We start from the raw sequence: 144,179 nt of genomic DNA, 5'->3' as shown, positions 1-144,179 counted from the left end.
TGTGCGCTCCTGGTGTATGGTCTTCATGGGAGACTTTAACTACCCAGACATCTCATGCAAGGAGTGCTCAGCCAAATCCAAGCAAGTGCAAAGCTTTCTCTCATGTATGGATGATCGCTATCTGATGCAGGAAGTCTATGAGCCGACAAGAGGTAAAGCGCTGCTCGACCTGGTACTAGCAACCAGGGATGACCTAATCAGTGACCTGATGATTGAAAGGAAGCTGGGTGACAGTGACCATGAGCTGATCACTTTCACCATCTGCCGTAAAACTGACAAGTCAGTCAGTAATATAGAAGTCCTCAACTTCAGGAAAGCTGACTTTGACAAACTCCTAAAAGGCCACAACCCAAAGGGGAGGGGAGTTCAGGAAGAATGGTTGCTTCTCAAGGGAGCGATCCTGGATGCGCAAGCAAAGTCTATCCCATCTCAGAGGAAAGGCAGCAAAAGGGCACAGCAGCCCCCTTGGCTCTCCAGGGAACTAGTGGACCTCCTGCATCTTAAAAGGAAGACCTACAAAGGATGGAGGACTGGATCCACCACCAAAGAAGAATATTCTGCTCTGGTCCAGACCTGCAAAGAGCAAACCAGGAAAGCCAAGGCCGTGATGGAACTCCAGCTAGCTACAAATATCAAGAACAATAAAAAAGTCCTTTTTTAGATATGTGGGGAGCTGGAGGATAAGCAAGGGCAACATTGGACCCCTGCTAAGCCAGATGGGACAACTGACAACTGATGCCCAGGAAAAACCAAACTTGCTAAATGGGTACCTTGCATCAGTTTTTCACCAGTCCCATGGGACATCCCTGCCCACTATGGGACAGGGACGCCCGGGTGAGGGAGATTCGTTACCATCCGTCAAAACTGACCTTGTGAAGGAACACCTTGACAGACTGGATACCATCAAGTCAGCCAGCCCTGATGGTTTACACCCAAGGGTACTCAAAGAGCTGGCAGACATCATAGCTTAGCCCCTGGCACGGATCTTTATGAGCTCCTAGTGCTCTGGTGAAGTGCCTGACAATTGGAAGAAGGTCAATGTAGTGCCTATCTTCAAAAAAGGGAGGGAAATGGACCCGGCAAACTACAGACCCATCAGCCTGATGCCGGTGGAGGTCTTGGAAAAGATTATCAAAGAGGCCATCCTATACAGGCTAGCTGATGGAAATATCTTGAGAGATACCCAGCATGGGTTTGCTGCAGGTAGGTCTTGCTTGACCAATCTCATTTCCTTTTATGACCAAGTGACCTATCACCTGGACAAGGGGGAAGAGATTGATGTCATATATCTTGACTCTAAAAAAGCCTTCGATCTCGTATCCCATGATCACCTCTTGGCAAAACTGGCTAACTGCAGTCTTGACCTCACCACGATCCACTGGCTGAGGAATTGGCTCCACGGCAGGACCCAGAGGGTGGTGGTTGATGGAAGTCAATCGTCGTGGTGATCAGTGGGGTCCCTCAGGGCTCTGTCCTAGGGCCTTTACTTTTTAACATCTTCATCAATGATGTAGACATTGGTGTCAGAAGTGAGCTGGCCAAGTTTGCTGATGACACTAAACTCTGGGGTAAAGCATCCACACCTGAGGACAGGAGGGTGAGCCAGGCAGATCTTAACAGGCTCATGAAATGGGCGGATAAGAACCTGATGGTGTTTAACACTGAAAAATGCAAGGTTCTCCACCTTGGGAGGAAAAACCTGCAGCATGCTTATAGGCTCGGCAGTGCTACGCTGGCTAGCACTACAGATGAAAGGGACTTGGGGGTCATGATTGACCACAAGATGAACATGAGCCTTCAATGTGATGCTGCAACTAGTAAAGCGAGCAAAACACTGGCTTGCATCCATAGATGCTTCTCAAGCAAATCCCAGGATGTCGTTCTCCTGTTGTACTCGGCCTTGGTGAGGTCGCAGCTGGAGTATTGCATCCAATTTTGGGCTCCACAATTCAAAAAGGATGTGAAGAAACTTGAGAGAGTGCAGAGGAGAGCCACGCACATGATCAGAGGTCAGGATAACAGACCTTATGACGAGAGGCTGAGAGCCATGGGACTCTTCAGCCTGAAAAAGCACAGGCTCAGGGGTGATCTGGTAGCCACCTATAAGTTTATTAGGGGTGTTCACCAGGATCTGGGGGAACATCTGTTCACCAGAGCGCCCCAAAGGATGACAAGATCAAATGGTCACAAACTCCTCTGTGACCATTTCAGGCTAGACATAAGGAAAAACTTCTTTACTGTCCAAGTCCCCAAGATTTGGAATAGACTGCCACCAGAGGTGGTTCAAGCACCCACTTTGAACGCCTTCAAGACACTTTTGGATGTTTATCTTGCTGGGATCCTATGATCCCTGCTGACTTCCTGCCCCTGGGCAGGAGGCTGGACTCGATGATCCTCTGGGGTCCCTTCCAGCCCAAATGTCTATGAAATCTATGAAATTTCCAGGACCACTGCTAGTATGGCCCCAACCCCATCTCTGGGTAAACCGCCTGCCTTGTTTTCCTGCCACACCTTGTTGGTAAATGATTAAGATGTAAAATAAGCAGGAGGCTGCCCTTTGAATGCCCAGCTATAACAGGGCAGTGCATACATTCTCCGACATCCCCTTACACATGTCCCATGCCTCATAGATGTCACACTGTGTGATGATAATCTGGCTCAAGGCTGGGCCAAACTGGGCACACTATTGGATCTTTATGACACTGCCCCCTTCGGGGCCACACAAACACCACCCCCCTCTCACCGGGGCCTTTTCCATTCCACTGCTCTCACCTAGTCTCTTGCACGCTGCCTATCCAGGCCACACTCAATTCACCCTTCTCAAAGAGATCCTCGGGATTTGTTCTCCACCCCTTGGTCAGCCCTGGCACAGTCTTTTGGGCCTCTCCTGTGACCCACACCTGAATGGAACTGAGTGATTGCTCAACTATGGGCCTACTTCACTCCTGTCCCCTCACCAGATCACTATGCCCCTATGTCAGGCCACAGCTCCACCCCTTTCACTGGGGTCTGGGGTCTCCCACCCCAACAGGTTCAGGTGCTTCTCTCCCTTAAGCGTGCCTGTCCTTCATGCCACCCTTTGCTCAGAGCCCAAGGTCTTACATCCCTTGGGCTCAGGTGCTCCCTTTTGAGTGCGCCTGGCCCAACTCCAGAGTCCAACACCCCATGGGACTCAAGCGTTTCTCCTAAGCTTACCCTCCCCCACAACTCTCCTAGTAACCCACCCAAAAGTAGGGGCAGAGGTTTAGGCACCCCAAACCACCTTACACCAAGAAGGTGATTCATCCTGGTATTTAAGTGGGGTTGCCCTGACACAGGCAATCCCACCAGGCCTCCCTATCCTAGTAGTGTGCAGTTTTAGGTCATGCCCAGGACCAATGAGGCCTTCTCTGTCCCCATAGCCTCAAACTTACCTCCAAAATATTACTGGAGCAGGAGCTCCACCAGGCAGTATTGCTCCCCATCCTGCTGAACACAAACTGCTCTTCTTTTATAACAGATCTCTCCAAAATGGCTGCCCTCATCAGCCACCTGGAAGCTCCCTGCTTCTGCCATTAAAGTAACAGACACCCAAAAGGGTGTTCTGTCACAAAGTGTTAAAACGCAAACCAATCTCAAGTACATAGTTAACTAATGCTGACATGCTGATTTCTGTGTCACCATACAGTTATACATTAATAATGATGGTCACTTTTAGGCATCAGTAACATTCTATTAAGTAACATTCTGATTGACAGTTGTTGTATGTGGAATATTTAAGGGAGAAGAGTTTGCATTGGGAGCTGAGAAGAGAGAAAGTGAAGATAGTGGAAATTAAAAATAAATACATCTAACCAAACTTCTGCATGCTGAAAGAGTTTATCAACCAATTAGTTAATGGAAAAAAGTCAAATTTGAATGTAACCCACATATTTCATTTCAGAGTAGAAAAGCTGGCTTCTGATTATAAAGCAAGCCATACAGCACTTGCTAGATCTTCTATAAATAACTCAATTTGCATTCAGGAACTAGTGAAGTCTGACACTACATGGGATATTGTGTAAATCCTAATTAAAATGAATGGGCCCATAACACATTAACATTTAGCTTTTTGATACCTTAATATAATGTTTAAAAGCTCTGTTTTAATAAGTACCTTTTCACCCTTCTCAGGAACATATAACTGGCAAATTGTGCTGACTTCTGTTGCAACAATAGTCTATTGGGGTTTTTTTTCTACTAATTATGTACCAATTTTCCCTTTAAAATGTTGGACAGAACTCATCTGAACTAAATGCAAGATACTTGGATTAAAATTATATTTCATAACATAGTTCTTGGCTGTGTCTACACAAGATGCTGACTGTGCAGTTGTAACTGCTCAGTCATTAGTACTTGCATACACAAGTACTAAATGATTGTACAGTAACCAGCATTACTGCTCAGTAGCATCCCCAAATGGCTTCTTGGCAATACTGACAGCGCAGTATCTCATTACTACTGCACAGTAGCATCACATCACAGTTTGTGCCACACGACACAACTGCACAGTAACCAGCTACTGTGCAGTCAGCATGTCATGTAGAGGCAGCCCTTGTGTAGGAAACAAAATCCAAGTCTCCCTAACTAAAAGGGAAAAAAGAGTTAGTAGCCTAACTTCAAGTTTATTGATAATCACCTTCCTAAATCCCCTTCACTGTTTCAACTAGATAAATATTCTCCATTTCTCTTGGAAAAGTGTTGTATACAGTTTCTGTATTGCTGCCATACAACACATCACCCTGAAGGCAACTGAATTTTAATGTACGTACTGTTGCATACAGTATGTATAGAAGTTTAAGTCTGTAAAGACCACTGAAAATTCCTGCTGAACGGCTTTACATAAATATGGTCATTGTCATTCTCACACATTCTTCTCTTCACCAGTTATTTTATTTCCTAAAGAATAAACATAAGGGCGGGGGGGGGGGGATGTCATTTAGACAGGATGAGTGAGATAGTTTACTTTTTTTCTCCACACTTTCAATGGTGAATAAGTAAATACCCGGTATCCCTCTAGTTTTTGGGCTATAAGTAAATGCTTCACTGTATATTATATTAGAAATTGAAGAAAGTAATTCCAACCCCTTCAACTGATGGTACTAGTGATTTCTGCCTGTTTCTTTTTACTTTTCTATGCTTAGAGAAAAAAACATACCATATTAAAGTACTTTATATACACATTATTATTTATTCACATAGATGCCATTACCCAGTCAGGTAAGGAGTCACCAGCCCAAAGAATAAATCCTGCTGCCTGAGTCCTTCAGTTTTTCACCTTTGCCTCCTTCAGGGTGTACTGCAGAACAGAGAGCTGCTGAGTTGAGCAATCTAATATCTACAGGACAAGAGTTTCATACCTGCTGTTAACAAATAGGATCCCAACTGTGACAGAACCTACCTATCAGCCAACAGAAATAAAGCTGGATCCAATTTTATGATTGAGCCTCTTGTGCCTACTTGAGGGTAGAATAACAGGAGGGCTGAAGCAGGTGATATATTTGTGCTCTGCTTGCAACTGGAAAGGGGTTAGCAGATGCTTTATTTAAAGAAACATTTCCCAGAATCATGATACCAAAAAAGACATATTTCCTGCAGAGATTGTCAGCAGAGTCACTCCATAAAGTGGGGTTTTTTCTCCTCCAAGAAAAAGGATGAATTTTGGTATAATATTTTTATGAGTGTTAAAGGATTATTCTATTTTAATGATTTGGAATAATTGCGTAAAAAAACAAAATAAAACTAATTCAACAAAGAAAAATCAGACTTCAGTGGTTACATGTCTTAAAGGCTACCAGAACACTTGACTTGCCACATCCCCCACTGGTATTTATTAAAGATCTCATTGTGTGTTTTTGGTAAGAATAGGCATATTGCTGTATTAATCAAATCCCAATCTGAATAACTGTATTCTTTTTAAAGCCTCTGTACAGACTTTGTTGAGTGAATACTCTGCATTATCTGTTCTAAAATTTTACTCTGTTCTATTAAGCAACTGCTTTAGTTCAGCCCTTGATTCACCCATTTCAATAGTGAATGAATGATTATGGATATGCAGCTTGGCAGCAGTTGGCTAACTAAATCCAAGATATTATCCAAATTTAAATGCTGGGGTGAGAGTGGGGGTGGGAGGGCAGAGGAATCTGCAAGATCATTAAAGCTCCCATTCAAGCATTTGCATGTATTCCTTTAAATCAGAGCTGTTCAACTGTTGGCCTGCAAGGGGTTAACATAAAGCCTATAGGCCACATATGGCCTGTAAGGGGGTAATGTGTGGTTCCTGGGCCTCTGCCTGGCTGCTACTCCCCCACACCTGCCAACTCTCCCCCCTCATCCCCACTATTGCTCTTACTGTTGCTGCTATAGCAGGTGGGGTCTTTGGAGCAGGAGGCCCAGTAGTATACTGTCCATGTGACAACACCAACAGATAGAGAGCCTATACCAGTAGGGGGAAGGGCTTAAACTGCCCATGTGGTACCACTAGGTTGGGGGGAGAGTCCACAAAATGAATGCAGGGATGGGATTATTCTGTCTGTACAGCCTGTGGCCCCCAACAGCTCAGGTTGGACAGCCCAGCTTGAAATCATCCACTCTAACAGTAGTTAAACAAAAATACCCATATGCTAATATGTATGTTACCATGTCAGCATACTGCAAAAATAAAATTCTATCAAAAGTAATAGGAGTGAAAGAGACATAAAATGTAATCAACCATTTGATTGATGTGGACAACATAGAGAGGGTCCAGAGGAGGGCCACCCGCATGATCCAGGGACAGCAGGGCAGACCCTACAATGAGAGGCTACGGGACCTGAAACTGTTCAGCCTTCACAAGAGAAGGCTGAGGGGGGACCTGGTGTCCATCTATAAACTCACTAGTGGGGACCAGAAGGGTTTGGGGGAGACCTTACACCCCCCGGGATAACAAGGAATAACGGCCACAAGTTGTTGGAGAGTAGGTTTAGATTAGACATCCGTAGGAACTACTTCACAGTTAGGGCAGCTAGAATCTGGAACTAACTTCCAAGGGAAGTGGTGCTGGCTCCTACCCTGGGGGTCTTTAAGAAGCGGCTTGATGCCTACCTGGCTGCGGTCATTTGAGCCCAGTTTTCCTTCTGCCCAGGCAGGGGTCAGACTTGAAGATCTACAAGGTCCCTTGTAACATACAGCTTACTCACAGGGAAGTTCTGCCCATAAATAGGAACCTCATATACCCACAAAGTTTCTAGTCCTGGGTTCTGTGCATGAAAACAACCTGCTTCTTTATGTGATTAGTGAAGTCCTATAATCTGCCCTTGGCATGCACATCTGCTTCTGACTAGGATGTCTTCCCAATCAGTAGTAATGCTTCAGAAAGTTTGATGTAATTGCCTTGTTTGGGTGGATCCAAGGGCTATGCCAGGCTTGACAACATTTTAGAGCATGGGTCACTATGCAGTCACCAGTGCAGCCCATGCCATCACCACAGCCACAGCTATGGTGAACTGTTCCCCACCACCGACCCTGCAGTGCTGCCACTGCCACAAGTATAAAGAACTATGAAATGCCAGAGAAGACCCTTGCAACTGAAGCACCACAAAAGGCCCATTGCTCAGTAGGCCAAGAAAAAAGGCTCTGCAGGCCATGGCCCATAGGGTGTCAAACCCTAATCTATGCATTTCCCTTGTTTGGGGGACCTAAACACTAGTATAATTAATAAGAATAAAAGGTAGGGTTTTCTTTTTTTCTTTAAGTTACTATTGAATTGGCATATCTCAGTCCTACAGTCCCCAACAGAAGAGTATTTTCACAACTTTCTAAAAGCAGAGGCCCATTTTAGATGCCTCAAATTGGGCACCCTCCAAAAAAGGGAGCCCCCAGATCTCACTATTCCCTCTTCAAAATCTTGTCTAACTAGTTTAATGTTTCCAGCCTATCCAACAAGAGTGGAAAGCGATAGAGCTGTCTGAGAAATGAGTTAAAAAATATTTATTACCATAACTCCCTCAGAAACTTTGTCTTGTTGCTATGGAACGACTCTATCGTTTCTATGTTACCAACTTTTTTCACACTTTGCTTTTTTCACTAACAGTTCTCCGTACCACTAAAATAGAGTCTTTTGACTGATTATTCAAGAGTCTCCATAAATTTACTATTTTCAAAAAGAAAAGTTTTTAAGTGAAAAAGTGTATTTCATTTTTTCTGGGTTTTTTTCTGTAAAGCCAATTTTGTAATTGCTTACACTCCAAACAAATTAATACATTAATTAGTATTAATATGATAACAGAAGTTGGTTGATTTATCATATTTACCCAAATCCAAATTGACTTTGAATTTAAAACACATACCCCCAATAATTAGATTCTATAATATTTCGTATCTGGAATCTAATATCAGAGTCATCCTAAATTCATCCCCCACACAACTAAACAAGGGAAGCAGCAGCAGGCAGGGACTGTGCTCCCCCACTTGTCCTTGCACCACTTGTGCCTGTGCCACCTGACACCTGCACCCCACCACAATCCCTATGCCCTTGATGCCTGTGCCCCCCTCAGCCTCTGTCTCTTCCTACAATCTCTGTTCTCCCCACCACTTATAGTCAATCACATCTCTGGCCCCATTCTGGCCCAGGGCACACATTAAATCCAGCCCTGGCTGGGCTATGCACTAGCAGTTACAGCAGCAGCTGGAGCTATGGCCACTGCCACAATGGATGCATGGCTGTACTGGGAATAGATTTACCGTATGCTTTGTGGTTCAGGATAGAAAGGGGCCTAAATTGTGACTGCTGGTAAGTGCCAGAAAGAAGCAGAGATTGGGGGGGGGGGAGGGAGGGGGGGGAGGGAGGGAGGGAGGGAGGTGAAGGTAGGCAGGATGAAGGATGGGCAGCAGGCACCAGATTGGCAGAGGCTGCAGGGGATAGATGGCTGCTGCAGCTCTGACTGACTCTGAAAAATATTGTGTCATCTATTATGACTTGCATTTTGTCTTTATTTTTAATAAAAATATCACAAAGGTGAGGGGAAAGTCAGGGTTAATAATATAGAAAAAGCATAAAAATAAGTATCAAATTATAAAGATTCCCAGGAAAGGAACACAATGTAGGATTAGTATTAATTAGTATGTATGTAAATCAGATATGATATTTCTGTAAAACTTTATTTTACACAGTAAAATATCCTTTTGAATAATAAAAGTGTTTGATTACTGTGTTTCTACTGTCATTGTATTGTAAATGTTGATAACAGAACAAAAAAATTGCAAGGCAAACATTGTGGGCAACATGTAGCCGCCATGGCACAGCATGACATAGGCCTAGGGGGAGATCAATAGAGGGAATGAACATAATTCGTAAACTAGAAAAAGCCATTTGACATAATTCATACAGAGACATTCAGTAGTGAATTCATTAATTATCAGAAAATTATTTGAATAAACATCAACTGAGAGCTATTAATGAAAACTGACATTTGCTAGTATTTTTTCTTGAATTCAGGCTAAGAATGATTGCTCATTCATATGATAAACTACTTCTTTGAGCTATTTTAATGTTTTTACCTGTATAATTTCATGGCTCATACCAAATGCTTTCTTTCCAGCCATACAATAAAGCAAATGTTAATTCTGAAATTTTAATTTAAAATGGCTTGGTTTAATCTTTATTTTAGGAGATTTCATAAAACCCTTAAGACCAGTGAGAGAGACCAGGTTGCAGAGTCCAGAAGAGCTCACAAGCTGTGTAGGCTCTCCTGACCTAGAAAGCCTCTTGGGCCAGCCTGCTTTAAAATTTGGATTACACAATGGAAAGTAGATGAGAATGAGCTTGAGAATTTATAAATGTTTAATCATGTCCATACTTTACTGACTTTACTGTTTTTCCATCAAACGTGGAAAAAAGAACAGATAATCATTCTTGCTATGGCTAAGAAATGCTGCTTTTGTGAATAATCTGAGATTTTTTCATTAAAACAAAAATCAAGCATTTTGTATAGATTGGTTATTTTTCCTTACTAAATCACAGAACTGATCTTTTTCTGCCAGCTATTTAATAAGATGACTAAACCAGAACAAAATTTAGCACATTTGTCCTTGATATGGATGCTGTTTTTATGAGTTATTTTTCAAAGGCCGGACCCAGTTGGACAGTTGAACTAGATGTTAAATTTTAGGAACAGCTTGAAGAATTTCTGTTAAAACTTCAGAGAGATGCTCAGTCTTAGTTTCCCACTTATTTCTTTATTCTGTTTTTCATATTTAGCAATGGATGTGAATGTAAGGCTCTTATTGAAGTGGATATGCATATAAAAGGAGATGTAAAACACATAAAGATATAGAAGTGAAGCTATTATTGGCCTTATACATTCTTCCCCTCCCCATCTTCTCATAAGTTTAAAATATGATTTTAATGAGGAAATTGCTTGTCCTGTGAAACATTTCAAAATCATGGAGATTATTTTTTTTTCTTATTGCCAGAAAGATCATAGGATGTAGAACTGATCAAGGTTGGAGCATCCCTGACTAAACCATCACAATCTAGTGTCTGTCTAACCTGCTTTTGACAACTTCCAAGGACGGAGATTCCATAGGTAGCCTGTTCCAATGCTTGACTATCCTCATAAAGTCAGAAAGTTCCTCTAAATCTCCAACATAAATGTTCTCTGCTGCAGTTTGAGGCCATTCCTTCTAGTCCTGTTCCCTACAGCCATAGAGAAAAGCCCATCTCCATCCTCTCTACCCAAATACCTTCAGGTATTTGAAGTCTGTTATCAAATACCCCCTCAGTATTCTCTTCTCCAGACTAAATAACCTTCTTTCTTTCAGAAGTTTTCAAAAGTCATGCCTCTCAGGTCCCTAGTCAATTTGTTGCTCTATGCTGGACTCTTTCCAGGCTATGTCCTTCTTGAAGTGTAGACTGTTGTATTGGACTTGAAGTGTCCAGTGGAAAACTGGATGTAGTACTCTAGTGAATCTATATTTAAAAAAAAAAACTTTACTTATGGCATTATGTGGAAATTAGCAGCATTTAAAATATATATTACAGAGAAGTTACATGCTAGACCCGAGGCGGGCAACTATTTTTCCTTTCCCTTAAAATATTTTGCAAAACTTACTGAGTTTTGGCAAGCTGTTGAGGGCCACATGAGAAGTCCCACCCCTTGATGGGAGCCCTGCCCCCTGGTTGCCATCTTGGGACTAGAAGTCCCATCCCCTAACTCCCAACTTTTGCCACCAGAAGTCCCTCCCCTTGTCCCCAGAAATACTCCTTTCAGCAATGGGTTTTGTCATCTCAGAACCAGAAAAATACCAAATCATATCTAAAAATCGAACATCTACAACATTCATTAATTTGATTTAAAAATATATTTTTGTCCTGATTTACATGTTTTCATGTAGCGTACACAGAAGTGATTGCACAATGGCTTAAAATTAAGTCTTACGCTTGTATATTGTAAGGGGGTGGGGGCATGGGGGTGGGTATAGGTTTGTGGTAGGCTGTGGGTGTGTGGATACGTGGGGTGTGGGAGAGGATGTGGGGGGGGGTGAGGGTGTGGCAGGGCCGACACAGTTACCGTGCCTCCGGACTTACCAGAAGCACTGACACAAACCCCACTTCAGCTGGCACCAGCATGTATGTCAGAAATCAAGGAGCATCTGGCTCCAGTGTGGGCACGCTTTGTTCATGTGTGCCGATGCCGATTCATAAGCCTGGCTCCTCCTAGAAATTTAAAGCCACACCGAGCTGACCACAGCCTGGAACCAGAAGTGGTTTCCCAGCAACAGCTGGAATGTTGGAGGGAGAATACATGCCCTGGAAGGGGCAATTTGTGGCAGCCTTTGCCAGAGCGGTAAACACTAAGGAGTGACTCTGAATGGTCACACAATTCACCTGGGTGAGACTAGTGGGACCTGAGTCACAGTGAATCCAGCTGGAGTTCCACTGGACCTGAAAGACAAGAAAAAAATGAGTGGTAAAGAAAACTGTGAGTGAAGAGCAGGAGTTGCGGCAGCTGCTTCTCCTGTTTTCCTTATCAATGGATTGCTCTGAGTTGGACTGTGTCTCGCAGTAGGACATGTTATTAAAAGCAAAAGAACCTCTGGTGTTACCAGAGTGGAATAGTGAAGGCCAGAGAAGGCACCTTTAATGTTAAACATCCGTGAACCATCAGATTGGCACTAGGCAGGGTGTAGGGGAGGAAGAGCCCCATATTCACGTGCCAAGAGCTGAGACAACCACATACCACTGAATTGGACATTAACATTCCTTAAAATATTAAGAGTCATCAAAGTTGTGGCAGGTGAGAAATTGTGGTGGTCCTGGTAGTTCTGCCTGAGATCAAGCTGTTGACCCATAAGACGGAAGGCAGCTTTGTCCATGTCAGAAAACCTAGGTGAGGAACCAAAGATAGACAAAGAAAGTTAGAGTGGGGTTTGTTGGGGGAGGAGGGCAGCGTAGATAGGTGTGGGAGGGTGTGGAGGGAGTGTGGGAACATGTGGGTTTGTGTGTGGATATGTGGGGTGTGGGTGCGTATGGGGTTTGTGGGGGAAAGTGGGTAAGGGGGAGGCTGGCTGGGGTATGTGAGGGGGTGTGGGTGTGGAGGTCTTTGTGTATGGTAGTATGAGGGGGGTGGGTGTATGTGTATGGTGGGGTTTGAATGTGGGACTTGCCTTATGAACACACACACACATACACAGACTCTCCCTCCCTCCTTCATTGTGCACACACACACACGCATACACAGGCACACTCTCCTTCCCTCATTGATCTTTCCGTCTCTCTTTCCCCCTCCCTCATTGCATGGATACACACACACCCTCCAGCTCCTGGTACCAGCATGGCCCACATGGTCTTGCAGTCCACTGATGTAGCTGGGGGCCACAGGGTGCCAGAGCAGCCAGTGGGTGTACAGGGAAGCAGTGAAAGCTGCTGCAGGCAGAGGCTTCTGGCTGGAGGGGGTGGGGTTGGGGGTGGGGTGGGGCTGGGCTGGGCTGGCCTTGCTCCTGGGTCCTGCAGCTGGCTCCCCTTGGGTCCTACTGCTCCTGGCTCCTGTCATCTTTGACAGGCAGCCAGGAGCAGATAAATATTAATTTTCAATTTTTTTTAAGAGGCCCATAGGCCAGATAGAATGTCCTGGTGGGCTTAATCTGGCCCACGGGCTGTATTTTACCCACCCCTGTATTTTGGTAATATATAAGATACAATACATAAAAAATAAAAATTGTGAATTCCTTTCATAGAATAAGATAGCAAAGTAGATTACACCTAAAATAATTATGCCTGGTGCCTTTATATAAACTGTAGCTATAAATATATGGGAAGTCAGATTTTTGTCTACAGAATGCAACTTTGAGTGCATCTTTATCATAATTTTCTCATACTATTACAATGGGTGGGTGTCCAGATCTTGATGAAGATCATTTCAAGCTAAGCATCTAACTCTTTAAAAATTACTACATTATAATTATTATAATCATTATGAGTACATTATGAATACATTTATTAGTATTATACTGGTGCCTCAGGACCCCAGTCAGAATTAGATTCCTCTGACTAGATACAATAATGTAACAAAAAAGGAAAACCAAAAGGCAATAAGTGATTAACAGTGAAACATCATCAGAAAATTCATGAAGGCCAGTTTATAAAAGAAAACAGAAACATCTGCATAAATGCAGCTGTGGATGAAGGTGTCATAGATATATCCCTGAGAAACTGGCATTATTTATAGCAATGGACAAGCTAAGAGAGTCTACACAAGCCATGAAAAAGTAATAATCATAATCTGTGTCCTTAACTTGGATTTCACTGGCATTATTATTTAAAAATAATTGTTTTCCACCCTTAATTTTGGCAGCCAACAATGCAGGGGATTGGGAAGTGCTGCCAAAATTAATTTTGTGGTCTTTATTCATGAAAGCTCATTATTGTCATGGGCACTTAAGCGTATTGCCTTTTTATTTAATTGGAAGAGTGAATCTTATTAAACTCAGTTTTATCCAAGTTGAAGAACTTTTTCCAACTATGCTACTCATGATGCTTGATAATTTAGAATGAATAAGGCTGCATCTAGATCTACTTGATCTAGTAATGAAGCCCAAACTAGTACAAAGACATTATAATTGCTCAATTAAATCAGGGGACTCTAATTTAGATTAGATTAATTAGTGTCAATAATCCAATATATTATGCAGTTTATTGGATTAAATACATGCACATTCCATTGTTACAGTAAAAAGATTGAGCCAGAATCTGTTGTTTTAGTAAGCCATTTCTTTTGCACAGAGGACACTCTAATATGGTTATAATTTTTATGGCAATGAAAATCAGAGCTATTTCTCTATTAATGTGATAGTGGACACTCCATTGCCAGATATAAAAATTAGAAAAAGCCTATGCCTCCATACCTCAGAGGAATCCTATTTGGGAGAAGCAGTTAGGTGCCATCCTCTTTATCTGCAAAACAGCTTCAAAAGGACCAGAGAAACTGGTATGTTCTCTTAAAACACTTAAGAATTTAAAAGCTTTGTGGATGCTTTTCTCAAGATACACTCCAGCACATTCTTTAGTTTTGCAAAGGTTTTGAAGAGAAAAATGGACTAAAAGATAAATTAATTCCATTTACCATATTTCACAGTGTATAAATTGAGTTTTAAAGCCCAATTTTGTCTCTGAAAATAAAACCTCAACTTATACACCATACCACCTTCCCCTGCAAGTCATGCTTGGCTCGGCTGGCGCAGCCCAGACAGCACCATTTGCAGGGGATGGGGCCATGCCAGCCAAGCACCAAGCCCAGTGCCGCTCGCAGGGGACAGGAACAGGGCAGGGCTCAGCACTCAGCTGGTGTGGGCCCACCCCTTTGAGCAGCTCTGCTTGGGCTGCACCAGCACCGCTTGCAGGGGATGGGGCCACACCAACTGAGCACCAAGCCCAACGCCGCTCACAGGGGATGAGGCCACCCTAGCCAAGAACCGAGCCTGGCCCCATCCCCTGCAAGCGGCACTGCCTGGGTCACACCAGCCAAGCACCAAGGCCAGTCCCATCCCCTATGAGCAATGCTGCTGAGTGTTGAGCCCAGCCCCATCCCCTGCAAGCAGCATCAGACTCGGTACTCAACAGCACCACTCTCAGCAGACAGGGCCAGGCTCAGCGCTCAGTTGGCACAGCCTTAAACACTCAGCTACTAGGGCTAAAATATGAAAGGGCTCCTGAGTCTAACAGCCAATAGTCATGGACTGCTTGCATTTCTGGGCCTTAGACACCAATGCACATCTGCAAAGGGCACACAATATACATGTGTGTGGGCCGGGAGCGGTCCGCAGCCCTTTTTTTTTTTCATGCGGTGGGCTGTGGCCAGCAGCCCAGACACGCCGGGTCAGGGAAGGCAGGCGGCACGCTAGAATTAGGCACGGACACGTAATGGTTGATTTAAGATTGTTTACTTACACCGTAGATGGTCGCGGTGTAGGCTGGAAAACTTCCAGGAAAACTTCACTTAAGTCCTAGTTTAAGGACTCGGACAGAGCTCTGGATTCACTCACACGAAGTTTGCTAGGCTCCATGGAACTTGTGCGCGCAGGGAAGGGTACGTCGAGGGATCGTTCGGTGATGGGGAGAGGCTAGAGGCTGATCAGACTCATATAGTCTTCTTGAAATACACGCTGGGTCCGATAGGCTCCGCAGCACTTAGAGATCTTCATGAGATGTGAAGTCTCCTCCTCCTGATATTCGTGGAGTCCTCCAACTTGGGCGGAAACCGCTCAAGCCTCTTATACGGCTAGCAAGCCAATCACTAGCCGCCACATAGGAATAATTTAGAACGAGCCAATAGTGGGGCATGAATCTAAATACAAATGGCGGGAACTCCTTGTAACGTGCATTTCTGAGCTGCAACGAAGAAATGCACCCTGCAAAGAAAGCTACAAGTGGCAGGAAATAATTCAGCAGTGCCGAAGCACACACAAACAAAAAATCACACCCTTGGGTTGTGACATCCCCCCTTGCTGAAGGCATAGCTGAATTATGCTGCACGCTCGTCACTCGAGTAATCAAGAGCTCTTATCACGGGTCGTCGAACTAAATGGGTAAACACAAAATCCACCAACATAAGAAGTTTGTCCTCAAGGGATCGAACCAAATAATAACCAACACAAATACATATACACATAATCAGATTCATAACAAAAAACTGCACGATCAGGGCTTCAGTGGGCATCATGGCGAAGTCGCACGTCAGGCCCTCACTTCTTTCTATGATGTTATCCTTCTTGGGGTTTCTCTTCACCACGCACTCTGAATTCCGGATCTGTAAACAAAACTCTCAAAAAATAAGTTAACGTATCTCAAAATATTTATAAAAATTCTTATGGAACTACACTATTAATTCCAAAACATATAATATAAGTGTTTGCTACTTTAATCTATCCTCTCTTGCACACTCAACTAGATGAAATCATCAAGGAGCCATCGTCTAATTCTTCTAGGTAAGGGAAACCTAACTCATAGGCCAGCTGCCATTGGCCTGCATCCCCTAAAATCTGAAGTTGCAGCTTATTGAGTCCAGAACGCTGTAGGAGAAATCCAAACATGTATCACTCTTCTGGTGTTCTCTGTGGCAATAATGGAAGATCGGATTCGCGGTGTCTTGTGCCTTGAATCTCGGTCGGGTGTCGACGTTCCCGATCACCGGATAATCTTGGCTCCATTAGGATACGCAGTCATGACAACTGACGAAGGAGGTTATTCACGGGTTGGTTCACCATTGGGTTGAGCAGAATCCGGAGGATGACGATGTTCTTTCGCCCATAAACCTCAAGACAACTATCTATGCTGTGAACGGTCACTGGAACGGTTCCAGGATCTCGTAGATGACGGCGAGGCCATGGTCTTATTCGCTGGAGTGATGTCAGTGCCAGCGCACATGCTCTGGGGTTCCAGGCACAGTACGAGACTCCAATGATTGCTAGCATAAGATGTTCTGCGCCAGTATGTTCTGGCCGTCCGTCATGCCATGCATGGGCTTTCTGGCCAATCAGTCCTGCAACAAGCGCTGGCAGTGGAATAGGCCAGTGAACGTTAACCACTATCATGTCGATGTCAGTGACATGTCCTCTACTCCATCAAGCTTGTCTGACCAAGAAGCTTGCTTCTTCCTGGTTTAGCAGGTTGGATCCAAGTTCCACGACCAAACGTCCCAAACACACAGCTAGAGTTTCTTCAGGTTGGATTCTTGATTCTCTGCACAAATCCTGTAGTTCAGTTCTGGTGCGAGCACAGTAGGCAGTAGCAACTCGGTTAGTTGTTGTTACAGGCTGAACTACTGCTGCAGGAGTCATTGCTGCTGTTATTTCTTCAGGCAGGAGGGGCGGATGCACTCCTCTGCTCGATTCTCCCTTTCGTCGGCATGAAGGCATGGTCATAGGAAGCGACACTGCGTCGGTGGGCGGGATCACTGGAAGCAACGCTGCGTCGGTGGGCGGAGTCGCTGACCGAACTCTCGCGGGGTCCTGCAAAGCTCCACCCTTCTCTTCCGGTTCTTCCATGCGGTCTCCTTCTTGCTCGGCGCCATCTTGTCGTGGCGTTTCAGGATTCTCTTTCGCAGCCGCTTCTTTGACCACTTGAACGGCAATAGGCAGCTGGGCTTTCAAACTTAAATTCTTTTGCATTAGATCAGTTACAGTGCGAAAAGTTGCAGTTAACACTCCCCCCTTGTCGTATTGTGGGGCCACCCTCTCATTCGCGGCGCGTTCCTCCGTCTCCAGATCTTCGCGGAGCTCAGATGGAAGCTCGCGACCCCTCAATCTAGACGCCAGCATAAAGGGGGCGAACCGGTCGATCGGCACCGGTTCTTCACTCTCCCGAGCACATCTTAGGCAACGGGCACACTCCCGGGTGAGGGTCGGGTTTACTTCGCCCGCCGGGTTGACTTTGGCGAGGGACACAGTGTTGAGGCGCCTGAACAGGACCTGCTCATCGCTCATTATACACCCGAATGCCGCGGAGTGAAAATATACTTCCCTCTCTTTCGGGGCTCCGTCTTCGGACGCTCCCTCTTCTTCCTTCAGCAAAAGACGTCCGCTGATAAATCTCTCACCTGTTCCGCCCGCCTAGTGGTAAGCGATATGCGCCTCCAGTTCCATAAAGCTTTCTACTTGGCATTTTCCACTGCGCCAAGGGCAGTTCTTAACTAATTCTAGCTCCAGCGTGCTTTCCCCTGATCCCATCCTCGTCGCCATGTGTGGGCCAGGAGCGGTCCGCGGCCCTTTTTTTTTTTCCCGTGACAGGCTGTGGCCAGCAGCCCGGACACGCCAGGTCGGGGAAGGCAGGCAGCATGCTAGAATTAGGCACGGACACGTAATGGTTGATTTAAGATTGTTTACTTACACCGTAGATGGTCGCGGTGTAGGCTGGAAAACTTCCAGGAAAACTTCACTTAAGTCCTAGTTTAAGGACTTGGACAGAGCTCTGGATTCACTCACGTGAAGTTTGCTAGGCTCTGTGGAACTTGTGTGCGCAGGGAAGGGTACGTCGAGGGATCGTTCGGCGACAGGGAGAGCCTAGAAGCTGATCAGACCTCTATAGCCTTCTTGAAATACACGCTGGGTCCGATAGGCTCTGCAGCACTTAGAGATCTTCACAAGACGTGAAGTCTCCTCCTCCTGATGTTTGTGGAGTCCTCCAACTTGGGCGGAAACCGCTCAAGCCTCTTATACGGCTAGCAAGCCAATTGTTAGCCACCACGTAGAAATAATTTAGAACTAGCCAATAGTGGGGCACGAATCTAAATACAAATGGTGGGAACTCCTTGCAACGTGCATTTCTGAGCTGCAACAAAGAAATGCACCCTGCAAAGAAAGCTACAAGTGGCGGGAAATAATTCAGCAGTGCCGAAGCACACACAAACAAAAAATCACACCCTTGGGTTGTGACAACATGCATGGCTAGTACATAGCCTACTGCTCATTCTTAGTCTACAGGTGAAGGATGGTGACCTATGTATGTATCCACCCTGCCACAAAATAGAATAACTACCTGAACATCAGTGCCAAAAATGCTACTTAAACAACTGGAAAACTGCCATTTAGTATGATGCCATTAGAAGGTATTATGCTGGTCTCAATTCACCAAATGTCTCACAACAGACACAGAAAGGGATTGCTTGATCTGGAAATGCTTAATCCCCTTTAATCAAGGGTTAGGTCAAAAAGACAATGACATATATGACTGGGTGAAAAAGAGTGGACCTTAGATTGCCCATCTGTCTGCCAGCTCCTTGAGGAACCATGAATTTTGTAAGATTTTGCCAGGACTACAGATTGGAACACATTGCTTGAGAATTGGTCTGGAATAAAAGCATGTAAAATTCAAACGAAAAACTGTAAAACACTGTCCTATCCTAACAACAACCAAATGCACAAAACAGGTGCATAGCCTAGACTACAATACTACCAGGTGCATTGCCAAGACTGCGAATACTACTATAATAGTGGACATAAAGCTGAATCAGTCAACAGTGTGCTGTTGTTATAAAAATGTCAATAGCATATTTGAATATATTTGACAGAAGGGTTCACTGCAAGTGATTTTTCCACACTAAATTCAGCACTGGTGATACCTCAACTGCAGTACCATGAGCCGTTTTGAGCACCCCACTTCAAAAACAATGTGATAAATTAGAAAGAGTCTAGGGAAGGGCAACAAAAATAATTATAGGCCTACAAAACATGACATAGAAGCTAGGTTGAAAGACCAAGTGTTATTTCATTTGGAGAAGGCTCAAGTGGGATTTGAATATTATCTTCAAATATGATGTGTTGCTATGAATTGTTCTGTTTCTATGGGAAATAGAGCAACCGGTAATACGCTTAAATAGCATCCAGGGAAATACAGGTTAGATATTAAGAAGAACTTAACCTAATGAGATTTTGGAATATCCATTACTGGAACTTTTTATACACAGATTAGCTAAACTCATACCTAGGATGTTCATATAGAGATAATCTTGACTTTAATCAGGGGAGGGGAAAGGTTTACTGGATGACCTCCTAAAGTCAGTGGAGCAACAAGCAGGGTTATGCACCAAGTAAAGCACATGGGAGAGTTGGGGAAGGTGGGTGGGTGGGGTGGGTGCAGAATTTTACCCAGTTTCTGGCTGCTTCTGCTAATATTGCCATGTGCTGTGAGCACCCAGGCTCTTGCTCTTAAAAGCTAGGGACAGAAATTACACATAAACTGGTATGAGTGATCAGATACTGGTTCAGATCTGTAACACAACAGAGCCACTGCAGGAATGTGGTTGCATTTCTGGAATCAAAATGAAGGTCCATTCACTTGCTTATCAGTTAAACGTACACAGCTTAGACTAAACTGAGAGGATTGAATCGATTCAGCCTCAGGCATTTTGGCTGTCTGCTAAAAGCACCAGCAGAGTGTCCATGCACCAGCTGCTGCTGCTGGAAAAGATGCATCATGGGGCTGTTCTTCCTGCCAGGCATTGAGTCCATGGGAGACAATTTTCATGCTCCAAAGTTCATAGACACTTTTTTTTTTTTTTTTTTGCTGGTGGGTGCTTGCAGGGTTAAAAAAAAAAACCCTAAAACCTGGCACTTTTTGTTATTTCTACCTGGCTCTGCAACATCTGTAAAGATTGGGCACCTTAGTGGGGCTTTTTCAGCACTGCTATCTAATAGCTGATTTAATCAACTTTAGCTAAAAGTGCCAAAAAAAAAAACCCACTGAAGCCCCCAATCTTTACAGACACTGCAGAGTTGGGTTGAAGTCACACGCTGCTTCAACTCCATGGGTGCTGAGCCCCACTATTTTTTTTTCGGTGAGTGCTTGAGCCCTGGAGCACCCATGGAGTTGGCACCCATGCCTAAGTCCACACCTGTCACCCACCACTACTTATGTTACTGCATGAGGTCCCTTCCAGACCTATTTTTTCCTAAAATTGTATATAGAATTTAGATTTAATTTTGAATCAGCACCACTCTTTCTCTCATGTAAAATTTCTAAAGGAGAATATTAAAAGGATATCCTCCTCCACCATTTTTTCTTTTTTTTTTCTTTTTTTGGTTCTTAATGAGAGGTGCCAGATGGCATCCTGAGAAAATGAAATCCTCCAATTATCCATGTAACAGGTACTGTGATGTTATAGCAGTGCAAAATTTTGTCATGCTGCTGTATCCCTGAACACTTCATGTTGTTAAATGTTAGTACTTAAAAATGCAAAGTCTGTTTCATGCAATTACGTTTCTGATATTTTTAGATATGATTTTTTTTAATTATGGCATAACAGTGTACAGTTTTAGCTTGGCAACTGGTGCCTCCTGGGTCTGGGGGGGCACCCGGGGTTCTCCTGCGGCCGATCGCTGAGCCGGGGGGGGTGGGTAGCAGGGCCTCCCCCGTGCATTCCCTAGCGGATCTGGAAGTGGACCAGAGGTCCTTCCAGTCCACTTCTGGGTTCACTGCTGAGCACATGGAGGCCTCCTCCTGCACTCCTGCGGAACATTCCATCCGTCCCAGCATCGTAGCATTCACAAGCCGTGCTGGTACCTCTGTTGTGCTTATATGTAAGTATTTACAGTCTTTACAGAGTAAGTAGTTGCCAGATGTGAGGAAAGATGATCAAGGGGAAATGAGTAAGAATTGTATCTACAGAAAAGAGAGGAAGTGGGGCATCAGAATAAAGCCTACAAAAAGTATGCAGTTGGTGAACTTAGTAAATATGATATGGATCAAAAATAATTATTATAGACTGGTAATTACTAATAAGGAGACTTAACTTCTATTCTTTGCAAGAACTAGGCATATTTTTCTTCTGTCAATAACTGAAAAATACAGTTTTGGGTTTTCCAAACTAGTCATGAATTCAGGGTGAAATTGGCAACTTTTAAGTGAATAAAATTGAGGAAAATGTTTAGCCAATATTGAAACAGTTCTTTATCATAGTTCCTAAATGAAGCATTTAGCTATTTCAGGATAGATTTACAAGTGAACTTGGGTGCCATTCATGAAACTAAGGAGAAAGGGCTGTTCACTCCCCATCTGTTCTGCTTTCTACCTAATATCCCAAAGAGTTATAGCACTCCTTAGGGCATGCGAGAACTAGGCTTAATCCCAACTTTACCTAATTCAGAACAAAAATCTGGTGAAAAAAAAATGGATACATATGCATATTCTTTTTGTTTTCTTTCAGCCCTTTCCAGATGTGCCCATTTCCTTCTTCATTTCCCTCCCTCTGCTGCTCGGCCATAAACAACAACAACAAAACAAGGACATATTTTATACAGCAGTGTCTTCTCCGCTGTCTCTACCTTCCTAATCGTACAGGAAAACTGCAGATGGTGTTCTGACATCTTGATCATCTGACAGGCTTGAGCTACGGTTTCACTGGCTGTTTTGCTCTCTGCTCTGAGGAATGACTCATCTACTACATGCTGAGAGGGGATGAAAAGTGTACAGAAAAAAGATAGCATAACATATCACCTTGGACTCAGTAGTATCAAAATAATACCATCAGCAGCCTCTCCCCTTGGGTTACCATTGGGAAAGGAGGGCAGCTCTCTGAAAGACTTATAATGGTCTTTATAATGGACAATAAAGTGGCTTAAATGCTTAAATTACTCCAATCTGTTCTCTATATAGTTCCTCTGGCCCAAAGCTCCCCTTGCCCACACTAACATAACCACCACACACACTTGACAGACCTCCTTTTCAGAACCGGTACCTCTTACATCCTAGGATTTTAGGCACGAAAGTATACTAGGAGATTGCATGCTTTTGTGTCAGATTTTATGCAGGAATCTAGAGTTGGATACACAATAGTCAGCCATGACTGAATTTCTGCTACAAGACAGTAGAGAGAAAAGACAAAGCTGTGATTTCTGATTCACCCATTTCAAGGCTGGAGGGCTCTGAATAATTCTCTCATCTCTAACGGCACAGATGAGAAAAAAAAACCCTGATGCCTTTAACCTTTTATCCATATAACAACCTTCCTGTCTTTGAAGTATAGATGTTTAAGACTATTCATGTGATCATCAAGTGGTAAAGAAAGATTCTTTGATTATTGTCTGGTTATTTATAGGCATTGGTTTTTCGAATGTATTCATATGAAGTGTTCCTCTTACGCCTGAAGAGGTATAGATCCTTGGCCAATAAATAAAAGAAGTAATTATCACATATCTGTGGTTAAACTTCTACCTGAAGTAATTTCCTATTTTTGTTTCCTACAAAAGTCAAAATCAAAATGTGTTGATATTTTAAATGGCCAGTTCACTGAACCTAATGAAGCATCAGGATCAGTCAGATTTGTACAGCTACACAAGAGTCACTGCTGTTGGGTGTACCTTATATGTTTGGCAACTGTGAAAAAGATAATTAACAATTTTGCCAACATCAATATGTTCTCTTACATTTGAGAGGCTTTAACATTTATGTGAGCTCTCTCTGATGGCTCATTTAGAGGAAAGTGTTTGGCTTTGCTTTATTAAGCAAATCTGCATAGCCAAGTTGAGGAGGCTGCTGAGTGTGATGGAGAAATACAAAGGGTTCAAAGCATATCTATCTTCTGCTTCTGTTAACAAAAATACCCCCTCTGCATCATGAGTGCAGCAGTCAATCATTTGCCTAGGCAAACAAACAATATATAATCCAACTTACCCCAAAACAAACCTGCAAGTAGTAGAGAAGCAAGTCTAGATTTATTAATGGGAAACCCATCTGCCTATCTCTTAGAAGAGGGGGTCAGTGAATGGAAGGAGTAGAGGTGGAGTTAAGAGGTTTCTGGCTTGCCTTCAGGAGTTATGAGAAGAGCTCCCTGGGGACCTGGGTAAGCTAAAGGTTTACAGAGATTTCAGGTAACCCAGGGAGCTGGTGGCACCGGCTGGTAGGGATGGTAAAGGATTCTCTCTGTGATAAGCATACCCAGATGGGTTAGTTATTTTGGTTAACTGTTTTTGTTTGTGGTTTTGAACTGTGAGGTTCAGGAGTGGCTTAAGGGCAGAAGGCACGGTGGGGTGCCAGCAAGGCACTCTGGTTTGGAGCTGTAGACTGAGGGGCCGGTGGCACCAGAGAGGATTATGTCTGGTGCTAGGGGTGCAGGCTTAGAACCTATTGGGTTGAGGCCAAGGAGCTGAAGCTGAGTTAGGGAAAGGCTGCCTGGTAGGTTGAAGCCAAGGTAGGATGAAGGTGTCCAGTAAAGTAGGCATAGCTGAAGCCAGCCACAGCAAGTAAGACCCACAAGGCATGGGACTGGGTATACAGGAGTTAGGAGGACAGTTAGTGCCAGTAGGACATCCTCCCTAATTTTGTATTAATATTCTATCATGGTGTGCCAGGAGAGATGCCTGAGGGACCAGGTGAGAATACATAAAGAAGCACAGTGATACCCTAGAAGGCTAGAAGACAGGGCTGATTTGACCACTGTGGGTATCACAGCCACCCTCTAGGAGTGGGCCTTTTCATACCAATACAGATTGAATTATCAGCAAACCAGAGGATATGGGGTATGCATGCCTTAGGCAAGGAGATGCTGAAAGAAAATTTTGGTCAAGAGGCTTTTAATCAAAGATTTTTTAAAAATAAGTAACCTAAAAGTGTACAATAAAAGCAGATACCACCATTTTCTTCACTGCATGAGAAGTGAGACTTAGTTGTTTACAAGTCCCCTAAAGACTGTTATCTTGATTTGCTACCTTTTCAGTATAAAAGCAATTTTCTATCACCCTTTTGAAACTCAGACCACATCTTCCTGGTGAGGTGGCAGGATTTTGTAGATCAAAAGAAACAACCAGAGTTGTTGCTGTAGAGCTTGTAAGAGCATGTAAAGAGTACCTGAAACTTTAAAATGTGCTTACAAGCCCTAAAGCACCAATGCAATTCCTAGTGTGCTGGCCTAGCTTTAGCTTACCTGCGAGTGATGGATGTAATGAAGGTAAGATAGAGATGCATCTTGATGAAGGATGACATGAAATCACAGATATGCATGTCAACTGAAAAGTGCTTCCATTTTATAATATTTCATTAAGGATTGATTCAAGTACTCCGATATATAAATAACCTGGAAAAATTATCATTTTTGAAACACGTTACATGGCCTATACCTATCTTCAGATACATATAAAATATTAATTCTCCATTTTAAAATTCTTGGACATGTACCAGAAGGTATAAGTCATTTAGCAGAATCAATCAGGCCTACAGTTTCTTTTCCACAAATGTCAGATTTCAATATATTATATACTGGTTATTATGAAGTCAAATGTTGCTTAATTTTAAGCTCTGAAATCCCCTAGATAAAAATAAATTATTTCATATTGACATTTTCATGTGCAGGGTTAACCTATTTTGTTCATATATATCTAGTTAACTAAATAACTATTGAGTTAAACAAAATACAAGGGCCAGTTATCTTGAGTAAAAAGTAATTAGTCAATAGTCAGATGCAATTTTGTTTTTAGAAATCTAACCAACTTGGAAGCAATCATGTATATAATGCTACAATAAAATAATAATTACTTAAGAGTTCAGCTTATGAGTCTGTATATTTTTGCATCTAATTAGTATAGCCCAGCCCTGTCTCTCATGTCTTCACATAGGTAACACACTCCTCCAAAGACAAAGTAATGTTGGTAACTGCATACACTTCAAACAATAGCAGAGAAATGTGTGTTCTGCTTCAGGTAGTTGTGTGGAGGTGCCACTACTGTTGTTGTTTATTAGGGGTATGCAAAGCGGGCCCTATTCAATTCGGATTCAGATTCGGCCTGAATCAGGGACAGTGATTCGATTAATTGATTCGGATCACTGTTCCTGATTTGATTTGGCCAAATCTGAACCTGAAGACTCAATGCTGATTCAGAGAATCAGTGATTCAGACATAGACACAGCTTTAAAAGTTTTTTCTACGTACCTCGAGGTACCAGCGCAGCTTGTGAATGCTACGATGCTGGGACGGACGGATGGAGTGTCCCACAGGAGTGCAGGAGGAGGCCTCCATGTGCTCAGCAGTGAACCCAGAAGTGGACTGGAAGTACCTCTGGTCCACTTCCAGGTCCGCTAGGGAACGAATGGGGGAGGCCCTGCTACCCCCCCCCCCCCCCCGCCGGCTCAGCTATCGGGTGCAGAAGAACCCCAGGTGCCCACCCAGACCCAGAAGGCACCAGTTGCCAAGCTGGGGGAGTGTGGGGGAGCCCCCCCCACACTCCCTAACAGACCCAGAAGTGGACCAGAAGTGCTTCTAGTCCACTTCCGGGTCTGCTGCCAAGCATGCCGAGGAGCCCCCCGCGCTTCTGTGGGCCATTACATGTGCCCCAGCATCACAGTATTCATGAGCCACCTGCTACCTAGAGGTATGTAGAAAAAACATTTAAAGCTGTGTCTATGTCTGAATCTCTGAATATTTCCAAATCTCTCCAAATCAATTCAGGGTGTTCCAATTCAATTTGGAGAGATTAAAGGGTCCTCTGATTCAATTTGGATTTGGAGATTTGGCCATCAAATCAGGCCAAATCTCCACCAAACTGTCAGGGACCAAAGCTTCACACAGCCCTGGTGTTTATGGCTCATGACTTCAGCAGCCAAGTTCATCTACTATTCTGTGAAGCAGCATGTGGTAGTAGTAGGGCTAACAGTATTCTGCCTATGCATTATAGAGAGCTTTAATATGCAAGTCTGCCATTCTTTTTCCTTTTCTAAACATTATAGTTATATTAAAAGAAAAAAAAAAGAATATTTTGTGTGACAAGTTTTAACACAATGAAAGAGGAGGCCTGAGGTTTAACAACCAGGTTCTGCACCCTGGGTGACAGTGGCAGCCAGGCTGGTGACTGCCATTCCTATGCCCTCTCCAAGTGGGAAGCTGGGACTGGTGTCCTTGTCACCCATCCTAACTACACTACTGGAAGAAATATAACTTTTACTTCTCCCTTCTATAGCTTTGTTCTGCTACAAAATCCAATACATTTCTGGTTATCTGGTCTTACCCATTTTATCAATAATAGAAAAGCAGTAATATTTCCTTCCTTATCTACCAACCATACCATCATGGAGGACACTAAACTAAACTACTAAAAAAGCACATGGTGAATACATGTATTCAGATTCAAGAAACCATCTTAAGTCAGCAAACCTATATTTTCAGAATTTTTCCTGGTTTCATCTCAAGGAGAGGGATTATGATCCTTTAATCAAATAAAAATCACCTGTAATACGGATAACAGTCTCAGATAAGAACGATTACTTTTTTGTGCTTAGAATTACAGGGAGAGAATACCATTCACTACTAGTCATGCAAGTTATAGCTCTTAAAATGAATTCATGATACTTGAGTTTATTGGTGATGGCTGAAAGAAAACTAAATATGTTAAGGAAAGGTTTTATTGCACAACAGTCAGTTTTTTTTAAAAGGTTGTCCAAGGTGAGAAAGGTTCTGCACAGGCCATCCATGTTGTGGTTCATGGATGAAACCTTTTTCAAAGATTACATGTTTTCCTCTTTCATGTCCTTATGACAAGGTATTTCACAGAATTTGCACGTTTGTTGGAATCTGACAGGCCATACCATGAGTGCTTCTGCTATGGCCTCAAACTTACAACCTCTAGGCTATCAACTGAGCGCCTATGCCATCCCAGCCCCCAGCTGAATGCTGAAGACTGTGGATATAGTTTGTCCTGAAAAACAAGTCGAGCTGTAGTCAGGTCAGCTTGTTTAAAATGGCAGTGGTCACATATAGTTAACAACCTTGGTGATGATCTTAAAACTGCAGCTTCAGGACACTACTACCAAGTTGGTAGTATATTCAGTTGTTTTAGATAAGAGTATAATTTCACAGATACTGCTCAAGCCTTTACGTTCATTGGTGGAGTTACACTATATTCTTAGAAACATAAAGTGCTCCTTTTTCTCAAAAGCCTGAAAGAGGAAACCAGAGGAATAGATATTTTTAATATCTATTTAATAGTTTAATGTCATGTCCCAAGCTTTTGACACAAACAACACGAAGTGGGCATTTCTTTTTGGCATCAGAACACATGGAGCCCTATCCATGATTGGAAGTAAAACCAGAGTAATTTTAATTTTTTTTATTTAATACTTGGAGAAATGGTTAGTTATTGAACCTAAAGGTTTGTTTTTATTATCTGGTAAATCTATAGCACCGTGGTTAATAGAGAAAAAAAAAGTTATAATGGCTTATTTATTTCAGGAGTTCCATGTGGCTTCTTCAGAAGAAGAAAAGGGGAAGACAAGAACAATGGAAAAGGAATAATCTGATTTCTGTAAATACAGAACTTGACCTTAGGATGTTACTATGATGTGTTTTATCATGCCATTTCATACTACATTCCTTCATGATTGGTATGTTTTATTTGCAAATCAAGCATAATATTATTGCACTGTTCCACCCCATTTCTCCTGAAACTTTTTTTTGTCAGAACTGGAAGAACATGCAAACAAAAAACTTAAGTTATACTTTTACCAATAGTACTCTTCTTACTGATACCAGATTGACATCTCCTAGCCTTGACAACAGTTTATCCTTGTCTCTTAGTTACCTCCTCAGCAAAAGATCATTTTCAATTACCCACTTAATGAACTAAAACACAAGAGGTTAAGTCAATTACCCAAGATGCACTGAAGAGTAATAGGTAGTTTTGATGGAAATTTTGATGTGATTTAGTACCACAGAGATTTGTTTGGGGGGGGGGGAAGGGGGGGTTGCATTTCTTAAGTAGGTTTACTTAATCCCTCACTGACACTTTCACAGAAATGAACAGGTCTGGGATTAGAAAGTACAATCACTTTTTACTAGTAGAAATGGTAACTGTTACACCTTGATCTTACCAGATAGTTGACCCCTGTGTTAGACTAAACTGGGAACATAGACACAAGTTGCTATGGCAATGTCATTCAGGTTTGATTTGCATGATACCTGGTAGAATACATGCTGAAATGATGTAGAGACCTATTTCAATTATCTGTTGCTCCCAAATTTTTTAATGTATGGATACTAGCAGAGAAATCTAGAGGGGGAAAAAAGTAGTAATTTTTTTTTCAATATTTAGTTTGTCCGAAGCATTAGTTTTACATGGGATTTCTAAATTCAGGTAATAAGAAAAGGTCAGATAGTATATGAACATATTTCTACATTACATAAAGTGATATTTAAGTGCTATTTGTGGTCTCCCTTCTTATTAGAGGAATTGTAGCCACATTTTAAACTTGACTAGCATATTTTAAAGAACAAGAGCAATGTAATAGAAGGATTTGAGGCACAGAGGTATTACTGGCCTGGAGATACTGGCATGTAGACCCTCTTAAAATTACTATTCCTATCTTTTTCCTGTGGTCACACAAAGAGCTGAAAAGATTGCATCTCAGGTCCAATCTGTTCAATTTAAGGGCCAAAACTAGTTCTTGATTCATAGAAGTCAGTAGGATTTTGTCTGTCAACTTCTTTGTGGCCTAAAGTTTTGCTTACCTAATTTTAGGGGAACTACACTAATTCATGAGCTGACAATCTATCTAAAAATATAAATAATACACCACACTAAGGACTGGCAGTTTATGTCTAGAGTCATGGCTTTCATTTATTGTTTTCAGCCGGATGCCAAGATATTTGCAGTACTTTCTCAGAGGCTGAGGGCATGTTTACTAGGGCTGTGCAAAATTTTGCCAACTGTTTCATTTTGACACTGTTTCAACTTGTTTTGAATTTGAAACTATGAAATTGAAATGAAATGGAGGGCTTTGAAACAGCCTCAAAATGAAATAAGGGCAGTTGAAATGTTTCAAAAGTTTCAAAATGTTTCGAGTTTCGAAGCTGAAGCTGGGCTTGCCTGCAGGGAAACAGAAAGTAAGGAGAGGGAGGGGGTGGGGGGGAAGGACTGCTGTCATTATTGACATGTATAGCCGGCCAGTGACCATCATCCTTCCAATCCCAGTGCTCAGGGGGAGGGATGGAAAAACAGCATAAAAGGCAGCATTGTTTGAACTGGCCTGCTTTCTCTCATCCATGTCACAAGTTTTGCTTGACAGCAGCCTGAGATGCAGTTTCCCAGAACCCCCTGCACCTATCTCCTTGAAACTCAGCAGTCCTTGTGGCCTCAGCAGGTTTTCACCCTGCTGCGCCTTAACACACATGTGGCACGAGTTTTGCTTGCCAGCAGCTTGAGGTACTGTTTCCCTGAAACCCCTGCACCTATCTCCTTGAGACTTGGTAGGCTTCATGGTCTCAGAAGGGGCTACCATACCTGCAAGTTTCATCTGGCTCAGGCAAGAAATAACAAAGTTATAGGTGGTTTTGTTCTTTCCCATTATAGCCTATGCGTAAAACGTCAAAACAGCGTCGAAACAGCGAAACAAGTTTTGACGAAAAGAAATGGAACAGCGGTTTCAAAATAAAATGAAACTCAAAACAAAATCTGTCCCATAAAAATGTCGAAATGGAAGTCAAAACTTAACGGTGCTGTTTCACACGGACCTAATGTTTACGCTACTTCCTTTCTGACCTGCAGACTGTCACCAACAAAATATATTCTAACCACTTGTCCCGTTTCAGGAGCACTAGAGACCTGAGTACATGCAGGTCTGCTCCGAGCCACTCAGGTCCATTAATGAGCCATCTGCTATACCTAATTGCTGGTCTCTGATGTACCCAAGCTCAGAGGCGTAACTAGATATTTGAGTATTCTGCACAGGAGCAGCATCAGAAACAACATTAATAGCTGCACTGCCAGTGATGGCAATGGCCAGTTTGGCAGCATAGCTGCTGCTATTGCTGCTTACTTTCAACATCGATGCCTAGAGCTAATGTTATGGTCATCCCCCCTCTCCCCCCTCACCTTTTCATGCCCCTGCCTCAAGCTGGAATAAACAGTGGACAGTCAAGGGCAGGGGCGAGGCAGGTTAGGAAGTTATGTTGCCCTGTTCCATGTTCTGTCCTTTACCTTGACAAAGGTAATATCAGAAGAAAATTACATGAATATATGGAGAGAAAACTAAACTTATGGCTCATAGCATCAAAAATTAAATATGAAATAGGGCAATCCAGAGAAATATACAGAAAATGAAACACACAAAACCAGAACACCTCCAAGTCCAAATCCTCAAAATGTGAACTGGGTGCCTAATACTTTTGAGGATCTAGGATTATAAAACAATCTGTGGCAGCATGGAATTGTATCCAGCGCCCCTGAACCTCACTGATTAAAAAACTTTGAAGCTCCATAACAGTAATGTTTGTTGGCATTTGAATTCTACATATAAACAAATAATAATAAGCCAATTTCTGTGAATTCTATTTAATTTTTATTTTAAAGTTCTGAATGTCCTTTTAAAGGCAAAATACTGGAAATTAAAACATTCAAAATATGTAAAATAAAACTCTTTTTTTGTAAAATAGCCTACACTATATATATTGGATCAGATGTTGAGCTGATAAAAATCAGGTCTGGTGAACCCAGTTATACCCATCTTCAAAAATATGTTTTGTACCATTTAAATGAAAATGCCATTTGTTACAGTAGGCATTGCTTGTTTCCATTGTCTTCTAAATCCCTTTTTCTTTCTTTCCCAGAGTATCTTTCCTGATACTCTGAATTTAGTTTTAATAATTCTCACCTTTCACTGGCTGGAAGCATGTGTGTTATCAAACAGGTTTAACTATCTACAAGAGATAAAATATGGTTCTACAGCTTCGTTATTCAATTATGTTTTAGTGTGTGCAATATAATCTTGTACCATTTCTTACCCAATACACTCACACTTCTGAACATAAGCATCTTTTAATGATAACAATATAATAATTAGAATGATACTGGCCGCCAAGAAATAACTAATATTCTGAATTGCTTGTGGGCAGCAAAATAATTGCTACTTTCCCAAAATACACAACCCAGCAGTTCACAAAAAGCTGTGTCAGATGTACTGTGTTTCTGTGCCTAATTAAAAGAGACCCAGTGAAGAGCTGTCAGAGGCAAAAAATAACCACACTTGAAAAATATGTTACATTATAATACATGGTAGGAACTGTAGATGAAGAATTAGAAGCTAGGCCTATCAAACTTCATTAACTAGTGTATACAGCTGCAGATACTGCAAAATGCTAACATTTTCACAAAGACCATGCCAGCAAGGTATAATTCTATTGGAGGGATTCTCTAATTTTGTTTTTCCCCATAATGTGACTCATATGAATAAGAAAGCTATAAAATGAACTGTCTTCTTTGCCCATTTGCAATAACCTAGATTACCTCCTTTGTACCTGTTCTCAGTTGCAAATACAAATAACACTCTGGGAGCTACAACAATTGCTCACATGAAACATTAATGCCAAGAATTTAATGTTTATTACACAAGTGCAAGAGAAAGAATCAATATCTAATAAATTCAATGCATCCAACATGTATAAGGAGGCATCTTATTTTATTAATATATCTAGAACTTATACCTTCAAATAACACAGAAAATGTTTCTTTTCACTCCTGATTGTATTATAAAATCTAAATGATCTTTTCATAACATTACAGAAAAAAATAGTCATACTTAATAAAAAGGTGTCAACACCTACTCTCAGATCACTTATCATTTTTTTCTATAAAAAACAAATCTTAACTTCTGTGCTATCCACTACAATATGAGGGTTCATCAAGTTGGGAACACCTAATCTTAGTAAACATGAATTAATGCTGTGACCCTCATCTTTTTCTATAATTCTGTAAACATCCAAGAGATTAATGTATATTAGTTGCTCAGTTTTGCAGTTAATGTATTTCTTCAACCCCAGTAAACCAGAGGGATAAGATAGTTTGACTTTATTTTAAAAGGCTGAGGATATAAATTCTGGTTCACTATTCCTGAACTTTAAAACAAGCATTGGGAAAGGTGATATACCATGGTACTTACATTTAACTTTAATTGCCATTATCTGTTTGGCCCCTAAATCTGTGTAATAAGGATGTCAAGTCTCAAACACAGAAAGTGGAAAAAGCATCACACTCAGGCACACCTCTAATTTGGTGGTTAGGGCACTGTCCTGCTACAAGGATATATGGATCTGAATGCCTTACAAGCTAAAGAGGACACAGAAGCCAGGTTTTCCATTCCCTGGGTGATTAGTATATTAGTTCAATGTTTAGAGCAATGGTCAGCACTGCCAATATAACTTTCTTCTTGAAAGCCATGTCTTGAGTGTCTTGAAAATGTTCATACATCAACCTCTAACTCCATAAATTGCTAGAATGGGGAACTCCTTTTTTTGCATAAAGCAACTAATAAAGCACCGTAGATTAATACGAGTAACCTCATAAATTACTATCCAAAAGACTCCTAAAAAGAAGTTCTAAGAGGGAGGATCCAGCAAGACCACCATCTTCAAAAACAGAAGGTAAATAGGAATACTTTCTTAAGGCTATGGCTCTTACATTTGTTGCTAGCTGCTGTTGTCACCACCCTTTGGCCATCTAAAGTCATCATGCTTGACATCAAGGCTAGAACTTCCTTTCTCTTCCCAACTGAATACCAAGTGTTAGGAGTTTAGTAACACTAAAGATTCGATGCCTACTAGTGAATAACATCAAGTCAGTCAGTAAAGTTATTTAAATAAGAGAACTAACCCCTGAAAACCATTGTGTAATCTTTTCAGCCATCACCCTTGCTTGTTACACTCATTTGTGTCTTGAGCTAAATTGGTGGTGAGCTCTTACGCAGAGACGATCCCTTTCTAATACAAAAGCATCATATCCTAATCAGTGCCTGCCACAGGGCACTGGGATGTGCCTGCTTCTTTGAGAGAGTAAACAAATTGAGAGTCTGCTTGTAGGTGTCAGAGGGGTGCTAACAAGGGACCCACCTGACTAGAAGAGGGCTCAGGCAGTGTTAGGGTAGCTTGTCATATTTTATGATTTAAAGTTGCACCTGTTTATAGAGTGGTGAATTACAGTATTGTTTGAAGTTTTCTTTTGTATTTATCCTAAAGTTCTGTATAGCCTCACTGTTATCTGAACTTTTCATTTTGCTGGCGTTTGCAGTACCAGCTGGCCTTGCCTCTTGCAAGCAGCTTATGGCCTTGAGTTTGCTCGCATGATGTTTCTTTCTTTTTCTATCACTGTGAGAAGTTTTTCTAACACAACATAGTAATAGTTCTGTTATTAGCTCAAATTAACTGAATTTGTCACTAAACAGTTGAATCAGAGGGATGAAATGATTGGATATGTTGATGAAAGGTGATAAGGGAGACCAATGGACAATGCCCAAAGTAAAACACTGGAAAAAGACCAAGTTAAGAGGTGTGCTCATGACAAAGTAATATGCTGATAGGATAAAATATGGACAATATGTAGACTACAGAGAGACCAATTTGAAAACAAGAAGTCATTAAAGTAGTGAAGTTAAAGAAAAGCATAGAAGTGGGGCAGCAAGAAAGTTAAATGTGTTGTCGTTGTCATCATTGTCACCATAAATGCAGTCTTCAACACCTGTCTGGACCATCGCAGCCAACAATACACCCTTTGCTTCATGAACTGAGTGGTTGCCTTTTCTGTTGAGTAAAGTAACTTCTGGGATTGGGTGAGATCATTGTACAAGTGTTTTTTTTTTCTCTCTATAAATGTAGAAACTGCTAAAATAATATTTGTACTAATAAAATTAAACTTTAATTTTAGGACACTAAGTTGTCTGTGTTCATATTTCATGTTCCATTTAAGGGTTAATTGTGCTTCAACAATCCCTAAGCACTATCTGTTGGATGGTAGTGCTAACAGATGGAGCTATATAAGCCCAGAGGCTGCACCGGTCAGGTCGTTTCTCTCCAGCAGCTACAAAGCAAGGCTCCCGAAGGGACCTGGACTTAGCTAAACAACTCCACAGGCCAGGAACAGAGGCAATTTTCCTGGGCAGAGAAAAATAAGTTTTACAGGCCTTTGTTTTATGTTAACTCCTAGGGGGTTTGGGGTATCTACCAGAGGGTCCACGTGCCCAGGGAAGGGCTGGGCTGGGACCAGAGGGTCCGAGAGCCCAAAGGGGCTGAGTGTATAGGCTAGGGTATAGCCCAGACTGAAAGGTAGCCCCATTGGGAGATGAAATTTTACTCTCTTAAAAGGGGCAGAGGGCTGCTTCTTCTGTTGTTTATGTTTCCATTATAGCCCAGGAGCTTACGGTTTATGTTACTGTTTATATTGGTGGTTTGGGTTGGGACTGCAAGGAGACCTTTATAGAGGTCCCATTAATGCTCAAGAAGCACACAATAAACTCGAGCCTGCCAGGGACAGGCTCAAGGCCTGAGCTATTGTTGAGCCCAGAGACAAATGCAGTGCAAGGCTATAGGGAAGACAGGCCAGGAGCCCGGTGCTCAAGGGGAGCACAGCTACACACAGGCCAGAGGCCTGGTAACTAAAAAGGACAAGTGAGAGTTAGTAACTCAGAGCCTGGTCCAATACAATGGGCCCAGGCTAGAAGGCCTAGCTAGATTAAAGGTGTAGAGGCTGAGGAGGCTGAAGCCCCAACAGAGGGAGCATCATAGTAATATCTGTGAGACTTGGTGCATGGTGTAGGGGAGGAAACAGAGCCATGCATTGAATCTTAAGCCTGTGGGTGCCTGGAACAGGAGTGGATACACATTGTAGCCCTCCAAGCTGCAGGAGCCCTGCAGGGACAAAGGCCAGCCAAGGGGGTCCATTGAACTTAAGGGTTGAATCAAAGTGGTTGGGGTCCAGGAGAGACCCAATGGTACTGCAGGTGGACTAAGGCTCACTCTAAGGTCAATGGGCAGTCTCCCCGATGCAACCTCTAGTAAGACCAAGGCATGGCAGAAGAGCAAATAAGGGAGGGCCGTAATAGAGATTGAGCTGGGCATGACTCTGCCACTGTGCCTCTAACTGATACCATTATAAAAACACCAGCTAAACCTAAAATACAGTCTTTAAGGTAGAAGAATGAAACCATCCTTGGAATAAGGACATGTAGATGTGAGCTGAGAAACAATTATTACATGGGCATATTTAAAATACTTTCTTGGTTCAGAAAGAAATAGAAAAAGAGAGAGAAGTGCAAGCAGTATCCAATGCAGATGTGGATAATTTCTGTATTAGTGAAAGTACAAGCATCTCATTTTTACTCATTGACTTCTGGACTATGTCTAGCTAAGACTAAGATGAGGATAAGGAACCTCAGTCTCTAGTTTACTTGAAAGTGACTCCTAGGAAAGAATTCAGAGCGACCTGCTAGGTTTGGTGTATACACGTGGGACATGCTAAGGATCCTCTTAGCTGGGACATGTACACATACTCAGAGCCCTGTCTAGTTTGGTGTGATCAAGGAATGTCAAAACTGAATAGAATCATCTTACAGAAAGAATGGGAACATCAATCAGACATTGATATTTGAGCACGTGAAAAAAATAAAAACAACACTCTTAATGTTTGAAATCAAGACCTGATGTATTAGGATGCTGACATAAGAACTCTGCTGCCTCATTAAAGGAAAAGAAAAGAGTAAAACTAAAACATGTAAATTGGAGAGCCATGAGCAAAGTGGAGGGGAAAGATTATACCAGACATTTTTATTTAGGGGAGCTATATCTTCCAAGCACGAGACTCAACTCACCTAATGTGCGGCTTGGACAGGCAGCCTCTAAAGTATAAGGATAAACAAAATCTGGGCAGAGAAGTGCTTTCATGAAGTTTAAGATGTACTTAGAAAATCAACATCTCATCTACTTCCACTACATTTTATTATTCTATAAAAATATCAAATTTGTCTGACAAATTTTCCTATTAGATCTATGCTGCTTATCACTCATGACTGTGTATCCTATTTTTCTTCAGAGTTGTTTTGAAATCCTTCATGCTATAACAATGACACCATGTTTTTCCTTAACACCCCTATCCTGGTAACAAATTTCACTTCTCTCCAAATCCAGTCACTGATACCACAGCAGGACATATTTGTGCAACTCCAAAAACTTATATCCCATCATAATAGTTTTAAAACTCTAGATACAACCAAAAATATTAGGTGGGGGAGAGGGGAAAGGAAGATAAAAATAAGTGAGTTTCTCTCTAACAGCTCCCTTAAGAAAAAAAAAATACATTAAACAGAACGCTTCAGTTAGTACAGAGCACCTGACTTTTTAAAAATAGTCTGTGTTAATACCCATTACCCACTCAAACTACAAGGCACATCCAATGAATCCTGAATAATATGTAAAACATCATAGAAAAAAAAGCCTTTATACTTTTTCCCCTACTGTGTTTTATAACTGACAGTTTTTTTAGAGCTAGTCTCTAAGGCCATTTTCTTTTCCTTTTTCAAATTCTGCCATAAAACCGACACTGGATAAGATAACCACCAGTTGACATTAGTAAAACAGAGGATCAGTAGAAATTTTGAATGCTTATCTACATTTAAAATAAAATGGTTCAACACTGTCAAGCCATAAGCACCTAATCTCTGTGAATGCAATTTAATCCTACGTCCCTCGTCTTCTTGCCCCTTATTAACTTTATTACCTTTTCCTTAGTTACATTTTCCATTAAATTAGGCCAAAGATCTATACTGAGATCCAGACAGGTAGACACTCTCTACTTGAATGGAGCCTTGTAATTTCATTTGCAAGGAGCCTTGGATATTTAAAGTATTTCCTATAACACTAACCAGTATAATGATAGAGGCTAGGGACAGAAATTACATATAAACCAGTATAAGTGACCAAAAATCATTTTAAACTTGTAACAGAACAGAAGTTCAGTGCACATAAACCACTTTCAAAATGGATGAACCCGGTTTAAGGTAAACATGGATGGATGTAGTATTAAACTTAACTAATTGAAGACAACCCATCTATGGAACTTCTGTTCCCGATCCCCTCCTGACCCAAGTTATGTCCCAGTCCCCCAACATCCCTATTTGGACTGCCTATTTGGTGCAGTCCAAACAGGCAACACGGTGCATTCATGAAGTTCTCAATGCAGGATTGGGGTCTTATAGTTTCAGCACTTCAAGATAAGGCCACTCTCCTTATATGCATTGCACAAAGCATCAGAACAAGGGCTAGTTTTAAAAGATGCATAGAATACTGCTGCAATATATGTAATCACAACAGTAGAAAGGATTCAGTGTTTACTAATCCAGTTTTTATTCTCTTTTATATTTTGTGTATAATTTAGATTTCATCCTTCTACGTGCATATGTTTCATGAAATTTCATGTATAAGAGAAAGAATGACATGCTTTTCTTCCACCTGAATACTATCCACATTCCCTACTTAAAATAATTATATGATTAAATCAGATTACAAAGTGACACAACATTTTTTTTCTTTAACAGTATCACCTTAGCCAAAGAATGTTGTGCAGTTTCATTTGAGCAGTCTTTCAATAGTTCAGAAGAGCTCAGAAGGGGAGCCCTTCTGTCTTAGCTGCTATTTCAAATGCTGTAGCTGTCATCTTTATTTATAGGTATTTACACATTCATTGTCAACAATGTCTTGAGGTTTTTTTTAATCTTTCTACATGGTTTTAAACTCATGGGGGTTTACAACTGGTTGAATTGCTGTGCCATTTTCTTTGGCAGGTAAATTTAGCCTACAATGCACCTGCAAAAATGAATTGTACCTGTAACTATCTAAATTCCAGCTACAGTTAGGCTGTTAGAGGAGTTATTAGTCGTGGTTACATATTTAGAATTGCAGGTACAAGCTTCAGGAAGGGACAAACAGCTCCCACTGGCTGCAAATGTGACCCACAATCACATTCATCATGAGGCATCAGTACCAAAATTCTGACAGATTGTGCAACACCAATTTAAAACAATAAAACCTTAAGTACCACTAAGTGGGGTGGAGGGGGGAGGTGTATGGTACAGTGTGAGAGGTTTATGAGGAGGTGTGGCTGTGTGTGTGGGAAGGGAGTATAAGCTATGTTGGGCAGTTGTGTATATGTGTGGTGGGGGAACCCCCTGCACTCCCGCCATGGCGCAGCAGCAGGCGGGGTGCTCAGGGCACTCAAGACACCCAGAAGGGCATGGCTGCAGCCAGAGCTGCACATCACAGAGAAGGGCACATCTTCTGCCAGGCATTCTGTATCACTGGTGCTCCCTGCACTTGCTGGGCACAGGAGGGAAGCCTTGCACACTGGAGCTGGCTGTCTTCCCTTCCCCCCAGGGGAAGGCACCTGGGGCTTCCTTCCCACACTGCACAGCCTTCGTGGGGAAGGGGAATCTGGCTCCAGCATGCAGGGCTTCCCTCCCATGTCCAGCAAGTGTGAGAGCTGCACATGTGTGCAGGGAGTGCTGGTGATACAGATGGCCCGGCAGAGGCTGCACCCCTCGCTGCAATGTGCAGCACTGGCCAGAGCTGCACTCTGTTAGGGTAACAATCATTTGGATTATTGAGGAGCATTGGATTTGCAGCTGAATACAAAGGTTTTACCTGTGGCCTAGCAAAAGCTGCTGACCACAAGGCAGAATGATATCTAAGCCTGCCATTTGCTGATGCTAAGTAACCATCTTAACTGTGTTAACCATATCCCTGAGAAAACGCAGCAAGTGAATCTGTGCAAGTCTGTGTGCTGTGAACCTAGCTACAGTAAGGAACAAGATAAGATACAGGGGCCCAAAAATGCATTTACTTCAGTCTCATTGCTCAGCATGCAGTTATCATGCATAAATCTTCAATATGGTTGGAAAAAATAAAGTTATGCTGAAGAACATTCGTACAGTAAAAGCCAACTTATCCAGCACCTTAGAAACCAGCATGCTCCATTAACCAGCATGCTGGTCAACACGGCAAAAGCGAAACCAGAAGTGCCCACTATGGCACTTCCGGTTTTGCTGAGCCCCCATGGCCTGGGGCAAAGCAGCCTGTGCAGGGCCCTCCTCCCTGGCCCCTGGCACACTGACACCAAGGAGGGGCAGTGGCGCACTGGACGTGGTGGGAGGGATGGCAGTCCATACAGGCAAAGATGCCTGTTCAGGCCTCTCAGGCACCTGGCATTTTTGGTTATCAAGCACCCCCCATTCCCCATGGGTGCCAGATAACAGAGCTTTTGCTGTACAAGGCTATTACATTATATACAACACCACAATAAGTCTCATTTTGTCCTCAAGTATATGCAAAAGAAACAATTCTGTTTCTGTTAGACATAGGTTTGCATCCCTATATCCCCCTGGAGCAGAATTGTTTTCCCTTCTGATTAAATTCTATAAGAAAAACATTATGAAGCCACTGGAAAAAAATACACACACACATGCACAGACTTAAGATCATTATGTAAAATAGAATAATGATAGCATTACCCATTCCTTACAAAATAAATCTCCCCCTCCCCTCACCATTTACAAAGAAAGAAAAAAAGCAGTAAATAGCATTTTCAACTCAAAATCCAATATGTATGGTAAAACCTATTTAATGACTGTATGTAACATTGTGTACAATTATTTTAAGATTAGATGGAGAGCAATAATTTTCTTCATAATACATGTGGACAATATTGAAGCATAACTTCTGCCTACAATGGAGATAAGGAAAATAGATCTCATTCAATTTCCATCTCAAGTCCATTGCAGTCAATAGACAGCAACGTATCCAAGTGATAATATAGTCAAGAGCCTATTTATAGGTTTTGCATACTGCATAGGAAAAGTTAAACAGAGTGTACTAGACAGTTACTAGACTGAACACCCTCCCACCACCTACATACTTTAAACCAGTGGTTCTCAACTGGGGTTCCATGAGACACTTTAAGGGTTGCCACAGCAAGGGAGCCTCAGCAGCCAGATGGAACTGCACCAAACATCTTGGGAACATCCAGATAAACCTAAAACAGGCAGGAGCATCTGCTCTTGCTATTGCCCTTTGCAGTTCAAACGCCTCCCCTCTCTACCCCATGTTCATCCCAGAAACAGAGGTGTATGCACCAGGTGCAACTGCCCCCCTTGCTTGCTTAAAGAAGGGGGTTTGGGGGATTGGACTAGGACAGGCTGTCCCAAGAGAGTGCTCTCCTGTCTGCTTTAGGTTTATCTGGATGTGCGTGAGGCATGTAAGACAGTTCTACCTGGATGCAACAGTGGTAGTAAACCCTGGTTGAGAACCACTAGGGCAGCACAAACAGTGGCTCTCAACCAGACTGCTGCCAAATTTGAAAAAAATATATATAGGAGGCCTGAATCTCAAAAGGCTGAGAACCACTACTTTATGGCTAGAGACAGACATTCAAAAGCTTGAGCCTGAATTGATCCAATCTTTGCAGCTTAGTCTAACCTACATAGATTGAACCTATTGGCAAGTGAACAGACATTCATTTTTTATTCCAGTGTAACCTAGGTACATCCAAGGGTGTGCCCTATTCTCAATAGGATGGGATTGGTAGGCAGGAGGGAGTGCGGTGAGAGGGATGCCAAAATTTTAAGCAGATCCCTCTTTCCTCTATAGAGTTAGCCCAAGCCCAAAGTTCTTAACTATATACAATTTATTGAGTTATAATATACATAAACATAAAACTAAATACCATATACATATATTTACACAATGAACATTAATCAATAACCAAGGTCAAACCCTAAATATCACAATTTACAACATCACAATTCAACATTTCAATCACAAAATATAAGGTGCAAACATGAACAATCTTAATAACATCTATTTCCTTAATATAGTCCCTGACCCATGGCAAGAGATAGTCCTTCTTCCAATGAGGTCCTTTGTGGGGTGTCCAGGAAGCACCAGGGGCCCCTCCCTTTAGGGCCTTGACTAAGCAGGGAGTAGGGGGCTGCTCACCCAGCCCCTTCTCTGTGTTTCCCCGCCCCAACCATCTTTCCCCTGTGGGACCCAAGGGCCCAATGACTCATGCTCCCTCAGGTGGCGGTGGTCAGGGCACAGCTTGATTGGGTCTCCTCTGCTAGAGCACCTCTCCAGGCCTCTCCTGCACTGCTGGGCTCCTCCCCACTCTGTGCCCCACTCTGGGCACTGAGGGCTCAGCTCCTCTCAGCTGCTGCATCACTGCTGCTGGCTTCTGGGTGCTGGGCCTCACGCTGCAGCAGTAGTATTTCCCCATGCCCTGGCTTCAGCACCAAGGGCTCTTTAGCACAGGCTGGGACCTTCGGGCTCTGTCCATCCGTCCTCACACTGGGTGGCTAACCCAAACAGCCTCCACTGCTCCCTGGCTCCCAAGTCTTGGGTCCATGCAACACCATGCGCACCATGGGACCTGGCCGCTTGCCGGGAGATGGGCCCTGAGCCGCCTCACTGTGGCCCCCAAGGCCCTGCCAGGGTTGCAGGTTCAAGCTGCCGTTTGTGGCTCTCAAAGCCTGGGATCTGTGCACCGAACCATGCATTGTGATGGACCCGAGCAGTCTCACACTGCTCCCAGGGCTGGGTCTCTGTACACCGTCCCTCTTTCCCATGAACAGCCCGAGTGGTCTTGTACCACTCCCAAGGCTGTTCCTCCAGTGGCAGCTTCAGGAGCCTTGGGCCTATTGCCCGTTGAGGGAGAGCTCCCCAGCTTTTCTTGGCTCTGCTCTTCTTGAGTCATTCACTGCATTTGCCCCTCATGTTGGGCGCGCAGCTCCTTTTATATGCTTCAGGGCTCTGCCCCTGAAGTCTTCCGGACCTGAAAGTTTACAGTCTTCAATCAGGTCCAGGAAAGCTCTTCTCCCCTCCCCTCAGGAAAGGGGTGTGACTTTATTTCTCCTGCTGCCTCCTGATTGGTGGATGGGCTCCACCAATCAAAGCAGCAGGATCCCAAGCCTGGGACTCAGCCCAAGCTCTGAAAGGTGAGCCTGCTACACCAGAAATGCAGGCACATGCCTGCAATGGCTCAGGCTAGAGGCTGGGGGGTGCTAGGGTAAGTCCTTGGCTGGAGGGAAATTGAGTTGAGGTTGGGGTGTGGCCAGGACCCGGCAGGCCTGAGTATGATTGGGGAGGAGTTCAAACCCCCACCTTGGCCTGCAGGGACCCCAGCCCAGGTGTTCCAGGGGGGCAGGGAGCAGATCCTGGCAGGGGTTCCCCCCAAATAAAATCCTCACTCACTTGCTCACTTCTCCAGCTGGAAGAGTATGGCCAGACTCCAGTAGCCTGAGGTGAAGGGGGGGGGTTAAACCCCCGCATCATGGAGGGGGTGACGTGAACACTAATAAACTCCTCTCATGCACCTGCAGCCATGGCGACCAGATGCTGGTAACCTAAGGGGAAGGCAAAAGTGGCATGGGCACCAACATAGAACTGGCCCAACCCATGCTGAAGATCCCCTCAGGCAGGGCCTGTGCCTGAGCCAAGTCTCTCAATGCTGAGGTGGGTCCAGCTTCAGGGTGGGGGCAGGGGGGATGTGACCTAGCTACAGGAACAGAGGGAGGATGAAGGGGAGCCAGGGCTAATCACTGAGCCCAACTCACTACTGTCTCCCGCTGTGGGACAGCTCCCACTGCCTCCAGCCCTACATGGGGGCCAAGGTTTACAGGCAGACTGCCCACCAGTGGTGGCAGTAGAATGAACCACCGCAACAGATAAAGATGCAGCACCTGTCACCTGCTTGTAACCATGCTGGGCACTTGGGGCAGGCTTCTTTGGGTGAGGGTCATGGGCAGGAGTGGGGAGAGGCAGTGGATTGTTGTAGCCCAGTCCATCCCAGCCCCATGGCCCAGGGCCCTCTAAAGTCAGTGCCTGGGGCTTGTGCCTCATTTGCCCTGCCCTAGTTATGGAACTGACAAGACCAATTGTATAAAGGCTTGCACACAAGGAACATTCAATAATAATAAAAATACAATTTTTTAAAGGTAAAATTTATGGCTATATGCACATTATTAAATTATATGCAATCCTGTCACATAATCTCAGTGGCCATGGGAATTAGGCTATAGGGATGGATCGAGTGACAGATGTATCTGGAAGATATGTATACAGTAAATCACAGGAGTCAAGCAGAATTCTGAAATAAGTAAAATATGAAACCACTGGAATCCAAATAAACTGAAAATATATCTTTCAAAATAGCACATTTTTCCTGCATGTTGGTAGGAAGCCTGCATGGTATTAATCTCATAAAATTTAACAATGATGGGAGGTTAAAAACATTAAGTGTATCCACTTCAGAACCAGTGAAGTGGTTAAAAGTACCATGAGGAGAAGGAGGAGGAGAATCTTACATACATCTAAGCCAGGGATCATCAATGTATGGCACACAGGCTGCATATGACCTGCCAAGCTCCAGGACCCTGCAGAACACAAGGGCCATCCCAAAATACAGCACATTTTTGACCATGTTGAGGAACAGTAGTGGCTGTGAAGTCATTCTGTACCAGATCCAGGGCAGCAGCTGCAGCAGCAGGTACTGGGACGGAGGCATGGTATAAAAGGAACCACTCAGCTGCAGTTGCAGTTCCTCCATGAGTCTCAAAACCATTTTTCACCCTGCTCCAGGCTGGTCAGGGATGTACTGTCTTTCCCTAGGGCTTGAAGAGGGGGTGGGAGTTGGTCTCGTGATTGCTCTGTGAGTCTTTCCCACTGATAAGAACCTGCAAGGAGCTGGTGTGTGTCCAGTAGTCCTTATACATGTGCTTTGTGAAGGTGCCACTCATTGTCACATTACTATTGACGATCAACCCCATAATAAATTATATACTTTGGCCTTCCTCACAATTGAGCTGTGTTAATTTGGCCCTCCATTACTAAAGATTGCCAACCTCTGATCTAAATAATTAGGCATAAATGAGCATAGTTTCTTCTCTTGTCATATCTGTCAAAATTACTGGAATAGTTTAATAAAATAATGGGCAAAAGGGAGTAAGTGGATGTAATTTATTAGGAACTTCACAAAAATTGTGACAAGGTTATTTGAAGACTACCTGAAAGAAAATGTAATAACTAGAATGAGAAATAAGATACAAAGGCTTGTCATGGATCACAAAACAGCTTGGAAGCAGCTTGTAAATGCTAGTTGGCAGTGGGCCACCCAAAAGATGGTGATTTATTCAAGATAAACTGTTATGGTCCAAGATTTAGTAATGATATAGAAAGTGCTACATTTTACTCTTCTGTTAATAATAAAAAGAACCCATAGAAGGGAGAGATATTCTGGAAAGATAATTCAACAAGGTTAATCAAGTTGACATGACAAGAATTTAAAATACAATTTAAATAAGGAAAAGGTCATTTAAAATTGCAAAAAAAATTTTTGCTTTTAAATCATAGCAGTGGTTCTGAGTGATCTGTAAACTGTATTGGAAAGCATGAAGGGAGGGTTGTGGAAGATGTGATATGCAGCAATAATCTAAACTACTAAATTATGGCTTTCTTCACTAAAACGCTTGGGACTTGGAGGCTGGACTCCCAGCTTCTCTTACATTGATGGACCTCAGAGATCGAACCCTGCTTACCTATTTACTGTCTGCAAATGTCAATAGGTCTCCAGAATCCTTAGTTTACAACCAGAGAAACAGGTCATGGATACCTAGCCACATATGTCTTTGTAATTAATCTAGGACCATTTGTTTCCCAACATAAATACTTTGCAACTATAATTTGCACTTCTGGCAAAATCTGCAACTGTTTGCCCACGTCAGTGCATACACCTTAAACTGGTATTTTCCAGTAGACAGGGAGCTGCGCAGGAATGTTGGTATTTCTTGCGAAATTCTCACTAGTTGAAAGGCAATTGATGAATATAATCTTAGCATCTCACTTGAAAACAAGGCAATGTACCTGAGTCCAGAAATTAGTCAGATTAACTGTTCTACAGTTGGCTAATTCCCCATCCATATAGCTAGTTGCACAGCCATATGTTGAGGGCTCCATTTGTGCATAAATCAACATGGCACAATATATTCCATGGGAAAAATTATAAAGGCATTAAACACCTGTCTTGTCAAATCTTTCCTCAGTCATCCTTTCATCTTTTCTCCCACCATGAAGTTTGACACACCAGATGCCACTTCGGTTCACTCTATTCATTACTGCTCCCACTCCAACGATTGAATTTCTCAAGAACATTTAAGGACTGCTCTGACCTCTTTCACAGCGTAGTCTCTCCTCCCATAGATCTGCTATATTTTAGTAGCAATGCAACTAGATCCTCAAATGAGTCTGAGCTCTACTCACTAATTCAAGGAATTGGGATAAATGGGAGGCAATCTTTTGTTAATGTTCTCCCTCCCTGATCCCATGGGACTACTCTTTCAGTGTGAATCCAGACAATACCCTTAGCTTCAGACTTCCTACAAGAAGTCTGTGCCAACTATAGTTATAGTGATTAACCTAGAGCTAACCCTTCTGGTATTGGCTCCAGAAGTAAACTATTCTAGATGTACTGTACTCAAGGCAGATCAAACCAACATATCTTCATAGACTGCTCCTGCCACTCTTAAAGATGATTTCCTTGTATAAATCACTTTGGTGCTCTCTTACCTCAATTATACCTACTCCTGTTGAAAGGGATATACAATTACATCTCTTTTAGACAGTGTATAGTAATAGGTTCTGAGGCTTGGTGCACACATTCTAGAAATAGAAAGGCATGCATTGCAATGAGAAATAGGATGTTCAATACCATATCAAAACATTATTCACTCATCTTTATTCTACATTTAATACATTGATGGAAATGTAATCAAATGAGTATATAAATCTATTTGGAAGTTTTGGTGTGCAGGTGAAAGTTAGGTTTATATATAACACAATACTTATACCTATAATAATCAATACATACACCTCAGACCCCTCCTGCACATTACATATATTATGCAATTAACTGGTTAATCTTGCAATAAATTTAGATTTGCCATATGTACGAAGTAATTATTACACCATAAAAGTGACTGTCCCAGCTATAAAAAAGAGCCAACCAGCTACAAAGTTAGTGCTTGGAAATGTGTAACAACTCTATAGCTTTTTCTTATCCAGCTTTAATTTGAACGTGTAGTAGGGCTCTAAGTATTGCCCTATAAAAGATTATTATATAGATTATTTTCTTCAGAACCAATGATTAACCATATACAGGTTGACCTAGACTAGTGCTTAGAACATCAAAACACCAAGCATTTAAGAACTTTAACTCACTTTAACTTTAACTCACAGGTTTCTTGGCATAGCTTGTTTGTCTATCTGCCTTAACACCATTTTACATTTAATTTTAATAATGGTATACTCCCTTGGGTTCCAATTCCATTTAATTAAAATTAAAGGCCAAATAATTTTCAGCTCTCCAACTCAAATCCTTAGGAAAAAGTTACTAAAAACATCACGCTTGGAATATAGTTGCTCTTTAATGAAAAAAGATCAAATCAAACAACACTGTTAACATATGCTGAATTTTGAGCCACAGTATAAATGTGTACAGTTAAGTAATTCTAGGTTTTCATAAAGCATAGAATGGCTCCAGGAGAGCAGTCTTTGATGGGCTTGTAGGGTTTGGAGGCTTTTTTCCCCTGCCTTTGAAGATTTTCAAGTATATCAAGAGAATTCATACAATTCAATAATAATTGTTAGTTAAATAGCCCTAATTCTTTTCATTCTTTAGCTCTTATTGAATCAGCTACAAAACAGAGAAAGTGGGGAAGGAGCTAAAATTTCTTCTTGGAAGTAAGACAGGAAATAAAAAGAGAGAAATAGCAGCAGAGTTTTGGACTTTGAAATACTTTAGAACAAACTGCACAGATGCATGGTTTGCATACGATTTTAAATTAAATGAAAGATGAAAGAGTGCTTCAGAATATAGATGTGCTCCCCTGCAATGAGTGTGGGACTCTTGACTGAAGGATGCCATTTACCATGGGAACTAAAATTCCAAATCTTCTTAAGTTAACAGGCAGGGACTACATTTCAAATTAATGCTTTAATGTGAAGGGCAAGTAGGGAGAGGGGGTAGGGGGAGAGGGAAATCAGTGACTTAGTGTATGGATTTGAAGGCAAAAAAAAGAACCAAGAGTATAGAAATAGATGGCATATTTTAATTTGACACATGAATTTATTGGTAAGACTCATACTATATTTTAATGATAGGCTTAGCCATGTAATTTGCACTGTACCTAATGAAGGACTATTAATGAAGCATAGTGTAATTCTGAACAAAGGGCAATGGAAGGACTGAAAAAAAAAAGATTTTATAAATCATTTAAATATGCTGAACCTTAAGTTCTCTCATTTCTGTTCCCATTTACCACTTGGTGCAAAAGCTCATAGCTCTTAACAAAATACAATTTTCCTTGGAATTCCCAGCATAGTAAATTTAACCTAGTCATTTGGCTTGTATATCAATCTTTTCTTACCTGCAGTACAGCCTGAGTGGAGTATGCCTATATGCTATCCTCAGGAAGTCTCAGTTTATACCATTCTGTGCAGAGACATACCGATCGATTTTGGTGTCTGGGGCAGAAATTGCCAAGAGGGGAAGTACCTAGAAAGTTGAAGTTAGTGTAGGAATATTGCAGAGAGAAGGGTGATAGTTGTTAAACTTGGGGTGGAAGTCAATAAGCAAGTCCAGGTGTTCCATTCAGGTGATGAAAATGTTATCTAAGTTACATAAGTATAGTGCAGGTTTGGTGCCACGATTTCCTGGAAGCTCCATTGTCAAGTCAAGGGAGAGCTAAACCCACCTCTATCAAATGAGAGGTGGGTTTAGTCTCTTTTTGCTATTAACCTATAATTGTAAATTTAGGACAACATCAGAGGTGTTTAAAAAGAGCCACATAAAAAAGCAGACCCTAAAACAGATAATCTATATTTTAAAACACAGATACCTAACAGCCCACTTAACATTTTTTTCACATTTAGGTTTCAGTCAGAATTTATATTTATATATAAACACACATACATTACATATATAAAGGTTAAAACATGTAGACAACTACAGATCTCCCTGTAATATCCCTGGAACTTTATCTGGGAATGCACAAATCAGAGGAGCTGAATGTCATGGGAGCACTGACTAATTGTGCCCCTGAAGGGATTTTTATCAGAATTAAGAGAAAGAGGGAAATGACTAGGAATCTCAGATAAATTAGGCTAAACTGCATTTTAATCCTCCCCAATTCCATTAAGTTTTGAAACTTTGTTATAACATTCTTAGGCTGGTTTTATTGCTGGTTAAGCTGTATCACATTAGCATCTAATAAAATTCAGACTGGATATTAAGTAGTAGTAAGGATAAGTAGTAAGGATAAATAGGGACACATCCCCTGGGAATGTATGGTCTAAGATTCTGGACAAGTAGACAACTATTAAATGTAACCCCCTATGGAGATAGACTCAATGTTCTGTTTATGATTAAATATTTAGAGGCTATGAAAAGGAAAGATACTGCAGCTAGTTAGCTAATTTAAAGTGATAAAGACCCAATCACATAGTAAAACAGACATCACAGGAGTTTTCCAAACTGTTTTTAATTGGACACGTTTTTCAATCTTAGAATTTTCAGACATTCTTTTATAGCCTTCAATGGATTTAAAGCTGAGAATAACTCTGACGTATGCAGTTCTCAGCTCAGAGGACAACTGGTCTCATAATTTTCTCTTCAGATAGCCTCACACATTTGCTCAACCTGGAAATGCGTGAAAGCAACACAATGCAAGCTACCCTAGAGACTAAGGGTTAGATTTCAGCTATTAAACACTTCAAGTGCCTGAAGTGTGATTCTCTTTTACACTGTTTAACACTGCAGTTCTCTTAAAAAATATTAATTCAAAAAGATAAGTGGTCTTCCTCCTCTTTGCTGCTTTTTCATTACTTGATCGTAACAGAAACATGAATATGTCACAAAAGTAGATGCAATAATGGATTTCCAAGGACTTGAAAAGGATCAAGAAGAATCACACTTAGGTGTCTAAGTCCACTTAAAAGCCTAATAGATGGAATGGAATCTGGTTCCAACTGTAATAGTTAACACATACGAGAGACTTTAACATCTTAAAAATGCAACTCTCAATAGCCATCTTGCTACAGCATTGCTGCAGATACCTCCTTCATGTACATAAATACATTTGTGCTTTGTATCGCTTTTCCATTTGTATTGGTAAATTCTTTTTTCCACTCTCTTTCACTATATCTTTTGTTCCTTCTAACCTGTCATTATAACCAACTTCAAATCAAGCTTAAATCAACAATATTATTTTTTGTTTCCTGAAAAACCTAGTTACTACACTTCTGGGATCAGGGCTGGTTTGAGTGCTAAGAAGTTTAAAAAAAAAAAATGACATTGGGAGAAACTACTGTGCTTTCCGCCACACTAATTTTGTTTTTGGTAGATGTTTTGGAAGATGGGGAAAAATATAATAAAAAAAATGAAAATTAGAAAGCCACAGCTTGGCTAAGAAGTGGAGACTAGGGCACCAGATCAGAGCACTGAGCTGGTATGAAGCAGGGGAGGGCAGAAAAGTGGTGGCATAAAAATAGCAGCCACTGTGATGCTGGCTTAGCAACTGTCACCACCAGCAACACAGGCACTGATGTTGCCCCATTCACTGTGCCACCCAGAGTGCAGAAGTGTCTAGGTGTGCCTCTCTCAAAGGAAGAGGAAAAGAAGCAATAAGAAAAAAAAGAACTAACATTAACTAAAACAATAACTAGGTAAGTGGCACAATTAATAAAATAAGCCACAACTTATCCAGCTAGGAATTTAGAGGTTAACCACTGAAAATGTCCCTTGTTTGTATTGTGTTAAGGGCAGAGGCAGCAAAGAGAAGCGAATTCTGTTTGCTGACCATTTCTAAATATTTGCCAGCGGGCACATACCTTTCTGCACTTATGACCCTTCAGTGGTTCTACATTATGTAACACACATTTCCCTTCACATTCATTTCTTATTACTTTCACATTCACTCAAGATCCCAAGTGCAGAAAATATTTTTTCTTATGAATGTTGATCTCTTTGAATCTGACATAAAGACACAGCATACCTAAAACTGGCTAAGGGCAAAGTGTAATTGCATGAACAGGGCTTCAAATCTCCTTCAGCATTGTGTTGCTTTATAATAATATGAGAATACATAATCCCCAAGAAAATCCAGAAGTAACAAGGTGGAAAGTTACCAGTGAAAGGAACATTCTAGGTTCTACAAATTATTTTTAATTTTAAATACCCCATAAAATGGATATTTCTCCACATTCAAAGTCATAAAAGCACTTATATTCATAAGGGGAGGTGAATAAAATTAAAGCAGAAATAATCAGCCCAGACATACCTTTAATCTACTAAACAGCAAGTATTTCAACAGCTTTAAAAACCACAGAACTATGTTTAGAAACTCGCACAATTTCATAAGTCAAAATTTCACATGGTTAATTCCAATAGCTGTACATGCAGACATCATACTAACATAGAGATACATACCCAGTTAAGGCAATGACGAGCAGTTCTAAAGATGACTGTATACATGTAAATAGGGACTTGCATGAATTGCACATGCAACCTGAAAAGAAAATTGCACAAGCATGTGTCAGGTCTTCTGCTTTTTAGAAGCTCCCCTCCTGTATCTCATGGGAATACAATGCATTCTGGGTTAGACCTAAGAGAAAACTGAGCATCAAACCAACTGCTATATGCCAGGAGTTATATCATGCTACTCAAATGCTCTGAGTTACAACCAACTGAATGCTGCCATATTCATGTGATAGGAAATTCTCAAATTTGGCATGGGGATGGGGGCAGGGGAAGGGAATAGAAATGTTTTAGTTTTAATTAAAATTGATCTTGGGAACCCAAACTCCAAGGCTCCTAGACTTTCAAATATCCTGATTATCTAAATCAGGACTGGTGAACAGATGGGGAACCAAAAAACTATAAGACCTGACCTAAATACTCAATATCTAGGGAGACTGGGAGTTGGGGGGGTCCCAGAATGTAGGCTCTGTGGGGATCCTAATTTCAGGGCAGTTTGCATGGTAAAGCTGCCATGAAGCTGTAAACCCAGGCTCTCCATCACCTCACTAAGTGAAGTGGCATAAAATCTGCTTGTATTTCATTAGATGTTCTCTATAGCTGTTCAACTGATGGCCCATGAGCTGCATGTGACCCACAAGGGCTTAATTTGTGGCCCCTCGTAGCTCCAGTTGCAGCAGTAACTGGGGTTTCCAGGCTCCCACTCCCTGCCTCTGCAAGCAGTGTGGTATGGCACAACACAATACAGGGTACTAGTCCTGCACAGCAGAGTAGTCCACGAACAGAGCTGAGGGCAAGGTTGGGATGATTGAAAGCACAATACAGCAGGGGATCCAATCTAAATCAACATGTATCTGAAATATTTTAGTTCCAACAAACTGGCATTTTCGAACCAACCTTGCCATGGCAAGAAATTCACAGCAAGCTTACTATAAATGGTTCCTGCTCAGGATCTATATAGAGATGCCTAAATGTTTTGTGCAATTTTCCACAAATTTCATTGTATATATTGGGAGAAGCAAAGATGTGTTAGGGTGATAGCTTTTATTTGACCAACTATGTAGTTGGGATAGGGTTAGGCAAGCTTTTGAATGCAGACTTTCTTCATTCAAAAAGTTGCCTAACCCTATCCAGATGACATGGTTGGTTCAATAAAAGATAATCACCCTAACACATCCTTGCCTCTTGCATCTATTATGGACCATCAGGTTACAACATCACTCTTACACTACCATATTTTATCTACTGGCATTCATTCAGCAAGGTACTTGAGCATGCCCCTAAGTAAAGCAGGCATAGAATGAAACCTTTACAAAAACACAAAAAATCCTGCATACTGGCCATTCTCTGACATTTAGTAAAATAATACCACTAGAAATCTCATTTATAGGTATTGACAACTCAACTTCTCTGGCATAATGGAACTTCCTACCATAAAGATTGTGACTGAGCAGCTTTAGTGCTCTGTCACTTTAAGGGCTGGAGCAGGCAGCTGCCAGGTGGCTAATTGCAATGGCTATTTTCAAACTAAGCCAGAAAGGCAGTAGTCTGGATTAAGCAGCCAAGAAGGTGATATCGGGCTGAGCTGTTCCTGGAACACCTTGGAGGTAAAGGATGAGGATATGGGGAAGAAGGAGGCCTCATCGGTCCCGGGTATGACTTGAAACTGCACCCTGTCGGGGAAGGGTGGCCTGGTGGAGCTAACTATGGCAGGGTAGCTCCCCAGAAATGCCAGGCCAGTTACCTTGTTACACAAATTGCCAATTGCTCAAATTACAAGTGAGACCTTATGAAGGGGAATAAGGCAAAATGCCACATTTATTGATTACATGAAGTAGACATAGAGGTTCGGACACACCACTTATATAGACACACACAAATCATCATGCACAAAACTTATACAGAGGCACACACAAACACAAAACAACTGTTCCATTCAGACATTATAGTTATCAGCAGTAGTTGTTCAATAATGGCACTGGGTGGCCAGCCCAGACCTTATTGAGAGAAGATGCAGATAGCAGGTAGGGTGATTGATAGAAAGATCCTGTAGATAATAGCTTGGTGTGGGGTGAAACAGACGTGTCTGTGCTCCAATGAAGCAGCAGTTGAGAGAGAGACTCACCCAACTTGGCGTTCTCAAAATTCTCTTTTATAGGGATTGGCATCCTTTGTTTTAGTGCTTTGGGGTTTTTCCATACCCAGCTTCTGTTTTTGTGGTTGTTCTTCTCCATCTTCAGCTTATCTCAGCCCAAGGTCAGTTTGGTCATCAAAGTTGGTATCTCAGCCTTGGAGTGTTCTTGCTGCCCATCTGGCAGGATGGGTGCATTCCTTCTCCTCGTTATCTCCTTTGTGCCCTAGGCCTGAAAGGGCCAGGTATTCATTAATTAGTTTACTGACTGGTCACTTACATTTGGTGCCTTGTTGCTTACATAAACAGTTAAGTCTTTTTCTCGCATCTCTGTGTCATTCTCTCACCATTCACCCTTTTACACACAGTCATACATAAAGCCTATGCAGAGTCCATTCACTTACGTTAAGCAGAAAGATACAAAATGGAGTTTTCAAGTTGTTTACAGGACAAGACTAACATGGTTACATTTCACTATTATTACACTCTATGTTAACATCAACTAATTTAATTCAGTTCCTGCTACAACCTCCCTGGTGAAAGGTGAGGAGGGTGCCTGAAAACCCCAGCCCCCACATCCCTGGTGGGTTCAATCTACACAGGAGGAGCCCAGGCTCATGGGAGTCATGAAGCAGGGCCCAGGTCAGTGGAGGGACCAGGAGCAGCACCCAGGCTCCCCATGAGACCCGAGGTTGCAGAGGCCCTGAGAGGGGGTCAGGCACAGCTGTGGCCAACTGAGCCTAACAGGGTGTAAGGCCTCATGGTTAGGGGGCCAGGAATGGCTACAGCCACCTGAGCCCCAAGGGGTGGAAGACCCCAGAGGAGCCCCAGTGAGGGGGCAGTGTGGAGACCCAGTGAGGGGGAACCGAGGGCCCACTACATGGGGCCAGGAGCCCAGTGTGTGTTTGTGTATGTTTGTCTACCTAAAGGAAGAACCCAGTTCAAGTCACTGGAGATAACATCTGTGAGGGCACTGGGACCTCAAGCTCCAGTGGGGAATGCATCCCATGCGAGACTCCGGAGCTTAGGTCCTAGTGCTATCTACCTGGAGGAAACATCAGTGAGGCATGGGACACATGTAGGAATGGTAGGAGTGCGTACTTATTGCCCACTATCATTTGGGTGCACAAAGGGCCGACTCCTGCCTATTTAACATCACAATCATTTATCAAAAAGGTGTGGCAGGTGAATAAGGTGGGCGCTTTGCCCAGAGACAAGGGTGAGGCTGTACTAGCACCAGGCTTGGAACATGCTCTTGTCACAAAGATAAAGCTTGTTTTCACTGGAAACAGAGCTTGGCCTGAAACTGTAGCATGAACTCATAAAAATAGAGAACATCAAAGATATCACCATTTCCTTCATAAAGAACAAGGCTTGTTTCTTTGACGTTGTCTATTCTAACATTGTTAATATACAGCAAGTAGTACATAAACCCCTAGCATTAGTTACTCATTTTCAAGGACACAAGCAAACAAAAAACCCTACTGAAACAATATACTTCAATGCAAATACAATTCTCCCTGGGGGAGCTAAGCGTATTTAGTCTAGAGAAAAGAAGACTTAATAGCAGCCTTCAACTACCTGAAGCAGGGTTTGAACGAGAATGAAGCAAATAACAGAACAAGGAGCAACGGTTTCAAGTTGCAGCAAGGGAAGTTTAAGTTAGACATTAGGAAGAATTTTCTCACTACGAGGGTAGTAAAGCACTGGAACAGGTTACCCAGAGAGGTAGTGGAAACTCTGTCCTTGTGGGTTTTCAAAATCTGGCTAGACAGAGCTTTGGCTGGGATGATACAGTTGGGGCTTGTCCTGCTTTCAACAGGGGGTTGGACTAGATGACCTAAGGTCCCTTCCAACCCTCATTTTCTATGATTTTATGATTTTTTCAGAGACAAATGCCACACGCAGAGGAAGATGCTAGTCAGTTTGCTTTATGCACTACCAGAAGATAAAGTCACAAACTCAGTACTTCATAAACTCAGTACAAGAACCAGATCAGTTGAATCAGAAAAATCTGTTTTTATGATTTTCAACTCAAATTCTAAGGCAAAGATCTGAACAAATTTCAAATCAATATGTCTGTTTTTAGATATTTATATCAGTCTTCATACTTGTTAAGTTTCACAGATTTATTTTATTATTACTATTTTAAACAAGGACCTGGGCCTGCCTACACAATGCTGAGTCCCCACTGAAGTCTGGAGAGGCCTTAAGTGCAAATGAGTTTCACTGGGATATGGAAGGACTTAGCAGGTCACAAGCAGTTCTCAGTTCCTCATAGGACTGAATCTAAAATACATGCCGCAGACCTTCTGTGCACTTTACCGTTTGCAGTGTTTCATTTTACCAGAAAATGAATTCTTCAAGGGTGTCTTTGCTGTAAGTAAAAATATCTGACTCATAAGCCAATATGAGCAGATGGCATTATTCATTCAAATAGCCTTACAACAAGAGTAAACAGTTTAGCCATAAAAAGAATGAAGATCAAACAGATATCATCATTGCCCAAATGGGAATTAGCAAACATACTGCCTTACTTAATGATGAAAACACTGAATACCATAAGGCATTCCTCAGACAAAGGACTTGCTGATTTCGGGTCAGACTTGAGACAGAAGATTTCATTTGTACTACAGCTATTTCACACCCTCCCCCGCTTCCTCCACCCCCAAGCTGACTTTATTATGGTGTTATTACAGTATTGACTAATTGTCACAGGCTTTCATTCCTCCTAACACTAAATACTTTCAGCTTTGACAATTCCACAAGGTTCTGAAAGCACAAAACCTCTCTTTATGCTTGTAGAATATGAAATAGCCCAAACTTTAGTTGTTCATAATTTGAATTTCAGCAATAATGTGAGGTCCCTTGGCTGCGGCTTCTCTAGTAACTTTCATCCCTCTGTGGGCCTTTTTTTTTTTTGAAAGAAAAAGCAAGCTAACTTATGTAGCAAATTTCAAATACCTCTAGGCCTAAATAAATATTAGACGAGGTGAAAACCTGGTTTTATTCCTGTTTTAGAAGATACAATATATATGATTCTCCTGGCAGGAAAAAAAATAGCATTATCTTACAAATAAAATATCCAGAGGATTTACCAAAGGTCAAAGTAAACAACTTTCTAGATAGACTTGGCAATACTCTGGCTTACCAGAGTACCTATTCACCATTGCAGTGCCAGGATGTCTTGTCACCCATGCTTTTTTACCTCTGGTATAGTATGGGATATTTTTTATTTTGTATTCATATAGTGCTTTGTGACTTTAGTATATAGGTTGGAGTTAATGAGTTTTAGGACTCTTTGAAGAGAGAAGCTAAAAACAGATGGATTTCTCTCAAGACAAAACCTTTCTTCCAGGGTCCCTACAGAGAGGTAAGCCCACTATCCCATGTTAAACACCTGTGACAATAACCTTCTGGCCTTTTGATAGGCCTTGATCTCCCAATAATCAGTGTTTCCTCTACTAATTGTGTCTGCTACCCCAAGAATTGCTCTCAGCCCCTCCCCTCTGCTGTTTTTTTCCATTAGGCAGTGCCTGTTGTTCCTGTGATCAGGGACCCGGTCATGAAGAATATCTTGCATTTGAAAGCTTGTCTAACTGTATCCCAACTCCATAGTTTGTCCAATAAAAGATATCTCCTTAACATAGGCCCTCTTGTATAATGTATAGACCATCCTGGCTCCCACATCTCTCTTACACCAAAGTATCCAAATTAACACTACCCCAGGACAACTGGGACTAGTTTAAGTTAACTGTCATTCAAGCTATATGTGTTACTGACTATCCCTGCACCTTTGGTGGAAATCAAAGCCCACGAGAATCAGCTCCAAGATAAACCCTATATCTGTTTTGTAATTGCCTATGGTTTTAAGGACTCAACAACACAAGAAGTTCCTTCCAGTCCCACATTTAAACAGTAGGATGTCCTTTTCCAGTTCTGGCATTTGACCAATCGAAGTACTGGTAGTAAATATGGTTCTTTTAGGCTAGGGACAGAAATTACCCATAAACCAATATAAGTGATTAGAAACAAGTTCAAATCTGTAATGCAACATAAGTTTAGTGCACATAAACCACTTTAAAAATGGCCAAAACAGATTTAAGATAAACCTGGACAGATGTAGTATCAGACTGAACTGATTTAGGTTAAATTGGTTTATTGAACTCCTTTCCCAGTACCCTCCAGATTCAAGTTAACACACAGTCCCTCAGCATCCCAGGATGCTTTGCACCTCCCAGCAAATTCCCTCCCTTGGCTCAAACTGTCTGCTCCAGTGGAGCAGGGAGGCATGCTCTAGCATCCCCAAGCTTCTGGCCTGGGCCACTGCAGGAATGTGGCTGCATTTCTGGAATAAAAAATGAATGTCTGTTCATTTGCTTATCAGTTCAATCTACATAGCTTAGACTAACCTCCAGAGATTTAATCAATTCAGCCTTGGGCTTTTTGATTGTCTGTACTTAGCTTTAGGGTCACAGTTCCAGGGGATGAAATTCAGCTGAGTTGTTTCACCTGGCCAGGTTCCTTGTAGAGGCCCCAAGATCAGGTAGTTGAATTGCACTTCACTGCAGACTCAGCAGTGGCTGAATTGTAACTAAAGCCATTCCACCCATAAGTTACTAATTCTCACAGACTGAATCATCACCATTTGTAGCTGACTATGTTACAGCCTACAAGCCCAACTTCTCTCAGGTACCACAGTATTCATTCCTACATATGTTGGATTACAGACAGTTTGTCATGTCTTTGTATATAACATCAGTAGTAAATCTGAGACATACAGCAATTAAGCACCCACATCTCTGAAATTAGAATGAGTGGTTACCCTGGTATTTTGCATGTGGAGCAATTTACTTGTCTGATATGTAAGTCATTAGGCAGACGAATGAGAGGTTTGTAAATTGAAGCCATTTGAAATATAGGAAAGAAAGAACCTTTCTGCAGCCTGCCTAGTGGGACCTCAGATGATCTTATTGGGTTACCAGGAAAATAAGTTCAATATGAAAACAAGAAAGTATTTTTAGAAGTAACTAGTGACTAAATGTTTTTTTCAAGCACCCACCTGAGACACTGTACAGGGGTCGGGAAATTTAAAAATCAGATTCCTTTTAAGATGTTTAGATGCTACTTAGGCAGCCAAAACACCATTTTAAAAAATTCTAGTGTAAGTGCACCAAGAAATATGTTCTGTTCTTGTAAACTGAAAAAAACTCTGAAATTCAGATGGACTTTAAAAATAAAATAACATAACATAAAATGTTATTGCAGCTGACTAGTAAATTTGTCATTGGCAGATTGTTCTCAAGTTCATATAGTGGTAGTCATAAAAACAGTTCTGCTGTTAGTAATTTTTAATTCATGTTCTATTTAAATAAATTATGAAAAGATACCATCCAAGTTAATTAGTTATACCAATACAGTTGCAAGTTAAAATCACCAACAATTCCTATAGGCAAATTTAATTGACATAAGAAAATGAAGACACTTTATAAGGATTTAATCATTATAATTCAGATTTTTAATCTTATTATAAGAGCTGATGGTTATTTGTGTTTAATTGCAGGTGAATATGTGGTGGTAGAAGATAGGATATTACTCAGTTCTACATAAAGATAACTACAAATACTCACTTGCTGGGAGAAATGTAAACTTCTGAAAATGATTAAGTTTTGATAGAACATAATGAGTCACTTTAGCTGAACTAAACAAAATTATATTAGGGATTCTAATCTACTCATAGTTAAGTCACTGAAATTTATCTACTGCTTTTAGAGGAGCTGAATTGATTCATGGGTCATATCTCTCCATAACATTAGTGACTGAAAGAAGTTTTCTCCTGAAAGTAAGTTTGATTGAACAGTGGTACCTTATTAGCAGGGATCCGGGTTTTCCATTTCCCATGGAAAAATGGAGAAGACCATGGGTTCCCTGTTTTTAACTGGAGAAAACATGGATTTTCCTTTTAGCAGAGAAATCCACAGATTCTCTCCACTTTTGCAAAGAGCTCTTGCAGGCTGGCACAGCTTCAACCTGCAAGAGTTGATTGCAGAAAAAGCGGGAAACCCCCAGCCCTGCCCGGAGAGAGAGGGGGAAGGCTGGAGCCTGAGCCTTTGAGTCAGACAAGGCTGGGCACAGGCTCAGACTTGCCCTTTGCCCTGGAGCCTAGAGATAAGTGTGGCTCTGGGGCAGGGCTGGGGAAGATGGGTGGGGGCTGAGGGAGTGTGGGGTGCTGCTGGCCCCAAGCAGCATGCCACAGCTGGGAGTAGGGCTGGGGGTGAGGGCAGGGGTGCCCCTCTGCAGGGGAGTTTGCAGGCAAGCGATGTGGGGCACAGTGTGGTGATGCCTGCCATGTGCGGGCTGCACACACACCACCCAGCCACCTGCCCAGGGGAGGGGAAGGAGGAGGTTTGCATGTAGCTGGCTGCACAGCTCTGTGGCCAGCTCTGCAGCAGCGGCATGGGATGGTGGCTGGGGGATGGGAGGGGCTCGCACGTGGCGGCCTCTGCTGTAGGGCCATACCAGCAGTGATGGCTGCTGCCTACAAAACCTCTCCACACCACCACGGAGCCATGCCCAGAGCTGTGTGGCTGGCCATAGGGGGCAGCGGCAGTGTGGTGGCAGCCGGGTGGCACACAGCCATCCCCACCACCATCCCACACCATGCAGCAGCCACGGCCACCACCACACTCCTGCTGCCACCGTGCGGCCAGCTGTACAGCTCTGAGCATGGCTCCGCAGTAGCAGTGGGAGGTTTTGTATGCAGCAGCTATCACTGCTGGCCCGAGCTGCCCCACAAGTAAGCAGTAGTGGCTGCTGTGTGCCAGCAGTGATGGCTGCTGTGTATAAAACCTCCCGCTGCCACTGCGGAGCGGTGCCTGGAGCTCTATGGCTGCCGCACAGTGGCAGTGTGGTGGCAGCCATGGCCGCCACACAGCGTGGGATGGTAGTAGGGATGGCTGCATGCCACCCAGCTGCCACCACACTGCCACTGCCCCCTGTGGCCAGCCACTCAGCTCCAGGCATGGCTCTGTGGCAGCAGAGGGAGGTTTTGTAAGCAGCAGCCATCACTGCTGGCATGGCCCCACAGGTAAGCAGCAGCAGCTGCTGCATGTGAGCTCCCCTGCACCCCCAGCCACCATCCCTCACTGCCGTTCCTCTCCCTTCCCTAGGCAGCTGGCTGGGCAGCATGTGTGTGGCCTGCACGTGGCAGGCATCACCACACTGGGCCCCACATCACTTGCCCACAAAGCCTCCGCAGAGGGGCACCCCTGCCCTTGCTTCTGGCTGCAGTGTGCTGCATGGAGCTGGCAGCACCCCCACTTCCTCAGCCCCCAACCATCTTCCCCAGCCCTGCCCCACAGCCCCCAAGCCCCAGTTACCTCTAGGATCCAGGAGCAAAGGGCACGGCTCTGTGATGGCAGCACTTGCCTGCAAAGGTCTGCCAGCCAGCACACAGCCACCACCACCCCACAGCACCGCAGAGCCGTGCAGCTGGTTGTGGGGCATAAACAGTGGTGCAGTGGCAGCCGCTGTATGCAAGTCCCCCTTTCCACCTCCCAGCTGGGCAGTACATATATGACCTGCACACGGTGGTTGCCATCACACTGCTGCTGCCACGCTCTTAACCACTTGCCCACAAAGCCATGCAGGTGGCTATGGGATGGTAGTGCAGGGTGCAGTGGCATAGTTGTGGTGGGGGCCTCCGTGTGTGAACCTCCTGTCAGGCTGATTGGCACATGTGTGGCCCACAGAGTGGCACCCCTGCCCTCACCCCCTGGCCCTGCTCCTGGCAGTGGGCACAGGGGCACACTCCCCCACTTCTTGATCTACCCTCCCAGCACCTTCCCTTTCCCCCACCCTGCCCTGCCCCTTCCCCCCAAACACACTTACCTGCTGGGGTGGGTGTCAGTGTCTGTGTCTGCATGTCTGTGCCTGTGTGTCTGTGGGGGCTGTTGTGAGGGGCATCAAGAGGGCTGTTGAAACTGTGGGGGGGAGTGCAGGGCACCAGCAGCACTGGGGGGGCTGTGGGGGGCTTTTAATTTTTATCATGGATTTTGGGTTTTTAATCAGAGAATTTTCAATTTTTAATCAGAGAAAACCAGGATCCCTGCTTATTAGGCACTAATTGTCAAGCACCGAGTTGCATGGAATTCATTCTTCCAAATTATCATTGATTCACTGAAACAAAATGTAAAAGATAGGGGGAGGAGGAACTAAAGCTGTTTTCTTTACTTTGAAACCTATAAGGAAATGTAAACACTGTTCTTTGTGATCATTTTAACAAACTTTAAAATATTTGTGACTATATTTTATTTATCTTTAGACACTCTTTCCATCCCTCCAGAATCGCTTATCTCAACTACAGCAGGATTTGTCCAATTTGTTTCCCAGGAAGTAATGAGACAGCACATTTTTAATTTTGTCACAAACTGTTTTGGCAAAAAGCAAGTAAAACACTCATTCAACTCTAATTATCAATTAAAGATTAGGAGGCAGTAAGGGGATAGTAAAGACTTTCCTCTTTAATTTTTTTAACCCTAAAGATTAATTTAATGAAAATGCCAGATTCTAATCTTAAATCTCTGGCTTTGCACATAAATTTAATAGATTTTTTTTCCAGCATCATTTTGCTGAGCCTAGTCCAGAAGTTTCCAGCCTGGTCCAGAGAGCAGTGTTGGTATTCAGACTGTTTGATGGAGATCAGTGGAGAACTAATTAGTCAAACGATAACTCCCTGCTTATGGCTCAGAAAATGTTAAAAATGTATTATTTATGGAGTGTATGTGAAAGTAACACATATAAGTAGCCTATGTAAAACTTTAAAATGGTCTATATGACATTATAAAGGAGGAAAGATAATGCAAATGTATTGTGAAACAGTCAAGAGGCAATTCACAAATGTTTCCATATAATCAGAACACTAAGAAATGTGATAAGCCATTCAATTACTACCCACAGGCTCTTGCTAGTAGTTAACATTTCCAATTTGACTTAGCTCCATTTTTCATGATTTTCTTATAGCTAATAAATGTCTGTATAAAATAATGTGTTTTCATTCTTGTGGATGATCAAATTATGTTAAATAAATTTATTACCAGGTATACACATTCTATTCAATTCATGGAGCATGATATTGAAGAGGAAGGAGGAGAAGAAGAGGACTATTTTGCTTATCTGATCAAGCTGAACAAGCTCCCAAAACATTCCCAAATAGAAACAAGTAAAGCAAAGACCCTCCAGGCTACACAGGAAAGACCCTAATAGAGATTCATTATTTAGCCAGATATATCTAGTGATGAATAACCAGTGTAAGCAAACTGTTATGACAACAGCCTATGACCATGGAGATTATGTGAAACTGATTTAAGTTATGATGTAATCAGTTATAAAATATGCATAATAGCTGCTGTAATGATTAGGGATGAATAACTACCAGTAACAAAAGAATTCAACAAAACTATTGTACTTAGATATTTTAAAAACAGAAATAAATCTATTGATAATTTCTTGATCTGCTAGTTAAAACAATCTTGATATGCCTTCACCATTTATCTACATTTCTCCATCATCTTTAGTATCAGATAGTTGTACTATGTTGAGAACTTTATTTTTTTTTTTACAATTATTTTGCAAAATACTGGAACAAAAGCATGACTGTAAAGTTTTATTATTCCTCCTAATGCTCAGGGATCACAGCAAGTCATCATTCAGTTAATATTTTGGAATCCTAGAACAAGCCTCAGAGGATGAAAAGAGCCATTGTGATCTCTTTGTTTTAAGAATTTGCTTTCATATGGCTTACGGCTGGAAAGCAATCATGGCTTTCATCTCCATTTTTTCTGAACTCATCACTTCTATTCATCTAAGCATTTTAACAACTGCAGCAGTGGGAATGTAATGCAGTCTTGAAATGAAAGTAAAACAAAAAAGCAAGACTAGCATTTTAACCAGGCATTCAGGTAAATTTAGGAAATAATAGGTGTCAGTCATTTTTAAAGCATAAAAAGCAAAGTCCAAGTTATTTTATCCTAGCTTAAGCTAACATATCAACAAACAGGTAGCCTATGCCTACAATTGAATTGAAAGGTGTGACTGCAGTCTGTGTACATAAGCCAACTCTAAACTAGCTAACTCAGATACTGATAGAAATGTAGTTGTAACAGAAACATCTTAAATGCAGCCCCTACAAGTCTGTCCAGGATTTTCAATGAATAGTCAACAACTGAGGTCCATGCCACAGCAACTGCATGGTTACTAGTACCTGGGACAGTTCTAAACTAGCCAACTGTGGTATGTCTGTATAAATTGCAGCCATGCTTTTTGGATTGTAATATAGATGTACCCAAGAGTAGATGAAGTCTACACAATGTAGAGGTGCTTTGTGGCTTGTGGTGAGGGAGGGGCCATTTTAAACTTAATATCCGTTTCATAGTTTTTTCTCAGTCACAGGGAACTAGTAGAACTAGATGAACCACCAAGGTTTGGATCCTGAGTGCCACTTAATTATTGGATTTAACTTTTTGTAAACTTGTAATCCCTGAATAATTTTAGATTCAGGTTAAAAGCCACTTGAGATATAGTTCACTTACCTACCTTGTGGTATATTGTAATGGGTTAGCTAATGCGAAAAGATTCTGCAGGATGAAAAAACCACTATGTCTAACACTTAACTGTTATACATATTCATCATTAAGAGCTAATCTTAGAATAAAAAATTACAGAAACATACATTTAGAAGGACATTTTTTGCTCAGAAATGCTATGAATCAATGAATGCACTGAGGCTTGAGTAAAAGAGATACAGCATACCAACAAGGTTACTCAGCTTTACTACCAGAGCACAAACTCTTCCAGAAGATGGGGTCACACTTCCTCCAGCAGCTCTCTTTAGGATTGGAGATTTGGGGATTTCTGGACTAAGAGAATTATAAAAGATAAGCTTCAATAGTAAGGAAAGGCAGTCTGTTCTACCCTCAAGCCTACAGAAGAAGTTACCTTGAAATTCAGCTACCTCTGAATTTTAGCCTTCAGGAGAGAGAGGAGGAGGGAAAGGCTGACAAACCTAGTTTGAAAAGCTGCTTGCCTATAAGCCTGAGAACTTAAATTTTTTTAGTTATGTTCATAATTTATCCACCATTCAGCCCGAGAGCTGTGCTTCCTCTCTGCCAGTACCAATAGGTAACTTTCTCTCTTAGTCAGAACATAGGTGGCAGCAGACAAATGTAGCAGATTTTTTTAAAAGTTGCATAACTTCAGCAGGAATATGGTCAAAAAAGACCAAATGTGCTGTAATTCAATTTTAGTTATAATCCTTGAAGGGCAGATTTTCAAATAATTATGCTTTTAGTTGTCTAAATACATGGATCTATTAGGATTCCAAGAAACACTTAATTGCCTTTTATAGGGTGGATGTTAAAAGATTTCAACAGATGCTTAAAGACCTTTAAAATTCTGTCCCACAATAACTGTCTTTGAGTTGCCCACCACATTAATCCAGTTAACATTACATAAACATTGCTGTTCAACTACTAGCCTCGTTACACTATCAACACATATACAGTACTGTAGTTGTTATTTTTGTCCTCTGGTATTGCAATCAGCTTAAAGTCCTACCCAAAAAATATTATACAATACATAAGGAGGCTAGATGAACACCTTGCTGGGGTCGTTTGACCCCAGTGCTCTTTCCTGCCATGGCAGGGGGTCGGACTTGATGATCTGTCAAGGTCCCTTCCAACCCTACAAACTATGAAACTATAAAGGCTTACTTGTTAAAAAAATACACTACTCAAAATAGAGAGCACAAACAAGTCTCATTCTATGATGGTGAAATGTCCAAGCAGACAGAAAGTATTGTATAGTCTTTTATGAAAAGCACTCAAAAAAGCAGAGGAACTGAACAGTACATATTTCTTCTCAACAAACCTTATATATTTCCAGAAAACTAATATAGTAGCAACTAATCGCCAACATGATGTTTGTAATTTTTATGCCTGGAACTTGCACTAAAATAAGTGATGGAGATTAGTTTTCTGTAAGGATAACTGATGGAGCACTACAGCTCTGACGCCCTGTATACCTGCAGATTTTAGTATAGTGTACAATGCTTTTCCAAACTTGAAATTCAAAACACTCTGCTGGCATTGACTACTAGGTTTTGTTTACATTAGCACATAACTGGAAAAAAATCTAACTGAAGCTGAGTAAGGAATTTCACAGTAGCTAAATAATACCCTTGCATGTGATAATCTGCTGTCAACATTTAAAATTCAGAACAGTTTGAGAGCATGCATCAACATAAACCTGTCTTCAGTTTTTACATTTATATTATCTTCTACTGTATTGGGCTATAACTATGTTAAAGCAAGTTAAGTGACCTGAATTATGAATAGGTACATCTCAGCTGAACTAAGTCCATTACCAGAAAACCAGGTAGTTCACCAGAATGTTACAGCATCAGACTCATAACACACAGGAGATCAACATAGTCTTTTTAGCATACCCAGTAAAGCTCAATAAAGTTAGCTTTCTTTTATTTTTATCATTTAGCACTAAGAATCTCTCTCAAAAATATAAGAACACTGACACCATTCAGGGCAAGAGTATCTTCTGGAAATATGCAGTGCAGATCTCTGGGGATTTTGAACAAGTGTAGAATATGTAACAGAAACCCGCACTGCAGATAAGTAGTATGCAGTGCAAAACTAGAAGGAGAAATTTCCCTTGAGTAAATTATGGAAATTTGGAGATAGCATCTGTTCTAATAAAAGCAATAATGATTTTTTTCTCTGATAAATTAGCATAATTGTCTTACATTTTATAAATCTTTATTATTAAAGATTTTCAGATTACTCTTATAATTATATTCTAGCAAACTACTTTTCCAATAGTGCAAGGAAGCTTCAGACATATCATTAAATTACCCATTTCAATTATCTAAATTAATTTCAGACAGAAGTAAAAAAAAAAAATCACACACACAACGATTTTTAAAAAATTAAACCAAGATGAATGAAGTGTTTGGTTAGCACTCATACCTTACACTTAAAGAAACAACAAATTGGCAATAGCTAGATTTTCGCTACTTTTCTACCTCTAATAAATAACACTTGAATTATAAGCGTTCTTGGTTATAATCATTTACTTCTTCTAGCCAAGAAATAAAGCATTTATAAATATTCTAAATAGAATTTTGGAACCATCAAGTCACACCTACTGATAATCTGTCCAGTCATGTATACTTCATGTTGTTACCTCTATTTTTCTTTATCCCGACTGGGTGCATCCAGACAAGCACGCACATGCCTCTTGTAGCATCTCAAACCAGTCTGAGATGCCACAAGAGGCACGCTGCAAGCAAAAAAATGTTTCCTGTGCTGCGGCATGACCAGGACCCAGGTGCTGTCCCAGGTAAGTTAGGGACATGGGGGTAGGGGGTGGTTATGGGTGGGGGTTTGTGAGAGAAGTGTTGGGGGGATATGGGGAGTGTGAGGAGTAGCAGGGGTGTGGTCTGTCAGCAAGTTTGTGGAGGGGCTTGAGCAGGGGCTGCCACACACCTGCCCCCCCACCCGCCCCCAGTAGTGCTGGCGGCAGCAGCCAGCATGGCTCTGGCCTGGCTGCAGGCAGAGCCCATGCTGGCACGGCACTGCCCGACATGGGCTCTGTACGTGCTGAACAGGATCAGACCAGCTCGGCCCACTAGTACATGGCTTTGGACAGGAGTGAGAAAGCCGTGCACGAGTGGGCCGGGCCGGGCTGGGTTGGGCTGGATCTATTCAGCGCAGAGTCCTCATCACACAGAGCCGCACCGCTGATGTGCCGGTGCCTTGGGGGGGCAAGTGGGGAGGCAGGCATGTGGCAGGCCCCACTCGAGCCCCTCCACAAACCCACCCACAAAGTGCACATCCCCCCACACCCAGTGCTGGCAGCCAGCCCGGCCATGCTGGCAGCACTGCTGCTAGACTCATGGTCTGTGCAGGGAGAATGGACCCAGTGGGACCGGGTCACACTGGGCAGTTTCTCCATGAGGGTGAGGCAGTGATGCACAGCCGCAGCACTGCCCCTACAATGGACCATGGTGCATTGCCCCCTAACCCTCATGAAAAACAGGCCCGGCTGGCCTGACATGACCCGGCCCAGCCCACACAGCTAACACACGCCTTTGGATGGCAGCCGCACCTTCCAGTCCTGTGCAAAGGTGCACTAGCAGGCCATGCTGTGTTTGCACGTTCTCCCCACACAGACTGTGGGTCTGGCAGTGCTGCCAGTGGTACAGCCTGGCTGGCATTGGGGGGGGGGGCGGCAGGTGTGTGGCAGCCCCTCCACAAATCCCCCATACCACCCCACATCCCCCCACCCCCTCCTGCAAACCCCACCCACACAGCCCGCTCACACCTCTTCCCACCCCTCTCCTGCAAACCTCATGTCCTCCCATCACACATTCAGAGTGCCAAGCTGCCAGACAGGATGAGACCTGCTGGCAGGGACAGCTGTCCCCACATCCTGGTTAGTGAAGGGGTTAGGGGAGCTCTAATTTTTCTATGATAAGAAAGCCAAAAGCAACATCAAAGCATATAGATATTTAGAATATTATTTTATTATGATGATAGAGACACTGGTATGCTTCCAAATGGCTTTAAAATTGTAAATATATCAATAAAACATTGCCCAACTGATCTCTCTCTCTCCTCTCTCTCTATATATAGTCTTTTGTTTTAAATGTGAAAGAACATGGATTTGGGGGAATTTCAAAAAGTGAATTTGGGATTTTTTTATCAGAGAATTTGCAGTTTTTAAGTAGGGAACACCAGAATTCCTGCTAGTGAGGCAAATGGCAGGACCCAGGCAGAGGAACCTGTTCAGGGCTAGCACCTGGGACCCAGCTGGAGGGCAAATTAGGTGGCTGACTTCCTGGCCATTTGGGGCCAGGAGGACATGCTTTGACAGTTCATAGCAGGCCAGCATGCTGAGAACATCTTATGGACGATAGCTGCCCAGATGGCAGGGTGGGGGCACACATGGCAGCAGTGCCACACAAAGGCCAACTATGCAGCCATGGCCCACTGGCAGCTAACCCAGAGGTGCAGAAGCCTCTGCTGCAGCTGTACAATCTCTGTCTGGGTCTGGCATGCATGCAGCCTTGGGGCCACATGCTGTCACAGGTGGTAACAGGTCATATCCAGGCAGCAGCCCCCACTGCCAGACTCCTGCAGTGGGCAGACAGTTCAGGGAACTCTAAGTTAGGGCTGCTTCAGCCGTCCAGCTGGTACAAGGGGCTAGTGTCCCCAGATACCAATTGGCTGGGCCCCAGAAGGCCCCGAGACCAAGTAGCCAGAGCTGCCAGGGCAGCTTTTTACACTGTTGGGACCAGCACAGGTTGCTCCCCCTGGCTGGAGATCCGAGAGGAGCTGGGCAGGGTCATTTTGCCCCAAGTGGCACAACTTGCCCCACACCAAAGTGCATGTCCAGGCACACACACTGAGGCAAAAATCCCCAGCACAAATTTGTACCACTCCTTTTTAAGCTGCTGCAAGTGCATGTGCCTGCATGTGAGAATGCTTCCACTGTTTGTCTATATATAAAACTAAGCCTCAGTCCTGTGATAAGTGTCACCCAGGTGGGTTCCCACACTAAAACTCAGTCTGTAGGCTTCCATTTGGTTTTTGAGGTTGAATCAGGGCTGTAATCTCATGAATGCATACTCTTTCCAGCAGAATTAAGATAGTCTTCATATGTGTTTTTATATCTTAGCACAATGGGTTCCATATCCAACTGAAGATATGTTGGCCTACTATACAAATGAAATACATAACAATAGCATAGAAAGAATTATATTTCAAGTGGAGATGTAGTGAGCGCAAAGTAGAAGTCTTGTTGTGACCATAGGACCTGAGGAAGGGCACTTTGTCCTAGAAAGTTTGTCTAACATCGCTCTTCAATATAATTGAAGTTTGCAATGTATAGGCACATCCACACATGCAGGCACATGCACTTTCAGCAGTTCAAATAGCAGCAGCACAAATTTGTGCACAGATTTGTGCCTCACCACATGTGCCTGAACATGCGCTTTGGTATGGGGCAAATTGTGCCACTTGAGGCAAACTGACCCTGCCCAGCTCCTCCTGGATCTTCAGCCAGTGAGAGGTAGAGCCTGGGGTCAGCACCTGTGCTGGCCCCAGAAGAATAAAAAGCTGCCCTGGTGAGTAGCTCACGGCTACTTGCCCTCAGCAGTTTCTAAGGCCCAGCCGGTAGATATCTGGGGACGCTAGTCCTTTGTGCCAGCTAGACTGCTGAAGCAGCCCTAACCTAGGGTGGCCCCTGCACCCTCTACCCATTGCAGCAGTCTGGCACTGGGGGCTGCTGCCATCTGTGACCTGCTGTCACCTGCAACAGCATCTGCTCCCTTGGAACTGTAGCCCCTTGGCTGCACACCTGTCAGACCCAGATGGGAACCACACGGCCACCTGGGCTGTGGCACAGGCACTGCAACAGATCCTCCTGTACTTCTAAGCCAGCTGCTAATGGGCTGTCTCTCCACAGTTGGCCTTCGTATGTAACTGCTGTCTTCTGGTGCTCCTGCTCTTCCATCTGGGCAACTATCGCCCAGAAGATGTCTTCATCGCAGTGGCCAGCTTTAAACTGTCAAATAGTGTCCTCCTGGCCCCAAATGGCCAGGTCAGCCACCTCATCTGCCCTCCAGTGAGGTCCCTGGTGCTGGCCCTGGGCAGACTTCTTTGCTCAGGTCTCACCATTTGCCTCACCAGCAGAGATCCTAGTGTTCCCTGCTTAAAAATTGCACATTCTCTAATAAAACCCCAAATTTTCTCTTCAAATAGCCAAAAACTATGTTCTTCCACAATTAAAATGAAACACCACTATACAGAGAGAGAGATCAGTTGGGTAATGTTTTATTGATATAATAAATAAATCCAATAAATCCATTTATTTTACTGCCCAATAAAATAAATCACCTAAAAAAATTCCATCTGCTGAGTAGTGCTTCCCTCCCTACCCCCATCAAATGTTCATCCCCTTTGTCAATCTAAAAATGCTTGGTTGACTTTTCTAGGTGAGGATATAACATTCATCACATAAAATAATGATGATATTCTTACACAATAATTAAAGATTCTACTCATTTCCTCTCACTCTGTCTCTATAGAGATATAGCATAAATATGAATGATTCAGGCAAATTATAAAATAGAGAAGCAAGAAAAGAGACTTTAGGAAAGGTACTCAAAAGCTTGCTCAACAGCTCTCCCAACTATGCAATGGTACTAATAAAATATATAATAAAAATACCTTGCCTCTCAACACTTCCTGTACTATCATGGCTATAACAATACTCCAACCCTACTACAAATTAATAAACACACACCTAAAAAGATTAGTTTTAAGATTAGCCACACAAAAAACCCACAATGAGTGGTATCAAGAATGTAATACTAGCATTCCTATTCTCTCTCATAGTACAAGAAAAAAGCATTTGATAAAAATGAAATACCTTTTCAAAACTGTGAACTTAACTTCATTTCTTTAGCCTGAAGGTTCATCCAATCCTCACTGAAACCATTAGTAACTCCTAGCTTGGTGCAGAAAGAAGAGTTTTTTGGTCTTACACAATAAAAAACAAACAAAACACCTGTGCAGAGTTGGCAGCATCTCCTCAGGAAAGAAACCAGACTGCAGCAATTAGGCTAAGGTAGATCAGCACTGTAGTTAATAACTAGAAATTGGTGAAGCTTGCAGAGTGCCTCTCTGATTAAATCTAAACGTCTAAGCTCTAATTTCCCGGTCCTCTACATTCTTCAAATATTTTTCTAAGCTCTGCCATTTTGTTATTAGTCTTCCCAGTTTTAAATTGATCTATTCAAAATTACGCCATAAATGCCTTGTAGAATGCTTTAGGATAAGCAGCAAACCTAACAACATCTAGATTTATTTAATAGGAATCTCTTTTAATATTTTTATTTTTCAACTTCGACTTCAAAGATACCTGATTTTAGCAATTGTAGTTTCCTTAGCCAAACATTAGGATCTTAAGGATGCTTTTGTTTAGGGGTACCAGTGCCTAAGTTTGACGAAGGAACAATATAGCTTGAAAGAGCAATTCAAATTTAGGGATGAAGGAGCTTTATGGGTCAAACCTAGGGCTGTTTACATTGGGGCCACAGGCCAAAAAGCCCTGTCTACCTGCTCCTGGTGACCTGTTCCAAAGTTGGAAATATGATAGTGAGTTGTTGGCATGGGTGGGGGCTGTATAGTCTAAGCAAGCTCAAAAAGTAACCAAAAAAAGAATGACCCTCCTAATAAGCTGACCAGAATCTTTCTGGATTTGAAGCATGCATGCATGAGTTTAGGAAATCCCCAATACAAGCATTGTACTGCTCTTGCAATATAGACAAAGCCTTCAGCATAATCATCTTTAGGGGTTACTTGTTATACAATGAGTCTGTAGATATTCAGTAGAGCACATTGGAGCATGCTCAATTGTTTAATGAGCTTTACTTAAAGTGCCCCTGCCACCCTTCTGAAGCTTGGGATGATGAATACATGAGAGGACTATGGACACTTTAATTAGTGGCTCCTGAGAGCCACTCTAATTAATATGCCCCTCCCCCCCACACACACCTGGAGTACACATAAAGATGGCCATTCATTTTAGGTGGTTCCTGAAACTCTTAACTCCTGGATTGCCCATTAGTTTTATGCACTCTTTAAACAGCTTAAAGTTACACCACTCCACCTTAGGTAAATCTCTGATCTGGGATACCGAGGTCACGTTACACTATTGTGTAGCCACTCTAGGCTACACATTAGTGAGAACACCCCACCCACTCCTCCTCCCCCTGTGGCCTGGATTGGGTCCACTGCTCCCCCTGCTCCAACTGGCCTGCTGTCCCATTGTCTCCATCCCTCACAAGCCTGAATCAGCCTGTTGCCCCCCCCCCACACACCCCAGATCCCTGCTAACCTCCCCCCCCCCACACACACACACACCCCTCTGGCTTACTTTTGGCTGCTGGTGCTGTCCCAGAGGAGCAGGAAGGAAAGGGGAAGCTGCCTGTCCAGCCCCTGCCACCACTGCTGCTCTCTGGACTGGGCTTGGCCCAAAGAAGAGCAGCAGCCTGGTGACAGCAGTGGGGGTGGCGGTAGGGGCCAAGAACCCAGAGTCCCCTTACCTGCCTGTTCCCCAGGATAGCCACAAGTAAACCAGAGGAGGTGAGGGACAGCAGAGGGAAGCTACCAGCCTAGATCAGCCCCCTGTCTCCCCCATTTGGGCTGCCACCCCCTGCCCATGTCCCCCACCAGCTCTGATTGGCCCACTGCCCTCCGCAGCCTCCTAGATTGGGCATGCTATTCCCCACCCCTGGCACACCTGATTTTTGCTCCCCCCACAACTCAGATTACTTGCTACTGTCCCACGGGAGCAGGCAGGGAAGGGGAAACTGGCCACTGTTGCTGCTGCTGTCTGGCCTGGACAGATGGCCACAAGTAATCTGGGAGGAAGGGGGAAGCCCTGGTGGTGGGGATTTATAGGAGGCATGGGAGAAAGCCCCTGGGATTGGGGGCAGGGTGGAAACCCCAGGGTTTGGGGGGACCCTAAGGGGCAGGAGAGGAAGGCTCTGGCATAGGGGAACAGCAGACAGGGGGGAAGCCTGGAACGGGAAAGGAGGGGAGGGCAGGAGGGATTGTTACCTTTCGATCTTCAAGGCCCCTGCTGTATTGAAAGTGTGACTGCTCCAAACTTGAGCTAGCACTTACACCCATCAACATTTGAGCAACACAAAGTACAATGTGCATTAAGGCTCTAAGAAACACTAAGCATGAGGGGAGCAGGGACAAGATTTGAACTGCCACTTCTTCGTAGAGTTTAGACACTTAAGCCATACCAAAAATTATGCACTTCCATTAACCTGCAATCCACTACACCTCATTCCACTTCTAAGGGAAGGTGCCCAAGAGAAACAGATTATTAGTAACAGTACAGACATGGGTAAATTAAAATAATCTGTGACTTCACGTTGATTTTATTGAATAGTTTCAAACCAAAAACAGAAACAAAAAAGCCTCTACTAAATATTATCAAAAGTCATTTTTAAAGAGTTTTCTTTACTTTTATTTTTCACTCAGCTTCCCCCCTAGGATTTGTTCATCCTCCACAACTTCAGTGGAGTGACATGTATGTCTGACTGGAACTCCTGCAGGAATTCCACCAAGCTGGTTTTTCCCCATTGCCTTTCCAACATGCAAGAAATCGAAGCATATTAAAAACACCTTTCCATCAGATTGCAGTGCCTGTAGCCATTTAAAAAAAAACCTAAATGCTAATTTCTAACATTATTAGCTAAGTTTGCATAATTCACATGCAATTCTTTGTGTTATTTCAATGTCTTTCATTATTCATTGCACAGCACTAGGAAGCATCATTTCATTTGCCAATTCATAGGGTTATTAAGTCATCATGGTCTATTGCAAGGGCAGGCAAAGTCCAGCCTACAGGCCAGATCTGGCTAGCGGTGGACTACATTTCCCAGCAGCAACTGCCTGCATGGCTGGGTCCAGTTTCCATGGAGACCTAGCAATGCCACACTGTGATAGTACGGGGCCTGGGTGTCCATGGAGACCAGTCCCAGCAGTGCTGGCAAGGCACAAGGTAGGGCAGGGAACTCCTTTGGAGCCAGATTGGGATCTTTCAGTGGTGACAGCATGGTCCAGAGCCGCAATCTGCCACCTGCATGTTCTGGGCAGGGGCATGCAGGCAATGGATCGTGGCGCTGCCCCAGCTCCAGACCATGCTGTCACTGCTGCAAGAAGCTGGGGAAGAGCTGCAATCTGCTGCCTGCATGCCCCTACCTGGAACATGCAGGCTGAAGATCATGGCTCTGCCCTGGCTCTGGACCACGCTGTCACCACTGCAAGATCCAAGCCCAGCCCCAGAGCAGCTCCCTGCCCTGCCGCATGCCCTGCCAGTGCTGCTGGGGCTGGTCTCCATGGAAAGCCCAGCCCCATGTTATTACAGTATGGCCGCTGCTGGGGTCTCCATGAAAACCAGCTCCAGACATGTAGGTAGGGGCTGCTGGTAAATTGAGTCTGGTCACCTGCCTAGTCTGCCATTTTGCCCACCCCTTGTCTATTGACATTATTAACTCTGACAACCATAGTAGAGAGAGAGTGAGATAGACAGACTGGCAGACATGGTACAACAAACTGATTCTTATCTAGAAACTAAAGCTGCCCTGTTTGTTTCTCTTGTGTTAGAAGAAAATAAACCCATATTCCATTTTTTTATTATGCGTGTACTGTAATATTAACTTTATTTAAAAAGCAAGGATACAATTTTAAAGGGAACAAAACCACAGTATCTTGCCAAAGAAGGAAGCCAGGAGACAAGTATAGATACCCTTCATACCCATGGACAATGCACTGCCTGCCCCTAATGTTGAAGCACATTAAGAAATTGGCTGGACCTTCCTCACAAATGCAATCTTATATACTGAGTATTAAATATGGATCAGAAATAAGCGAGCCAGGAAGTTTGAAGCTTTTCTTCTATCCACATCTGCTGGCATCTGGAGCCACAGGAAGTCATTGCTAGATGTGAAGGTTTCTAATCCAACACCTAAATGAAATCTCAAATTAATGGAGGACTTCCTCCCTCTACAGTTTTGGTGACCAGTAAAGACAAGGGAGGCCCAAATAAGCAAAAAGACTGTGCTTGTTTTGTGGCCGGTCAATGGATTTAATCCAATTACCTCTTTATCCAATCAAGATCAGTGGTAAAGCATAAAAACTTGGGGTCTATTATGCTGTTTATTTGTGTGAATCAGAGTCAAAGGCCATCATTTTTGTGATACATCCTTCATAATATAGTGGCTCTAGAACTTGGTCTATTTTCTATACTCTAGCTCTATTATGTTTATTCGTCTGACCAAAAGGAAAAAGAAAAAAAGGTAATGAAGCATTCTCTATATTTTTTTAAATATAACCTTGACAAAGATGATATTTCTTTTAACAACAAGGGGGTTTTGCTTGGCTTTCTATAAGAGAAAATAGGACATTTACATGTGCATTCATCTTGATAGCTTCTTTTCATTGTTCCCTTATGAACTGTTCTCCACTAGATACATTTGTTTTTTGTTTGTTTCATATTGACCTCAGAATTAAAAGGAACTAGCTGGAATAAAGCAGTCCTACCATTAATGGATTATCACAAAGGAGATTCAATACATTACACCTCTTTGGAGATTTCTGCCTTCCCCCTCAAAACCTAATGAGTGCTGTTGGAAGAGAATAACTACAGATTTATGACTATGGTTTAGACCCTTCTTTTATTGGATAATGTTTTCACTCTTTGCTGGGCACAAAGCAATGTGGGAGGACAGTGTAACATATGTGGGCTTTTATGCCTGCCGAATATGTATTGGCCTACAAAGCTTTTCAGAACAGGAAAGCATCCTTACCATTGTTGGGTGTTTCTATATCTACTCTCTATGTATCAGGAAGACTGCCATGATAGCAGACCTGAAAGTTACTCTATGTGGAACAGGGCTTGAAAAATATTGTTCAATCAAGGCAATGTAGTGAGATTGAAGACAAGACTCCAGGCTGATTTCATTATCATCTAGTTTTTTTCCTGTTCTGAAAACCTTTCCAGATAATATGTATTCTGCAGACATACAACATAAGTGACACAAGATCAAGAACAGCTGCCAAAAGACATTCATCATTGTCATAGACTTCTAAAGGTCCTCACTGAATTCTGGCTTCATTTTATTTTATACTGGAGAAGCTCCTATTGTTGGGCCTTCATAAAATGTGTCTCATGTTCCAATATGGCAATAAGTTGCACTTTTCTTTCACAGTCCCTTTAATAGCTCTGTGTGCAGTTTAATATCTGTGTCTTGCTTTATTTCTCTAAACAAAGGAAACTAATTTTTGGCAGGCTCCTACATACCTAAGGACATACCTAGACATTGATTATGCATTTGCTATGGACCATATGAAATGGTTCTTGCTCTGTTGTAATATAACAAGACAAAAGAAACAATAAGTTTGCAGAAGTTGATTCAACTGAGGGACAAGGGAACTCAGCAAACTTTTTCAGGAAATCTGTAACAGAGGGTGAGTGAATATAAATGTCCCCTGTGTTCTAGTTTAGGGCTTTAACCACAAGACTGTCAGGTTCTAAACTATGCCCCATTCCCAGTGGGTGATTTGGTCACAGATGTACATTGCAGGCATATAAAGTCATAAGAAAGATGTTACAGTTTGTTGATGTTACACTTCTATCACTTTCTCTTCAATTGCTGCAATTTAGGTACAGTTCCTATCCTTTAGGCACAGTTTCTATCCTTAAAAAGACAAAAGCTGGTGTTTTTATCTCTTCTAGTCATTTTCCAGGTTTTTAAGGATTTATAAAAAACAAAACAAAATAGGTTTTTGACCTTCAGGGCTCTTTATGTTCTTTCAAATGCTTTGAACTATGAACATTCAAAACAGAAACATTCACAGGCTTTAACATTTCATTTCAGTTTCCTAAATTGTACCAGCTGTTACTCCCTTTCAGTATGATCCAGTCCTTATTGTTTTTTGTAACAAAGTAAGTTTCCTAGACTTCATTAAATTGCATGTTTCTAAGCCCTACTTATTGTTAGGGCTATCCAATCTTATGCTCTTTTTAAGACCCAGCATATAAAAGTTATCAAAAGAGGCCCTTTGGGTAGAGGCAATATCTTTTATTAGACCAACTAAATAGTTGCAAAAAAGTTTTTTTTGCAACTATTTTTTCTTAAGATGCAGTTTTCTTAATCAGCCCCACCCCCTACCCCAAACATTTCCTTGTAAGGGTGTTTGTAATGTTTTTTAGAAAGGTATGACACACTGATGAAAATGCTTCATAGCATAGATGACCTATCTTACCTGCCTATGACAATTTAATGTCACTAGGACTGGAAAGAGAGTCCTAGTGGATCGAAATAGCTAAGAAGAAGAAAAAAATAGAAATATATCCCAGAGGGGATAATTACTGAATGTACCTCTGTTCTGTAACAGCAAAATCAGCAACAGAAGAGTGAGGAGAAGAGAGTCCTTTTTTGAATGGAATATTAAAAATAAGAAAAAATTAGTCCTCTGGGTGCATTTAATGGCCTGCTTGAGAAGTGGATTATAAAACTGACTGAAATGTTCAATCTAAAAAAAAATTACATTTTAAAGATGGATATTACCAGGAAGTAAATCAGAAGGAGTCTAATTAAATGAGGACTAAAGCCTAGATCCTCAAAACGTATTTAGTTTTGGCATCTAAGTCTTCTTGATTTCAATTACCATTAGGCATATAAGTACCCTTGACTACCTGTGCGCAACTGCTTCCCTTATTTGATAGAACTCGTTTTAAACAGTATTTTTGGAATCTTATTTTTATCTACAACAGACAACCTGCATTCACCTGCTCCTGTTAATTTAGCTTTTAATATGGAATGTACAGACCTAATCTACTTACACAGACTTTACACCAACATATCTCCAGTGACCTATCTTATACCATGGTATCATAAACTAAGAGGTCATGGGGTGACTTGCAGGATTTCTTCATCTTATTTTGCTAACGTGGCGTATGTAGTTTCTATGAACAAGTAATGTCAAACCTGATCATTCTTATGCATCTTGAAGTATTTGATTTAAATGGAATTTTCTTATATCATTGTATTACAGCCATGCCTGTTTTAGTGAGGCAGTGATTTACTTAAGTGTCCCTGACCTATTCGCACTTTGAAGAGCACTAATGGTTGAGAATTAGCATTTGACTCAAATTGTTTACTGAATCCCTTGAATTTACATTTTAAAAGAAGTTTGACACCTGGGCTAACTACAGACAATCAAAAAGCCTAAGGCTGAATCAATTCAATCTTTGCAGGTTAGTCTAGGTTGAACCCATAAGCAAGTGAACAGACTTTTCATTCTGGAAATGCAGCCACATGCCTGCAGTGCCTCAGGCCAAAAGCCAGGGGGTGCTCGAGCATGCCTCCCTGTTGGGTGGAGCAGACATCTTGGACCAAGGCTAGCGCACTCACCCTGTAAATTGGGAGTTTTAGGGGAGGTGCAAAGCACCCTAGGATGAAGGGGGACTGTGAATTATCGTGAATCCGGAGGGTTAGTCAAATTAATGGGGAGAAAGACAGTATATTGGATTAGCAAATTTCCATGTCTGAAAGGATGCATATATTACCTTGGTTTTAATAGCAGCAAGAAAGTTTGCAGTCTGGTAAACATAGACCTTTGATGGGCAGGAAGTTACTGTGAGTCCCCATAGAATTAGAGGTGACTATATGAGTAGCCAGATACACAACTGTACTTAAGCCCGCACTGAGAGCATGGCTTTGAATTTAGTCTTCTGGGTACAAGGAGACTGTAATGCCTCAGCCAGAAACACTGAATAAGGGAAACTGCAGGAGATTCTGAAAGATCAGAGAAAGAAACTTCTTTTTAACCTGTTGAAGGTGGCTAGGGACTGGATACTTGGACTTAGGGTGCAAGGTAAAAACAAGTTATTGTTCTGATATTTTTTGTTTGTTTATTCTTATATCCCTGTCTGTATCTCAACTTATGGTTACTGATTTCTTATGCTGCTTTTCATCTTTTCTAATAAATCCTTTCTGTTATCTTTCACAAACCACTTGTTGTTAGTGCTACTTGTGATCCCAAAGAATTTAAGCACGTAGGCTCTCTCATTTTATGGAAAAGAGAATTCATCTTTTTGGAGCACAAGATTAAATTAGGGTGTGACCTTTCAAGGTAAGTTTCCTTTACTAAGGGCTGGCAAGGCTTGAGCAAAATAGGTAGGGCTAAGCACTACAGACCAGGAAGCTGGTGTCTGATGCACCTCTTATGGTTCTCAGTGGCTGAACAGCAAATAGAGAGGGATTTGAGGCAAAAAGGCACCCCAAAGGTGTGGAAGCAGTGGGGAGTGTTTCAAAGGCACACCCAGGCTGCATCCAGGACCAAGGTATGCCATACATGGAAAGGGTCATCACCACTGTTTACCCTACAACTGCTAATTTAGCACCTATCCATTAATCTACAGTTTCTTTCTATCTAGTACTTTTATCCTTTTTATTAATATCCTTGCTGTATATATAGTTCATTTTAGGTACATCCTTACTAAAGAGGAGAGCCAGATATTGCAATCTAAATTTGCCTGACTTTGACACGCACACTGCAGGGCCTCAGGTGACTCATGCCCCTACAGTAACGTTCATGTTAGTGCTGCAGTTACTTAGGCTTGGTGCTAAAATACCTGTGTGTATATATCTCAGGGTTCTTAGCTCCCCTAGGAATTGTTTGCAGTATTTCTGAGGGATCCTGTTCATCCACGAAGCCCCTGTGCAGAAGCATTCCTAGCTTCTAGCATCTCTGACTAAACGACTTCCAGTTCTGGTGCTCCCTTCTGCTCCAGCAAAAGATCCAGAAAACTAAATGAACAACGATGAACAACTTCAAGTCTGATCTCACTGGTTGTTTTTCCCCGCTTTTTACAAAATCATGAACTCTACCATTCATTAACTCTATCAGTTCATTTATTATCATTTAAATCACCTTCTGCCAACAAATTCTCAATTAGTTTTTCCCTATTAGCAAGAAGCAAATTGATACGAGCTTCTTCCCCTGAGTACTTGGTTTCTTCACCCTCTGGCCCCAAAAGTTGTACCGAGCACAATCCAAAAATTTTGTTGCATTACCTATTTCACTTCTGGGTTACTCCCCGCCCCCGAAGGGCTATCCAACTTCCCGATGATGGAAGACTCCCAAGCTGCATGTCCTGCAAACCCCCAAGGTTTGCATGTCCTATGGGCAGCATCCCCTCGAGTCCCCTTCACCACCATGGAGAGCCCAGCTCTTCCTGCCACGTGGTCAGTGAGAGCAACCAGCTCCCTTCTAGCTGTGTGCACTCTGGATAAACTGGCCTTTCTCTTGCCATGTGGGCATCCCAGATCTCCCCCTGCTACATGTACAGTACCCCTTCCTACCACCCAACCTTGCCCTGCCCCCCAGAACAGGGGCATGAAGCAGAAGCCAAAGGAGGAAGGGAGAACCTGGAAACCCCAGCTACCACAGCAGCAGAAGCAGCAACTGGGCAGGAGTCCAGAGACAGCATATTGCTCCTCACAGAGCAGATATAGCATGTGGGCCACCAGTTGTAGAGCCCCAACATATCAAATGCAGGTGCCTTTCATACAATAAGAGCTTTGTGGATTTGCCATTCATGACTACCAGTTGTCTGCCATTCACCCTAGTTTAAGCTTTATATTGCACTACACCAGCATGTGATTTTTATCTCCATTGATAGAGAGAGGGAGAGAGAGAAATTGATTTCTGATTGATGTCCATTCTTCAGGTGTAGGAATTATACTTAAACAAGTCAATGTTGTGCTCTGTTGAACATTACAAGTTTCAGTACTTGTAGTTCCTTTGCATAGTGTACCAGGTTTGGCATTGTAGCAATAAAACAACACTGACAGAACAAACTGTTACAGAGAAAATGTCTCTTTAAACATAGAAAACTAATAAATGGCTAATGGGTGGAGATGCTTGATGCAAGATAAGATTTCACTCCATGTTAGAGCTGACATCACAGGTTTGTTCAGTATCAGTTGTTGAAATAAAAGTGAACCCTTACTGTATGTGAAACCTAGGAATAGTGACAAAATTCATTCTACAGAAAAAATTTGAAAGAGTACATAATTTTGAGTTAAGAAGTCTTTAGAAACTCAAGAGAGTCTGTCCTGTACACTCTAGCTACTGAAACACATACATATTTCAGATCTCCGTTCCCAAGAAGTTTGAGGGGTCTGAGAGGAGCTTCAAACACGTATATCAGAAACATCTTAATTTCAGGAATGTACAACATGCTGCCAATAAGAGACAAGTTGGACTGAAAAAGGTGTTTCATTACGGCCTTGTTATAGGTTATTCTCTGAGCCACACAAATGTCGATCAGTGTCAGCACTAGCTCAAGTTTGGAGCAGGACACACTTCAGGCCAGCAGGAGTCTGGAGGACTGAAAGGTAAGAATCAACCCCATCCCATGCCAGGCTCCCCCCCCTGCACCCTGTCCCTCAGGACTTCCCCAGTTCCTCCCCTGCCCCAGGTCTCCTGCCCTCCCCCTACTCCCACCTCACTTACTTGAGGCTTCATGTGCTGTCTGTCCCAGGGAAGCAGGCAGGAAAGGGTTAACCTGCATGCCCAACCACTGCTGCTAGACTGCTGGTAATCTCAGTGCTGAACTACCCAGAGCAGCAGCAGAGGTGGCTGGGCAAACTGGTTAATCCTCCTCTGCCTGCTCCCTAGAGACAGAGCACTGGCAGCCACAAAGAAGAAGGTGGAGGGGGGGGGACATGGCGGGCAGCAGTAAGCAGGGATCTGGCATGCTGGGAAGGGCAGGGGGCCAGTGGGGCCAATACAGGCCAGCAGGAGAGGGGGTTCAGGTGAGACATTTACACTAATTTGCAGCTTAGAGTGGCTATACCTTTGTGCGACATGAGCTAGGTAACATGGGCCAGAGAGACTCTTGCCTTGGAGTGGCATCACTTTGAGCTGCCTAACAAGTGCTTAAAACCAGTTGCAGGTATTAATGTTTGGACAATCAGGTGTTAAGAGCTCCAGGAGTCACCCCAAATTACCATGTAACAGAGCCCTTAGACAAATCAATCTTCTATCTGGAATTTGCCCTTGCACTTGGGGAACTCCAGGAAAACTCTACAACCCCCATGTCTTAAAGGAAAGTGAAACTGAGAAGATTGTAGTGTTTTATAATTCTAGGAACACACATTCTTTTTCTCAGAAATAACAACTTAACTTCTCATTAGCACTGGTATCTATTATTACTCTCTTGTACATGAATATTTGCTATTGTTATTTAGCAAGTGTAATATTTTATTGATTCTCAAAAGGGGCAAAAACAACCTATGGTTCAACTGAAGAAAACCTGAAAACTTTACTTCTATTTATTTTTTTCATGAACTTTATTTCATGATGACTTGATTAACATTTGTGTCCGTTTGTCATGGTTAGATTAGAGGGTTTTAACTGACTTGTATCCTACAGACCAGAATATGAAGATAAGCAAGGGTTTTTAGAGTAAATTTGTCCTTATGATTTATCACTAACAGCATATTAAGTAATATTCTGAAAGTAGGAATACATTTAATACATGAAATTCTGTTTTCCTGAAGGGACCTATACTTATTAAAAGCAAGATTTACCCATTTTACATCCTTAGTTAGAAGCTTTGTGTTGTAATGTTGCTTCACAGAAATTATACATCCTTATATCTATTTTTAATGTGAACTGATGAACAGCTTACCTCAAGTTATTAGCCTAAAATTACAATCAGACTCTAATGAAACACACTTAGTTTTCAACATTTTTAATGGAAACTTTTGAGGGTTTGGGGTTTTTTTTTAATCTGAACAGTTCATAGTTTTGACATGGGACCACAGTAATTTTACAAAATATGTTTTTCATCAATATGTTTGGCTTGGTTCAAATTTCATAAGGTAGTTTATCTCATGAGATTTACATATGTCAATTTATAAGTATTCAAGAGTACAGAAGTTTATCTGAACTTTTAATGAGCTAGAAATCCTTATAAAAATTATAATTCTCCGAAATGGTTGTTAACATAGTAGCAATAACAGATCTACCCAGTTTGTGATTTATCACAGATTAACATAAAAAGAAGAGATCCAGTTACTTTACCAGTTCCTATAATTGTAAGTGATAGATATAAGTCCATTCTGAATTGGCTAATTGTATATCTAACACACATCTAGTTTTTACTGGATATGTAGAACCTGCTTTTCTTACAGAGCATATTAAATAAAAAGCCACTGGTTTAATTGCATATTATTTAATATAACACCTTAGAAGTGATCATTATTAAACATTAAATTATATTTGAGGTTCAAGAAAGTGGGAGGTTTTCCATATATTTCAGTTGGCACCGAGTCAAGGCCATGTAAAAAGAAAACATATAAACATTTTCTTTTGACTCTAAAATCCATAATCCTATTTCATTCCAGTTTACAGTACATCAGTAAATTGAGAGAGCTACATTTAAAAAGAAAAAGAAAACACAAGGGAGGAATTCTTTATTCTCAAAAAAGCCTACTTGCTACATGCTGATACCACTTAAGATACACAAAGCAGAATGCATGCTTTTCTTATGGGGTACATAGTATAGTTTCTTATTGAATAAAACAGCCACATTGCCCACCCAATATTTTTGAGTAGGTAACTTATGACTCACCATCACAGGTTTTTAACCTTGGTCATTTATCACCATTAATTCTTTAAAACTTTTACTTTGTTTCTATCAGAGGTTAAGTACCCCTAAATAGCAAGGCAGAATAGCAGTACATCTATCACCCCTGCTCTCTTCTGACTAAATAATATACAGCCTCACCCCACTAAGAAAACCTGTAAATGAAACCTAAAAGCACACTTTACTCCATAGGCAACTGGGGGGGGGGGGGGGGGAGGAACGTGCCCCCCCCTCCAATTGGCCTGTGCTGGCCAGTGCCCCACCTGAGAAGCACTGGCAGCATTTCTGGTTTTCCCTGTGGCACTTCCGGTTTGCTGGCAGATTTTTTGGATTTGGCGATCAGCCACTGGGGGGGTTCCCCCACTAGGCAGGAATTGGCTGCTGGTGCCCCCTAGACCCAGGAGGCACCAGTCGCCATGCTTTACTCCTAAGCTTTGGTCCACCCACAGTCTGGGAATTCACTGGCCTTCATCCTTTCAATGCCAACACTTACACTCTTCTGTGGAGAGAATTTCTAGTACCTCAGCCTATCTTCTCTGAACTCCAAAAGGAGTCTGCTTTTTATGAACCTTTGCCACTACCAATGCCACTCCTGCTTTTGCCTGTTTATAAGGTGTAGTTACACATTACAGTTAGCACGTGTTAATTCTAAGGAATGACAGGCTGTGTTAAAGTTAGAATGTGCTGTGAACAGTCATACATTAAGGGTTAATACCCTCTAACATGTATCCTGCTGTAAGCTATCTCTAGAAGGCTGAGGAGTGGAGGCATAGCTAGGAGCTGCCAAGTCAGCTCAGTGCCCACCCCTACTCACCTGCTCTCCAGGCCAGAAGAGGTCTAGGAATGGGCCTGCAGCCCAGATGATACATGCCATTCCCTGCCCACCCAGACTGGTGGTCGCCACTGCTCCCTGACACTGGCCCAGATCACATCCACCAGCCATCCCTCCTCCCCCACTCCTAGCCCCCCAGCAGCTTCCTCTCTACCTGTGGCTGCTGGCATTGTCCCAAGGACCAGGCAGAGAAGGGAAACCTGCTCACACTCACTCACCACCACTGCCTCTCTCCAGGCTGAGCTCATCCTGGAGAACGGTAGTGGTGGGTAGGCAGGTGGGAAGCCAGAGGACATGGGGGGCAGGGGTCTGGAGGGTGAGCCCCAAGGGACAAAGGGAAGAGGTGAAGCCAGGGAGACTCCTCCAGCTGCCAGCTCTTCCTGCTGTCATGTTGGAGCAGGATAGAGTGTCCAAGTGGGGAAGACTGAAAGAGGTGCCTCCTGGGATGCTGGAGGACCATGCCCAACTCATAGCAGTCTAGAAACATACTATACAACAGAATATTTAATAGACAAAATACTCAAGTCCCTCCTTACTGCCTATTATTAAATATTACAGTTTTCAGGGATTGCCCTGTAGCTCTTAAGTGCATTCACAATAATAGATTATTGTAATAAATCCATGTAAGAGTACAGACTTATGCTCTTCTTTCTTTAACACCAACTAACACCTGAGAACACAGTCATGGCCTTGTAGGTCAGTTCCTGCTGGAAAAGAAATGAGTGATCTAAAGTCTAGGTCAATTCTAACCATTTTTGTTTGAAAACATACTGCTATTTTTAAGACAAAACTGATGAAAGGCATTGGATGTCTCCTGTTATGTATCTCAGCCCCCAAACCAGTGTCCAATTCTACAGAGCAACTCTAATTGGAGACCAAGACAGACAGCAGAGTTAAAACTTAAAACAAATGGATCTGTTCTCGCAACATAGAAGTTAAGTTGTAACAGTGCCACCACCTGTCATAGCAAGTAGGTAAGTCTCCGAGTTTCAGACAACTATATAAAAATAATGGTTTAGAGAACAAAATAGGCCATGTTGTTTGAGCAATTATTATATTTCAAACCCTTCAAAAGAATGAGAGCTGAAAACTAAAAGCTAGTGTTGATCACTGGAAGATGAAAGTGCAACTGAAATTTAACATAGATTGGAAACCATTTGGCTCCGTGAAGCCGACAGAGAATGGAAACCATTGGCTTAGTGAAGCTTACTGTATTCAGGAAGCAGAGGAAGAACACTTGTTAGTATTCAGCATCTGTAAGGCAATTCTTTTCTGTGTACTTTATATAATTGTAGCTTTTAATGCAAATGGCAATTATAGCTAGTAAGATAAAACCACAACCTAAATTCACTTTTGGTTTTGAGCTCACACTCTTGCATTGATTGTGTAAGACTGCTGCAGCTCCTCAGAAAACATTTCAGATACGTTTGCATAGCAGAGGTCTAATATATTTCACTTGATATAATATTAAATAAATTCCTGATTTTTCATAAAAGTGCAAATTCATTCAAACAGCATAGTAATTGAACACTACAGTGCTAACCAAGAAAGCAGATTTTTGTTCTTCAGCCCCCATAGGTAAATGGAATCTGAGGATTCCAGTGTGCAGCATATTCACCCCTTGCAGTGAGAGAACAGTCTTTGTTTCTCAAGTTAGCTTTGCATCTGTCTGGAAGAAATAAATACTTTACTATCTTTGGCCATTAAGAACAAGGGTAAAGTTTATATTCTCCTTGTAGCAGGTTTGTATGTCATATTGACTGGGACAGTACCACAGAAGACAGAATAAGTTTGACAGCCTCCCTAAGCAGAAATAGGTGAACTTAGCTCTACAAAGCTTTCGAACAGATTAGGGCTATGCATAAATCAGATTTTCCATGGTATAGAAATCTGCTTTAAAACAATTGATTCACATTGGAATGAGCATATTTTTTCTGTGTCTTAGAAGCTTAGAACTCAGAATAACATGAATTTGGGTCAAACATGCCATTTCAATGAGGTAAACACATATAGTTTAAGTTATGTTTCAAGTCACTTTGTTTTGACCTGTTGAAACATAACATTTAGGTACATATTTAACATTAATAAAATGTTTTGTTAAATTGTATATAATGTCAAAAGGGAATAGTCAACCCAGTTTGTCTTGATTTTGTCCATCAAAATTGACATGTACTCATGAAGTGTTTCTGTCAAAATATAATTTTGTCAAAAATGGCAAACATTCCAATGAAAAATGTGTTAATTTAACAGAGATCTCTATGCTTTCTAGAGTAGTGGTGCTCAACCTCTGGCCTACAAGCCATATCTGGCTCACAGAACTCCCCACAGGTCTAGAAATTTGGTAGCAATAGCAGCATTCATTGTCATTCCCTTACTGCTAGATTAACAGACCTGTGGGGATCCCTGCAGGCTGGATAACATAGCCATGTCCCAGTGCACTGGTTTACCCCATGGCATGCACTTTTGGACTGGCAAGCAGTTGCATCTGGCATGTAAGGCTGTGTTGTGTGCAGCTACATCTCAGTGTGTGGAGTTGGACCAGCATGCACCAGAATCAAGCTTGCAAGGTCAGGCCAACAGATAGTCACACGCAGACCTACAGGGTCAGGTAGACACATGGGCATATCTGACAAGCAGAATCAAGCCCCTGAACCAACTCTACACCTCTCATCCAGCCCCATGGGGATAGAAGGTTGGGCACTATCTTGCTAAAGCAGACACCACTCTTTCTGAACACCAATAAAACCATGAGAAACAGAAGCTCGTGTGTGGACTTTGACTCTTACTCCCTATCTCTTCTTCAGAAACCTTTATGGAAGATGGAGGGAGAAGTCTGCAGTCTTTTTTGTGAGAAGCACAACAAGTCAATCTTTTTGCCTGGGGTTTGAACACTAGCTGCTGTTGCTGTATCTCTGTAAGCAGGTCTCTTACTAAAGAACCAGTTTAAATTTAAAAACATGGAGTCACTTCCAGGTACATTAAAGTTGGTGCTGGTGAGCCTATTGCAATACAGGAGAGCAAGCACTTGAACACAGAGCAAACAGGCAGCAGGAAAGGGTTCAGATGCCCAGGAAGGCTGGCATTACAGACAAAGTGTTTGTGCAAGTATGCAAACAGTGTAAGCAAGAACTGAAGTCTGTATACCAAGCTGAACAGGGGAGAGGGAATATTTTATTATATCACTGGGGAAATAAGAAGATGAGAAATCAGGTGCATGCTATTGTGAGGAATAACGCTTGAAGCAGCTGGAATAGATGTTTACAGTATCTGTAGATCCCTACAGTGCAGAAATGGGATTTCTGACATCCACATATAGCTTTGGAGACATTAAAGATTCCTTAAATAAAGATAGGATCATTTGTGGGAACTGCTATTCCAACTTACAGGAGAGATTGTCAAGATAACTCATGCACCCTAGAGAAATATTTCTAAATGGCAAAAATAGCTGAACTACTGTGGAAAAGATAAAAAAAGAACAACTAAAGAGCCTGAAAAGCAGGGCAGAGACAGACCAAATGAGATTACAGACATAGTCCTTATGTATGTATGCCTTTATATATAATAGGCAAAAGAAAAAAAAGTCAGTTCATAGGCAAGCGTTGAAAACAAACAAATTTTATACTTCAAATGCTACAGCTACCTCAGCATTACATACAAATCGGCATTAATACATAAAAACATGCAAAGGCAATGATCTCCAAAGAAAAGGAGGAGGAAGTCTGCACAGTTATTTATCTCTCACACACGCTGACACACAAATACATATGAATATTATGGATGCTGCATAAGAGCTGGTGACTTTTTTCAACTGTTATATTTGCAACTATGATAGAGGTCAATGGACAATTCAGTTTCACATAGACCATGAAGCCAAATGCAATATAATCCCATCAACGTTGTTAAGCAATATTATTAAACTGATGAAATGGGAATAAATCCTGGTAATGTACAATAAAACCATTCTGAGGCTAGCTCACAAATGTAGGCTGTCAATAATAGATGTGTGAAACAAGAGACATTATCACTTGACATTTAAAATTGTTGACATACCTTACTGGACAGCAGGGAAGTCTGAACCATTGATCTGACCACTATGGTCATAGCACTTCTTCAGTGAGAGAATGTTCTGCACAATATAACATATAGGACAGCTAAGCCATGTCCAGATGAGCACAAATGTTTGGTGCCCAGGGACAACTAGTCATCTTGTGCCACCGCTAGTTGTGCCACTGCTAGTTGTCCCTAGGGAATTCCCATGCCACGTACACTCTGGCGCATGGCAGCTTACCTTAGGTGGGGTAGGGGTGGCTGGGGCCAGCACTGTGCAGGCCCCAGCCTTACCTGGGGTCCAGGGGGGGTGGGCTTCCAGGGCTACAGCAGCAGCAATCCTGTCGCTCAGAGCCTACCTGGCAGCCAGATTGCGGCTCCAGCTGGCTAGGCTCTGGTTTTGAGTAGCGCACATTGCCCCTGTGTACGCTGCTCCACTTTTGTTTTGCACAGCTATTCAGATACGGAGAACAGCTGAGCGTGCAGTATGTGGTGCCGCAGACATGTCTGCGGTGCCACGTACCGCATGGCTGCGCTCATCTGGACACAGTCCTAGAGGGCTAGCTAATATTATAAACAGGCTCCTATGTGCAGCATTGGAGGCTACCAAGATGAAGAACACTATTAACCCTGGTTAAGCCACTGAGAAGGAAAGGAAAACCCTGGAAAAAAGCAGCATTACACCTGCTGGAATTAGCACAGAGGGGATCAGGAGACTGAAGGTACATCAGAGACATGGGTTTGCCAGAAAATTTTGAATTGGAAAATTCTGAATTGGAAAGTTTTCCAATGCCCTAAATAAAGCACGATCTGATTTAACATGTTTATTTGACTTATATTTAGTAAACAAAACTAAAAAAGTACCCCCATGTTAATTTTATGTCCCAATAGCCACAAGTATTTGAACTGAAATATTTTATTAGGAAAAAAAATTAAATACAGCACACTTAATGTGGTTGAAATGTTATATTCAAACAAATTCAAAGCTTTATGTGGAAAGAAATTATTTTTATTGGAATACTTGTAAAAATGTAAAGACACAATACTTCCCTTATGTTTTTTGTTTAAATTTAAGGAGGAAAAAAACAAATGCACCAAACACTGTTGACACACTCATTTTAGCACACCCAAAGAACTGTGCATGATATGCCGTGTTTGTCTACTCATCTACTTCAACAGAGTTTAACTCTCTTCCACTGAGGTCATTGCGGCACCTCCAGTTTCACTGTCACTATCCGTAGAATCGCTTGCACCACTACTTAGTTCCATTTCAGAATCACATTGAGGCAAATTTGATTCAGAACAACTTGAACTACATTCCCTTTCGCTAAAAGATGGTTTTACCAATGAGTCTATGGGCAAGGGCAACTTAACAGCACACTGCATTTTCTTTACTAATTGTGCTTCTGACTGATTCTCCAGAAGCAAGAGATTTTGAGAAATAAAAACAAGCTTAGCAGTGCATTCATTTGGTTTTCATTTGTCCTGCACAGCCAATTAGGTGAATTCATAACTTGATTTTTGGTCTGGATTATTATGTGAGTATATTTACCCTCCTGTTTACAAATCAGTAAAAGATATATGTACTCTCTCACACACTTCCTAGGGATAATCACCTGAAAAACATTCATTACAATGTTGAAACTGCCAAACTTGCCTAATATTGTAGTGGCATCCATTCACTGTCACTAACAAATTTTAAGAAACAATGAATTTTTAGAAATGGAAAAATTCCCATGGAAAAATAAAGCACTGGAAAATTTTCTGCCCCGCATCTCTGAGCTGCATTACTTTAACTAGGAACCAGAATGCTTAAAACGTCATCCATGAGCTGGCATGAGAACAGAAAGCCAAAAGAATCAAAATTTATGACCAAAACAGAGGACCAACAAAAATGGTAGAAATAAGTGTGGAAGCAACTTCTACATCAATAGCAACAACACAAACAAGGCATGGGAAACTGAATTCAGAGCCAGAATAACTGAAAGACTATGAGGCCCAACAGGAGACAATAGACTGGTGATTAGAGCCATTTTCCTAGAGCTGGATGTGCACTAGTAACCTCTGGACCCAGCTAGTCATCAAGTTCTTTCACAAAAACAGCACAATAACTGTTAATAGATAAAGTGAACTGCATGGAACTTAGAGAGAAAACCACAGGGTTTGCAGTTTGGAAGCAGACCAGAAATTTAGTTTGTCTGCACATGACTTGAATTCAATTGCAGTTTCTCTAATTCTCTTAATAAAGAACCAATTTAATCGTAGGAGGCTTTTCATGCTTTAACCCAGCATGCAGTACACAGAAATCTTCTATTATCTCCCTGACTTTGTGCACTTTCTTCCCACCTTCTTTGCTGCAAGAGGAAACTTAAATTTAATTAGTTATTTTCCCCTTCTAACCTTATGCCGTGCAACTGTGCTTCTGACAATGCAATGACTTCTCATATCACCTGCAGGTGTGGCTCCAAGTTTGTAATGAAACCAAAGAAGAGAGAAACAGAGGACAAAAAATGAAAACAAAAACAAAACTCTCCCTGGTTTATTCTCTTATATGCTTACATCCAAGAGTGGCTGGGTCTGTTTTTAACCAAGGAGAAACCAAAATGCAAGTTTGGCTATGCAAAGGTAAGGATCAATACACTAACAGTGACAATGGAAAAAAAACAAAAAAACACTGTTCTCATTGTCTCAGGGGCTGGCAGTTGCAGTTGGGAGATGGAAGGGTACGAGCTCAAGGCTACTCATGTCCCATTCTTGCTGGACAACTCTGCACAGCTCTTTTTCTTTTTATCTGGGGGCAGCCATAACACCTTGAAACCTACCATATTACAAGGCTAAGTACAGACAGCCATAAAGCCAAAGGTTGAATTGATTCAATCTTCACAGGTTAGTCTAAGTATCCTGGGGTGCTGGGAATTGTGAGTTAACTTAAATCTGGAGAGGACTGGGGCAGAAGTTTAATAAAGTGATTTAACCCAGCAGAAGGGGAGAGTGGGGGGGGAGGGGGAAAGGCAGCCGGCAGGCACTTCCGGGTAATCCAGGGTACCTGACTGGCTGCTCGGCCACTGCTCACCTACCTGACTGGCTGCTCAGCCACTGTGGGAAAATTCAAACCGCAGGCTTTAAAAAGGCCCCATTTGACTCAGCACCCAGCAGTTGGGTGCAGTAGGAGGGAGAGGAGGCTGACTGGGCACACGTGCAGGCTTTCAGCACATGTGTGCCCCCTGCAATGTACCTGAGGCCACAGAGGCTGAGAAGCAACAGTGGGGGCAGCAGCAGCTGACCCCCCGAAGGTAAGTGGGGCAGGAGCTGGTGCAGCTGCAGAGGATCTGGAGGGGAAGCCCCCGGATCCCTCTTTGCTGAGCCAGGCAAGGAACCACGCTCCTGAGCCACGCGCAAACAGGCATGCTCTGTAAGGGCGCACCGGCGTTTGCACCAGCGTTTGTGCCAGCAGAAACAGGCAGGGCAGCAAGAGAGTCTTCCTCAGGAGGGAGGAGGCTCCACCAACAAGGAGAGAGGTAAGGACTACCTGCGAGCCATGGTGAGGACTTGCAGTGCTGCCAGGGGCCCTGCCCCTGTGGTGCCACCCTTCTGGGGCTCCTCTGAGGCTGCCACCCAGACGGAGCCCTTGGGTGGGCCTGGCGACCACCTGCCCCCTGAGCTGTGGGGGTGGCTGAGTGGGATCCCCAGGGTTGGGACTGAGGTCTGGTGACTCCCCCACCTGCCCCTCTTGTGAGCATCTTCAGGCTCTGGAGGGGCAGGTGGCAGGGCTCCAGGATGAGGTGAGCATGCTGCGGGGGATCCAGGTGGTGGAGGATGAAATTGATCTGTATTTCCATTCTCTGCAGGGACAGGAATCCACCAGAGAGACCCCGCATGCACAGCACCCAACTAATCGGTGGCAGCAGGTTTCTGTCAAGGCCAGGGCAGTTTGTACAACTGCTGTGCCTGCTCCCCAGACACCCCTCGGGAACAGGTATGCAGCCCTGGCCCCCCTGGAGGAGGAGGCAGAAGAACTGGTCCCCAGAGGAATTGAAGCCGCTCGACCTACATCACCAGCTCAGAAGAGGCATACCCCGAAAAGAAGGAGACGCAAAGTTCTGGTCATCTGGGACTCCATCCTGAGGGGAACCAATGGTCCAATCTGTCGCCCAGAGCCCTGGTCACGGCAGGTCTGTGCACGGGCCGGGAGCGGTCCGAGGCTTTCAGGGGCTCATGGCGGGCTGTGGCTAGCAGCCCTGGCACGTGGGTCAGGGAATTCAGCACGGCAGACTAGAATTAGGCACGGACACGTAGAGATTGATTAAAGATTATTTTACTTACACCATAGATGGTCGTGGTGCAGGCAGGAAAACTTGCTTGTATTGCAGTTACAGACAGACACGTGGAGTTTGCTAGGCTCCACAACACGAACTCGAACAAGACCCACAGAAAACTCGAGCCTCTTGAAACAACCCGGACAGAGCTCTGGATACACACACACGAAGTTTGCTAGGCTCCATGGACCGACCGAAAGCACGCAGGGAAGGGTACGTCGAGGGATCAGGTGGTGATGGGGAGAGGCTAGAGGTTGATCAGGCCCCTGTATCCTTCTTAAGGCACACGCTGGGTTCGTTAAGCTCCACAGCGCTTAGAGTTCTTCACGAGATGTGAAATCCTCCTTCTCCTCCTCCAACTTGGGCGGAAACCGCTCAAGCCTCTTATACGGCTAGCAATCCAATCACTAGCCGCCATGTGGGAATAATTTAGAAACAGCCAATAGTGGGACACAAATTTGCATGCAAATGGTAGGAACTTCTTTGCACCAGGGTTTTCTCTATGCAACTGAGAATTGCACCGTGCAAAGAAAGCTCCTCGTGGCGGGAAATAATTCTGCAGTGCCGAAGCACACACACAATCATACCCTTTTGGTCATGACAGTCTGCTGCATGCATGGAGTGAGGATTCGCAATGTCACAGAGACCATCCCTAAAATCATGAAGCACTCTGACTACTACCCACTGGTTGTGGTCCATGTGGGTACAAATGATGCATCCAAAGGCAAGCTGGATAACATCATGGAGGACTGTAAGGCCTTGGGACACCACCTGAAGAAGACAGGAGCCCAGGTGGTATTTCCCTCCATTCTCCCGGTAAGTAGACAGGGTAGGTGTCATGAGGCCTGCATTGATGTGGTTAACCAGCAGCTTTGGAGCTGGTGCCACGAGGCAGGCTTTGGGTTTTTTGACAATGGCCCAAGTTTTTTAAGAATAGCATTCTGGGGTGGAATGAGCTTCACCTCTCCCCTAAGGACAGATGTATCTTTTCCTCTAGATTGGCTGATCTCGTACAGTGGGCTTTAAACTAGCTTCGCTGGGGGAAGAGGCCACTTTGAGTGGACAGGATGCTTCACCAGCATGCAGGGTGACAAGAGGAAGGGAAGCCCAGATAAGCATCAACATCTGGGCAGCAGGGGGTCACAAGTGTCCTGGGAGTGGGAGGGAGGCACATGCACCCTCAAGGGGCCTCAGGTGCCTCTACACTAATGCTCGTAGTATGGGGTATAAGCAGGAGGAACTGTGCCTCCTGATTGCGAGTAAGAACCCAGACTTAGTAGGGCTCACAGAAAATTGGTGGGACCCTACCTACAACTGGGTGGTGGGCATTCAGGGTTATACCCTATATAGAAGAGACAGGACAGAGAGGAAAGGTGTGGGGGGGGGGCGTTACGCTCTGTCAAAGAGCACCTCGCATCATCAAGGATTAGCTTCGGGTTAGAGGAGGGTCGCGCAGAGACACTATGGGTCAAACTACAAGGGGGGCATGGCAAAAGGGACCTTACAGTGGGTGTCTACTTCAGACCACCCAACCAGGGGGAACAGTTAGACCAGGATTTCTCCAGTCAGCTTATGGAGGCGGTTAGGTCAAGGGATGTTATTGTCATGGGTGACCTAAACTACCCAGACATTTGCAGGGAGGAGCAGACAGCCAGGTCTGACTGCTCGCGTAGGTCCCTGGCTGTATTACAGGACCTTCACCTTATCCAGAAAGTGCACAGCCCCACTAGGGGTAATGCCTTGCTGGATCTGGTCCTGGTCATGGGGGATGACCTGGTGAGGGGACTGCAGGTCCTTGACCACCTGGGCAATAGGGATCATCACCTGCTGGATTTCATTATCCAATGCAGGGTGTCTAGGGCTCACACCAAGGCTAAAGCCCTTGACTTCAGAAGGGCCAACTTTAATGAGCTTAGGAGACTAGCGGGGGAGGCACTGAGGGCCCAGAAGGTAGAGGAGATGGGAGTCCACGAGGGATGGTCGTACCTTAAGGGGGCGACCCTCCAGGCCCAAAGGATAAGAGTCCCTGAGAGAAGCAAGGGAGGTAAGAGTGCTCAGAAACCCCCTTGGCTCAGCAAAGGGCATTCAGCAATGCCTGAGGACTATAAAAGGGGGGTGTACAACCAGTGGAAGGGAGAAGCTATCACCAAGGAGGAGTACTCCTCCTTGGCTTGAGAGTTTAGGAGGGCTATTAGGAAGGCCAAGGTAGAGATGGAACTCAGGCTAGTGTCCAGGATTAAGGACAACAAAAAGTCCTTTTTCAAGTACATTGGGAGCAAGAAGAGGGCACCAGGCAATGTAGGGCCCCTGCAAGACACAAACAGTAATCTTGTGGCCACACCAGACAAGAAAGCTGATATTTTTAACAGTTTCTTTGCCTCTGTTTTCCTGAACAGGGACCAGGACATCCCACTTACCAGAGGTAGGGACAATCTTGGGGATAGCTCTATCAAGCCTTCAGTCAGTGCAGATGTAGTTAGAGATCTTCTGGAAGGGCTAGACATTTTTAAATCTGCAGGTCCAGATGCCCTCCACCCAAGGGTGTTAAGGGAGCTGGCAGGGGTCATCGTGGAGCCCTTGACCTGGCTGTGTGAGCATTCGTAGTTATCTGGCCAGGTACCAGGGGATTGGGAACTGGCTAATGTGGTCCCAATTTTCAAGAAGGGGAGGAAGGAGGACCCAAGTAACTACAGGCCTGTAAGCCTCACCTTGGTGCTCGGGAAGATCTTGAAGAGAATCATCAAGGAGCACATCTGTGGGGGGCCTGCAGGGGAGATCATGCTCAGGGGCAATCAGCAGAGGTTCATCAAAGGCAGGTCCTGCCAGACCAACCTGATTGCCTTTTATGACCAAGTAACTAAATCTTTGGATGATGGTGTCACTGTGGACGTAGTCTTTCTAGACTTTAAGAAGGCCTTTGACCCTGTCTCTCACCCCATCCTCATCAATAAATTAAGCGACTGCAGCATTGATTCCTCCACAGTTGGATGGGTAAAAAATTGGCTGATGGGGCACACCCAGAGAGTACCGGTGGATGGGTTGTACTCAACCTGGTGAGATGTGAGCAGTGGGGTACCCCAGGGCTCGGTCCTTGGGCCCGCACTGTTTAACATGTTCATCAGCAACTTGGATGAGGGGGTGGAAAGCACGCTGTCCAAGTTTGCTGATGACACTAAGATGTGGGGCGAGGTGGACACACTTGAAGGGAGAGAGAGGCTGCAATTAGATTTAGACAGACTACAAAAGTGGGCAGATGAGAATAGGATGGGGTTCAACGTAGACAAATGCAGGGTGCTGCACCTTGGGAGAAGGAATCCACAGCATACATACAGGCTGGGGAGTTCCCTTCTTGAAAGCACAGAGGCGGAAAGGGATCTTGGAGTCATTATTGACTCCAAGATGAACATGAGCTGCCAATGCCAGACCGCAGCCAGCAAGGCCAGCCATACCTTGTCATGCATCCAAAGATGCATCTCAAGCCCGTCCAAAGAGGTGATACTCCCCCTCTATGCGACTTTGGTCAGGCCGCAGTTGGAGAACTGCATCCAGTACTGGGCGCTGCACTTCAAAAGGGGTGTGGCCAGCCTGGAGAGGGTTCAGAAGAGGGCCACCCGCTTGGTGAGAGGGCAGCAGGACAGGCCCTATGAGGAGAGACTGAAGCCTGTTCAGCCTCAGCAAGAGGAGGCTGAGGGGGGACCTGGTGGCTGCCTACAAGCTCATCAGGGGAGATGAAAAGCAAATAGGCAGAGCCCTTTTCTCCCCAGCACCATCTGGGGTGACAAGGAACAATGGTAATAAGCTGATGGAGAATAGATTTAGGTTAGAGATCGGAAGGCAATATTTTACAGTTAGGGTGGCCAAAATCTGGAACCAACTCCCCAGGGAAGTGGTCCTCGCCCCTACCTTGGGCAAATTCAAGAGGAGGTTGGATGATCACCTGCCTGGGGTCTTTTGAACCCAGCATTCATTCCTGCCTGTGGCAGGGGGTCAGGCTAGATGATCTGTTCAGGTCCCTCCTGACCCTAGCTACTATGAAACCTAAATCACTTAAGTCTGATATGACATCCATCCAGATTTACCTTAAATGAGTTTCTGCCATTTTGAAAGAAGTTTATGTGTACTGAACTTCTGTTGAGTTACAGATTTGAACCAGTTTCCTATCACTTGTACTGGTTTATGTGTTATTTCTGTCCATAGTGCAAATGTGAGAGAAATGAATGCTTGGTAGCTCACGGTGGAGCTTGTGGCTGCAATGGAAAAGACATGGTTTCAAGGGTGCCTTACTTCCTTTTCCACCTGGGCAGAGGGCCTTCTGAGCTGTTTTTGCCTGTATTTCGTGGGGGGTAATGCAACCCCTAGCTCCTACCACATAAGTAGTCCAGGAGTTCACAGTCTTAGTGCTTGGTAGCTCAGGAGCCAAGGTTTTGCAGCTAGGAACATTAATAGTGAAATTTCCACTGTATTACTAAACTGTCTTTCAAGCACCTCTCAAATGAGAAAAACTCCTAGCACTCCAGTGATTCTGCAATGACATTCCCAGCTTTCAGTCCTGGGGCAAATGGATAACTAATGGAATTACAACCTAAGTGTATTTCCAGGTTTGATCTTATGCATGAGCAGTTTCAAAATAGATAATATTACAGCCAGCAACTCTGGAGGAGAAACACATGTTCTAAAGTTTTAAAGTAGACTACCTGAAAAAGTTGAATGTGCTTCCCTTTGGTACTGCCCCATTCTTTTCATTGTTCTTTGTTTCAGGCAGGAAATTCTGGGGAATGTATTGAATTATTCTTTTTCCCTAGGAGCTATTTCATTATGGCACCAGTTCCAATTATGTAGTTAACAGAGTTGCACATTCCACACTTAACAGAGCAGTGAAGTTGGTACTGAAGTTAAAACAGCACCTCAGTGGGAGATGAAGTATTGCTTGACTTTCCAAAAGGGGCTAAGCACTTAACCAGCATCCTGGTTGGGGTCCAGTGGTGGGTGGAGCAGATAACTAAAAATCTGCCTGGGAACAGATAGGCAAGGAAGCATCATGAGTCAAGGTATAAACAATGAAAGCAACACTAAGGAAATTCTGCCTCTCCCTTTTGAAATACAGTTTGGGAGGTACCCTATTTTAATTTGAAGAGCAACCTGATAGAGACCAGTAGAAGGATTGACTAGGAATTGAGAATGAGGAATCAATACTTTTACCTCAAGTGAAAAAAAATCTTAAAAAGCATGTACATGGGCCATGTACATTTGCATTAATAGAAAATAGTCATGTTCTAGTTCACATTAACATATTTTTTTTTTAAATCTCTCCCTGATCCAGTCAGTTTCAAAGGAAAAAGAAAAAGTTTATTCTCTTCTACTGTAGCTCTGAAGAATAAATCTATCAGATTTAGAAGAGGAGCTTCATAAAAGTCTCCCTCTCTCCACATCTTTCTAAACATATAGCAAACTCTTTCTAGGGCCAGAATTTACCATCTTTATTCAGGTGGTAGCACCACTAAGTAGTCACATTGAAATATTAAATTTTAGGGAGAGTAACAGAAATCTCTTCCTTAGTAATAAGGAAGGATGAGAAGAAAAATTCTTGAGGAAGAAGATTTTATCCCATGGATAAATGCTGAAATGGAAAAGAGTCAGAGGAAAGACAGGGTAAATTATTCATGATGGGGTATATTGGAACTACATTGACCACAGTAATTATAACTTTTGACATTTATTTTTGAAGAAGTGAGTTGTCCTATTTCCAAATGAGCAATTCTGCATAGGGTTTGTCAGAATTCTTTAACAGCATGATTTTTACATTACCAAATTCTGATTTTTCAACACCAGAACTTTTTATTGGAAGAGGTCTGATTATGTTTATATCAAGAAACATTTTCCAGGTTCAAAATGATACTTTTAGTAAAAATGAGAGAGAAAACAAGAGATGCAAGGACTTGCTTATTTATTTATGTTGGTAATAGCTTTTATTAGGTTATATTTTTTTATTGGTAAAACTATAGTGTGGATAAAAATTAGACAAGCTTTTAAATTCAAAGAAATCTTTTCAGATCATCAGAAGGTCACCAGCTATGCAATTGATCCAGTAATAGATATCACCCCTAAAAAAAGTCCTTGTTTCTCACGTAATTCCTGTACTATCATCACTACAACATCACTAACACAAGAGAATAAAAGAGACACACCCCAAATAATGAAGAACAGGTACTTAGGGCACTCATGATTTCAATTCCCTGCTCTGCCTAGTTCATACCAGGAATTAAGAGTCTGGTCTCCTACATCTTGTAGGACCTGGACCATCTGGACTACTGATTATTCTGGTTGATCTCTTTTCCCTCTCCTACTCTACTTAGGAGCCCATTTTACCTGCTGTAGAGTATGAAAAAAAAAATAAAACTCTCAAAATATTTTGCAGGATGAGAACAGTTTCTTTCCCTGATCCAGTTCTGTCCCATTGTATTCAAGTTGTTTAAAAGCAGATAAGTGTCCCAACAACTCCAAATATCTAAACAGACAATACATTTTCATTCATCCCAAAAATTCCATCTCTCTAATTAAACCCAGATATTATAGATCTGCCATATCTTCCTTGTCTAGAAAAAAAATCCTTCGTCACGTTAGTTTGTCATGGTCTACCTTTGGCAAGCCCATTTTCCATTTACTTCCTTGTCCTTAATTACTATTCCCTTACAGATAAGAATGTGAACACTAGTCAATTATAACTGAGGCAGTTGAACCAATTATGCATCCACTGCATATCAGTGAGGGCAATATAATAATGGTTAGAAAGAATGTGTTTGAAATAAATTAACATGTCTCCCGTGTTTATTATCTGGGAAAGTAATGCATTTTAAGATTATAAGGCTGAAGAATTCTACCAAAGCAAAATTGAAATGGAAATGTTTATGCTTTATAGATATGTACTGTTAATTTTTATTTTCAATATTTTCTGGATGGAGCTTTGAAATATTCATCAGACATGCCAGCCAGCACGCTACTTAATGACTCCTGCCGTTTTGAAGGACCCAATTTGGAAATTTCTCATTACTTTGAGAAATAATCACTTTAATTGGTCTGCTATAGAAAACACTTACTTGGGTATTTGTAAACAAGAAATGAATCATTCACTTAAGTATCATTTTGAACACAATGTTCTTAACCAGTTCAGTGCCACATGCATCTATGAATATCTGCAACCACCGAGAAACTCATGAGTTCTGTGTTATAGTGCATTTTATGTTTTCATCTGCTATTAGTTTCCTGGCTGCTTTTTTCCATAATAGTAGGTATGATATCTTATGTGTGGCATAAAAAAAAAGTATTCTCACTGGACGGAACCTGATAGGACAGCACTGCTGAACATATGTCACTGTCACCTCAGTATTCAATAACTTCCATTCTAACTGCTTCACAATGTGTTTCCTCAAATAGTTCCCACTTATCATGGGAAGGACTAAAATAAAACACATGCATATCAAAGTAGTTGGTGATGAAAGGTAGAGTTTTTCAAAAACTGAAAGCCTGAAAATGCATAGCTGGTGGCAGCCTTTTTATTGAAGAAAAAAGGGGGAACGATAACAACTCAGAGAGAGAGTTTAAAAAAGCAAAGTGCATCTCCCAGCACGTGCATCGGGACCACCCATGACAGCCCTCACCAAAAAGTTAAGCCAGGTAGCAAAAGAAACAGGCACTGGGATACTAGAAAACAGAGAAAGTCTAGTTCAGAATAGCTGTTCCTAGGATGAACTGAGCTGTATAATTTTGCTGGGCAAAAAAGATTAAAGCAGCAAGTTATATGCTGAGAAAAGGTTTTAGAAGAACATCATAAAACTTTTCCCCGTTGTTGTATATATAGTTTTTACTTTAATTTTCTTTTAAAATCCCTTCCTTTCCAAAATCGGTTGGCATTTCTGCTAAATTTTATATAATTCTCAGCAGGTTTAATTGTGGTGTACGTATACGAGCATCCTTAATAATAACATACACCAAACATAAATACACTACAGTATTTGGACAGTATTAAGTACACTCAGCATCATTTAGTGTATTTACAATGCAGATACATGACAAACTTAATTACCATCCTAATAAAAATACAGAACCAAAACATTTTTTTTCCATTGTATAATTTCCAGTTGTTTGTTTGTGTGGAAAAAGTGTTACCTTTTCCTTACTCATGTAAAGAGTGTACAAAGTGGTCTCGTCTTTTATGCAATCATATAAGGTATATTCCACAAAGAGCAGTTTTATACTGAAAAGATAATTCTTCATACTCCTAAAAGGAGAAAAGTTCACACACACACACCTTTCAGCCCAGATCCTCACCCAGCATAAAAAGGTTTGGTTCCCTTGGGGTTAACAGGATGCCAGTTTTCCAAACTCAGCATCTTGCGCCTATTTTAGGCACAAAGGGCAAAACAAGCAAAACAAAACCAAAAGGAAAAGGATATTCAAAATAAGACAGCAATTTTCTGCAAAGACAAAAGAGCTCCATAAATACCCATTCCTTCTCGTATAACTTACCTGAAATTCATGAACGTCATCCAGTTTGGGTTTCGCTACCAGAATGTCAAAAAGAAAATACTAAATCCAAAGACATAATATGCTTCTATCAACTCTGTAGAATTTTTTAATACTTAATTGATTTCTCCTTGTGCTATTTAACGTTTCATCAGCACGGTTGGTGAAACTTAACTTGTGAATTTCATTTTCTGATTTTCATTAAATAGTACATGTTCTACTATTTAGATTCCAACACTTCAGGGATATATATAAATCAATCAATATGTAAAAATTAAAATACCAGCTTTGCTATCCTTTGAACCCAACCTGAAATTTTGGAGCTAAACAAATTGATACTATCTTCGTATGATCATTTTTTACAATTTAGAGGGTCTGTTATTAACTACTGAGCAGTTTTGAGTATTTACAGCTTTGACTTTGCTTGTCTTCCTGTAAGATTTGCAATTGAATTTTAATTACATGACAGCTATGCTGCCAATAATTTGTATATTACTTTGTATATTACTTATACCACAGTTTAAAGATATTAATTTCTTTATTACATTTCATGATTAAACACTAGAAATTAAAAGTTATGGATTAGAAAACCACTTGGATGCATAGTTAGATGCTCATTCTAATATAATAAAATGCTTAGTGTATCTGTCTATCTGTCTTTATGTAATGTTTCTGGCCAACTGCGCATGTGCTGCAAAGAGGGTAGGCGACGATTGGCTGTGTGGGCTGGACTGTGCAGGCCCTAGTTTGGGCCACTGTCAGGGAAGTGTGTGGTGGCAGCAAACATGTCCCAGCCACCTGAGTAGCGGGGCTGCCCCATGCCTCCCCGCTCCCTGCCTGCCTCCACCTCCTCCCCCGAGCACCGGGGAAGCCCCCCACCTCCCTGCCTGAGGGCAAAGAAGGGGAATCATGGTGGTGGCGCCCCCCTGCTGCCCAACCCCAATGCCCTCCAGAACAGCCAGCAGGGAGGGGGAGGCAGCAGAGAGGGAGTGAGGAGAGGGGAGGCAAACAGATGCAGAGGGGGGGCACGGGGCCGGACACGGGGGAGAGGAGTGGGCTGGACGCCGATCACCAATGGGGAGGGAGGGGAGATGGGCCAGACCCGAAGTGGTGTGGGGGGAGCAGCTGGACCCCAAGCAGCAGGGTGAGGGAGCGGGGCTGGAGCCCAAGTGCTGACGGAGGACAGCGGGGCTGGACCAGACCCCCAGGCAGTGGGGGGCGGGAGCAGGGCCAGACCCTGAGCAGCGGGGGGCAGGAGCAGGGCCGGACCCTGAGCAGCACTGTGACGGGGCTGGCTGCACCCTGAGCAGCAGGGAGGAGAGGGCATGGCTGGACACCGAGCACCAAGGGGTGGAGCAGGGCCAGACCCCAAGCGACAATGGGAGGGGTGCAGCTGGACTCCGAGTGACAAAGGGGGGAGTGGGGCCAGACCTGAAATGGCGATGGGGGGAGGAGGGTGCGGCCGCACCCTGAATGGCGCCAGGGGTGGGTCACTGCCTGCCCCCCCTGTCATTCTTGATGGGCAATTTGCTAGTTAATATATACTCATTAACCTTTTCTTCCCCCATTCTACATTACATTGCCTTTTTACTAACTGTCTCTTACTTTACTGTAATGAGCGTAAAATTTTGGAACATACATTTGATCCATCTATATTTCATATTCAAACTTGGCTTGGAGATTTTTCAATTTTCAGCAGGTACTATGCCTTCTCAGTGGTGTAGAGACAATTATAAACACTATCAAACCACTTTTTCTTACATAGCATATTACTACTTTCTGACTACATTGCATTCTATAATACTTGTACGTAATGACAAAAATAAGGATTTTGCAGACTAAAGTGCACAACCCTCTAGGTTCATTACAGAGACCAACAGCACCTCTTGTAGGGCACGTAGCAACAGAAATAGTCCTTAATAAAACTTTTAACCCACCTGGGAGCACACACCCTCTGAGGGAGACTTTTTAGTCACCTGCTAGAAACTATTTCTTCTCTTGGGGCTTTTCCCTCTTCCTGGGCTAGGACCTACCCATTCTGCAAGAGTTCCTTCCTCCCTGACACTGCAGGCCAGAGTATTCCTTCCTTCCTCAAGTCAATTTACATGCAAGCCCAGCTCCACCCCTACCAGTGAGCTGGTCACTGACTGCCAGCTCTGACACAGGGGGTTTTCTAATATCCCCTTTGTGGCCTCATTCACCTTTAGCAAGATCTGGAGAGGCCAGCCCAAACCTGCAATCAGTTTCTTCCCCCATCAGCAGCTTCTGTATCACTCTATAGCTCAGTCTTAGTCCAGAGCTCAGATTCAGTACTGGCATCTGCTTAGACAGCTCATCTCCTCTATCAGCTGGGGCACTGCTTCTCCAGTTTCTCCCTTTCTTCCTCCCCTAAGAGGGATTTTTTTCTCTACATCATCTAGGGCTATGGACCTTGTACACAGTAATTTTGGGCACCTCCTGGGAGCTCTTAACCCCTGGATTGTCTTCACATGGAACACCTTAAAGTGGTTTTAGCACTCATTATGTGGCTTGAAGTTACACCAGCCCAGGGCAGGTTACTCTCTGATCTGCACTACCCAGCTCCTGTTCCATTAAGGTGTGACCACTCCCCACAGATGTGCTGTCTAACTTAAGTCCTCCAGCAACCCACGATCTCTCACATCCCTACCTGTAGATCAGGGATAGAAGCCTGGCCTGGCTCATCAGGCCTCCAGTAACAACTCACAGCTACAGCTGCATCTTTTAGTCCTGCCTGTGCTCACCAGGCTTCTAGTGGCAAGTGACAGCTGTGCAGGTGGGGGGCAGTCAGAGAGTGTTCACTGCTCCAAAATGCAAGCTAGCGCCAACCAATCAACATTTGTGTGATCCACAGCATAAGGTGTAATAAAGCTCTCTCTGACCTTCCTAAGATGGATGAGCTATCACTCCATTGGCCATGCTCAGGTTGCATTTTCAAATGTTCCTTCTGATAGTACAAGGGAGGATTACATGAAGATTGAAATATTTGTACTCTGAGGAATCTCAGTAACTTTATGGTTCCTTATAATTACACAGGGACCTCTTGGTAAATATGATACAATTTGAAATAAGGAAACCAGAATCTAGTCCAGAATTAGCGTTTTTCAAATCACACTAATACAAGACACACTATTAATATTCCAATATATTCATGTTATAGGAGTGAGACACAAATGTAGAAGATAGCCAGTAAACATTTTTGCTTAGGAAGGCTTACAGTGCATGTTCTAAGCGAGGGTACTAAATCCATATTAACAGTACTAGAAGATGGAGAAATCAATACTAGAGAAAAGAGAGAGGCTTCCTATTTCTGCTTCTTAATTACAAGCTACAGGAACATAACATATGAGCTTAGAGTTGTTTTTAACTCACAAAACAAAATTACACATTAAAACCGAGGAAAGTTGTTAATTAGTTTCTACAATGATGTTTTCTGATTAGCTACCATTGAACCACTCTGAGCTGGCAGAAGGCTCTGGTAAAATAAACAGAAAGATTTCAAATCAGAACTAAAAATCAACCTGCCTTCTAAGTTATACATTTTAGTTAAGGCTAATTTTAAAGCCCTATCTATTTACCTCTTTCCATATAGGGCTATCTCTCTGGTGTTATGATAATAAGGCTTTCTGCTTTTGTACTAGCCTTTGCCAGCTCTGCCATTATGTGGATTTTGTATATAGCTTGTCCTTCCTTTGCTGATTACTTTTATTTCATCTGCAATATACCAAAAACCATGCAGCTCCTATGTACTCTAAACTGACAGTTCAATTACATGACCAGTTCTTCTTTCAACTATAAAATTTAAACCTCTACTTGCAGGCAAAATGTATAATGTAAGTATAATAAAAATGTAGTAGATTGTTGAGATATGGTCACATAATAAGATACATAATAAGAAAGTATAAATAAGTATTAGTAAGACTATTTGTTTAAAAAATGTTATGTCCACATATGCCCCTGTGATATTACCATACATATAGGTATGTTCAAGGTTTTATTATTTTACCTTGGTACATTATTGTGAGGAGTCATCTGCCTGCCAGTAAAAAAAAAAAATGGCCCATTTCCAACCCAACAAGGCCTTCTTGCCACACTTAAATCTCTTCCACAGACAGTTTCATTCCTCCACACAATTTAATCAAAACAGAACAGTTTCTTTGACCACTTTGCCAGATGCTCTTTTCCTCCACTACCCCCTTCCTCATTGTCTACTGCATGACCCTGTCTTTATCCTGCCACATTTGTAGGTATGCATTTTATATCTGCTTCTATCCTGGTATCCTCCTGTGATACAGAAAGTAGAAATGCAGAGTTAACCTTCAAAAGATAGCATGATAATAATATTATGCTTCTTAGTATCATTCAAATATATAAAGTTATGACTGAGAAATTGGCCTTCTTATTTCACAGACAAGATAATCTTAATAGATCTCTTAAAATCTTGGTAAAGATTTTAAAGAGTTCTTTCTAATCAAAAGATAATACCTTGGCTTTTGGATTTCCCTTCTAGAACAAAGACATGATGGAGTCACAATACTTGGTTAACAGATATCAATCCAAGGAGAGTCTTGGTTATTCATTAGGTTTAAATTGCTGTCTGTTTTCCATGGAGAAAAGAAACATTATTATTTTGGTCAACATTGGCTTGACATTTTCCCTTTGCTATTTTGTCCCTCTTACATAATGTATCCATATCTCTGGAAATACAAGAGTAGTGACAGCAGAAGCACTATTGTGTTACAGTTATGCTATTGTGAAATCTTTATTTCATGTGTGTCCATAAACTGAAACTAAATATTCTAGATGTTGTCATGGGGAAGTCTCATCTCTCTTACTAATGAAACTCGTGGACCTATCTGAATGTCATTAACTAAGCGATTCTATGAGCATAAAATTTTGAAAAGGACTAAAACTTTGAAATGGTAGCCATTAAGGAATTTGACAGGTATGCTATTACCCTCAAACATATGCGTAATACATTTTGACCCAGCTTTTGACCCAAAAGCTGACCCTGACATGTTTTTAATTTTATAGACCCTGATTAAAGACAGAGCTTCACCTGCCTTAGAAGGGTTATCCAAAAAACCTCTGCAGTGAGCAGAGGCACAGAGTGACCAAATTCTCTTCTCAAATATTCAGATACCTCAATCAGGGCTACAAGGTCCACTCAGAATCCAGACCTGAGCCATTCCTGAGGGTTTTTTCAAAGAACTAAGCAAGGCTCTCTTTTTGCCTTTGAAAAGACAACCACTGGAGAAGGAGGAGCTTCTGCCTGCCTGTATACTTGGCCAGTTTTTACCTAGTGTTTAGATAGGACCCTCAAAAGAGGTAGATCTGGATTCTAGACTCTGGCTTGCCCTGAGGGAATTCAGGCTCACATTTCTCACTTCCCTGGAGTAGGTCTTAATTATTAGGCTATTCTTGGCTGGGGCAGGGGCTAACATCCAACTATCTGGTTGTACGCACTCAACTATGGAGCAAAGAATGTAACATTTGTTGGACCTGAAGAAGTGCTTCTTCTAGTTTGCTCAGCTCTGCAGCCTAGTGGTTAGGGCACTCCACCACGAGAGTGGAAATCCTATGCACTGATCCCTGCTTCCTTAATTGTATAACATGTTTCATGGGGGGTGGGGGAGAATAGAATGAATCCTTAGAGCAGGGATTCAAACTCAGGATACACTTTTCCCAGCTTTGGTATTTCTTCTAAACTTAACCAGAGTATGGTCAGGTGTTCTCTGGGCTCATGGCAGGCCATGAGACTTAGGCAATACCCTCCCTACTTTCTGGATCCCAGTGGGGCTTAGGCAGGATCTAGATACCTGATTTCCTAGGCCACAGGAGTTCTGGATATCTGAACTGCATAGAATTTGGCAGCTAGGGGGATTTTGGTTCACAAAAAAAGATGCGACCCAAAGGCAACAGTCATTATCAATAAAATATAAAAAAAGAAACCCTTGAGGACAGCCATAACTAAAACTGAACTTTCTGTACTGACAAGTTAATTGGACAGTATGATTAAGAGAGGCAAGAAATATACAGAGTTCCCATCTCATGCTTATTTAAGTAGGACAGAAATTATCTAAGAAACACAAAAGATTTCCAAAGTTACTAAATAACTGTGAGCTATTATGGGCACATGGCAATTGCATGGCTGATATAATGCATGTTTTCCCCAAATAGCCACACAGAAAGCAGGGATTTTAATTTGCCACTGATGTTGACTTGCAATTTTAACCCTTAGGATATTGGCTATTGCCATGTTTTCATAATCACTTTGGTTTTTTGTCTGTTGCTGAATAACTGTAAGGAGATGCCCATTGCTTTAATAATCCATCCTCATTGACACCTTTCTGTTATATTCTCCATACACAAATACCGTCACCCAATTGACTAAATTTAGCTACTAGGAAAATTGCACAGAGAGAGAGAGAGAGAGAGAGAGAGATTCTTACACTCTTTAAGACACAATTGCATTAAAAGATAATGCCAGCACACTATGCAAATAGGAATATTTTTCTATTCAAGCTGACCATGAAATAGCAATATACAGCTTGACTGCTCATTGCCAAGGTCCTTTGGGAGCTTTGTGCTAACGAGAAGGCAATAGGATTGTGGAACAATGCAGAGCAGGGCAAGCTGGGACTCTGTCAATGAGAAAGTCTTCACTCAAGAAGCTAATAATAGGAGCTCTTTCCTCCAAAGGAAAGATTAGGCAGGAAAAACTAAACAAAAACATAGAAGCTGGAAACATATGTCTTTTGTAGAGTGCAAATAGCTGGTTGGACTGCACAGACATCTACAGACATTGCTGGGTGCCACACCCTGACTTGGGGCAAATCTGCAAGCAGGGGAAACCCCCTGCTTGTAGATGCACCTTCCACGTTGGGTAACAGGGGAACCCCTGTAGGGTATAGTGGCAGCAGAAGCAGCAATAGGCAGGGGAGCAAGGGAGTGAGGTCCCTTACCCTTCCCAGTCCCCTGGAACAGGCATGAGGAGGGTGAACCCTTCCCGCGTTGCTATTGTCTTTGTTTCCAGCTGAGCCTAGTGCTCACACAGCCCAGGTAAAGTGGGCATGAATAACTTTTAAGCTTCCCCTACCCCTGGGACATCAGGGAAAATAGTAGCAGCAGGTGGGAGGAGCAGAAGGAATGGGAGGGGAGGAAAGGAGACATGCCTCTAAGTATTGAGGGGAAGAGGGGGATTCTTATATGTTTTGGGGACTTTAAAAAAATCCCCAGAGGCCCCTGCAGAGCAGCCCAATCTGAATGGAGGGTGCAACTATGCCACTACACCCTCTCTGAATGTAGTTTATTGAAGCCCCTGGCTTCAATATATAACCTGCTGCTTTAGTACATGGCTTATGAAATACAGAAGACAATGAGGCTAGGGACAGACATTCAAAAAGCCTGAGCCTGAATCTATTCAATCTTTGCAGGTTAGTCTAACCTGTCTAAGCTGAATCAATTTGTAACTACACAGACATCCCCTCTGGACAGAAAAAAATCAGGCACGTACCTGCAGTGGCTCAGGATAGGAACCAGAGGTGCTAGAGTAGCCTTCCCTTCCCTTCTATAGTGCTGAGCTGAGTTTGGCCAGGCCCCTGCAGGACACTCTGATTAGGGAGGTGTTCCCTGCCACACTGGTCAGCAAGGGAGCCAGCTGGGATTTACACAGCATTTAGTTACACAGCAGGGAGCATTTATCACCCCATTAGCAAAACAAAAGAATCTCTCATTAGTTCAAGCTCTTCTTAAACAACTTGTTCCAAAGAAGAAATGGGGGGACATTACCAGCTGCCTGTTGATTGGCTCCAAAGAGCCCTACGTGACAGTCCTGTCTGTCACACCATGGGCCATAGCCAACATGTGGTCTGCTAGCTAATGCTGAGAGGTGTCTGTGTAAGGCAGAAGGGAGGGGGGAACCCCTGCTTGAGCAGCGAGTGGTAAGGGGGAGGGGGGAAACAGGAGGAAGCCAGGCAGATGCCCTGTATGTGCAATCTCTGCCAGAAATGTAGCCACGGAACAGAGGGGAGGGGCCAGCCTAGACAGTATGCTGGGATGCTGGGGGACTCTGATTTAACTTAAACCAGCAAGGGGTCTGGGACAGACATTGCATAAACCAGTTTGACCCAAATCAGTTAAGTCTGATAATACATTCAATCAGGTCCATCTCAAACCAGTTTCAACCATTTTCAAACCAGTTTATGTGCACTGTTCTGTTACAGGTTTAAACCAGTAACAGAACACCAGTACATCTGTTCTGTTACAGGTTTAAACCTGTTTCTGATCACTTAAACTGGTTTATGCGTAATGTCTGTCCCTAGCCCATAAGTCAATAGAGGTCAAACAAGCTCTTGAAAAAAGGGCATCTACCCAATTCCTACACACTACAAGATGAATTAAAGAATAGTAAGAAACCTTCTTCAGTTTCTGACCAAAGAATACGAACTATGAATATATTTACCTTTAATGGCTTAAAAGTCGATATGCATTCTCCAGAGCTGAAATCACAGTGCCAGAATTACACTGAATTATATTAGCTGGAAACCAGACTTAACCAATCAATATTCAGTATGTCAATGAATCTCAAACTGTGAGACAGTCCATGGAACACCCGGTGTTCAGAATTAAACTTCTTGAAAGTTAAATGCTGGGGACTGGGATATTAAAGGGAATATGATCCAAGAAATGTGCTTCCTTACTAAATGAAGTAGTTGGAGATTCACCTGAGAAAATATGACATAAAAGTGACAACACTACTGAGTGAAACTAAAGACATGTATAAACAGGGAGGTGTTTTGGAATGGTCTTTCATCAATTTTCAAAGCCAATCTAACTAAACTAGAGCAAGGGCCTCTTATTCCAGAATGTATTCTGTCCATGTATGTAACTATTTGGGAATAGTTCTAGCTGTTAAGTAAAAATCCTATTAAATGCCATTAGCATTCTTCTTATAGTTCATCCACTTCTAAACAGGATTTAATACCTAGTCTCCCTTAGTGACAAAAACAAGGGCAGAGAGGGCCAGATTCAATGCCACCTTTTAGATACATAAGTGGACTTAAACATCTACATGCAATTCTGTTCCACCATGCTCGTGTTCCCAAAAAACAGTTAATGCAAAATGTGGGTGGACACTCCTCTTCACTAGTTTCTGTGACTCAGTTTTAAGGGTAAGATGACAGTGTTACAAAGGTAGATGAGCATTAGTCGATTTTCAAGGGCTTGAATGAAGAGGAAGAGATGATTCTCTAAGTAAGTTTACTTGGGCATCAACTGAGATGCCTAGTAAGTAAACTAGAAACTGGTTTAGAACGTGTAGATGGTGTACACAGAAATTTGTTTGATTACAAGTCAGAAATTAATTTAATTCCCTTCGGATGATTCTTATTCGGTTACAGACAAGAGGGGAGGGAAGGGGAGGAGAGGGGAGAAGAAAACTCAGTCATGGAAAAAGCAAGTAAAAGTATTACTAGTATTGGCAGCTAACAGTTGTGCAAACATCTTCACATACAGCAGACTGCTAGAGCATCTCATTTCTGATCATGTTTACAACTTTTCTATTTCATGCACAGTCAACTCTTGAATAAGCTATACCCATCATGTATCATTAAGTGAACAAAGGACTATAAGGAGATGTCTTAACTCATTTTCGCTTTTCATTCAATCAGGATTTGAATACACCAGGGTCTCCAGCTGAAAAAATAAATATGCTAGCTCACTGAACTACCCAGTCACTTGTGTTTGACCATGAAATTCTGACAGCTGTGCAGTGGTACATTTTAAAATAAACTCTAAGGATATAACTGATTCCAGTTATCAGTGCTATCAGGAGCTGCTGTTGTACAGTCTAACTAAACCATTTCTTTTTTATTCTTTCAACTTTATATTTCTGTAGCATGAAAAAAAAAACATAAAAGAAGTTCTCAGATGATGGTTCAATTCTTCAGAACAACTAAGCCATTTGCTTAAAGACAGACTATGCAAAATCACTTTTCATTGCTGAAAGCTATTTCCTTGCTTATTTTAACATATGGTGTTCCTTTGTGCCAAGAAGCGGCCAATAAAAAGAAGCTTTTGTTCCTGAACAACACCTTTGTTCTTCTAAGGCCCTAGCAACTGTTCCTCAATTCTTAGATGGCGTAAGAGTGGAAGGTAGACAGAGAGAAATGTCATATGACAGAGGACTTTCTTACTTAATTGATCTTTTCCAGTTCTGTTTGCAGTCCTGATACTAACTCACTAACTTACATTTGTAGCAATTATACAAGTACATTGAAGGCAATTATGCACTGTTAGGACACAACTATTATTTTATCTGGTTAATATTAACAAGATCTTTGGTTCTGTTAAAACCCCTATTCTAGTGATAGGAACATTACACATGAACAAACGTCTTCTCCTTTACCAGCTTCTCTTTGTTGCATAGCATATCCACAATAGCATGGAGTAGTCAGAGCTAGAGTCTACTTCCTGCAATGCCAAAAAATGGAAACATTGGAGTCCCACTGGAGTTGGACATGTTGGAGTTGAATAAGCAATCCATTATACTAACAAATCAGAATGAGGAAGGGAATATGAGACCTCCTTGCCAGCTTCTGTGCTGCATCATAAAAACAAACAAACAAACAGGTTGGGCCCATAATACTTTGCAAATTTGTGGAACAACAGAACAAGCTAGCTAGAGAAGCTGTGGAATTTCCTTCTTTGGAGATTTCCCAAAAGAATCAGGATAGGCATCTATCTGGAATAGCTGATCCTTGGACTAGACTGGTAGGAACCAACCTTTTTTGGCAGGCATGCCACAGATTAGCCTAACACCCTCCCTGAGTGCGACTACAATCCTTTTCCTTTACCCAATCTGATACTTGGCTTTCTGCTCCCTGCCTGATCTGATGCTGTTTTGCTCCCTGCCCTGCCTGCTGCTATGTTGCCTGTTCCCTTCCCAATCTGCCATGTGCCACTAACAGAGGTTGTCCATGCCATTTATGGGAAGCTGGCCACTCCTGAACTAGATGGTCTTGCTACTATATTATCCACAAGAGGGCCAGAGAGTTACATCACAAAAAGATTTATCAATTAAATACATTTCACCTACTCACTGATTAATATAGGGAACTAATTCACCACTCATATCCACTGACCTATAGCCTTTTTAGTGCCATTGACTTCTCACTTAAACAAGCATACATCAGGAGCAACTTCAAGGAAATCAAAGTGTCCCCCCTTCCTTTCTCCGTGATCACTCCCAGTTAGGTAAATTCCAGTTACCTAAAAACCCATAAACCCATTCAAAACACATGATCACGGAGATTCAAGAATGCTTCCCCCGTCACCCTTTTTTAAAATATATATCAATAGTTCCGATTAGTATGCTGATAGACTGTTACCAAATTTGCCCATTACTTTGGGGTGTGCTCATTTATTAGGGATAGTTTCTAGGGTCTTGGTGATTCTGTCAATGTGCGGCTTGTGTTACTATACGGAGCTATATTTCTCCCTTCTGCAAGCCTTCACCCCCAGTGGAGCTATCTTGCAGGACTCAATCTCAATGGGACTGGGTTCCTCCAGTCACCAAATCAGTCATACACACAAACACACACAAATTAACGTGACACGCCTGACCTGGCCGGGCTGATCAGCATGGACAGGCTGACACCCTCATATGCCAAGAATCAGTTCATAAGAGCAACAATAAAATGCAGTCAGACACAAGCACACAGGTAAACAGAATCCCTCTGAATCCGGCTGGGTGTCCAGCTGACACCCTCATGGGCCAGCATTCAGTTCATAAGGGCATGTCTGAGTCAAACTGGGTCAATCAGCCTGTACAAGCTGATCCTCTTATGTGTTTCAAACTCAGCACGTCCCATTCTTTGGCCTCTTGATGAGCAGACCCCACAATAATTTGGGCTTCACAGGGATCTTTAGCTTAGGTAAAAGAAGAGTTGCTGCAGAGCACGGGAGGAAAAAGAAGCAGAGAAGGAAAAATATACCCAATTACTACCAGTTTGACTATAAAAGTTATTTATTGCTAAGCATATGAAATATATAATAGTACTAGTAGTAATAGACATGCAAAAGAAAAACAAACACAAACAATGACAATACTACCCTGGTTTCACTAAGTATTTGGGGAAACTTAGCTCAAGCTTAACTGATACAGTTCAGGTTCAGAAGTTTATGCCTAGAAAGAAGAGAGAGAATGCTGGGATCTCACCTAGTCCAAGATACTCAGGCTGCAAAGCTGACAGGTACAGTCTGTAGCACAATCCTTGAAGAGAGAGACCATCTGTTCTTCCAGCGTCCCAAGAATGACAGGGGATGGTGTCAGCACAGGAGTTTTCTTCTTCTTTCCTTGTCTTCCTTCTTTCCTCCTGCTTCTTCTTTTTCTTTCTTTTTGCAGCACACACACTTACAGATTTTTATACCCTCAGTTCAGCTGCTTCGAAGCACCCTCAGTAGTGTAAATCATTGTCTTTTCTATTGACAAGGGGTTATCTTGTTTGGACCATCTCAGGAAACTGATTGATAATCAGGAAACACTTAAGATTAGGGAGTAACCCAAATACTTGGGAGCCAGCTTGAGATGCCTATGGATGGCAGATATACTGATGGGATATCTCATGGTTTCTTCAGGAACAATAGATAGCTTGCAGCATCAGGATTTGGGATTTTTACTTGTTGTGCACAAGCCTCAGCTTAGCATGACTTTTCCAGATCTTACTATAGTCTTTTAACAGACTTAAGACAATTATTGGGGTGCTCATAACCTTTTCTGGAGAGGACTCCTACCAGTCATCTCAGGAAAGATATGACAACACCTGGGATTAGGGCTCCAGCAGGCTGGATGCTGTGATGAACCCTTAACCATTGTTCAAATGTTGCCCATACCCCCTCTGACTCGGTCTCTTGCCTCAGCATTCCCTAACCCGGCAACCGAGTTTTTGTCAATCAAGTTTAAATAGGCTTCCCATAGTGGGACCGGGGAATGTACGGCCTGAGATGCCTATTAAACTTAGAGCTGTGTGTGTGTGTCTGGGGGGAGAAAAGTCCTTAGTAAATCCAGATTAGAACTGGTCTGATAAATGCTGAGCTGGGTGTGTGTGAACATGGGTTGATTAACATTTGAAGCACAGATTCCCCATCATGCAGTGCTCCCCTGCTTCTCTGGTCCCAGAATTCACTGCAGTCTCTGCTTCAGGCTTTCTGTTCTCCATCTCTCATGTAAATGAATGGTCATCTGGTTCCATCTCGGATGTAAATGAGACCTAGGCAGTTGTTTCACTCTTATCACCCTTATCTGGTGAGGGACTTAGGTGCGTCTCTCACTGCATCTTAATCAGTTTCATTTATGTAGAGGAGGGGAGGGAGGGGGGGTGAGTCCTTTGTGAGTCAGACAGACTGCATCCTGTGCCAGGGTTGCCCAAGAACACAGAGCTGAGACATAACATAGACAACGTGAAATTGGCATTGATACTTGGTTTATATTATTTTGATATTTAAATATATTTCTTGCTTCTCAACTTATTTTTACATGGAAATTTGATTTTGCATTTCCAGGGCAATATATTTATCTTTAAAGAAAATCTTATATTATTCTTTCCCTCTGATAATTTTTTAATACACTGTTCTGGTGTGAAAAAGTTCTGAATGGCTCATCCTCAAATAATACACCTTCACAACTCTAGGAAAACTTTGGCCATTGAACTAAGTGGGACTAATTGAAGAAAAAGTACAACTCAACCCAAATAAGAATGGTACAGTCTGCCTACTAGTTAACAAGGTAACCTGTGACTCCCTATTACACATGCAAAACTGAAGAAGGTGACATTTTCCCAAAGATGAAATATAATTTAATGTGTGTGGTACATTGGTAGCCAGAAGGAAATGGACCATATTTTCTACAATAAAATGCAACTATAAAAATATCATTGAAGGAGTGCTGGAAGAAACATTTTCAATTGAGTTTACATGAGCTAAAATGAAAATTTCTCAGAATAATAAAAATCACTCTTGAAAGAAAGAAAACAAGGATAGCAAATGTATAGATGGGTACTATGCCTGAAGTAATGTCTAACTAATTCCATTAAGCATGATTCAAATGTACTAGCATTACTGATTTCAGCTAGGAGTTATACAAGCCTTTTCATATAATTTAATTCTGTTAACTAATCTCAGTTACAATCAGTTTTATACCACACACTTCAGCTTCATGCATGGCCAACTCTTGAATAGGAGATTAAGGAGCTTATTCTCCTGGATACAATTAAAAAAGGTAAACACTAACCTTAGTGTTTTAAACAGGAGTACCAAGTAGGCATAGGTAGCCACTGCCAGCATTACCTTTGCATACAACCTTACTCAAACCATATTGTGTCCAGTTTTGTGGACATATTTAAATAAGGTGTTAAAAACTTTAAATTGGTTCAGGAAATAGTTATAACAATGATTGAAGATTTGCCTAACAAATAAAAGGCTTAAGAAACCCAATATATTTCCCTTACCAAGGTGAGGAGTCCAAGGTGATTTGTAAGCACCAGCATAGAAAGAATGGGCAGTTTACATGTGCTTGTGAAAAACTAAAGTCAAACGAGCTTTAGTTAAAGCGCCCCCATCGCCATTTTGAAGCTCAGGGACACTGATATACGAGACATGGAGGCTGGCTAGAACAGATTCAATTAATCAAGTTTGCTCCAATATGCTGTAATTACAGGTTAGTGCAGGCATCCCATATTTCTATTAGGCAGAATACTTTAATCAGGCAGATAAAGAAAAATTAAAGCCCAAGGACTGGATTGTGCAGCTAGACAAGTTTAAAGTGAAAGGTGCACATTTTTAAATTTAGGCTAACGATACATGGAACAATTTACTAAAGAAAATAATCAATTCTTTATTGCTTGAAATCTTTAAATCAGTAGACACCTTTCTAAAAGCTTTATAATAGCTCAGCTGGACATTATAGACTTACTGTAAAAATAACCACATACAATTCTATTGCCTGTGTCTGAGATTAAAAACCTGCTTTCAAATCTAAAAACTATTAGATCTATTTATTTAGCTAATGTAACCACATCTACCTATGGGGGACAGCCATGGCAGCCCCTAGCAGCCACACAAACTGTCTTGTCTATGCTGCCTTATGCTTGCCTGACATTCCTTGATGGGGAATATAAATATGGGAGGCTACCCTCAGACACTACAATAAGCCTTGGGTTCCTTACTTGGCCCTGTTCATCAGTGAGCAGCCATACTTTGGACCCAATTCCTGCCAAAGCAAGGCATTACTCTTTCTTCCTTTCTCTGGTCCAGGCCCACCTCGCTCTTTGTTGGCTCTGGACACATTGGCTCTGCCTCATTGTTTCAGGCCCTAGACCCTCTAGTTAGACCTCCATATCTGGCAGGCACTAGTCATGCCTCACCAGCACCAAAAGTGCCCTAAGAGGCAGCTTCCAGGTGGTGTAAGGGCTGATTGAAGGCTCACCTAACCAGAAGAAGGGAAGGCTGGGGCAAGATAAGCCCAGTGCCTGAGCTGGTCAGGGAGCGTCTCCCTGAGAGAAGAGAGGAGTTCTCTGCAGCAGGGCAGGAACCAAGAAGTTGGGGAAGTAGAATGACTCTGCAGGCCTGGGAGCCAGAGACTACTACCTGGGGCAGAGAAGAAAGGGTCTATATACAGGCAACAAGCCTTTGTTTTATGTTGGTATAACCCAGGTGTCCCCAAAGTGAGTGTCCCCTCTTTACCAATAGAAGGGGAAAACCAGCAAGGCACATGTGCTGGGGGTGGAAACTGCAGTCTACTCACAGTTGCCTCCTACCTATCATACCTCAGTAGAGAAGAAACAGAAAGCTATGTCTTAACTAGGTACAAATACACACACACACAGACACACACACACACAAGGTAGTGAACTAAGATGAGTATTTACAGGTTACAAATACATATAACTATATACATACCCAAACGCAAACAGATAAGCATAATGATCCCAAACAGTATGAACAAGTAAATACTACAATAAATGGCACTCTAAAATACAAGGTGCACGGTTAACAATTAATAAACTCTCCCAAAAATGCACAGCGTGCATCAGTCAGTAAACACTCCAAAATATGAGACACAAGAGTTCTCTAGTGATTCCCCTCCTTTAGGGGGTGTCTTCCTCCTGCCTCTCTATCGAGGCTACCTTCCCCCGAGTGTCACTTCCTGGTGGGAGACCCATTGCCCCACTGACTCATGTTCCAAGGAGCCAGTTGGGCAATGTTCATAAGCTCCCTGGCCTGACTAATATTTCTCCAAAGGAGGGCTCAGTTCCAGACCTCAGGGGAGTGGAGTAGTTCGCTCACACATCCCAGTGGCTCAATCCTTCTCAGGGGGAGATGCGGGCCTGGGCCGCCTCATGCATGACCAGGGCCATGCCGCTCTGTATACTGCTCCCCGCACTCAGGAACCGCTCTGTTCCTGAGGCCCTTGTGGACCCACTGCAGAGAATAGGTCCCAGATCACCCAGCCCCTCCTTCTCCAGGACCTTACACCCTGCAATGACACACCCCATGGTACTGCTGGCTCCCGTGCCTGGACTTACACTGTGGTAGGAGACCGGAGTCACCTCGCTGCAGCTCCCAGAGTCCCAGTTCCTCGCAGGCCCTCCATGCAGTGATGCCCGCACTGTCCACCACTTCCACTCAGCAGCAGAATCTTTTAGGCTCTTCTGAGCAACTGGATATGCCCACTGGGCAGCTCTCCCAGGTCTTCTTGGCCCCAGGACCTCTTCCTTCTTCTTCATCCCTCACCAACTCTCTGGTGTGCTCGGGACACAGCTGTTTATATCCCTTTCTGGGGCTCCCCCCCAAGATTGAAGATGAACCAACCAGGGGGCTGCAACGTGCAGTCCTCAACTAGTTCTGCTCCTCGGCCCCCCCCTCTGGAGTAGAGGCAGAGCAGACTCTCCTGGCTCCTCCCCTGCCTGTGTCTGATTGGTGGGTTTTGCCCCACCAATCACATTTGGGATTTCTTAAACCCGAAGAGCTGGGCAAAGCCCGGCAAGCCCATCACATTGGTATTATTGTTTGAGTTACAAGCCCTGAGCCCTGCTGAAGACAGACTCAAGGCCTACAGAGAATTCCTCATCCCAGAGAAAGAACTGATTGGGGATATAGAGGGTTCCCAGCCCCGAGAAGGGGCGGAATAGGGTATAGAGGACAAGGGAATAGAGCCCACCAGCTCAGAGAAGGGGATGAGTAGGGTACAGAGGGCTCCAAAGTCCAGAAAATGGACTGAGCCAGGAACCCTAACAGAGGGCCTGTCAGGCAGGAAGAGCTGGAGAGAGGGAACTGAGTGAGGGCTAGGCATCTGAGGACCCAGAGAAAGAGAGTGGAGAGACCCAGAAGGTCTGAGAGTCACCAGAGGAACTAAGAGAAGCTAACATCTGAAGTGACAACATCTACAAGGCCTGGGGTGTGGTATAGGGGAGACACATAATTTTCCCTTAAGGCTATAGGTGTCCCGCAGGGGCACTGCCAAATCTAGAGGGCCTATTTTGCAAAAGGGCTGGGTTGAAACTAGTGGAGTCTGGGCAGAACTCATTGAGGAGTTGTCTGGACTTAAGATCTCCCTAAGGCCCATAGGTATCCTCCCTTACTTAACCTCAGTAACAAGGTGTGGTGGGAGAAGAATTACGGAAGGGCAACATTAGAGACTGAGCCAGGCAGGAGCCACACAACTGCCAGGGGGCATCATGGCCACCCCCTGTGACTCAAACCTGCTACAGCCCTATTGGCCCTAATTATGGCCTCCCTATGCCTCACAGACCATCCCCTTCCATTTTTTCTCACCCCTCCCTGAGCTACATCCCGCTCAGTCCCTGGCCCTTTCAGGGCTGTCCCCAACTGGGAACCTCCCCTAGCCTCCTAGGCCTGTCTGAGCTTCAGCCCACCAGACACCCTTTTGGCCTCTCAACTTCAGCTCACTCCACCCAGCAAATCTCTGGTCCTAGCAGGTGTCTATCTATTCACTGGGCCCCTGGTCCTGTCTCAGCTTGAGCTCACTGGGTTCCAGACTCTTGCAGGACTCTTTCTTGGCTTCAGCTCCTTATAGTGTGGCATTCCTGCTAGGTACCTCACCTATGGCCTCTAAAACCACTCATTTCAGCCACTCCCAAGCCACTAGAAAGAACATAAACTCCAAAGAAAAAGCAATTGTAATGCTAAATCCATTTATCTCCATGAGATGCCCAGTATATCTGAGCTGGAGTGACTCCCCTAGCACCGGGTTAGGCTTATATAGCCATGGTCACCTGGTTTTTGGTTACCTAATTCCATTCCCCTGCTTCTAGGAACCTGTTCCAGGGGCTTTCCATTGTCTCATCTGTAGGCCTGTTGCTTTGAAGCCACTTCACTCTGCTGGCTTCTCCTCTACCAAGCCTCAAGTCTTTCTGAAGCCTACTTCTGTCTGTCTGTCTCTCTCTCAGGGGGAGTAGGGACCCCCTGTAAGAGCTAGCCAGGTTTCTTAATTTGTTTTTATGAAATAGACATTCCATTCTTCATCATATTCATCAAAACAACTTAGATACTGCATCATCAGTGGAGTGGGGTTTTTTGTTTTGTTTCATTTTTCTTAAAGAAAAACAAAGCTCTCATTGACTTCTGTAGGACAAAGATTTCACCTGTAATGTTAAACTCAAAATTTTGCACTGTTTGTCAGTTGCAAAACACCTAGATGTTACAGAGCTTGGACACATGATACATTTACACAAGTATAAACATGAGCAGACAGAAACATAACAGCTTTTCACTAATCTAACTTACTCAAATTCGGTACAGAATTACCCAAGGAAATATTAAACATAACAATTACATAGCTATGAATGCCTTATTCCATAGCCATCCCAAGTAGTTTTTTGCTCAAAGCCACCTAACACATATTGGCAAGGTGCTATAGCAACTCCTATCATGTGCAGCTACACCTAGGTAAAAGTAGGTATACGTGGCATCTGCTCCAGGCACCACCGTAATTACATCATGTAAATGTGTTAACTGTGCAGGCCTTGAGGTGCTTTTTTAATCTTAATTACCATACAATCGGAGTATTTTATGGTATTTTATGTGTTTATGATCATAACAAACACTCTTACAAAGTAAAGAAGTATATCATTCCCAATTTAGAGACAGGAAGCTTACTAACTTCACATAGGAAGCCTGTGGAACAGTAGGGTCTGGAACCCAATCTTAGACCACTGCCCTAAATAGTCAATCATCCCTCATCTCTATACTTGGAGTGAAATTGCAGAGGTCATGTTCACAGTCAGATCCAGGAGAGAAGTAGCAGGGTACAGCCACCCATCCTTTAGCTCTGTGGTATATGCACAATGAAGCCTCTGAGCTCTGAGCTGGTCAGTGTGGGCTCCTGCTGGTACTCTACCTGTGCAGGGAGGTCTGAATTCATCAGCTGGTCAGTGCAAGTTCTTGCCAAAACCAAGGCTTTTGCATGGCTCTGGACCCCAGAGAGGTAATGCCACCCTTCACTCTCATTTCACCTAACCCCAATGCTGAATTCAGAAGCAGGAGAAAGGGGCCTGAATACCAGCAGCTCTTGACCCCTGGGTTCCAAAGCCTTGAGTAGGCAGTGAATCCAGCGATGCTTGCCAACTGAAGAACTCTGTGAAGACCCTGCACAGGCAGCACACAGCTGTAGGAGGGGTGCAACTGTACCACCACACCCCCTGAATCTGCCCCAGTATAATGCAACTGTCTGCCCAGTTGCCCCTCTCCCTGATGGTTTCCTTCATTAGGTACAAGGCACAAGGCTGGTGAAAACTAATGGACCAATTTTACCTACCTTGAATAGAAACATCACTCAGAATTAAAAGAATTCTGCTTAGCTTAATATAAAAAATTACTTGATTACTGGAAACACTGAGGTTAGCTGTGTATAAATCTTATTTAGGGTCCTAAATAAATAGTACTGATAAATTTTAAAGAAACATGAATCATTCATGTGGGATCCTTTGGCATGAAATGTTATACAAATATTATTGTTTGACTGCTTATACAATTTGAGAAAATTGCATTGGTATAAAAACAAACTTAAAACTACTATTCCACTTGATGCAGCCATTTATTTTGGACCATGGAGTGAGAATAAAGATTAGGTATAGATGTACATCATTTTCAAACATGTACACCAAAGGCTTCTGGACTTGCTTTTGAAGTTACCACTAGAGAGATTTTAAATCATGCCAAAAAGAGAGAGCCCTGTTCCAAATCATTATTGGATGCTTTAACTGGATTTGGATCAGGCCCTAGTCTCTTAAATACAAAGGTAACAACTGAGATAGATGCTGAAGCCCCAAAGATTGTGTCCCTTCAAAGGAAAATTTTTAATTCATTTAGTGTTTCAGAGGGAGTCATGTTGGCGCTCTTAACACTGACATGACAACAAATGCATGGTAATGTGCTAAGTGAAAAGGCTTTTGGAGAAACAAAGTGGCAGTTCAGTGTGAGGGGTTTTATTTTGTCTTACATCAAGAGACTGGTAGAAACTACTGCTGTTTTCTATCATCTTTAGTATACTATCACAATGGAAATTTCAAGTTCTTTTTAGCATTAACCCAAGAGCTAGCAGTATAACATCTTCAGCAGGTTCCCTATGAATTTAGCCACACTTTTAGTAAGGGAACTGAGGCCCATTTTCTTTGAAGAATTTGTTATTCTTAAGCAGTTAATATCTGTTCTTAGATTCTCACAAGTCATTCACTACACTTCTTCAGCTGTTCATTATTCATGCTGAGCAAATATATAATTTTGTGCTGCTTCTATTTCCTTATTGGAAAGTTGGTACATTTTAATCAGGAAAACAATGGAAGTGAATTAACATTGTGGAATCACTCTATTTACCCAAATATAAGACAGCTCTAAATTTAAGATGACACCCCCACACTTAGATTCTATACATGGAAAATATACATTTGTTATAAATTTACATCTATAGAATCCAGTTATTGGGGTGTTGTCTTAAATTCACACACACCCCCCCCACCGCCTGCACTGCAGCAGGTAAAGCAGTGCCAGGGCAGGTGGTAGTGAGGACGCAGTAGTGGGGCAGACAATAGGGGTTTCAGTGATGGGGGAAGGCAATGGGGGGGACAGGTAGTGGGGAGGTGATAGGGGAGAAGGAAGTGGAGGAAACAGTGGGAAAACAGGTGATGGAGAAGTAGTAGAGGGGCAGGTAGTGTGGAGAGGATCAAATAGTTTGTCCCCTGTTCCTTGTATCCTCCCACCTGCTTGGCCCCCCTTTACATATCTCCCAGTCTTCCCCTTCACATGTCTCCTTCTCCCATCTTTTACCCTTGGACCATCCCCACAAGCTCCATCCCCACTCCAGCATGGGGTACAGCATGTGCATTCTTGGCCCCAGCTAGCCCAGTAGTGGTGGCAGCAGTAGCTCCAACCAAACTCTGAAGCCAGGGCTGAAGCTGCTATGCCACTACTGCATACTTTAAGCTGCCTAGACCTAGACCAGGATAAGCACATGCAGCAATTTGCTGTTTCCAGAAGCAGCATGCACAGCCATTTGCTGCTGCTAGGATCCATGTGGTGAGCCTGATGTAAGTAACTCAGGGTGGGTAAAGAGGAAGACTGGATCATGGTGGAGGAGCTGGCAGGTTCTTGGTGGGGGGAGGAGGGAGAGTTGGAGAATCTGGGTGATGCAGGGGTCTGAGGCTGGGGGGCGGTATCAGGAGAATAAAAATAATTCAGTCGTAGTTCAGGAGTGGAATTAGCACAGTCCTGGTATTAGAGGAAGTGGCTGGGTTTTCCCAGTCCCTGGGCCACACAGCAAACACATGCAGGCATTTGCCAGATTTGGTGAAGCCTTTCCTAGATCAGATGACCTCATCTATATCTAAGTGCACCTCCTGAATACCAGCATGATTGGGTGTTTAGGTTGACCTAACCCTGGTTAGGTTGAGCTAAATATAATACCTGCACACATCCTCTATTGCAAAGTGGAAATAAGAGGTCAAAGTATTAATGGAGGTACAGAACACACTGAGAAAGGCAGAGGGTGAAGCACAGAATGCAAATTAAGGATAAAACATTAAATAAAATGGAGAGATGATTTATTGGTATTTTTAGATAATAAATGGAGATACAGCTAAGTGACTTGTTTGAATTTTGCCCCATGGGTAGCAAGTAATTAAAACCTGTTAGCGCAGCTGTTTGGCACCTTATGTGCAATGAATAGGTTTATAAATGGAATAAGTCTCTTCATCACAACATATACCCCCATATAATTGGAACCTCACCTGAACAGTCAAGGATTAAAAATATATGAAAAATGAGATGTTATCTCATTAGAGATGGTCCTTCTAGCTTAAACTCCAGGTACATTAAAGCAAGGGGAAGTGTCATTAATTCTGCTTTACCTAAAGAGAACTTCCCTCTTTACTGCTATTCATGTGATACTTTGCTCAGCTAAAATTAAGTTACTTAAATTATTCAAAGAGAAAAAGAAAATATTAACCAACTAAAGTAGTAGGGTGGAAGTGCTAGACTTTAGGAGGGCTAACTTCAGTGTGCTCAGGAGTGTAGTCAATGATGCGCTGCAGGATAGGAGTATTGGCGAGATGGGAGTCCAGGAAGGGTGGTCGTTCCTAGAGGAAGCGATCCTTCAGGTGCAGAGGGAGATGATCCCAGTACAAGGGAAAAGGGAAAAACTTCCTTGCTAAACAGGGAAATCCAGAGGAGCCTAAGGGCAAAAAAGAAGGCATATAGGCAGTGGAAAGGGGGACGCTACCAAGGAGGAGTATACCTACTTAGCCTGCACTTGCCAGGAGGCAGTTAGAAAGGCCAAAGCATCTAAAGAGTTGAGGCTGGCAACACCAATTAAAGACAACAAAAAGTCATTTTTTAGGTATGTAGGGAGTAAAAAGGAGGCACAGGGCAGCATAGGACCCCTACTGAACAAGAAGGAGCAATTAGTGACAGACAGGGGGGACAAGGCTGAGCTATTCAATTAGTTCTTTTGCTTCAGTGTTCTTGAACAGGAGTCAAGATAAGTCTACCAATGGGCTCTTAGATGGACATCAGAGGGACACTAGCCCACCAACTGTCGATGCTGACTTGGTGCAGAATCACTTGTTCAAGTCAGCAGGCCCAGATGAGCTGCATCCAAGAGTACTGAAGGAATTGGCTGCTGTCATAGCAGAACCACTGGCACGGCTGTTTAAGCGCTTGTGGCACTCAGATCAGGTCCCAGAGGACAGGAAAAGGGCCAATATGGTCCCTATTTTCAAGAAGGGGAGGAAGGAGGATCCGAGTAATAACAGGCCAGTCAGTCTCACCTCCATCCTTGGAAAGGTCTTTGAAAAGATTATGAAGGACCATATCTGTGGGAGTCCAGCGGGAAAAATAATGCAGCAGGGAAACCAGCATGGACTCGTAGCAGGTAGATCATGCCTGACCAATCTGGTTTCATTTCATGACAGGGTCACAAAATGCTTCGATGCAGAAGTAGAGGTGGATGTAATTTTCTTGGACTTTTGCAAGGCCTTCGATATGGTATCTCATCCCATTCTCATGAATAAATTAGAGGCTGTGACAGATATTTACACAGTCGGGTGGGTGGCAAATTAACTTAGTGGTCACACCCAGAGAGTGGTAGTAGAGGGATCGGTATAGACCTGGAAGGATGTGGGTAGTGGGATCCTGCATGGTTCAGTCCTTGGACCTGTACTCTTCAATATCTTCATCAGTGACTTGGATGTGGGTGTGAAGTGTACTCTGTTCAAGTTTGTGGATGATACTGAATTATGGGGTGAAGTGCACACTCTGGAGGGTAGGGAACCATTGCAGGTAGACCTGGACAGGCTAGAAAAGTGGACAGTACACAATAGGATACAGTACAACAAGGACAAGTGCAGAGTGCTGCACCTAGGGTGCAAAAATATCCTAGGGGGCTGGGAAGTGACCCTCTCAACAGCACAGAAGCAGAAAGGGATCTTGGAGTCATAGTGGACTCCAAGATGAACATGGGTCATCAGTGTGATGAAATCATCAGCAAAGCTAACCGCACTTTATCATGCATCAGCAGATGCATGACAAACAGAACCAAGGAAGTGATATTTCCCCTCTACGTGCATTGGTTAGACCGCAGTTGGAGTATAGGCAGTCCTCAGACTTATGACACAATTGGTTCCTGAAAACCACGTCTTAAGTCGAAACATTGTAACTCAGAACCAATTTTCTCATAAGAAACAATGTTATAAATGGGGGATTGGTTCCTGAACCAAGGCCCGATACCCTATTTTCACCAAAAATACCCCAGAATTTTGTACTTGATCAATTATAGATGAGTAATAAAGTTACATTAATATATTTATATTGTAAATAGCAATCATATTGATTTGGAAGGACTTCTTTGAGGTGACTTTGCCGGACTTCTTGAAGGGCTCTTGTTTGGATTTTTTGAAGGGTTTTTGGCTGCAGGTTTTTCTGGAGTCTTGTCTGCTTTCTTAAATAAAGTGTCCAAGGAAGTTTGGACAGATGTTCTCCAGGGAGATGAGTGATGCAGTGAACTTGTTCACTGACATGGCATTGCATCAGATCAAGCGTTGTAAGTTGAAACTGGCACTGTAAAGTTGAAACAGGGTGTCAATTTATAAACGTTCTAAGTGCAAAACATTGTAACTCAAAATTTTGTAAGTCAATGACTGCCTGTACTGCATCCAGTTTTGGGTGCCGTAGCTCAAGAAGGATGTTGATAGACCTGAGAGGGTCCAGAGGAGGGCCACTCGTATGGTCAGGGGCTTACGGGACAAGCCCTATGCGGAGAGTCTGAGGGACCTGGACCTCTTCAGCCTCTGCAAGAGAAGGCTGAGAGGTGATCTTGTGGCTACCTACAAATTCATTGGGGGGATGCAGAAAGGGATCAGAGATGCTGTGTTCACCAGGGCGCCTCTTGGGGTAACAAGGAACAATGGTCACAAACTGACAGAGAGCAGCTTTAAGCTAGATATCAGGAAAAACTTCTTCATGGTAAGGGTGGTCAAAATTCGGAATGGACTTCCAAGGGAGGTGGTGCTCTCTCCTACCTTGGGGGTCTTTAAAAGAAGGCTGGATAGGCATCTGGCTGGAGTCATCTGACCCCAGCACTCTTTCCTGCCTAGGCAGGGAGTAGGACTTGATGATCTGTTGAGGTCCCTTCCAACCCTAGCATCCATGAATCTATTAAGTCAATTGGAAAAAAAAGAATCTTTTAGTGACGTTCTATTACAAAAAACCCAAAAGTGTAGCATCTGTGATGGATTTGAAACTGCTAGATAATACCTCATTAATCCTGTAAATTGGTTTGATTATTGTGAGGATCATTATATATGAATATATTGCTTTAGTTATAACAGAGATCAGGTGGGGGGAAAAAACAAGCAGGAACAAAATAAATCACCCTTCAGTAAACACTTTATGGACAATGGGTTTGTAAGTGACAATTGCTGAAATATTAGCTTTGAAAGTTCTACTTCCCCTCTAACCAACCTCAACACTAGTTTAAACTAAATCACAAAAACACCAACAGAGAAGTACAAAACAACTAAAATAGGATTTATTAAGTGTTTAGAGGATTGTACCGAGTAATCAGACAGTGTCACACACAAGGGTGCCTAAAGAAGTTTGGGTTTATTGGATCATCACCAGGGGATAGTAAGCATTGAGGTAAGAATGACATGTAGGAGACCATTTGTTGCTTAGAAATACTTTTTTTTCCCTCTAAAAGTTTTGTTACTACATCTAGGATAATGAATACTTGAATTTTAAGAAAGCTGTTTATTTACAACAGGTTACAGATGCCCAAAGGAATTAGGTCCCTGACCCTAACCCTGTTGGACCTGATGGATAAACACAGTTAATATTCAGGGCACTATAACCTCAGATAGAATAATGGTTTAATCCTTCAAGTGATCTGAGTTTAGTTCTAGCAGAGCCACTACTACATTAGTAGAGAAATAAGGCTCAAGGGGTGTATGTAGAAAGAACACAGAAGCAGTTACAACTGTGACAGCATCCTCACAGAGGAATGATGTATAATGAGGACGCTAAGAATCATTTGTTTATTTTTTTTACAGTGGATTTACTCAGGGCCAGAAGACAACTTAAAGAAACTAATTCTTCATTGATGTGTGTAGGTTGCTCAGACTTTCCACAGCTCATTTTTATTTTTGCTAAAGGTCAGCTAACTTTCTATAGTCTTGACCATGCCTCATAACACAAAATAAATCTTCAGAAGAGAAACAGCCATGCTCACTTCTTCAGCACAAAACAATCTAGCTGAGATCTCTCACCACAGGAAGTGTAGTTGCTCAGAATTTGTTCTGCTATAAAAAATTTTAAGGTGGTACAAATGAGATGTCAGGTGAGGTCTGTTTCCAGCTTACATGTCTTCTTGGCCCAGGGGGACTATCAGGCTGTAATTCAGTTAAGGACATTCCTTGCAAACTTATTCACCTGGAAAAATTAGGACAGCTGGACATCTTTATCAAAACTACCTCTGTCAAAGAGAAATTAGAATGGGTGGCAACCCTAAGTAGCCAGATGTCTGCAGGCAAAAGCAGCTTCATATTCAAGTGATACTTCTTGAATTCCTGAGGGACTGCCTGGTTGATTCATAGAGCTGGCCAGAAAATGAAAATGCCTTTCCCATATAAAGTTCATCCTGAATTGGAACAAAAAAATCAATATCATGATACATTTTTAAGAGATAAGGATCTTTGTGGAGAATACATTTTATTGGACCAACTGTATTAGTTGGGCAGGATATAGGTAAAATTTCAGGTATGAAGTATGGTTTCTCAGGCCTCAGAGGAGAAAAAAAAGAAAAAATACAGCTTGAGCTATACAGCAGACAAAGCAAATGCCTATACAAAACTCCAATGCAAATAAAAACAAGATATAAGAGACATTATCAGGTAGCTAAGAGTCAGGAAAAATGCAATAGAATGGATAATCTGATCGGTGGAAGAGCAAGACCATTTGTGAGGGCCATTATCAGTTGTGGAGGGCAGAGAAATTAGTAAGGATCAGGTAGATTATAATGGGGCATGAAGTCAATATCCCTGGTTGTTAGAGTCCAGTAAGGTAATGAATTTTTGTTCCTAGGCCTGTTTTATAAAGATTTTTTGTAAGTTAACATTGAGCACATGGATTGTGAAGTTACAAAGGGAGTGGGGGAAAGGGGAGGTTCTGTGAAAAATGTTCTCCTACCTGAGTTCTAGTGTATCTGTCATCTATCTTTTTTTTTTTGTAATCTTGCATTCCTACCACTACATCAGAAGCGTACATCAAGGGCTTGGTGAACAACTGTTCACCAGGGCACCCTTGGGGAAAGCTAGGAGTAATGGTCACAAACTCCTGGAAGACCATTTCAGGCTCAACATTAGGAAAAACTACTTCACAACTAGGGTGTCCAGATTGTGGAATAAGCTCCCTCCAGAGGTGGTGCAATCATCTACCCTGGAAATCTTCAAGAGGAGACTGGACGGTCACCTTGCTGGGGTCACCTGATCTGCTTGGTGCAGAGGCCTGGACCTGATGATCTTCTGAAGTCCCTTCCAGCCTTACAATCTATGAATCTATGAATTCTGATGCCTAGTTTTTGTCTAACTTCACCCACGTAACTTTCATGAGAACATTTGGTGCAGTGGATGAGATATAGGAGGAGGGGGATTTCCCATCCCATAATGGCCAGCTCCCCTCTTTTCCCCCAAGCTACAGCTGATAAATAGTGGTACTGAGTAAACTGATGGGTCAGGCACTCACCTGCTAAGTAGGTGGCATAAATCTAAGTCCCAGCTCTGAAATTCAGGTTCACAGTTTCAGCCAAATGCAGAAAGAGAACATTTTTTGAAATCTCAAAAAATATATGTGGGATGCCTAAACCAAGTAACCGTTGTTTGGCCTTTTCTTTCTGAAAATAGTAAAAGGGAGCTGATCAGGTACCAACAAATTCCTGAAAGCAAGTTTTAGGAAATAGATTTTATGCTGTGAAGAAGGGAGGCCCCAGGAAACCAGCCAGGAGCCTTCCTGATTAATTGTGAGGAGCAAGATAAAATAGCAGGATTATGAGTCAGCAAAGTCTAATGGGTTTAGGGTCCTGGAGGGGAACCAGGAGTTTAATTCTTTTCCTAGCTCTGCCACTGACCTCCTTTGTGCCTTTGGGCCAGCCATTTCAGCACAAAGTCTGTGTCTCTGGTCTCCCCCTTACCCTTTATTTGGAAATTTAGAATGTAAACTTTGGTGGAAGAGGCAGATGTTCTCCATCACTGTAGCAGAAGTGTGACCCAGCTGTCATGGCCCTGAGCATGACATGCTCTCACTCCTACACTGATACTCAAAACTGAAAATATGCCAGTGAAGATGATCCGATATCATTCCCAGAGTCTACTCTCAAGTACATCTTAGACATGTCTTTAGGTGGCCATGGCGGGATATCCCAACATATCTTCACTGGCATATTTTTAGAACTGAAAATCCATGCAAGTACAGGAGGAGTATGCTCAGGAATGGCTGGGAATGGGTCAGGCACACCGGTGCCATAGGATTGGCATGCCTTATGTGGCTATACAGAGACTAGAACAGCGTGTGCACTAACACTTCTATAATTATAACGATCATGTATCAAGTTGACTAGAGGTGAGTAGAAAGAAAAGCATGACTGAACTGGCAGTTTTGTGGACTGGGTACTGTACAAGAAGTATGAAGTAGCTAGTAGGAAAGAAGCAGTACCACAGACAAAATTATAGAGAATAAAAGCACAAAATTATTATGAGATTTTTAACCACTACTTTTTACACATTGAAAACAAGAATACCAGATTTGGTGGTGAAGTGGGGGAAAATAGCCAGCTGTCTAAAGTAGGCACTCTTTTCCTTTGGCTGAGAGTGCTTTATTGACAATACAGAAAAAGACTGATATGATGGAAAAATCTGGGAAGTGAGAAGCTGTAATAGCAATTGTTTGCAGTACACTGGGATCTAATAATGGGGGTATCACAAAAGGACTATGTAATATGGAAATTTGTTCTGTTATTAACTAAAACAGAAAATAACATCGATAGGAAATGAACCTGAGGAAGGTTAATAATGTTTGAAACACATGAATGCCATTGGTATAAGTTAGACCTCCATTAGTGACTGTATTCCACCTGAGATCCACAGTGGTGGAATGATTGTGATGATGGTAATCCTCATTATGATAAAGGCAACTTCCAACAAATCAGAGGCTGCTATTCAGCCCTAGCAAAAGGAGAAATAATTGTTAGTTTTCACAGATTCTGAAAAAAAAATCATAAATATTAAAATACCCACTTCTGATATTTTTCATTTGAACAAAATATTTTGACACTCCCAAACTAAAATAGTTTCTTTCAGTTTATTGACCCATCTTGAAATGCTTTGTTTTGAGTCAGTTCAGCATTAAACCACATTTTCCCCACAGTGGCACATTACTGTATAATAGCTGTAAGTTCAGGATCCTAATTGCTCTTATTTTTCCCTGCAGACCAGGCTCCTGACAGAACATTTCTTTCTAGTTCCATTGAGAATGTAAAGTTGCATGACCCTACATGCACACTGTGGACTCAATTTAGGTTCAAGTAGTTCTCAAACTCTATTTGCAAGAAAAACAATAATTGTATGTTATTAAACTTGTATGTTTTAGTAAAATTTAAGGTGCCTCAGAAAAGCTGCAGCTAGGTTGGACAACCTGAGGCACAGGGAATCAGTGTGTGTTTGGCATGTGGCAGATTAGGGAGGGGGCCAGCAGCACACAGGCAGATAATGCAGGGAGCAGAAAGCAAAGTAGTAGATTAGACAGGGAGTGCAGTGTAGGGAGAAGAAAGAAGAGAGCAGATCAGGTAGGGAAGGGAATCACAGTGGCACTTGGGGAGAATGTGGAGTTTAATTTGTGGTACACCTATAAAAAAGGCTGGCCCCACTGTTGGGAGTATAAAATGAATGAGAGACCATGCCCCAGGGATTTTAGAAATTAGGAAAAAGGTAAAACATAGATAAAACAAATATGTCAGGTAAGGTTGAGAGAAGTAGAAAAGCAAAAAATCCAGCAAGAGGTTAACAGTTCCTAGCCAGTGACTATGTCGACGCAAGATGCTTTATTTACTGTGCAGTACACTAATCTACTGTGTAGTAAAGTGTCACCATCTACATGTGCAAGTACTTACTGAGCAGTAAAATTAATCTACTGCACAGTAAAGCCAAATAGCATTAATTGCATGTGTAGACGTGCCCAGTCAGTAGAAATGGTCACAGTGATTAGATATATATTTTGTGAGAGAAAATGAAGCAACCTGTTAAAATGTACAACAGTTGTATTTACCAAGGAGAAAGAAGCTGAAGTCCATGATACAGAAATACAGTGATTTCAAGCTTCTGCCCTATTGAAAAAGTAGTCTTGTAAGTGCTTGTAGAAGGCACTGTTCAGAAAAATTCCCAACCCTGATTTAATTTATGGTTTCATGTTAGTCCACTGTAACCATTTATCCCTAACAGTGCTGAATTAATACATAAAGAAATGAAACAAGGAGATGTGCCATTTTTTGATGTTCCAGTCAGTAATGCAGCAGATAGGTAGCATGGCAACGGTGCTGTAAGTAGTCTTTAAAAACTTTATCAGCTTAACAATGCTGGAGCTACAGAAGTCTCAGGGAGCTCGGATTGCTTTGAAAACTGGTAGTCTAGTGTCTGCAGTCACCGTTTCATTTAAAAGAAAAAAGAAAAACTTGCAGCAGTGGAAAACTGAATTACAAGCACTCACTTCTGAAGAAACTTACATGTACAATTTTTAGATTAATTAAACACACAGTGAATGGCTAGGCTACCCAGTGTCCTGTGGAACCCCATGGATTAATTCATTCCTAGTATTTTGTGTTCTTAAAATATAGTCTTAGGTCAGAACAGACTTTACTCCTTTAGCTATCTCTTTGCAGCATAAGAATCTCAGACTAAAAATGATGCAATATCTATCCTTTGAAAAAGTAGATTGACTTTAAAACTCTATTTCCAAGTCTATTTACATTCCATAGTCCATTGGGGCAGACTGTTAAAAGGAACCAAAACTGACTGATAACTACAATAATTTTGACACAATCTGTAAATGAGAAGATGGCCTCTAGCAATTTAGCCACACTTCGTAATAATAAATGGAGTCAGCTGTATGTACATGCTTTTTCAGATGACATTTGCATGCTTTATAAATGGCTAGGTAATGTAGAATCTGAAAGCGGCCACACTTATCTAAAAACCCTGAGAATAACAACACTGTGTGATGGAAAGATTTTACCAAATGCTGAATTTTGAGTGACACTAATACTAACTTGCAAAATATAATTATACACTTACATGTGTAGTAGTCCTTTAGTCTATCTTTAACATTATGACTATCACTTGTACTTGCTTTCACTATACCTACTCTAACAAGAACACTTTTTCAATATACAGTGCTAACAGTGACGCCATTTTATTAAATCAATAGTCGGAGAAGAAAAAATTCAAAATGAAAAGCCCAGTATTGTTAATACCAAAGTTTCCAAAACTATAAGGCATCCCCAAGACTACTCCTCCCAAAGCTATAACATGCATCTCAAAATTATGACATCGGTTATTGTTTTTTAATAGATTATGTTGTGCTTTTCTATGCTCTGATTTTTTTATTTCCCCTTGTCTACTTCAGAAGTGTGAGCGGGTGTATGTATGAGACAGGCAGAAAAGTGGAAGAGAGAATGGATGTTATCAACTCTTCCAGATGTATTGAATTATTTTAGTCCTTAAGGGAGCTCTCATCCCAACATCTGCCTCTCCTTCTCCCTAACAGTTAATTTTGCCTACAACACCTTAACCACTCCTGTCTTCAGTATTCCTTATCAAGTCTGTCTTCATGCAGTCTCACTTCTGCAGGGACCAGCTGCTGTAAGATCTTCTCCTTTTCTAAGCTAGAGAGGAGCTATCCTGGTGCTGACAGGAGAAAAGAGCTGAGCTGGTTGCTCTCTCTTGCCTCATATCTTCATATGAGAATACATGAGAGAACTTTGTGTGCTTCTTGTATCAGTTCTGATCTTCTACTTTTACCCAATGGGTGCAGAAGTGGCACAGGCAGAGGGATTTCCCCCAGGCACACTTACAATTTGTTGGAGTGAGGGGCTTGACTTTCTTGCATCATTGAGAGAGATAGTCCAGAGCTGACTGAAAGCTTAAGCCTTGCAAATCTATTGTAAGAGTTGGTAACAGTTTAACTCATGCTTTTATAACTTAAAAAAAGGGTCTTTGACAAATATAGTATTTGTGAGGTTCTGATCTGGGAGCTCACAAGACCAATAGCCTGGCCATAAAACAAGCAAAGCATGAGAAATAGTAGCAATTTAGTGTCCCATCCTAGAAAGCTCAAGTTCTATCAATTAGTTTGTAGAAGGAGCTTTGCACTAGGGTTATACAACTATCTCATGTATTATATGTTGTACATATGATTGGTTAAATCCTAGCCCTACTGAAATGAATGGGAGGCCAATGATTTCAGAAAGATCAAGATTTTACCCAGTCACTCAAAACAGCATGCATGCATCTTGGAAAGTAGTGTAGCCCAAGATGCATCTTCACTGGAGAGGCTCTGACTGAAATGTTGTTCCTAACCTGGCTCCCATCCAAAACCAAGAAAATTCATGCTAAATTATAGACCAAACCTGAATACTGTTTACACTCAGGTTAGTAAATCTTCCACCTTGCAGTATGAAGGAAGGCTAAACCATGCAAATGCCACTATTCCTCCCGTGCCTTTCTTCACTCTCCCACGTGTCCAGAAAGACAGAAAAGCCCAATTTACTATGACTACTTAGCTTATGCCAGCACCATAAACTATAGAATATGCCCCCATATATGCAAGGACACCAGCAGCAGAGAGGCACTGCAGAATAGTTTTACAGTATGACTACTTACACTTGAGCTAAACCATCCCTGCTGCAACTCACAAACAAATGTCTGTCACCTGAATTAGGTCTATAACCTGAGCCTGACAGTACTGCCACTCATCCAGGCATGACACCTCAGGGTTACTCCCTTAGGCTGGTCGAGGCTGGCCTGAAGCCTCTAGTAGGACTTAACCCTCCCTGTCACTGGAGTGGCAAGCCAGGGTCAGTCAAGCCTCCATTTCCCTCATACAAACCACTAAGCTGGAATAGGAAGGGGGTCAACCTGAATGCTTTGTTGGCCCCTCTGACTCGCACCTTGATTCTACTCTGGGTGATCTCCTGGCTTCTTGGTTTGGCTCAATCTCTGCATGATCATTCAACTTCTTGACTCAGCCCACTTTTGGCTTGGCCTGCTGGCTCCCTGACCCGGTTTGTCCTTGGATTCCATCCATCTGCTCTGACCCTGGTCTGCACCTCTGTCATGGATTTACCCTAAAACCAAGTTACCTTTTGAGGGTTCACCATGTGGCATGCATGTACAGTTTCCTAAACTAGGTCTATTCTTGTGGAGTTTAGTCTCTCATTGTAAAGCTGTGTTCAGTTTTATTGATCTCATCTGTATATCTTATAGCATCTTAATCCGAGTATAATTTTGATGCATCTTCATATTTCAGCCAAGGTTCTTTTAGTAAGATGGTGCTTAACTTGAACAGCCCTTGCCTATTGATACCTAGAAGAAATGGCTGAAAATTAGCATTTGACAAAAGTTTTTTACTCTCAATTTTAAGTTCTTGCCAGATGATGAGTTTACACTTTAAAAAATGCACACCTAGACAGGGGGGAACATCTTCCACTGAAAAGGAAGTAGAGGCGAGACAGATATTGAATTAATGAATCTACGTGTCTAAAAAGGATGCCAGTCTAGCAAATAGGCACTTTTGGAGGTTAGGAAATTACTGGCATGGTGCAAGTCCTAGAAATGAAGGGGTGATGTAAGTTAATAGCCAGACTGGCAAAAGCACTTAAGCATACCTTGAAAGCACATCTTAGTCTTTCAGAGTATAAAGGTGAGGGAGGCTGAAGTCCCCCAAGTGAAGGAGGCTGGAAAAAGCAAGCTGGCATGCTGACAGATGCAGGAAGCCCTGACAGCAAGGGTCAGAGGCAGGGTCTGTATTTAGATTGGTGAAACTGGCTAGGGACTGCAAACTTAGATTTAAGCTTCAGGGTAAAAACAGGTCAACAATCTGACATTTTCCTTTGTTTGCTCTTGTATGTGGGCCACGATTCCCGGATGGTCCTTGGGAAACGGCCGCAGTTGCGTGTCGAGTGGGGCACCAGGTGGTGACACCAACCCAGACACGCTGGGGGATGCCAAGTGCGAGGAGAAGATAAACACCAGAGACAATGAGGTGTGAAATAAAGTTTGATATTTACTTACAAGACTGACGAACAGTAGGTTGAAACAACTTGAAGGGTGATATAACTTGGAGGTGACGAACTATATACGGCAGCAAGGGACAAGCGATGGGTGGCAGGTGAAGACCTCAGTATACAAGTACGATGTCTGGTTGGGACAAAGTACAGGGCGTTCCGGATTTGGCAAGGCAGTAAGCTATAATGCTCGGAGCGACCAGAGCAGCTTCTGCTATAGACCTAGGGGTCTGACCAGGCCCCAAGACAGGTGATCAATCCGTCCTAAGAGTCGGAGCCTGGGGACCACTGAGAGGCGTGCGGTCCCCTATATAACTTTTTTGGTCAATCAGGAAGCTCCCCTGATGGTACGTTCTGGAACCCATGGACATGCTGGCCAGCCAGCCATGCCCATTAGGTGGTCTTTGATTGGCTAGACCACAGGTGATCACACATCGCTTGCATGTTGGGTCAAATTGCTGATACACTCTGCCACCACATCACTATTTACAAATGGTTGCATCACTTAATACTTTGGTGCAATCATCTGGTGGGATCACTTTGCTTGTTGACATTGTATATGTCTGTATTTCAACATCTGGTTACTAATTTATGTATGCTTATTCTGTTTCTATGAAAAAATCCTTTTGTTGTTTGTCTCCATACTGATTGCCAGTGAGGAAGGGGTGGCTTCCAAGCAGATGATATTCCATGCTGTCTCTCTCTATGAAGATGGGGACTTATGATTTCTCCCATAACCCAGAGTAAGGACCACCTGGAGCTGACAGATTTCCTCACTATAGTGGCAGGGTCCAGTATAAGGGCAGTAGAGCAGAGGCTTGCTGGGATAGGGACCCGAGGGCAGCCTCAACATATTACTTGGGGCAAGTGGCAGTACAGTGGAGAAGAAGTCTGGGCTCCAGGGTTCCCTCCCACAGACAGGTGCCCTCCGCCTCAAGCCCTAAGTGCCCCCAGACCCAGCTGCCTACATCTGCTATGACACTTTGTAGTGAGGACATACGCCTAATAGACAAGGCCTGGAAGGCCTAAATCTAGAAGACAACTAATTCCTAGTTCTGCCTCTGCTTTGCTCTGTGACCTCTGCTTTGCGGCTTTCCCTCGTATAGTTAAATTACATGCTCTTTGGGCACAGATGGTTTCTTGCTATTCTCTACATCCCAATATCAGCTGGAACCTCTATGTGCAAGTATAATAAATAGAATGAGAACATTAATAGCAGTAATGCATTATTGTAAGTTCATTGTATTTATCTACCAAGAGTATTCATTTTTATGACAGATCTATAAACTTTTAACTTTTCCTCTCTTCCAGAAGATATTAAAAACTAAAAATAATTTAAGAGGAAACAAGCAACTAAAGAACTCATATTTATCCATTAGAAAAAAATATGGTGTAAAAGAAGGTGAAAATAGGCATTATATAATTACAAAAGAACAGCAAACAAACAAACAAACAAACAAACAAACCTTAAGCTTGCTGCTAAAAACTGTTCAGTTACCTAGATTTATGAAGCAGGTATTTAACTGGCTTCTACAAAACCCTAAATGTCATCTGAAGTTGACAATTGTGGCCCACAGTACTGATTGCACCACCCAGATTGTCTTAGAATGGTACAGGATTTATGGAAGCAACCAGGTAATAACATCTTAAACAAAGGCATTAGTGAATGTCTCAGGCTATTCAGCTGATGCTAAGGAATATGATTACGCATAATTTGGGAAATCTATCAAATCATTCCAATAGTATTATAACCATGGGTAGTATAGCAAGACTGCCTCTAGTTTAGTATATTGGCAGTCTTGTGAGAGAACAGTGGTTGCTTTGACTCACTCCAGACCCCTGTATAAAGGGTAATTTGATACCTGCATTAGATTAATTAACATGACAATAGATATATAGTTAAGACATTATTTTTATATTTCTTTTTGTTTATCAGAAGTCCCCTCCTAACAATATCAGTGGCATCTAAATAGGACTTAACCAGCATCTAGGTCTCTTTATTAGGCATCTAGATCAGGGGTAGGCAATGTTTTTGGCTGGAGTGCCCAAAAAAAACTGTAAAGTCTACTTTGTAAGGTGCCAGAGTGCTGGCATGCCAAAAAAACAAAATTGGGGCTGGGGGTGTATGGCAAGACGCACTGCATATGTATATAGTTAATAATCATACATGTTGCTCTTTTTCACAGTAAATATCAGGTTTTCAAAACATTCTAAACCTGGTAACAGTAAATCAAACATCATATACTACCTTTGTTGTCATGTATTCTTTTTTGTTAAGCTTGTTGTGATGGGAGAAAAAGTAGGAAGAAAAAGGGGAACAAGGAGGGAAGAGAAAAAGAGGAAAGACCAGAAAAGCACTAACCACCTGGTGATAGTGTGGCAGGGGCAGAGTAGGCCATTGGCCACAGGGTCCTACCCCACTCCTGTCCTCTCTTAGTTCATTCTCCACACCTTGGTTGTAAATGGTAGGTAGAATAGAGAGAGACAGGAATTGGCACCTGACTGTCCTTGGCCTTTACAGCGAGGCTTGGAAGATCACATCCTGAGTCTTCACATGGCTCCTCCACCTCTACACCATGCCCCCACCTCACCAAAGAGATGTTTCCATGGAAGATGTTGGTTCTTTAAGGATACGCCTGCTTAATTCCTTAAAATAGATGCTCAGTATTCACTGCCATAAACAAGTAAAAAAAAAAAAAAAAACCACACACCTGTTTCTGCCTCAGCTTCTGACAGCTGAGTTTGGTGATGCTAGGCAGATAGCTGGTTGTCATCACATACAAGCACAAGTCTGAATTGTCAGTCATCAGATGGTTTCTCATAGGACTGAGTATGGTTTTCATTTGTGGAAACACTTGTTCACAGCGATAAAGTAGATCCAAAGACAGACAGCAAGGCAGAAGCTATTTTTTTCATGCAGACACTTTTGAGAAAGGGAAGACCAACATGCTGTAATGTTGAGTTCATTCTCAAGTTCACCTCACAGTGATTTGAACTTTAATACACAGATGCATGAGCTTTTAAAGTCAATCAGTTCCAATTCAAATCCTTTAATGTTCATCTACAGAAAATACTGCAGTTCTATGTCACTTGCCATAGTACTGGCAGGGCTCACAAGAAATGAAAGTATGGGTCCTCTGTTGCAAACATCTTGGAATCATCTTGTGAATTCATCTTCCTGCTTTCCTATGTAGTTGCATATATCTCTAGTGTTTAACTGATGCTGCTTGGAATGGATTTTCAGACTGGGGCAGTAATGGAAGGCAGACATTTTGATATCTTATCTGAAAACAGACAACTTGTCACGGAAAGCTTTCCAGTCATCATTCAGCAGAAGGATGGCTTCTGTGTTCCTTGTAACCTAGTTTAAAATGTGATGCCTGTCAAAAACATCAGTTTTGTTAGCCACCTGTCATCAGTAAGTTCTGCATATTGCTGACCACTTTCCTCAAGAAACAGTTTGATGGACTCGAGACAAGCAATAAATCAGCTGAGCTCATTACCCTGACACAGCCAGTGTACATAACTGCGTAGCATTAAATCTCCATATGCAGAATCCATACTTTTTAAAAGTTCAGGGAATCTCCTGTGTGTCAAAGAGATGTGGGCAATCAAAAAGTTGACAGTTTGCACAACCGCTGTCCTGATTTCATTTAAATCAAAAGATGAGCTCCTGGTGCACAGGCTCTCCTGATGGATAATACAATGGAAACTCATAAGAGGATGTCCAATCTCAGTTTCCAGAAGTTTTACTCGCCATAGCAGATGTGTCATCGGGGTAACAGAAAACACTTTGTGCAGGTCAATTTGTTGTTGTGTGAAAATATCTTTGACAGCATTAAGTATATCATTGGCCTTTGTTGTACTTTGCATAGCGCTCAGAGAAAACAATTCCTTCCAAATGTCCCCAGAAATAAAATATTGAACAATTATAGCGAGATGAGGGATATAATTTATGTCTGTGCTTTCATCCAGTGTAAGGCTCATCACATCACAAGCATGGAGGTCTTGAGTCATTTGTTCCCTAATATTACTTGCCATTTCATCTGTTCTCCTTTGAACAGTCCTGGATGACAACAGCATTTCATCAATATGAGTAATGATGTCTCTCTCATTCACAAAATCCTGAAACAGATCCTCAGCACATTTTAAGAAAGTGTCCTTAAGTAGTCTCCAGCTATAAAACACTTGCCTTTCTGAGCTATAGCTAGAGCTGCAATGTAACTTGCCCATGTGGAAAGAGTATTTCTAATTACAAAACTAGGAAAGCTGACTGTCTGCTTTTTAAGTGAATCAACAGCTTTTTTAATAGATTCATGTTTGTCTACTTCATCAACTTGAGAAAATTTGGCTTTTTGCTTGGTTGTGAAATGGTGCTGGGAGAACAAGATACCACACTTTTGCTGCACAGACTACAATTAACATGATTCCCTTGCTGCACAAAGCCATGCAATTCTCTCCATGCTCGCTGAAATATCTAGCTGATTTTTTACTATCCATGGTTACATAGCTATATGCCTTCTAACTGTAAAATTTCTTGAAGCTCACATAAACCAAAGGTAGGACAAAATGTAAACAGGCAAACAAAGCAGAAAAAAAAAAAAGTCAGAAAGAATTGAATTATTTGAAGTGAGCATAAATCTAGCAAAGTATTTCCGTGAAGGCAACCAGAGAACAGAAAAAACGTACAAAAAACATGAACGATATGAAATGCTGAAATCTAGGAATGAAAAGGAGAGAGATCAAAATAAGCTGAATATAAACTGTTTTAAGAAAGTAAAAAACTGAAATATATGAACTGGTTTGACAGCGCAAAAACTGAGTGGATAGTGAGGGAGGAGCAGGGGTTGCATTTCCTCAGCCCTTCCCCTGCTGTCTCCTCTGAAGCACATGTGCAGTCACCACCAGCATGGTGCATGCATGCCTCGAAGCAGACAGTGGAGGAGGGGCCCAAGGCAGCACAAGCCCAGTCTCTACCCTGCCATCCATGTGCCAAGCAAAGTGGCCTTGAGTGCCATGCTCTGGGGTTGCCAGCCCCTGATCTAGATTATGAGTTTAGTTGTTATGTGTCACCATTCTTATGTGAAGCAGCCTAGCCACTCTACTTACTGCCTCTACATGTGATCTAAAAAAGGATGCCAGACCAAAATCATTTGGCAGGCAAGACATGGACCATGGAGCTTCTTGTAAGTCAGATGACCCATGTCTGGCTCCAGCCCATAGAGCTTCTCACCACAGCTGCCAGAGCTGCTGTGTCAGTATCAGCAGTCAGGGAGTTAATGCTTCCACCACCTAACCCAAGTTGCCAAATGCTGTTGAATTTAGTCTCCAGCAGTGATCAAAAATGGTACATTTGATGGTAGTGTTAACCCCATAGGTGCTAGCTTCACCTGCACAGGCATTTGGATGGTAACAGCATTAACTACTTTGCTGCTGGCAGCCATGACTATAAATCTAAGTAGGTACCAGAGAGTTGCAACCCTTTACTTGACCTGTGGGAATGATGGACTTTGACCATGAGGGATCACCAATGACAACTTACAGATAAATCCTATTGTCCATAAATTCCAGAAAAATATTAGCTCTTGGCTGATAAAGACCTCCCTTCAAGTTTTGTTTCTTTAACTTATTTTCTTTACCACTATCCATCTCAAGCTAAAGCTGCTTCTAAACCAATTCATTTATATCTAACAAAATTTCATTTTTATTCCCACTTCTTTCACAATGGTCAGAACACATCTGGTGGTCTAGAATGTTCACTTTTAAAACAGATTCCAGGATATCTGGTAAAGGTTTCTTGAACAAAGCCATCTAAAGTCTCCACATGTATAATAAAATACAATCTAATATTATTATTGTCTACCAAGGAACCGTCTCATTTTATAATAAGATACCTAAAGGGAGTAAACATGTCACTATAAAATCATATTTCAGGTCATAGATTTTCATATTTTCATTCAAACCCCATCATTATTAGGTGCAGAATTAACCAGGAAGAGTTATTACCAAAATAACACTATTAACATTTAAAGAGCTATTTAAACAATATTTATTCTATCAGTCTATCAATATTTACTCTATCACAATGATATAGCCTATCATTCTTTTTTTAAGTAAAAAGATTAACCTATGCAATTAATCTTCTGTCTTGCTAATTGCAATGAATCAAATGAATTCTTAGAGACTGTTTACTGTTTTAGCTGGGAACTAAATTTGAAATCCTTAAACCAAAGTTTAAACATTAACTTCAGATACTCTCTCTCCCACTATGCTTGCTTTTGGGGTTGGACAAGGTAAATAATAATTGCTGGAACTGCAGAACTGTCACCTTCCTTCTCCCAACCCTTTATATTTGGTTACTTGATGTCACAGGAGCCACAGCCACTCAGTTATTCATACAGATATTCCTCTAAATAGGAAGAGCTATTTTTTCTCCTAGCGTAGGAATAATTCTTCTCTCTTTGCAGGAATGTATTACTAGTTCTCAGTCTTTCATTACTAAACAGATTTTTGGAGTAAGCTTACCATTTTCCAGACTGCATACTTTCCATTTGTTTTGTGTTGTTGCCCCTTTGGTCCAAGAGGTTAGTCGACTTCAGGACCACATCAGGTTATTTCTGTTGGAAGAGAAAAGAGAACCTAGGCATGCTTTTTTAGTATAACCTTATTTATTAAAAAGAACTATGCAAAGGCTTATGTCACAGTGGGGTCCTACAGGAGGGCCGTGATCTCCTTAAGGCCCCCTCTTCTGTGCCAAGTCGGCCCAAGGGCACCCTCAGATTCTCAACCGTGGCCACATCTTTGATGTTTAGGTAAAGTTGGGAGGCTGCCTCACGTCTCCTTGGGCACTGTTAGCTGGGACCTCTGTCCCCGTGTTTTCTTGGACCCACCGGGAGTCTCCTTGTATGATGGGTGCTTCCCAGGCACCCTAGCCTTATGGGCTACGCGTGGCTCCAACCACCCCCGATACCACGCCCCAAGCTTCACAGATGGGATAGACATTGGTGTGTCTCTGTCTATATTCCTGCCAGTCTCTTGGGCCTTCTCTGTTGTGCGGACCTTTCCTGGGCTCTCCGAGCCCTCTCTGGGGCCTTCCCTGCAATGTCACCCCCTTTCCTGGGGCCTTCTGTGCCCCCTCTGGGACTTCGACGAGCCACCCGTCTCTCAGGCCCAACCGCACTGCTACCCCCACTCTCCAGGGCTCACCACACCACTACCCCCTCTCTCTCAGGGTTCACCTCAGTACACCGCCTTTCTCCGGGGTTTACCGCAGCACTAGGCCTTCCTCAGGGCTTGCCGCACCCCCTCGGCACTTTCTAATAATACTGCCCCCTCGCTGGGGCTCGCTGTGCCCACGCTGGGCTCCCTAGTAATACTGCCCCCCCGCTGGGGCTCGCTGTGCCCACGCTGGGCGCCGGGGTCCTCACACTCTGCTGTGAGGCCCCTTTAAGGATACTGCACCCTTACTGGCGCCGGGATCCCCATACCACTGGGGGTTCCCCCTAGTATGCTGCGTCTGCTCTGGCGCTGGGGTCCTCACCCTTCATTGTGAGTCCCCAATGAGTACGCTGCACCCCCCTCAGGCGCTGGGGCCCCCACCCCTCTGGGGGTCCCTATGAGGCCTCCTCCAACCCCTTATAGCCTCACCCTAGCCACCGGTGTAATCAACAACAACAACAACAACAACAAAACCACAAGCCCCTAGGCTACAACATAACTATAAGCCACCTGGCTAAACCATGGTGATCAAACCTCTTCAAGCTGCCATCCTTCACTCAGCTAGAGCAGTTCCTACAATACTTGCATCCTACTTCCTGTCTCCCTGGCTGCTGGCAGGGAACTACCCACCTGGCCTCAGCTCTGGGCTTTATAAGGGCCAGGCCTTGCCCCTTACAGCCAGCTAACCACTGTCAGGTGTGGGTCATTCTCTGCCTCCAGTTGCCCTGGCAACCTGCAGCTGTGCTCGTTATGTCCTGCCAGGGCTCTCTCCCTGGCAGTTTCCACCCTCTAGGAGCAGGGCACCAAGGTACTCTGCGACAGCTTGGTTCCCCAAACATATCAGAAACAAACAGTAATCCATTTCAGACATCCTGAGCATGCCAGTCCAGTGGACCTTATGCCCAAAGGAGCACTGTTTCTCTTCTGCCTCTCTGAATCATGTCCTCAACTCCGTTCCCAGGCTTTCTGCTGACTTTCTGCCTTTAACACACACCAGGTGCAAGAACAGTATCTTAACCTCTG

At 42.6% G+C, this 144,179-nt stretch overlaps 1 long non-coding RNA gene across 1 annotated transcript; it reads right to left on the bottom strand.

Moving 5' to 3' along the window:
• Positions 1-53,176: 53,176 nt before the first annotated feature.
• Positions 53,177-143,761, bottom strand: LOC132248338 (uncharacterized). The gene is made up of 3 exons (XR_009459512.1): positions 143,691-143,761; positions 142,464-142,555; positions 53,177-53,720 (listed from the first exon to the last, which is right to left on the bottom strand). It is a non-coding gene; the product is annotated as an uncharacterized LOC132248338 (long non-coding RNA).
• Positions 143,762-144,179: the final 418 nt, after the last annotated feature.

The sequence above is a fragment of the Alligator mississippiensis genome, chromosome 2 (genome assembly GCF_030867095.1).
Source record: "Alligator mississippiensis isolate rAllMis1 chromosome 2, rAllMis1, whole genome shotgun sequence".
Classification (NCBI taxonomy): Eukaryota; Metazoa; Chordata; order Crocodylia; family Alligatoridae; genus Alligator; species Alligator mississippiensis.
This window is presented reverse-complemented; position numbering and strand designations above follow the sequence as displayed.